The 132,238-nt window shown below is 54.6% G+C and overlaps 14 protein-coding genes, 1 long non-coding RNA gene and 1 other non-coding gene across 33 annotated transcripts; 7 read left to right on the top strand and 9 right to left on the bottom strand.

Moving 5' to 3' along the window:
- The first annotated feature begins 2,367 nt into the window (after positions 1–2,367).
- CATSPER1 (cation channel sperm associated 1) lies at positions 2,368–10,573 on the top strand. Its single transcript, XM_073809173.1, has 12 exons — positions 2,368–2,741; positions 3,652–3,864; positions 4,831–4,944; positions 5,095–5,251; positions 5,495–5,586; positions 5,734–5,877; positions 6,042–6,105; positions 6,259–6,331; positions 6,472–6,529; positions 7,939–8,014; positions 10,143–10,257; positions 10,413–10,573. The coding sequence occupies exons 1-12, from the start codon at positions 2,381–2,383 to the stop codon at positions 10,437–10,439; spliced, it is 1,494 nt and encodes a 497-aa protein (XP_073665274.1). The 5' UTR covers positions 2,368–2,380; the 3' UTR covers positions 10,440–10,573.
- A 2,423-nt stretch (positions 10,574–12,996) lies between these two features.
- On the bottom strand, positions 12,997–14,760 carry CST6 (cystatin E/M). The gene is made up of 3 exons (XM_033861119.2): positions 14,195–14,760; positions 13,538–13,663; positions 12,997–13,208 (listed from the first exon to the last, which is right to left on the bottom strand). The coding sequence occupies exons 1-3, from the start codon at positions 14,432–14,434 to the stop codon at positions 13,125–13,127; spliced, it is 450 nt and encodes a 149-aa protein (XP_033717010.1). The 5' UTR covers positions 14,435–14,760; the 3' UTR covers positions 12,997–13,124.
- Positions 14,761–20,251: 5,491 nt separating this feature from the next.
- Positions 20,252–22,002, bottom strand: BANF1 (barrier to autointegration nuclear assembly factor 1). Its single transcript, XM_033861120.2, has 3 exons — positions 21,863–22,002; positions 21,037–21,184; positions 20,252–20,779 (listed from the first exon to the last, which is right to left on the bottom strand). The coding sequence occupies exons 2-3, from the start codon at positions 21,157–21,159 to the stop codon at positions 20,633–20,635; spliced, it is 270 nt and encodes an 89-aa protein (XP_033717011.1). The 5' UTR covers positions 21,160–21,184; positions 21,863–22,002; the 3' UTR covers positions 20,252–20,632.
- A 178-nt stretch (positions 22,003–22,180) lies between these two features.
- Positions 22,181–30,165, top strand: EIF1AD (eukaryotic translation initiation factor 1A domain containing). Of its 3 annotated transcripts, none has more exons than XM_033861116.2 (6): positions 22,181–22,558; positions 23,213–23,387; positions 23,531–23,639; positions 23,742–23,850; positions 24,023–24,070; positions 28,732–30,165. In XM_033861116.2, the coding sequence occupies exons 2-6, from the start codon at positions 23,301–23,303 to the stop codon at positions 28,877–28,879; spliced, it is 501 nt and encodes a 166-aa protein (XP_033717007.1). In that variant the 5' UTR covers positions 22,181–22,558; positions 23,213–23,300; the 3' UTR covers positions 28,880–30,165. The 3 variants fall into 3 exon arrangements, with proteins under 3 accessions (XP_033717007.1, XP_033717008.1, XP_033717009.1); XM_033861117.2 differs by having other exon boundaries at positions 23,184–23,387; XM_033861118.2 differs by lacking the exon at positions 28,732–30,165 and adding an exon at positions 24,631–28,318.
- A 7,853-nt stretch (positions 30,166–38,018) lies between these two features.
- SART1 (spliceosome associated factor 1, recruiter of U4/U6.U5 tri-snRNP) lies at positions 38,019–53,875 on the bottom strand. The gene is made up of 20 exons (XM_033861115.2): positions 53,495–53,875; positions 51,613–51,670; positions 51,184–51,239; positions 50,520–50,646; positions 50,298–50,403; positions 49,970–50,047; positions 49,756–49,855; positions 49,522–49,664; positions 49,227–49,433; positions 48,360–48,484; positions 48,147–48,280; positions 47,880–48,013; positions 41,470–41,643; positions 41,180–41,290; positions 40,773–40,860; positions 40,174–40,264; positions 39,948–40,083; positions 39,406–39,495; positions 39,183–39,304; positions 38,019–39,080 (listed from the first exon to the last, which is right to left on the bottom strand). The coding sequence occupies exons 1-20, from the start codon at positions 53,805–53,807 to the stop codon at positions 39,062–39,064; spliced, it is 2,412 nt and encodes an 803-aa protein (XP_033717006.1). The 5' UTR covers positions 53,808–53,875; the 3' UTR covers positions 38,019–39,061.
- Positions 53,876–54,960: 1,085 nt separating this feature from the next.
- Positions 54,961–63,232, bottom strand: TSGA10IP (testis specific 10 interacting protein). Its single transcript, XM_033861683.2, has 8 exons — positions 63,086–63,232; positions 62,079–62,212; positions 61,289–61,977; positions 60,972–61,119; positions 58,675–58,845; positions 56,058–56,157; positions 55,722–55,846; positions 54,961–55,095 (listed from the first exon to the last, which is right to left on the bottom strand). Exons 1-8 carry the CDS (start codon positions 63,230–63,232, stop codon positions 55,014–55,016), a joined length of 1,596 nt encoding a protein of 531 aa, XP_033717574.1. The 3' UTR covers positions 54,961–55,013.
- A 2,993-nt stretch (positions 63,233–66,225) lies between these two features.
- LOC117313484 (U6 spliceosomal RNA) lies at positions 66,226–66,332 on the top strand. The gene has a single exon (XR_004527990.1). It is a non-coding gene; the product is annotated as a U6 spliceosomal RNA (small nuclear RNA).
- Positions 66,333–78,899: 12,567 nt separating this feature from the next.
- Positions 78,900–81,209, bottom strand: DRAP1 (DR1 associated protein 1). The gene is made up of 7 exons (XM_033861114.2): positions 80,920–81,209; positions 80,603–80,675; positions 80,400–80,493; positions 79,987–80,106; positions 79,773–79,866; positions 79,467–79,555; positions 78,900–79,116 (listed from the first exon to the last, which is right to left on the bottom strand). Exons 1-7 carry the CDS (start codon positions 80,959–80,961, stop codon positions 79,011–79,013), a joined length of 618 nt encoding a protein of 205 aa, XP_033717005.1. The 5' UTR covers positions 80,962–81,209; the 3' UTR covers positions 78,900–79,010.
- Positions 81,210–81,360: 151 nt separating this feature from the next.
- Positions 81,361–83,595, top strand: C8H11orf68 (chromosome 8 C11orf68 homolog). 2 transcript variants are annotated; one of them, XM_033861108.2, is made up of 2 exons: positions 81,361–81,517; positions 82,194–83,595. In XM_033861108.2, exons 1-2 carry the CDS (start codon positions 81,396–81,398, stop codon positions 82,948–82,950), a joined length of 879 nt encoding a protein of 292 aa, XP_033716999.1. In that variant the 5' UTR covers positions 81,361–81,395; the 3' UTR covers positions 82,951–83,595. The 2 variants fall into 2 exon arrangements, with proteins under 2 accessions (XP_033716999.1, XP_073665273.1); XM_073809172.1 differs by lacking the exon at positions 81,361–81,517 and adding an exon at positions 81,777–81,909.
- On the bottom strand, positions 81,807–97,647 carry LOC141279414 (uncharacterized). Of its 6 annotated transcripts, none has more exons than XR_012333609.1 (6): positions 96,876–97,647; positions 96,543–96,626; positions 86,840–86,937; positions 85,656–85,747; positions 84,058–84,138; positions 81,807–81,944 (listed from the first exon to the last, which is right to left on the bottom strand). It is a non-coding gene; the product is annotated as an uncharacterized lncRNA (long non-coding RNA). The 6 variants fall into 6 exon arrangements; XR_012333610.1 differs by having other exon boundaries at positions 97,272–97,647; XR_012333611.1 differs by lacking the exon at positions 86,840–86,937.
- A 264-nt stretch (positions 97,648–97,911) lies between these two features.
- Positions 97,912–105,703, top strand: FOSL1 (FOS like 1, AP-1 transcription factor subunit). 3 transcript variants are annotated; one of them, XM_033861111.2, is made up of 5 exons: positions 97,912–98,041; positions 99,865–100,062; positions 101,965–102,072; positions 102,523–102,679; positions 103,328–105,703. In XM_033861111.2, exons 1-5 carry the CDS (start codon positions 97,952–97,954, stop codon positions 103,540–103,542), a joined length of 768 nt encoding a protein of 255 aa, XP_033717002.1. In that variant the 5' UTR covers positions 97,912–97,951; the 3' UTR covers positions 103,543–105,703. The 3 variants fall into 3 exon arrangements, with proteins under 3 accessions (XP_033717002.1, XP_033717001.1, XP_033717003.1); XM_033861110.2 differs by having other exon boundaries at positions 102,523–103,462; XM_033861112.2 differs by lacking the exon at positions 97,912–98,041 and adding an exon at positions 99,012–99,151 and having other exon boundaries at positions 102,523–103,462.
- CCDC85B (coiled-coil domain containing 85B) lies at positions 104,196–105,043 on the bottom strand. Its single transcript, XM_004311747.4, has one exon. It carries the CDS (start codon positions 105,041–105,043, stop codon positions 104,435–104,437), a length of 609 nt encoding a protein of 202 aa, XP_004311795.1. The 3' UTR covers positions 104,196–104,434.
- A 1,367-nt stretch (positions 105,704–107,070) lies between the features above and the next one.
- On the top strand, positions 107,071–110,817 carry FIBP (FGF1 intracellular binding protein). 2 transcript variants are annotated; one of them, XM_033861106.2, is made up of 10 exons: positions 107,071–107,280; positions 107,482–107,680; positions 107,882–108,008; positions 108,513–108,613; positions 109,110–109,264; positions 109,586–109,694; positions 109,772–109,835; positions 110,085–110,171; positions 110,259–110,356; positions 110,696–110,817. In XM_033861106.2, exons 1-10 carry the CDS (start codon positions 107,196–107,198, stop codon positions 110,763–110,765), a joined length of 1,095 nt encoding a protein of 364 aa, XP_033716997.1. In that variant the 5' UTR covers positions 107,071–107,195; the 3' UTR covers positions 110,766–110,817. The 2 variants fall into 2 exon arrangements, with proteins under 2 accessions (XP_033716997.1, XP_033716998.1); XM_033861107.2 differs by having other exon boundaries at positions 107,073–107,280; positions 109,110–109,243.
- Positions 110,818–111,017: 200 nt separating this feature from the next.
- CTSW (cathepsin W) lies at positions 111,018–114,548 on the bottom strand. The gene is made up of 10 exons (XM_033861105.2): positions 114,432–114,548; positions 114,099–114,183; positions 113,146–113,259; positions 112,596–112,750; positions 112,392–112,488; positions 112,229–112,309; positions 111,893–112,018; positions 111,622–111,686; positions 111,336–111,545; positions 111,018–111,250 (listed from the first exon to the last, which is right to left on the bottom strand). Exons 1-10 carry the CDS (start codon positions 114,516–114,518, stop codon positions 111,140–111,142), a joined length of 1,131 nt encoding a protein of 376 aa, XP_033716996.1. The 5' UTR covers positions 114,519–114,548; the 3' UTR covers positions 111,018–111,139.
- A 3,106-nt stretch (positions 114,549–117,654) lies between these two features.
- On the top strand, positions 117,655–124,454 carry EFEMP2 (EGF containing fibulin extracellular matrix protein 2). 2 transcript variants are annotated; one of them, XM_033861103.2, is made up of 11 exons: positions 117,655–117,812; positions 118,119–118,236; positions 118,470–118,518; positions 119,134–119,340; positions 119,945–120,067; positions 120,348–120,464; positions 120,609–120,728; positions 122,076–122,195; positions 122,284–122,410; positions 122,653–122,848; positions 123,718–124,454. In XM_033861103.2, the coding sequence occupies exons 2-11, from the start codon at positions 118,126–118,128 to the stop codon at positions 123,877–123,879; spliced, it is 1,332 nt and encodes a 443-aa protein (XP_033716994.1). In that variant the 5' UTR covers positions 117,655–117,812; positions 118,119–118,125; the 3' UTR covers positions 123,880–124,454. The 2 variants fall into 2 exon arrangements, with proteins under 2 accessions (XP_033716994.1, XP_073665263.1); XM_073809162.1 differs by lacking the exons at positions 117,655–117,812; positions 118,119–118,236 and having other exon boundaries at positions 118,498–118,518; positions 119,099–119,340.
- A 236-nt stretch (positions 124,455–124,690) lies between these two features.
- MUS81 (MUS81 structure-specific endonuclease subunit) lies at positions 124,691–130,373 on the bottom strand. 6 transcript variants are annotated; one of them, XM_033861100.2, is made up of 16 exons: positions 129,965–130,371; positions 129,745–129,871; positions 129,416–129,498; positions 128,769–128,867; positions 128,585–128,653; positions 128,339–128,424; positions 127,899–128,039; positions 127,628–127,726; positions 127,420–127,541; positions 127,229–127,326; positions 126,548–126,664; positions 126,358–126,453; positions 126,052–126,180; positions 125,872–125,975; positions 124,942–125,025; positions 124,691–124,850 (listed from the first exon to the last, which is right to left on the bottom strand). In XM_033861100.2, exons 1-16 carry the CDS (start codon positions 130,097–130,099, stop codon positions 124,784–124,786), a joined length of 1,656 nt encoding a protein of 551 aa, XP_033716991.1. In that variant the 5' UTR covers positions 130,100–130,371; the 3' UTR covers positions 124,691–124,783. The 6 variants fall into 6 exon arrangements, 5 of the variants coding, with proteins under 5 accessions (XP_033716991.1, XP_033716992.1, XP_073665264.1 ...); XM_033861101.2 differs by having other exon boundaries at positions 127,628–127,723; XR_012333605.1 differs by lacking the exon at positions 125,872–125,975 and having other exon boundaries at positions 129,965–130,373.
- Between the last annotated feature and the right edge of the window lie 1,865 nt (positions 130,374–132,238).

The raw sequence follows: 132,238 nt of genomic DNA, 5'->3' as shown, positions 1-132,238 counted from the left end.
TTGAACCACGCTCTAGCCTATAGGAACGGTGGGAAACAGAGGTTCCTGGCCCAGTGCTTTAAATCCAAGACCCGGAAGTTCTCACATTACTTCTGCTCTCACCCTTTGGCCAAGCCTAGGTGCAAGGCACCCTGGGAAATGTCATCTCTAGCTGCGAGGCCACGTGCCAGGAAGAGGAGGAGAATGGATTTGTGGAGCAATTAGTAGTCCTATCACAAACTTTTGCCTTGTCTGCTACTGGCGACAGACACTGAGCCCTTTGAGGGCTTTCATCACTGGGAACCTGATACCCAACGCTGCTATGGACTTGGCTGTGACCAAGCACTCAGGAAGCAGCTGTAGTCAAACGAGGGACCTGAATGCTTCCAGAAGATTGAGCAGCTCATTTACACTCTTTGAGCCACAGTACCTTCCTCTGTAAACTGGGGGTAAATAATATCCATCCTGTGAGGTTATTGTGAGGATTATATTAAAAGTGCATACAAACCCATAGAATATACACCACTAAGAGTGACTCCTAATGTAAACTATGGAATCTGGAGGATGCTGCTGTGTCATTGTAGGTTCATCAATTGTAGTAAACGTACCACTTTGGTTGGAATGTTAATAATGTGGGAGACTATGCATGTGGTCAGGGCAAAGGCATATGGGAAATCGCTGTACCTTCCCCTCAATTTTCCTGTGAACCTTACATTGCTTTAAATGAAGTCTTGTGGGCTTCCCTGGTGGCGCAGTGGTTAGGAATCTGCCTGCCAATGCAGGAGACACGGGTTCGAGCCCTGGTCCGGGAAGATTCCACATGCCGTGGAGCAACTAAGCCCGTGCGCCACAACTACTGAGCCTGCTCTCTAGAGCCCACGTGCCACAACTACTGAACCCCGTGTGCCTAGAGCCCGTGCTCCTCAACAAGAGAAGCCACCGCAATGAGAAGCCCGCGCACCACAACGAAGAGTAGCCCCTGCTCGCCGCAACTAGAGAAAAGCCCGCGCACAGCAACAAAGACTCAACACAGCCATAAATAAATAAATAAATAGATTTAAAAAGAAAAAAGAGTTCTTAATGTAGGTCCTCAGTAAATAATGGCTGACGGTTTTATTTTAGTAATAACCCAAGAGAGGTATTTCCTCTTCATCCCTGTCAATGATGAAGGAGAGAATAACGATACTAATTAACATTTATTGTGCTGCAAGTATAAGTTTTACATATCTTAACTTTTTTGATCCTTTGAGGTAGGTGTTATTATCCCCATTTTACAGAGGAAGAAACTGAGGCATAGGAAGATTAAGCAGCTAGCCCACGGCCACACACCTACTTACAGTGGAGTTGGGCAGTTTGAACCTTAGAGCCAGTTGGTATCTAGGTACAACTGGGGACTAGACCATTTGGCTTCTTGAAGTTTTTTCCAGTAACAGAGCTAAACTTGCTAAAGCAACTGCTGGGGCCTATGGTGTCACCCCAGAATTCTCTGTCCAGCTTTCCCATTGACCTGCTGGGTCACCTTGGGCCAGTCCCTTCTCCTTTCTTGACCTCAGTTTCATCCTTTTACATTGAGGAGGTTAGACACACCGATCCTTGATTCTGGACTGTAGCCCAGGAGGAGGCATTTGGGAATTAGGTCTACTAAGGGGCCTGTTTGTGACATCATAGAGGGGAGAATTCCATGAGAAGTCAGGCTTTCCTAGAAGCCCCAGTGCCACGGCTTAGGCGAGAAAGGCAATCCAGGAAGGGCTCTTAGGCCCACATCTTGAGCTTTCCTCAATCCGGGGTTCACAGCATAGTCATGGATCAACCCTCGATGGCTGAAAAGGCTCAAAGTGAGGCAGACACTGATGACTCGGATGTGTTCTCTCACCCCAGTTCACCAACCACACACCACAGGCCAGGCCATGGTGGAGTCCACCGCCATCACCGAAGGGTGTCCCGTCCCCATGGTGAGTCCCACCATCATGGCATATCCCCTCATCGTGATGGATCTCAAGACTTCCATGACAATGCCTTCTCCCGCCATTCCCACCGCTTCCACCGCTCCTCATCCCTCTTCCCGGATACTTCCTGTGGCGCTTTCATCTCCCACCATTCCTATGGTGAGGACCACTGTGATGACGAGCACCACCACAGTAGCAGGAGACATCACGGGAGGCCCCACCAACAGAGGGAGTCCTACCACCATGGGAGACTCCAGCAGCACAGGGAGTCCCACCACCATGGTGGGTTTCACCACCACAGTGAGGTTTCCCACCATGGTGGGCTTTATCACCAAGGTGTGCCTTACAACCATAGAGACTTCTCCCACTCTGGTAGCCCTGCCCAGCACAGTGAGGCCCATCACCATGGCGGGCACCACCATCATGAAGCCCATCACCACAGAAGGCCTGCCTCCATGGGGTCCTACCACCATGATGAGCACCAGCACAGAGAGCACCAGCACGGTGCACATCCTCGTGACTACCTCCACCGAGAGCACCACTATGGGGAGTACCGTCGTGATAGCTCCCAACTCTTTGGCCCACACACGTCCCACAGTGCGGCCTCAGCCTCCCTCGGCTCTGCCTGTTCTCGTCAAGTAGCCCCCCAACCTAGCAAGCCAGATAGACAGAGCTCAGCCTTCAGCTTGGCTCGTTCCCTGAACACAGCGTACTCACACCCTGCCCAGACCTCCAGCAAAGTCCATCCTCAGGGCTCCTCCTCTAAAACCTCGGAAAGCTGGCCCGAAGAAGACGAGCAGATCCAGAAGCACAAAAGTGAGTCTTGGCTTGCCCCCCACCCCCCAACTCCAGCTGCCTGGCCCAGATTCCAGACCTGAGTCAGGCCCTGAACGTCCTTCCGCAGATCACGAGGCTTGCTCTCACCTGCAGGTGTATCCCATTGGCTATTCACTCGCCTGACTGTTCACCATCCAATCTTTTATTCCTGGGATTAGGCACTTCTCCAGACTGTCGGTTGTTGGTTCATGCAGTCACTGCTTTATTCATTCGCATGTTCACTTCTCGAACATTTCCTCTTCTCTAGTATGAAAGCTGGGGGTGATCACTTATACAGCCAATCCCAGACTACCCAGTGAGAGGGGTCTAGCATCCATATCAGAACATTTACCACCGTGGATTCTGTTTGTCCATGTTTCCCCCACTGAGCTGTGAGCTTCTTGAGGCCAGAGGCTGGAACCAGTGCCTGAATGAGGGCCTGGTTAGAGGGCAGGGAGGGACTTTGGCTGTTAACATATGATCCCCCAAACTTGGCCCCTGGTAGTTCCGTAAACACGGCATCAGCTTCACAAACAAGCAGTGAGGGATGAGTGTCTAATTGTTTGTGGGCAGAAAAGTCAGCCAACAGGGGTGATGTTTCAGCAGAATCTTGGAGGGAGAAGGAGAGTTTACCAAGAGGATGGGGTGGCGAGGAGGATGGGGTCTTCCGTGTGTAAGTTGCCATGTGACTTAAAGAAAAGCATGGAGGTGTAGGAGCGTGAGCTCAAGCAGACCTCAAATCCCAAGCAAGCTGGCACCTGTCGGGGAAGGGGTCAAGCCTGCGGCTCCTATACCAGCGCAGGACTAGCATGGAGGCACCTGAGTGAGCTCATGGCAGGCAGGCCTGGGAGGGAGACCAGATCGCCGTGTCCCCTTCCCCCATGGGCTTGGCTTTCTGGCCCTTTCACAGCTGGCCGAGCCCCACGAACCCACAAGAAGCTGCACACTGTGGACCTCTTCTATTTGTTGTGGGAAAAATTAAGCCACCTCATGTGGGGCCTTTCGAGAATGCTCAGGAAACTGACTGACTCCTTGGCCTTTGAAGCCTTCATCGTCTTCATCGTCTGCCTCAACACCATCATGCTCGTGGCCCAGACCTTCGCTGAAGTCGAGGTCCGGGGTGGTAAGAGCCAGGGAGCCCTGTTCACATGGAGAAGGCCACTGATGTTGTCCCAAGCCTCCCGTGGGCCGGATCAAGTGCCGGGGGATTTATATCGCTTATCCCATTTGATCCTCACCCTGGGAAGTAAGCGGCATTGCCCAGCAGTAGAGTGAGGCTCAGAGAGTTTTGCTGAAGTCAACCAGCCCGCCAGAGGCAGAAAAGCCCAATAAATTTGAGGTTTGCTGTTTTGGACTATAGCCACCAGGTGGCGCATCAGCTCTAAGTACGCTGCTTTGCGGGAAGGATGCCCAGAACCCAGGTCAGCTGCAAGGGCCAGGAGACTGTGCAAGCAGGAGGCCCTGGAGGGATGAGGGTGGGAAACCTGGGAAGATGGTCCCTAAAACCCTGGGGAGCAAAGTGAAGGTAAGGACCTGCCACAGGGCCCATAAACTAAGGAGAGAAGAAGAGTGATGTTTCTTGCAAGCTGTTTCAGGCTCCATTCTAAGCCCTTTACTCTGTGAAAAGCAATTTTTTTTTTTTTTTTTTTTTTTTTTTTTTTTTTTTTTTGGCCGTACGCGGGCCTCTCACTGTTGTGGTCTCTCCCGTTGCGGAGCACAGGCTCCAGACGCGCAGGCTCAGCGGCCATGGCTCACGGGCCCAGCCGCTCCGCGGCATGTGGGCTCTTCCCGGACCGGGGCACGAACCCGTGTCCCCTGCATCGGCAGGCGGACTCTCAGGCACTGTGCCACCAGGGAAGCCCGTGAAAAGCATTTAATGCTTGTGAAAATTCTATCAGGCAGACTGTTATTATCACCATTTTATAGGCAAGAAGAGTGAGTCACAGAGCAGTTAAAACACACAGCCATTGGGCAGAGTCAGCTTCTCCCTAAATGGCTGAGTGTGAGGTTCCAGTGGGGAGGAGGAAGGAGAGGCTGGATTGCTGGGGAGACCCCTGAGTGAGACCCCCCTCCCCCGTGTCCCCCACAGAGTGGTACTTCATGGCCTTGGACTCCATCTTCCTCTGCATCTACGTGGTGGAAGCTGTGCTCAAAATCATTGCTCTGGGCCTCAAGTATTTTTTGGACCCCTGGAACAACCTGGGTGGGTAGGGATGGGGCATGTATGTGTGTGTGTGCGTGTAGTGGGAGCCCCTGAACTGCCCAGGGGCGACAGGAGCAGGGGGTGTTGGCACTGGGAGGTCTGTGAGCCTGGGCAGGAGCCCATTACACCCAGGTGCCCCTGTTTCTGTAGATTTCTTCATCATGATCATGGCTGTGTTGGAGTTCATGCTCATGCAGATCAACTCTTCCTCCATGCGCGTGGTCTACAACCAAAGCATCTTCCGCATCTTCAAGGTCTTCAAGAGCCTGCGAGCCTTGCGAGCTATCCGGGTCCTGCGGAGGCTCAGGTCAGCGGACCCACAGCTGCCCACAAGGAGGCTGCAGACTCCAGCCTGCTTTTCCTGCCATCCACTAGGATCAATCTCTTTATTTTCCAGAGAGGGTCTGGGACACCCCCCGCCCCAAGTCACTAGCAAATCAGGGACCTCCCACCCCTGTAATCAGCAGTCTGAAAGCTGTAATCAGCTCCAACTGCTAGACACTGATCCCCACCCCACTGACTCAGCCTCTTTCTCAACCTCTGCCCACAGCTTCCTGACCAGCCTCCAGGAAGTGACAGGGACCCTGGCCCAGTCCTTGCCGTCCATCACCGCCATCCTCATCCTCATGTTCACCTGTCTCTGTATCCTGTGCCACGGGGGCTGGGGTGGGAGAGTGAGATGTTGCAATGGATGGAGTTGGGGGGAGAGACCAGGAACTGGGGGTGGCAGGGAGAGAGGAAGAAGGGGAGAGAGGACCCTGTGAGCCTGGTTTGGTCCTCAACAGCCAGTCCTGTTCTCTGTGGTGTTCCGGGCACTGTTCCGCTACTCTGACCCCAAGCGCTTCCAGAACATCTTCACCACCATCTTCACCCTCTTCACCTTGCTCACCCTGGACGACTGGTCCCTCATCTACCTGGACAGCCGAGCCCAGGGTAGGGCAGGCCTCAGGCTGGGTGGAGGGCAGGGGCTGGCTGAGTGGGCAGACCCTGAGGGCTCAGTTACCCCATCTGCAAAGTGGGGCTTCTGAGCCTTGCTGGCAGGGGTGTGGTGAGGACCGGCAAGGAACTCACAGCTCGAACGACCCCCTCTCTCCCAGGCGCCTGGTACATCATCCCCATTCTCATGATATATATCATCATCCAGTACTTCATCTTCCTCAAGTGAGGCCCCCACGCCTGTGCTCCCCAGCTTCACTTCCCCCAGCCTAACCCCGGGGCATCCCCTCCCCTCCCCTCTCACCATGGCTCTGCCACGATGAACCCAGAGGAGGGTTCAGGGCCTCCCCTCCAGCCTCCTCCTGTCTCCCGCCCCAGCCTGGTGATTGCCGTCCTGGTGGATAACTTCCAGATGGCCCTGCTCAAAGGCCTGGAGAAAGTGAAGCAGGAGGTAGTGAGGGAGTGGGGCAGGGGGACGAATCAGGAAGACACGGGGAGGGGGACACATAAGCTGGAGGGAAGGAAGGAAGGTGCTCCAGGGATGGGCAGACATGGGACGCTGGCAGAACTGAGGCCTCTTCTTCGCAGAAGGCCTCCCAGGTCCATGAGAAGCTACTGGATGACTCACTGACAGAGCTCATGGAAGCAGGTACCAGCAGCCTGCTTCTTCCCAGGCAGGCACAGAGCTCCAGGCTCAGCCTTATTTATTTATCTACCTATCTACCTATTTATTTATTTATTTTTGGCCATGCTGCGCGGCTAGAGGGATCTTAGTTCCCCAACCAGGGGTCAAACTCAGGTCCCGGCAGTGAAAGCGCCAAGTCCTAACCACTGGACCTACTGCCAGGGAATTCCCGATGCCCAGGTTTAGAGTCTTAGAACCTGACACTCAGGAGAACTTTCAGAGCTTAGAACTTCGGTCCAAAAAGCTCCAGGACTAACCGTTAACAACCAATTAAACTGATAGTCAATTCTTGAAAGACCCATTTGCAAAACAACTAATTAGCCAAATTATGATTCACCAAACGTTCGTTTCTGTTAATAACTTACAAAGTTTGTAGCAGTTGGTCTTATATGAGGTGGCTTCAACTGTTTTTGAGGCTTTTGTCAAGGTGTTATACCCACTTGTCCAGAGTCACTCAAAGTGTCTATAAAAATTGAGTCTACAAAAATGAAGTTTTCTGTACATGTTCATCTTTACACACCTGACTTCCTGGGTAAATAGATTTTGAGCCAATTGCTTTGCCTCCTGCTTAAAGACCTTCAGAACTTTAGAATCTGAGCTCCAGAATCCCAGGATCATCAACACCAGAGGACTAAGGGCCCTCAGGGGTCACCTGGACCCCCACCTGCCCTCTCCATCATGAACACTCAGTGCAGAAAAGCTTAAGCAAAAAGACGAATTAACTGTCTTAAATTATTAGCAACTTGAGAGTTCATGGGCTTTCAGGAACGGCTGGATCCAGGACCCAATGATGGTTGAGATTTGGTCTCCTTCCAGTTCTCTGCGCTGTGGCTCTCTGTGTGGTTTTGTGCTTAGGGTGCTCTTCCTTTGTGGTGGGAAAGTGACCACCTGCAACTCTAGTCCCAAATCCTCACAGTTTAAGTATCCCAAGCTCTCCCAGCAGGGGTCCCCTTCTCCCAACGGTTCGAACAACATCCCAGAAATGAATCTCCTTGGCTCAGGTTGGTCACCTGCCTATTTCTGAACCAATCGCTACGGCTGAAAGGATAGGCTATTCTGCTTGGCCAGGCTTGAGTCATATGTCCTTAGAGCTGGGGGGTGGGGTCAACCCCAGCTAGGCAACGTGCACCAAAAGGGGTGGGAGTGGTTCCCCAGGAAAATTGGGAAACTTTTACCAGAAGAAGAGGGAACGCATGCTGGATGGGCAAACAAACAAAACACACTCCATGCCCGGAGAAACAATCTCTTTGGGGTCATCCTGGACAAAAACCCCTTTAGCTCCTGTTTGACTATCTCCATGACACACGGGGTTTCCTCCACCTTCTCTCAATCCAGGCAGCGTCTTGACCTCCCCCTTCTTTCCCTACATGCAGAGCCTGAAGAGGTGATAAGTGGACACACTATACAGAAGCAGCTCATTGAGAAAAAATTTGGAGGCATGACTGAGAAGTAAGGAGATGCAAAGGGAGGGGAGGCCTCAGGTCTAAGGGGAGAGGTCCGGGGGCCAGACCGGTGGACCGCCGTGGGAAAGGGGCATTGCCCGCCTCTCTGGAAGGGCGGTAGAGCCCTAAGGCTTATGTAGAGCCTGTGGGTGGGATGTGGAGGCCTTGAGTGGCTTCTGCTCACTCAGAGTCACCTGGTACCACCAAGAGAATCCCACCAGCAGCACCTGAAGGGCCACGAGAGCCCCTCTGAGGCCGAGGGCCCAGGGCAGGGGCAGCGGACAGAGGCTGCAGGAGCAGGGGTTCTGCTCATCTTTTTGCTCCAGAAGCATCCCTGATCCTTGCTCTGGGCCAGGTTCTGCGAGGACTCCAGAGGCCCAAAGCGGACACAGACTAGCACCTGCCCGTGAGGGCCCCCTCTAAAGACCTTGGCGGGGCCACGTAGGGTGGGTGGACTCCAGCCGGCTTCAGGGATGGGGAGGGTGGGTCGGGAAACAGCTTGGTAAAGGCCTGGGAGGCAGATGTCAACGCGAGTGGCCGCTGGGCCAGGACAGCTGGGGACTAGTGGCTGTGCTCATGGCCAGGGGTCCTTGGCACAGACTCCTGCGCCCTGGCTCTCAGGCCTGGCTCCCCAGAGAACCAGCCTGACTGCTGGCACCTTCCAGGCTCTTCTTGGCCACCGACAGAGCTTGAGCGCCAAGCCCTCCATGATCACGGCCCCACCCCACACCTCCAACACATCCTGGCTTTACGTACAGCACAGCACATACTTCTCCACCTTCAGGCCTTTGCCCACACTGTTCTCTCTGCCTGGAATGTTCTCTGGCTGCCAACACCAGGCTCAGGTGATCAAGAGCTGGAAGAGCTGAGATCCAATCCTGCTCGTTTCATCTCCCGGCCACCCTCCCGGCCGCCCTCCCGGCTGCCCTCCACGTTCCAGATCCTGGTACCTTGGCCTGGGCTCCTCTGTGATGCTTTCCCTGGGGGTTTCTTGGCCCCCAAACTCTTCTCCACTGGCCCACCTCCACCTCCACTGAGAGTGGTCTTGTTTTTGTTGTTTAGTTTGTTTGAATCTTTTTTTTCTTCCTTCCTTTTTCTTTTTAATGATTTAGAGACTGATCTTTGTTAAAAGTAGTTTTGGCTTTCCCTGCCTTCCCCGAGTTTACAGCCCTACAAGGCCTCCTGTCTCCCTTAGCTTAAGGTCCGGGCGCCCTGCTTTGACCTCCCCTGGATGTCTCCACCTTGAATTCATCCGTCCGGAGGCGCACTCCGGCCCCCAGTACACTCCCTGCTGCTCACAGACCTTGGCGCACCAGAAACCGGGTCTGAGCTCAGCAAACCCTCAAGTGTCTTTCAAGCTCAGCTCAGTGACGCTTCCTCCAGAAGCCTTTCCTGATCCCCAGTACTTGGGTGAGGTTTTCCTCCTCTGGGCCCCTCGATGCCCTCTGTTTATACTTATCACAAGTGTAAACACCCTTGGTTTGCTTTCCTGGCTCTGCCACAGACGGAGCTTCTTAAGGGCAGCGGCTGTTTCTTATTTGTTTCTATGTCCTTGGAGCACCGTGCAGTGTTCATTGATTTCAGGGTTATATGATGGCTGGATTGATAAGACAGGCTGGCAGTGAAGGAGTTAATGAATGGGTAGTGGGTGGGGCTGGGGGTTTAGGTGGATGGCTGACTATGAAGGGGTGGGGGGCGGGGCCGGGGAAAAGCAGGTGGATGGAGGGATAGGTGAGTGAGGGAAAGGGCGGGGCGGCCCCATGGGTGAGGAATGGCTAGATAGACGGGCGGGGATGCGGGTAGGTGGTTGAGCGGGTGCAGGAGTCAGCATGGGGTAGCTTGGACACATGGAGGCATGGGCGGTTTGGAGGTGAACAGTTTAATCGTCAGAACCCTCTATGGTACCGGCAGCTGGTGGCAGCAGGGGCGCGGATATGTGGAAAAGGAAATATACCGTGGAGGGCCACACACAGAGAAGTGGCGCCCGTGGCTGGAAATGGAGGCATGGGGTGCTGTGAGTGGGGGGAGAAGGGGGCTCTGGGGGCTGAGATGGCCCAGCCTTGCTTCCCCCTGCCCCCTCCCACTTCCCCCCTCGCCCCCCCCCCCCCCCCCCCCCCCCCCCCCGGTGCCCTCAGGCAGCGGGAGCTCCTGTTCCACTTCCTGCAGCTGGTGTCCGGGGTGGAGCATTACCAGCAGAAATTCCGCTCCCAGGCAGCTGTCATCGATGAGATTGTGGACACCACGTTTGAGGTGAACCAGGCAGGACCTGGGAGGAGCCAGATGGAGGGGGAGGGCACTGGAAGGCCGGGCCTCGGGGGCTTTGCCTGGAAGCCGCCCTGAGTAACAGTGGTGTGGGCCTCTGGGAGGCAGAGGGCTGGCGCCATCACCTGTCACCCACCCCGCAGGCTGGAGAGGAGGACTTCAGGAAGTGATCCCCAGAGTGGCAGCCCGAGTCCAGGCTTCAGCCTCTGGCAGGCTCTCCCCCGGGTCGGGCCAAGTCCCCATCTCTGCTGGAAAGATCACTGGGCCTGCAGGGCTGGGCCCCAACAGAGCTTTAAAACCCCAGGTGGCTCCGTGTCCTCCCTGGCTGGGCCCGAGCCGCAAGGGAACCTGTGGGCCTGCACGCACGTGCATCCTCGAGCATGTGTGTGCGAGTGTTTCAGGTGAAAGGCTCTGTCCTTGGATCCCTCCCTGCCCCACTGGGGCCTGGCATCCTGGCCTGGCAGGGCCTTAACAGCAGCCAGCGGGGTGACGTGGCATGTGGGCCAGGCTCAGTGCTGGAGGGAGAGGGAGCGGTCACCCTGCTTTGGGGAGGGAGGCCCGTCTGGCCCAGGAGACAGGAGAACAAGAACAGGACAGGTGTCAGGGCCCGAGGGACCAGGATGCTCCAGAAACGAGGTCTCGGAGCCCAGGCCTGCCGGCACCGTCAGCATCCAGCAGAAGGGCGCCAGATCGATGCGGGCAGCCTGAGCTCGGAAGGCAGAGGCCATCGCCATGCCCTGCCCTGCCTGGGGTCAGGCTAAAGAGCCTCAGTGAGGGGAGGGAGGGTGGAGGCTGCTCAAGTCCTTGTGGCCTCGGGGTGGGGGGCCGGGTGTGTGTGGAGTGGACAAGCCTCTGTTAGAGGGAAGCAAGGGATGAGTTCCCCTGCTTTTAGCCTGAGCCTGGGCAGGATGCCCAAGACGGCGGCGGGGCACTGAGCACTAAGTCAAGCCCAGCCAGAGGGAGGGAGGCCTCCCACCAGATGGGGAGTGAAGCTGGCAGAGTGAAGCTGGAGGGCATCGGGACGGAACCCAGGAGTGGGAGCTGAGAGGTGACAGACAGTTTTGCCAGCCACCCCCCTACCTCCAGTGCGGACCAGACAGTGGTGACGTCTACGGGCCCCCGGACAGAAGCAGCGCGTCTCCTCCCTGGCCCGGCCGAGGGTGCGGGCTGGCCCAGGGCCCGGGCATTGACTGTGCGGAGGAAATGCCATCTGGGATTTGGGCACAGATTCTGGGGGTGGAGAGGCCACCCGGCCTCACCTCACCCCACCACCTCACACACTGATTCAACAAGCATTTCCTGCCACTTCTCACCCCGTGGCAGCCACCCAGGAGGCTCCTGCTGGGTGGCACATGGGAGCTCTTCCAGCGGCTGCCCCACCGCAGGCCCCCGGGCTGTCTGCGAGGCCATATCCGACAGGCTTGAGCCGCTGGGAGGCTGGAAGTTTTCCCTCCATCCCTCATTCCTGTCACACTCAGCCCCTCAAGCTTCCAGGTGGGAATCAGTTCATTTGCCATCTCCCCATCGCCACCCCATATGGCCTCCCAGGGCTCTAGAGGGCAGGGCCTGGGAGCTGGGGCTGTTCCTCAGTAAGTGCCAGCATTGGCAGGGAGCCAGGCAGGCACGAGGCCTGGCCGGCCGGGCCCTAGGGTGCTCTCCACAGCCACCCTGTCCAGCCGCCTGGGCCTAGGGGTACCCACACCTCGTGCTCCCACAGGATCTGCTTCCTGCCCATCCTGTCTCAGGCGTGGGTGTGTGTCTGTGCATCTGAGGAACAGCTCCGGCTGGGGCAGGTGTGTACCTGGGGCTGTGTGTTTTGGGGTGTATTCTCCAGGTTATCCTCGGGATGGGGGTATTGCTTCTGTGTGTGTGTGTTTCCGGTTTGCTAGGTTATGTGTGTCTTTTTCTGGGTATATGTGTGGTGTCTGGGAGCAATCTGAGGGTGCATGGTGGGTTTATGTGTCTGTCTGGTGTCTTGCGAAGTTCTGGATGTGTGTGTGTGCATGTGTAGTGAGCGTGAATTCCAGCCACAAATTCAGGTGTGCAAAAAATGTTCCATCTCTTCTTTAAATGACATTGAATTGCATCTGTCCCCTTATCCCTCCTACGGACAGTGGATTTGACCTCGGTCCCCTTCGCGCTCCCTGCCAGCCCCTTGCAGGCGTCTTGCTCAGGACAAAGCACTGGGGAGTCCTTCCGGCATGTGGTCCACAGGGTCCAGCCTTCGTGGTCTCTTGCCCTGCAGGGGCTCTGCCATGTCTGGGCCACATGCTGGTATAAGAATCTCACAGGCTGAGAGCTCAGTGCACTGGGGCCAGGCTGGCTAAAACTCTCACGCGCCACTCTGAGTCGTCCTGGCAACTGAGAGGAAGCAGAACTCAGGTGCGGCTCAGAGCCTTCACTGGCTCCCGTCCCTTTCCAGTCTTGGGGCATCATCCCTCTCCTGTGACTTTGTCTCCGAACCCATAACTCTGCCAATATTGGGAGTCTCTAGAGGTTCGTTTCTCTACATCTGTGATGCTGGGGTGTTCGGGGGACCCCAAATTTGGGAGCTGAACTTTGCACCCTTAGCACCGTCTGGGCTGAGACAGCAGAAGCTCAGCTGTGGGTGGTGTGGGCACCCTGTCAGGGGGGGTGTTGGGAGCTGGAGGGGGGTGTTGGGAGCTGCCGAGAGTGGGACTGGGGAACAGGAGAGGGAGGAAGAGTGAGGCACTCAGAAGAGACCAATGCAAGAAGCAGTGCTAGCAATTTATTGCTACATATATGGTCCAGGAACCTGACATGCCCTCCACCGACGCGCTCACTCCTGCCCAGACCCGCCCGCTCCCTCCCTCACCCAAGCCCACAGGGGTCTACTACAGGGTCACACAGTCGTGCTTTAGAAGTTGGAAGGAGTTCTGCCAGGGAACCGTAAGGATCTCAAAGTCACAGAGCAGCTTCTGCAAATAGATCATGAGGAAAGAAGGAGGGGTGAGCCCAGGCCCCAGGCCGCCTGCTGCCCACAGTCAGCCCTGTGCCTGCGGTGCTCCAGGATGCAAGGAGGAACATCAAGTTAGATGCCAGGACCAGAGCCCAGATCTTTCCAGCCCAGCCCCTCACTCCAGGGGGAGCCCCAGTCTGCTCCTCTCTGCACCTCACACTGCTCTCAAGGCTGAGTCATCCAGGAGGCAGGGACAGGGCCAGCCAGACCGATTCGAGCTGTACAACCCGAGGGCCCGGCCGCCGGCCACTGGGTGAGCTGATGCCTGGCTGGGGGCAGGGCTGTTACCTCCTGCTGCACCCCTGCGGCCAGGGGGCAGGTGGTGAGGTCTATGTGGTCTCCAGCCATGGCATTCTTCCGACAGGCCGTGCTCCCCATCTCCACGGTCAGGTAGTACTTGATGCCCGCCACCAACTGAGGCAGAGGTGGGGGCAGGTCAGGGGTGCCGGGGGACAACCTTTGACCTGGACCTCTCACCTCCCTCCATTTGCTCCCATCTCCCATTACCTTCCCTAGGACATATCCGGCACACTGCCTTTGGGATTCAGGTCTGGGAGGAGGGGAGAGGAAGGATGGGGAGGGGGCGGCAGGCAGTTCTGGTGGGGAGCCCTGGGGAGAGGGGCAGAGACTGGGCCACGCAGGAGGCTGAGACCCAAGTCCACACAACTGCCCCATCTCCCTCTCCCCCCCTCCCCAACTCGCCCATCCCGGCAGGGACTAGTGTGAGGCTAGTGAGGTAGCCATGCAAATTCAGGGTTGGATCTTATTCGAAATTTAGATATTCTGTTCCGCAAGAAGTTTTGGCATTAATTGGATTTTGAAAAATATGTTGTATTAAAATGCCATGCTGATTACTCTTGTGTCGCCCCCTCCATCTGCTGCCCGGCTGGGGTCGCGCTCGCCTCCCACGGCCCGGCCCCGCCCCGCCCCGCCGGCCGGGCGCACCTGGCTCTGCGCCCGGAGGATGGTGGTGTCGCGGAAGTAGTAGACGCTGTTGCTGCCCATGTTGTAGCTGGCCATGGCCGCCTGCGTCGCCTTCCGCACCTGCGGGTCGTTGGGCGACAGGTCCTGCCGCTCTCCGACCTCGCGATCCCCCGGCCGGGCCCGGGCGTCGCGGGGCAGCGCCAGGAGGCAGAGCGCGAGCAGGGCCAGGCCCAGCGGCAGCAGAAGGCTCGGACGCGCCATGGTTGCCGGCGTCGGTGTCCAGCCGCGGGCCCGCGCCGCTTTTACGGGCTGCGCGGCCCCGCCCGGCCCCGCCCGCCGCGTGCCTCCACCGGCGGGGAGGGATCGCCGGGCCTGGGCAAGGCCGCCTTCCGGGCGCCGAGGGGGACAAGCGGACAGCCCCGAGCACACCTGTGTATCACGACGCTGCGTGCCCTCCAGGCACACCTAGTCCGGTGAGGGCAAGGGCAAGGACAGCCCCCAGCAACAAGTGCCACCAGTGGGACAGTTCACAGAGGCCCATCACGTGTGAAATACCAACAACAGCTACCAGCAAGCTCTTAACTGTCTCCACTGTGTAGCCTTGGAGAAGTTACTTAACTCTCACGGCCTCGATTTCCGCCTCTGTGAAACGGGTTGCTGTGAGGATTCAATAAGTAAAGGGCTTAGGGGAGGCCAGGAGCTGTATAAACAGCAGGTAAGTAGGAGATGTTACTGCGCCGAGCGGGGCAATGTTTAACCCTCACAACCAGCATGATGTGGGGATCAGTAATGTTTCCACTTTACAGAGGAGTGAACAGGAGAAAGAGGGAACGACTGATTTTGCCCAAGGACACCGACTGGCAAAGAGTAAACGGTGACACTGGCTTTTGAGCCCCAGCAGTCTAAGCCAAATCTGTGCTCTCAAGCCAGACTGAACCCAAAGAATGAGAACTGGCCAGAAGGAGGTGTGTGGGTGGTCCCAGCTCTGCCGTTTACTGCCGGGGGGACTTCCAGCAAGTCCCTGGACCTCTGGGAGCCTCAGTGTCCTCATCTGAAGAAATGTGACAACTCTTGTCTTCTAAGGTTGTGCTGACAATAATGGCCTGAGACTGGGTCACCCATAGGTAAACTGGGCCTGTGCTGGAGGTACCAGCAATATAGGGCTATGATGTTTTTTGGAATAATCTGACAATCTATAAAAAACAGCATTGAAGTAGTCAACACGGGAGAAGTGTGGCTTTTGTTGGGATGTTTTAGAATTAGTATTTTAGAGTTCAGGGTCATTTGTACTTTTAATCACTTGTTGCCAGGGGGAGGTGGGGCTTTTTGCTCCTGGGACACAAAGATCTTATTAGTGCTTAGGGCCTCCAAGGATCTTACCTGGGGTTTGGGACAGGCTGTGGTTTTCAGTACCCAACAAAGTGTTGGTGCTTAAAAGTGTTGGTGCTTAATAAGTGGTAGCTATGATTGTGATGAATATTATGAGAAAGCATCCAGCATGCCCCCCGGCACCCCCACCAATTCTCGGCCTCTCAGAATCCCAGGGCCAGGAAAGGCACTGATTTCTCCCAGGGAGACCAGGACCAGTGTGGTCACTGCCCAGTCCAGCTACTACCCCACCCCCTCAGCCCAGCTGTGAAAAACAATCTTTGGATGCCAAGGGACAGTCTCAAGTTTGTTGTGGGCTCAGGTGTCTGCCTTAAAGGGACAGACCCATTTGTGTGAGAGCTGGCAAGAGCTTGGCTTGATGAGGAGGCCAAGGTCAGGCAGGAGCCCAACCCGAGAGAAGCTAGGAGTGGGGGAGTAAGAGGCCCAAGCCCACAGCCCAGGGGAGAGGTGGAGAGGTAGCCCCAGGGGGCTAGGAGTCTCCTTGGGTTCTCCCGGATCTGCTCTCCTGTTACTTGGAACTCAGCTGTGGCCACACTTAAACTCCAACAGCTCCCTGGGAAATAAGCCAAGGCCCAGTCTCTGACTCACCAAGGGCCAGTGGGTCCCCAGCTCACTTGCCCCTACTCTACCTGTTATTCCTTTGTGCTGACACCAGCAAATCTTTTGCATGCCAACCTAACAATTTTCAAAGACTTTTCACCCACTGGTCTGTTCTCGTAAGCACCCTGAGTAAGCATCATCCTCATTTTGCAGATGAAGAAAGTTAATCAGAGAGGTCAGGACACTTGTCTAAGGTCACTCACTCAGAAGTGGTGTCCTGGTGAGAAAAGAGGGATGGGGAAGGGAAATTAACAATTATCGGGCTCCTGATATGAGCCGGGCCTTGCACCAGGGACTCAACATATGTTCTCTCATCCTCATAACAGCTCTGCAGAAGCAGTGATTATTACTTTTTACAAGGAGGAAATGCAGGGTCAAAGGGGAAGGGTCAGGGGTGGGCGCTGGGGGGCAACCATGTGCCAGCATCCTAGTGTGTGAGTTCTGGACCACTCCACAGGGATATGAGGTCTGCTGTGCAGTGGGAGGCTCCCTGGGGGTGCGGGTGCCCCGGGAAGGGTTTTCCCAGGGCTGGGTCTCATCTGGAAAAGAGTCTTAGCCTGGACTCCATTCATGCTTAGTCTGGACCACTCTGGCTTCCAGAAGGAGGCCTGGGCCAGGTTTGAGCTCGGATGGGCCATCCCCACTGGCCACAGGACACGGCTTTCAGTTTTGCTGTGACCCAGACATCCCAACCCGGGTTGCCCACGGCACCCCTCTCTTGTCCCTGGCTGATGGGTCTTGCTGGCCAGGGTGGGCCCTCGATATCCCCTTCACCCCAGGATCATGTTACCCCGGGCCTTCACGCTGCTCCCAGAACCCTCTTCCTTGAACCTTAAGCTGGGCCGCAGTTATTCCCTGCCCAGGGCTCGTCTCCCCTTTCCTGATGGATCATGTCCTGGAAAAGGGGCTGTGTGGCAAGGAAAGCTGCGATCCGACCGTGATTAAAGCTGCCCTCTGGGGAGAAGCTCTCCCAAGTGCCCTGGGTTTTGCGTTCATTAGCTGGTTGAATCTTCACAAACCTGCACCAGCTGACAGAGGAGGAGACTGAGGCTCAAAGCAGTGAAGCAACTTGTTCCAGGTCGCACGGAAGGAACTGAGCACAGAGCCAGGCCTGGTGGGCTCTTTCAAGCTACCATCCTTCAAGGCCAGAAGTGACAGTAGAGAGAGCCCTGGGTCCCTGCAGAGAGGAGGCAACATGGAAGGGGGGTGCATGTACTTCACACCTTCTGGGCACGTACTTCACACGTACGCGTGTGACGGTCACGAGCACGTACTTCACACCTTCTGGGCTGCTACTGGGGCAGGTGGCAAGGTGAGTCTTGGGCTTGGGTTTGCCCTGTAGCCTCTCCCTACTTCCTCGCCAGGGGCAGCAGGACCCCTTCAGGACCCCGGAGTTCATGGGTTGGGTCCACCTCAAGCTTTGGGGCAGATCTGAGAACTCGTGATAGACTGGTTCAGGGCGTCAAGCTCTGGCTCGGGTGCAGCAGGGAGAAGGAAAACTGGGTCAATATTTGCTGATTTCCAGGCCCACCCATGTCTCCGGCCAGGCACATCCTGTCAGGCAGTGCGGGCTGACATCTAGATAACCCACCTCCTACCCATCCCCACCCAGGTCTGCTTTCTCCAACGTTCCAGGCCTCGTTCCCTTTGTCCTGCTGGCCGAGGTGGGGCTGGGTCTCTGAGAGGCTGCTGTCACAAGGAACATTCCAGATGCCATTGGTCTCCTACAGCTCCAGGACTGATGCGGGAAGTTGGGTGCGACGCACGAAGAAGACCAGATTGAGGGTTCGGGGCCCACCAACCTGTCACAGATACTGCCTGGGCCCGAGGGTGAGGTGAGAAGGCAGGCTTCAGCCCCTTCAGACAAAGCCTGTGCATGAGGCAGGGAAGCCTGTCCCACAGGGCTCCGCTGGGCGGCCCCCAGCAACCAGCAGGGACAGGAGCCACAGGAAGGGTGTCGTGGAAGAGGAGGGAGTCTCCATTACCTCACAGAGTGCCAGTGACCATGTGGCAGTACCAAGGCTGAGCAGGGAGAGGCCGTGGCCCTGCCCAGCCCCTGCCTAAGCACACCAGGCCTGTGTGACAGCATCACAGCACATGGGTCAAGGCTGAGGGGACTCCAAGGTGACCCTGGACCCAACGAGAGTAACATCAGAAACACAGTATGGCCTGAAACTCCAGGGACAGCCCACATTACCACCTCAGTCTGGTCTTCAGACTGGCACCCTCCCAGGCAGCAGCCTGTTAACACAAGCTGGGCCCAGGTCCGGCCACCTGGTGACCTTCCAGGGGGGCTTCTCACACTTCCCAGACCCAAACTTGCACTGAACCTTCATCTCTACTAATAACCATCATACTTTCTGAGTAATCACCTACTTGCTCTATCCTCAGGTCTTTTTGGTTTCCCTTTTATCTTTCTTCTACTGCTCTGAGACGTAGCTAATGTGCAGAGAAGTACACAGAACGTATCTGATCACCACCACACAGGTCAAAAAGTGGAAACTGCCACTCCCGGCCCCAAGTGCTCCCAGGCATTACACCCGCCTCCCTCCCCCAAAGGCAATCACTCCCAACTTCTTTTTCTTTACCATCGACTTCTGCAATAAGCATTTTTTTTTCCCCTCTAGTTTTACCACCCACGGAGATCCCTACATAGGGATCCAGCTGGGGGCCCTTATATACAAAGCTGCTGTGAAGTCGCTCAAGTGCTGGTGCAGGTGTGCGTGTCTTCAGTCACAACCCTGGGAGCGTAATTGCTGGCTCACAGGGTCTTCAGTTTTACTGGCAAACGCCCTTTTCCCCAACTGTTCATACCAATTTACACTCCCACCAGCTGGGTATCTGATCCTGTTGCTCCACTTCCTCATCGGCACTTGGTATCGTTTGACTTACAACTATACGTGAGCGTATGATGGCATCGTGTTTGCATTTCTGACTACGAATGTGATTGAACACCTTCTAACAGGCTTATTTACCACTTGGGGATTCCTCTGTGGCTGCCTTCCACGTCTTTTACCCATTATCCTGTTGTGTTGTCTGCTTTTTCTTGACTGCAGCTCTGAACTTGCTCCAGAGAGTCCTTTGTTGTCGATGTGTGTTGCAAATATTTCCAACCATGGGTTAGGCTCCTCACTTGCTTTATGGTATCTTTAGATGACAGAAGTTTCTATAATGGAGTTGAACTTAGCAACTTTTTCTTAATCTTTCCCTACCCTGAGATCATGAAAATCTTTTCATATTATCGCAATGTTTGTATTTATTATCTGTCATTTCTCTCCTTACCAGACTGTAAACCCTCTGAGGATAAACAAAGCTGCTGTGAACATTCGCTGAGGTGCCAGTGCAGGTGTGCCGGTGTCCTGAACAATTCCAGCACTGCATCTGATCCTTACAGCATCACTTTCCAGGAGGGGAAACTGAGTCTCAGAGAGGCCAAGCGCCATGACCAAGGAACACAGGGCTCTCAGGTTTCCATATTATGTTTTGAGGACCAGTCTTCCTCACCCATAGAAGAGGAAACAGTCACTTGTTATTGTGAAAGAAACAAGTGTTTGCAAAGATCTTAGCTCTGGACCTAGTTCATACCAAATCTTCAACGAAATAAAGATGAAAATATACCAGAAAAAAGTGTATCTCACTCAAGCCCCTACCCCAGTTGTGATGCTCACATTCTTTCTGCCTCCCTAAGAGAACAGGGCAGACTGCAAGAGCCCTGCCCACTCCTCCCAGAGGCCAGGAGAGCACAGGACAGTTGGCAGGTAAACCTTCACCCACATCCCAGCCACCCTTTTCCTAGTAGCTCTGACTGCCACTGACTTTTCCACCAGGTGCTACCTAGCCCAGCTGTTGACCACATGGACATCTGGATCCCAGGAAGGGATCAACCCACACTCTCTCCCACATTACTAAAGGACTGAGACACGCCAAGCCACCTGCCCAAGGCCCGTGTGGCCAGGATGGCTGCCCTCCAGAGTGGGAAGGAAGCTGCCAGTTTCGATCTGCACTGATAAGGAGGGCAGCAAACCTGGTCACTCCCGGAGGAATAGGCCACTCCCAGCCCGCCTGCTTCTCATATACAAAGCCCAGTCATGAAGGCCACTGACTTTATTGATTTAAAAAACTTTACAAGGACAGTGACTGTTTTGCCAGAAAGAGGGCCAAATGGCATAAAACAGACCAGAGGTGGGAGCAGGGGGGCGGGGACAGGGCCAGGAATCACTCAGAAAAGCTGGTAACTGCTGTCACGAAACTGGCAGGGAAAGGAAAAGGGGGATGCATGCAAGGATAAGAATTCCAAAAAAGTTGAAATGGTGAGGGGAGAGAACTCCCAAAAGACCCTGGAGTCCATGGGACGTGCGCACGACAACAGCAATCTTTTCCTTTGTAGAGGACGGGGGAGGAGTCCTCACTTGGCTGCAAACTCTGGAGACTCAGTGCTGGGGCTCGGGGTCGGGGGCTCCCCAGAGAGCATCACAAGAACGCGTCGCACCACTCTCGAAGGCACCCGAAGCAGTCCCGGGACTGCTTGGCGTTCGCACCGCACGTGTCCTTCAGCCATTCCCGGAAAAGATCTTCATCTTTCTTTAGCACCAGAAACTGACCAAGGACCACATAGGCCTGCAAGATGGGCAAAGCAAAAGGCGGGCTGCTGAGCGCTCTGTAGAACTAAGACAAGAAGGCCACTTCCGTGCCGCTCCCAGCACAGGAGCCCAGGAGCCCAGGAGCCGGGGCAGGCGCCAGCCTGCGGGCTCTGCAGATCTCACACCACCGCCCATCCCCAACAGGTACACGCACTCTCCTCACTCCCCAGCTGCGGGGATGCACTGTAGTCGGCCACCCCCAGCCCTCCCCGGCTGCACGCAGCCGCCCCACACCTTGTCAAAGCCCCTTTCCTCCAGCTTCTTGCCCAGGACTTCGCCAATCCCGGCCAGGCTTCCCACTGGCTTTTCCCCCATGGGCTCTGCCACGAAGTCTCGGTGCTTTTGGGAGGTTGTCATCTTGATCAGGCTTAATCTGGGAATCCTAAGAAAAGGGAAGTTACGGCTAAAAACCCGGGAACTCTCGAAAGCCCACTGGCAATCTCACAGTAAAAGACAGCTAGAGCATCCGTTAGGAAGGCTTTCTCGATTTCCCCCAGTTTACCGATGAGAAAACAGAATCAAGAAAAGTCTTTTCCTCACTGTTCAAGAGAAAGGTCTCTGCCACTCCCTGCGGGAGCTGCGTTTTGATACCGCCCCACAGAAGAAACTATCCTGCCCTAACAGGTGGCGCACGCAGGACAAAGAGCGTCGTTCAGTACCCAGAGCCCATCCTAAAGCTGTCACTGCTCTGTGACCTTGGCTGGGCAAAGGCGGCACTGACCCAGAATGGAACGACCACCTGGCCCGAAAAGCAAATGAAGGGCTCTCCCACCCGCCCCACTGGCTGTTCACAGAGCGAAGGCGTAGCGGGAGCGCACACACCCGCTCAGCCAGCCCCTCAGCCTCCACGCCACCAGCCCCCTCCGCGTCCCACGCCGCCGGGCCCGCCCCAAACGCGCCGCGCCCCGCCCCCTCCCCGTGCCGCAGCGAGCCCTCCCACAGGGCACGTCCGAAAGCGCATCCTCTGGCCCGTCGCAGCACTTGCGGCCCCTCCTCTCTCCCTCCTCCCTGCGCCTCCTCCGACCTCCAGCCCGGGCCTTGCTCCGCGGCTCGCACTCACCCACAGCTCCGGTTCCGTAACGGGTTCTCCCGCCACCCGGCTGCTCCCGCCGATCCCTCAACCCACTAGAACTTTCTTCCACTTCCGCTTCCGGGTCGCTTCAAGGGCCGCCTTAAAAAAAAAAATCTACATTGGGCACTTCTAGCCGCTTAGAATCACCGAGTTGAGGCACCACCCCCCCCCACCACCCCGGACCTCGAGGGCGCCCTTAGTAGGCGCTCCTTTCCGGTTCCTTCGCGGGAGGCCGGGCTGCCTTCTGTGGTCTCGCTTCTCGGGAAGCATTTCCGGTCTCAGGGAGCAGAGGTCTGTGACAAGAAAACTTTATTTCTCTGCTGCACGGCATCCGGAACCTAAAGGACTTACCCTTGGCCGACCTGATGGTGGGAAGAGTTAGAGGGACGGACAAGGAGAGAGACGTGGCCGGGAGACTTCCGGGAGAGCGCCGGAAGTACGGTGTGCGACTCAGGCTGACACGCGCCGTTCTCCTCGCCGTCGGGCTTGCGAAAGTCTGACGGGAACCGGAGGCGTAGGAGACCCGAGTCCAAGACGACTCCACTGTCGTGACCGCCGACAAGTCCTTTTTCTGGGCTTTCATTGGCTCAGCTGCGAAGTGAGTCGTGGACGAGTCGATCTCAGCGTCCAGCCTGGAGAGCGGGGTCTTTTCAGGCAGCGCCCGTGGGATTCGAGGGCCAGAGAGTAAGTATGGGGCTTTCTCTCTGAGCGTTTTTCCTCCGTAATAGGGAGGCAGGAGGGCAGGTGTCGGCAGCTAGGGATGACACGTCGGAGTTTCCTTTGGAAGCCATCAGTCTCCTGAGTACGCATTAGTCCTTGTTTTTTCAGTACCCAAGTCAGAAACAGTAGATGTCGAAGACCAAGCCAGCCTACCCTGACCTTTAATTAACTCGTTCCTGACTTGGATTCTCCTAACTTGTCTGTGTCTGTACTGTGCTGAGAGATTGAGCATCTGTGTTGTGTGGTTGTGCTGCACCTGGGATGTACAAGCATGTTGAGGAAGAAATGGTTTATCTTACTCCTTCCCCAAGTGGTTGCCAGAATGATTGATTTTTCTAGAACACGTATTTATTTTTTGTGGTTATGTCAGTACTTAAGAATAATACGAGTTTTTTTACGTGCCTCACACTGTGCTAAGTGTTTTGCTTACGATTATTTTTTTTTAATAACTGTGTTCTGAGTTAGCTACTGCTTTTCTCTGAGGTCTAGAGAAATTGAACAGCCAGGAAATAACCAAGGTAGGGTTTGAATCCAAGCAGTTGGATTTCAGAGCTCATGTTCTTAACCAGGACACTGTGTCACTCCTCAGTAAAAGGCCTCTCCCCATCTTCAAAACAGTCGTGCACTCTGAGCCTGCCATCCAAGAAACTCAGGAGGAGGAGTTGATAGTCTCTGCATCCCTCACCGCCCTGGGACAGGACCCAACATGTCTCAGGCCACCAAGAGGAAGCATGTGGTGAAGGAGTTGCTGGGGGAGCACATGGTGCCCTCCGACCAGCAGCAGATCGTGAGGGTAAGTGACATTGGGGACCAGCTGCTCTGCCCCCGCTCTCCACTCCTGTTGGGCCCCTGGGGTGGGGGCAGGGTGCACCACAGCTCAGTGGGTGTTGGAACCGGCTGATGAGGCTGACTGGTAATTGGTCTCTCCTGGACCAGGTACTCAGGACCCCAGGGAACAATCTGCATGAGGTGGAGACAGCCGAGGGGCAGCGCTTCCTGGTGAGCATGCCCTCCAAATACCGCAAGAATATCTGGATCAAGAGAGGTGAGAGGGGCAGCCCTTTTGGAGACAGAACCGTTTCCTATGGCCTCAGCTTCCACCACTGCAAGCAGGACTGACTGTGCTTTTTCTCCTCTCTACCTGCAGGGGACTTTCTCATTGTTGACCCTATCGAAGAGGGAGAGAAGGTGAAGGCCGAGATCTCCTTTGTGCTCTGCAAAGACCACGTGCGCTCTTTGCAGAAGGAGGGGTTCTGGTAGGATGGTCCCCTTGGTCACTGGCTGCCCTACTTCTCTGGAGGATTTACTTCCTAGTTGTGGATTTGGGGGAGGGAAGATCATGGCATCTCAGGCAGGAACAGCTGGAAACAGCTTTTTTGCTGAGGAGTTTCTCTGTCCTTTCTTACTTTGGCTCTTCTCTTGGCACAGGCCTGAGGCCTTCTCCGAAGTGGCTGAGAAACACAACAACCAGAACAGGTGAGGCACAAGTCCTGGGGTAGGGAAGACAGAAAATGGGGCTTCAGGCCTTGGTACCTTGAGGGGAAATAGAACCTTCCTTCATTCCTACACAGGGTGCCTGGTGAGAGCTTCTAAATTTGTGGTTGAAAGTATGATTTAAAAGTCAGATCCCCTGGGTTAAAGTTTCGGCCTTGCGAGTTATAACTGAGTGACCTTAAGCAGGTTAACCTATAAAATGGGAACTTTGTAAGGGTTAAAGAGAATAATGCTTGTAAAATTGCTGAGCATAGTACCTGGTAAGCAGTGTGGGTTCATTGAGTGTTGGTTGTAGTAGAATCATTATTATTAAAGTCAGTAGCTCTAGCAAATTTTTTTTTTTTTTCTAGCAAATTTTTGAGGTGAGGGTGAGGAGGAGGTAGTTTCTTGCCGCTTTTTCTTGGCCAAGTTTCCTGCGATTCTCTCTGTGTCTGACTCGCTGAGCCCTGACTGCTTGGCCATATGGTCCTCCTTTTTGTGGGGCTTCTTGGTTTTCCCAGAAGGCCTTGGGCTAATTGTCCTTTCCCCCCACCCCGATGCAGACAGGCTCAGCCAGAACTCCCAGCTGAGCCACAGTCATCGGGAGAAGAGTCCAGCTCTGAAGGTGATGCTGACCTTTTTGTTAACACCAACCGCAGACAGTGTCATGAGAGTGAGGAGGAGAGTGAAGAAGAGGAGACAGCCTGAGACCCCGGGACCCTCTTCTCCTCCTGCTCAGGGAATAGTCCTTGGCTGCTCTGAGCTTGGACATGCCCAGGAGCCTCTGTGGATCTTTCCCCCTGGATGGGGACAAGGCAGGGCCCTTCTCTGAACTGACTTTCTGACATAGGAGAATTAAACCCCTGGTGGGTGGTGACTTACGCTGGTGTCGGAGTGGCTCTTTGGAGGAAGGAGGGACATGTGATAAAGTTAAAAACTGCTCCTAGGTGGTGTCCTCATGGGCAGGTGGACTGAATGGGCAGGAAATGGGAAATGGCTGGAATCTTTCCTAGTTTCTCCCTCTCTCGTCGGGCACTTAGTAAGTGCCAGGCCCTGTGTGCTTCCTTGCATGTACTTAGTAAGTGGGAGCATTTCCACCTCATTGCCTGCTTGCAGTTAGTACTGGTTCAGGCATTCAGGATCACAGTGGGGCTTAGTGCCCATCTGCCTTTACGAGACCCTCAGGATGAATTTCACAGTGCCTCGTGAGCTGTTCTCCCTGCCTTTCTAGTCACTTGTGACTGCAGGAGCGCCCACCTCCATGCTGCTGTGTACATCCCCTGGTTGGTGGCCTCCTCGTGGCTACTCAGACCGTCAGTCCTCAGCCCTCGTGCAAACCACATCATCCCACTTCTCCTTAGAAGCTTTTTACCTCTGACTGTGCATTCTCCCTCTTCATTGCTGGCATTCACCTTTTAGTCACTGCTCAGACGTTGAAGTTTACCTCCTGGCTTAGAGTCTTCTACTCGTGCTTCCATCACTGTTTTTCTACATCCCATGGATGGGCCCGTTCAACACTGTGGCCACCTAGGTCCTTGATGTCCCCATCACTAATGCCCTTGTCTTCTATTTCAGGCCTGTTGCCTATATCTGTAGTCACTCTCTGGACCCCTGACGTCACTAGAAATTGCAACGCCATTTGAATTCAAAAACCTGTACAATCATCACCTCCAGGCCTCCTTGCTCAACTACCACCCCTCCCGCCCCCCCATAGAAATTCTTTATCTTCATCTTCCAGCCCTGCCACATTCTCACCATCATTCTCCTATCTTCACTTCCTTCCCTGTGCAGCATCAATTCCGTGGTCTACACCCTGTACTCCCTTTCTTCCTCCATCGTGTTCATCTAGTAAAACCTAACCTTGGGTCAACCCAGTCATTCACCTCTGTGCCTGTACGCAAGTAAGTGTCAGAGAAAATAGCCAACCTGGTTCATTACGAATTTTTACCTTAAAGTCGTAATTACAAACCTCAGATGGCCACGCAGCACTGCCTGGCAGATCTACCCTGGGATGTCGTATTAGAAAACTTTTTTTTTTTTTTTTTTACCAAATCCCTCTTAGCCTGATAGTTACAGACTGCAGCTCATTCTTCATTAAGAAATAGTAACCATTGGAGGGAACTTTTACCTCTCTTGTTACCAACCCTACAACTGTGCTCATGGATCTTCCTGTCATTTTACTGCCCATTGTAATCCAGTGGGACTTAAGCCTTTCCTCTCGTGCTTTGGAGCCTGTCTCTCTTTACTTAAGGAGTTTTGGTGAGTTTTGGTTTTTGTCATCCTGTGTACTGGGTATGTTAGCATCAAAGGTGCTATACAATCTCCCATCTGAAAAACAACCAGAAAAAAAACCTGTCCCTGATCCCACATCCTCTCCAGCTACCACTTCATTTACCTGCTCGTCATTCACTCTTTTACGCTTGCTTAGTGTAGTCTTAAATACGTATATACACGTGTGTGTATGCTTACATGTGTATATACGCACGTATAGAAATGTGTGTATATACATTCGTGAGCAAAAAATTAACCAGGTAAGTTGAAGATGTGAGTGTATTTTTAACTCATCTGAAGTTTATTTTTGTATGGAAGATGGCTAATTTTTTTCCCTAAAGGGCTAGCCACTTGTCCCTATACCATTTATTGAGTGGTTCATTCTTTGCTCACTGGTTCAAAATACTTTTTTTAAAATAAATGAAATTCCCGCATATATATGGATCTCTTTGGAATCTGGCACACTGATTGTGTGTGCACACGCCATATTTTATAGCATGATTGATAACTCATTCTCCCTCACCCTTGCCCCATCGTTCCTTGGAATTTTCCTGTTTTCTTTTACATAAAAACTTTAGGATGAACTGGTCATTGCATTTAAAAGTTCTGTTGCAATTTCCATTGGCGTGGTTTTAAATCTCATAGTTTGATTTGGAGAGGAGTGGTACTTAACGGTTGTTTTTGATCTTCCTATACAGAAATTAGTTATGTGTGTTCTTTTATAAGATGTTATCTTCTGGGAATTCCCTGGTGGTCCAGTGGTTAGGACTCTACACTCCCACTGCAGGGGGCACTGGTTTGATCCCTGGTTGGGGAACTAAGATCCTGCAAGCCATGCGGCCAAAAAAAAAAAAAATGTTGTCTTCATATGGGTCTAGTTCAATGTAGTCTTAAGAATTTCAGAGCTATTTGTTGTTATCGATGTGTTCTTTTGAAATTACATTGCCAACTATCACTGGCAGGTAGGAAAGCTGTTCATCTCTGTGTGCCCACCTATTTATCTAACTGAATTCTCATTAGTTCTAAGAGTTCTTCAGTTGATTCTCTTGGCTTTCTGGATAGAGTGTCAAATCATATTCTACCAGCGGCAGTTTCATCCTCTCCTTTACACTCATTTCTTTTCCTTGTGAATTGTGGAGGCCAGGACTTCCAGTATAATGTTGAATGCCACCCTTGTTTGTTCCTCTCTTAGTGAGAATTGTTCTCATGTTTCATCATGAAATATTATTCTTGCTTTGAGTTTCTGGTTGATAAACTTCATTAGGCTGAAGATGTTTCCTTCTGTACCCAACTTACTGAGTGTTTTTTTCCTGTATTCAACAGTGATGAATTTTGACATTTATGAGATAGTCAAAAGATTTTTTTTATTATTGCACTGATTTACATGATTAGGTTTCCTGGTGTTGAACCATTCTTGAATTCTGATGTAAACTCTGCTTAGTTTTACATTTATTTATTTAGGATTTTTGTGTCTATCCTTGGGCCAATTTCATTTTTTATTTTAATGATTTCTGTGTCCCATTTTGACAACAGCATTATGCTAGCCTTGTAGAATGGGTTTGGAGACATTTAATCTTTTTCTTTGGACTGGAGTAATTTATAGAAAAGGAGTTGTTTTGGGACTTCCCTTGTGGCACAGTGGTTAAGAATCCTCCTGCCAGTGCAGGGGACACAGGTTCAATCCCTGGCCCAGGAAGATCCCACATGCCGCGGAGCAGCTAAGCCCATGCGCCACAACTACTGAGCCTGCGCTCTAGAGCCTGCGAGCCGCAACTACTGAGCCCTCGTGTCACAGCTACTGAAGACCGTGAGCCTAGAGCCCGTGCTTCGCAACAAGAGAAGCCCCTGCGACGAGAAGCGTGCATACCGCAACGAAGAGTAGCCCCGCCTCGCCACAACTAGAGAAAGCCTGTGTGCAGGAATGAAGACCAAATCTAGCCAAAAATAAATTTATTAAAAAAAATTTTTTTTTAAAGAAAAGGAGTTGTTTCTTCAGGGTTTGATTGAATTTTAATTATAAAATCTGTGCTTGATTCCTTTTTTAAGGGTAGATCTTTGCCTTGTAATTTTTCTGTGGCATTTTATTCAAGTTTTCTATCCTTGAGTCAGTTTTGATAATGTATATATTTTTAGAATTGTGTGTTTTTTGTATATTTAAGCCTTTTTTTGCAAAACATCATGCGTACTATTTGTATCATTTGGGACTGTCTTACTTAAAAGTGACAAAAGTCTAATTCAAACCAGCAGAAGCAAACAAGAGCTCATTGTTCTGCAGTCTCAGGGCAGAGCTTTAGGCAGAGCTGACCTAGGCCAGCATAATTTCGTCAGGGCTCTCATTTATTTCTTGGATTGTCTGTGCTCCTCTTGGTTCAGCAATCTCTTTCTCCCTATAGGTTTTTTCTTCAGGAAGCTCCAGTTTGCACTTGGTCCTGGCAGACAAAGAGTTACTTCTTCGGGATCCATGAACTTCAGGGAAGACCGACTGGTCTTGCTCTGGTCACTTGCCCTCTCCTGGCAACCACTCTGGCCAGGGCTGAGTAGGGGGAATAAGGGGAGGCGAGATGAACCTCCCTGATCCATATGACATGCGTTTCCCAGGGAAGAGAGAGGTTCTTTTACCCAAAAAGGGGGCAAGGGGTGAGAGCAGATAAAACAACAAACATTTGTGGCTTTTGTTTTGGCGAGGGTTTTTTTTTTTGGCCATACTGTGCAGCTTGTGAGATATTAGTTCCCCAACCAGGGATTGAACCCCAGGGCAGTGAGAGCACCCCGGAGTCCTAACCACTGGACTGCCAGGGAATTCCCAAAACAACAAACGTTGTCCTGAATTCTGTGTATTTTGTTTTCTTTGACTAGCTTTGCAAGATACCTGTCTACTTTATTAGCCTTTTCCTTCTGTTTCTTTGGGGTTATTTGCTCATTCTGACTTCTTGGGTTGTATGCTTAGTTAATTAATTTCAGACTTGTTTTCTAGTACATTTAGGGCTAAGAATCTTCTTTTAAATACTCCTTTGTTTCCTGCTTTTTTTTTTTGGCCGAGCCGCATCGCTTGCGGGAATCTCATTTCTCCGACGAGGGATTGAACCCAGGCCACGGCAGTGAAAGCACTGAGTCCTAACCACTGGACCAGCAGGGAATTCCCTGTTTCCCACTTTATCGGGTGTACTTGTGTGATTTGGGGGGGCATTGTATCTAAGCATGGCCTTCTGTTTTTCTCCAGCCCTCAGTGATTCTGTGATCTACCTAATAACCTCTTTTTTCTTCCTAAAACCTTTTAATCTCGACTTCCTCTGTTATCAGCCATTCAACTCCTGGGGGTCATACCTAGGAATTCTGATGGAGGTAGAGTCCTTGTATTCTGTATACTGTTCCCCTTTGTCATTCTCCAAAGTTGAATTCCACCTCTATTCTCCCAACTTAGTAGCGGAGTCCAACCATATATGTATAGATGTCCCCGAATGAGCTGGCTTTTAGGAACCCTCCTTCCCCAATGCCAATGCCAGTCCATGTGATCTGTTGCCTAATAGTACTGACCCCTGCTGCAGTTAGGTTTAAGACTTGTAGCCCGCCAGACTCCGCACGTCTATCACTTTACGACCAACCTTTACAGCCAGGTCATGTCCATCGGAGCCCCCCCCCATGCAGCCCAGCTCGCTTTCCTCCCTTGTCATCCAGCCACACATATATGTGTGCCAAGGAGCACCCATGGCACTCTGAGCTAGCCGCATGGTTTTTCTCTTGTAATATGTAAACGTGGTGAGATATCTTGACACAGTTTCTCATGTTGAGACATCCTTGCATTCCTGGAATAAAATAGCCATGATACATTTTTCAGTGTATTGCTGGATTTGGTTTTCTGATGTTTGGGAGGATTTTGGCATCCAGGTTCATAAGTGAGATGGTTTAAGCTTTTCCTTTCCTGTGTTGCCCTTGTCTGGGTGGTTTTGTTTTGTTTTGTCAAGGTTATGCCAACCTCGTAAAGTGAATTGGAGAATGTTCTCTCTCATTATTAGTGTTTGTGTAAGATTGGGATTTTACACTTCTAAAATTTTTGGTAAAACTGCCTGTGCCTGGCATTTTCGCGGTAGGTTTTTTGTTTGTTTGTTTTGTTTTGTTTTTGTTTTTGTTTTTTTTTTGCGGTGCGCGGGCCTCTCACTGTTGCGGCCTCTCCCGTTGCGGAGCACAGGCTCCGGACGTGCAGGCTCAGTGGCCATGGCTCACGGGCCCAGCCACTCCGCAGCATGTGGGATCTTCCCGGACCGGAGCACGAACCTGTGTCCCCTGCATCGGCAGGCGGACTCTCAACCACTGCGCCACCAGGGAAGCCCTCGCGGTAAGTTTTTAACTCTAGATTTTTATTGAGTGTAGGATTGCTCGGGTTTCTGTTCTTGAGTCAGTGATATTTTCAAGAAAAAATATTTTCTTATTTTATCTGTGGCACAAAGTTATTTGTAGAATTGCCTTTTGTTCATAATCTTGGCTGTATCCAAAGTTATATCCCCTTTTTTATATCTAATACTATTTTTTTGTGTTTTTTCTTTTTTAATCTTGTCGATCTTGGCAGAAGTTCATTTATTACTCTCTTCAGGGCACTGGCTTTTTTTTTTTTTTTTTTTTTTTTTTTTTGCGGTATGCGGGCCTCTCACTGTTGTGGCCTCTCCCGTTGCGGAGCACAGGCTCTGGACGCGCAGGCTCAGTGCATGGCTCACGGGCCTAGCCGCTCTGCGGCATGTGGGATCTTCCCGGACCGGGGCACGAACCCGTGTCCCCTGCATTGGCAAGCGGACTCTCAACCACTGCACCACCGGGGAAGCCCAGGGCACTGGCTTTTTTGTTATCATTCCTCATTGTTAGTTTTTTTTCTATTTCATTAATTTCTGCTCTTACCATATTTCTCCTTATACTGCCTTCGGGTTTATTCTGTGGTTCTTTTTCTAACCCTTTTGGTTTGGTCCTTAACTCATTGATTTTCAGCTCTACCTCCTCCCTCCCCACAAAACTAGTTAGGGAATTTTCAAATCTGAAGAAAAAGTAAAATAATTATAAAATAAGTACCTGTGTACCCTTCAACAGGGTCACTAATTTATAACATTTTGTCATGTTCTACTTCTCTATACATACAAAACACATAGGTTTTGCATTTAGTTGTTACATCTCTTTGGCCTCTTAATTTAGAATAGACTTCTTAACATTTTTTTGGTTTATTTTTCATAAAATAGACTTTTTAACAAGTTCAGGCCAGTTTTCTTATAACAAATGTCCTGGGTTTGGATTTGTGTGATTATTTTTGTATGCTTAGATTTGAGTTAAACAATTTTAGCAAAAACCTAGAGCTGATGTGCTTTGACCACATCACCAGGTACAGAGATGATGTTCATCTATTGCAGATCACAAGGCACGTGATACAGGATGTCCAACTATTGGTGATGCTAATTTTGATCACCTGGTTAAAGGGATGGCTTCTAGGTCATTTTCTTATGAAGGTATTATTTTCCCTTTGTAATTAGGTAATCTGTGGGACAGTCTTACCTTTTAAGGCTAAAATTTCCCTTAATGCAGCTCTATAAGTATTTGTATTTGGTTTTGTTTTTTTTGTGTGTTGAAATTTTTTTGTGTATGAATTTTTCATAGCCGTTAACAACTCCCCATTTGCCCTTCCTCCAGTCTCTGACAACCACAATTCTATTGTACCTTCTGTTTCTTTGTTTTGTTTTTTTTTTCTTTTCTTTTGGCTGTACCACGTGGCTTCAGGATCTTAGTTCCCTGACCAGGGATTGAACCCAGGCCCTTGGCAGTGAGAGCATGAAGTCCTAACCGCTGGCCCGCCAGGGAATTCCCTACTTTCTGTTTCTATGAGTTTGACTAGATACCTCAGATAAGTGGGCTCATTCAATAGTTGCCTTTTTGTGACTGCCTTATTTATTTCACTTTGTGTAATGTTCTCAAGGTTTATCCATGTCATAGCATATGCCATAATTTCCTTCCTCTTTAAGACTGAATAATATTCCATTGTTTGTATGTGCCACTTTTTTTTTATCCAAGAGTCGGTGGACTCTTGGATTCTTTCCACCTTTTACCTGTTGTGACTAATGCTCTTATGAACATGGATGTACAGATCTCTCTGAAACCTTGCTTTCAGTTCTTTTGGATATATACCCAGAAGTGGAATTGCTGGATCACAGGGCTATTTTTAATTTTTTAAGGACCCACCGCCATACTGTTTTCCATGGTGGCTGCACAAGTTTGCATTCCCCACCATCAGTGCACAGGGGTTCAAGTTTCTACACTTCCTTGCCAATGCATTATTTTTTATTTGTTTGTTTGCTAGTAGCCATCCTGATAGGTGTGAAATATCTAGTATTTTAATTATACTTTAGTTTTGAGTGTTTTTAAATTTCCATCATGATGCCTTTTTTGATCCATAAATTTTTAAATTTTTTTTTAATAAATTTATTTATTTATTCTTGGTTGCATTGGATCTTTGTTGCTGTGCATGGGCTTTCTCCAATTGTGGCGAGCGGAGGCTGCCCTTCATTGTGGTGCACGGGCTTCTCATTGCGGTGGCTTGTCCTGTTGTGGAGCACGGGCTCTAGGCCCGCGGGCTTCAGTAGTTGTGGCTTGTGGGCTCTAGAGCGCAGGCTCAGTAGTTGTGGCGCACGGGCTTTAAGTTGCTCCGCGGCATGTGGGATCTTCCCGGACCAGGGCTCGAACCTGTGGCCACTGCATTGGCAGGTGGATTCTTAACCACTGTGCCACCAGGGAAGTCCCCGCACCTTTACTTCTGTCTTCCATATCTCTTAGCTTTTCTTTTACATTTTAAAAATTCTCAGTCCTTCTTTAAAGATTTTCTCAATCTGGTCTTCCAATTGACTGATTCCTAAACTGTGTCCCTTCTATTGTGTATCCTGTCTATTGTGTTCTTTATTTCAGCTCAAGATGAGTTCTCTAGCAGGTTTAAACTACAAGTGACTGTACTGGAATTTTCCTTTATAGAGAACTCTGGGATCCAGTGTCTAATACACTTTAGCAATAGCCCCCTGGGGGAGTGAGTAGACCAGGCTTCAAGGCCACTGAAATTTGGCCAGCACGCACGTGTCTATCATGTTCTGAGAGGATACGCGTGAAATTCTGGAGTGTGCACTGCTCAGCAGCAGGAAGAAGTTCACAAATGCAAAAGCCCTGGGGCCAATAAGTACTGGAGGAATATAATTTCCAAAGCTGAGACGAATTCCATGGGGCTGAGTGTCAGGGCCCCTGCACACTGGTCTCGTCTGGTGACCCAGTTTAAAGGCTTTAAATGTGGAATATGCTGCCTCCAATGTACAAAGAAGCCAAATTGGTGTAGGGCCTCTTTGTAGTTTGAGGAAAAGGACAGCAATTTGTCCTTAGTAGTTGCCCAGATAGCCCCTTAGGAAATTCCTTGGGTTGCGGGACCCTGGATTTTGTCTTCATTCAAGGCCCAACCAACTCTGCTTACCTGTGTCTGAGGAGCACGTAAAGCAGCATGGGCAGTTTCCTCAGTAGGAACCACTCTCAGAATATCATCAATGTGAGGGAAAGTCGGGACGCCAACAGTGGCTCATGTGCTCACGTGTGATGCATTGATGACATACTTGGGGGAATCCAGAATCCCTATGGAATGTGTCAAGGCCCATTGTGCACCTTGCCTGGCGACATAGAGGAATAAACCGTTAGCAGTGCCCAAGGCTGTCTCCCAGGTGGCAGCAATTTCTTCAGTTATTGTTACGATAGAATCTGGTGATGCTAAAATATCCACTTCTTTAGGTAACCTTTGCTCGTTCACAGTGAGGTGCCAAGCACCCGAAACCCTTGTTTCTAGCCAGTGCAGCTTGTTGAGCATGGAGACAGCGCTGTGTATCACTCCGTTGTCATGAATTTCTGTATGAGAAGGGTACTCTTTTTCTTCCTGGGGTTCGAACTGCATGACCTTGGCCAAAGTGAGAGGGGTGTAATCAGTTCCTGGCTCCACATTCAGTCAACGTTCATAGAAGCTGCCAGCAGGGTCACAATAAGCACGTCCACCAGTAAGTCAGCACTTGCCCTGGGTTGCAGGAGCCCAACGGGTCCACTCGGATGATACAATCCAGTAACACAGTAGCAGTCTCAGTCCAAGCATAGGGTGCGAGGGCCCCAAGAGCAATTGCGACTGGTTAGCCACTGGTAACAAGTTCCACAACAGAAGAGGGGAGTTCACTTACCCAGGCGTTAGTCTCCCAACCCTCAGCACACAGACTGGAGTATGTGCTCAAGAGCACTTGGAGAGTGGTGGGGAGCTGCCCTAGTCCTCTTTCAGTTCTAAAGGACCCAAATCAGGGTGCAGAGGAACTCATACAGCAGTATCTGCCCTGACTGATCTGTCTCACACAGAGCTTTGCGGGAGGGGGCCTCTGCAGGGAAATCCTCCCCTTTTTCAGTTTCCCTTTCTGTCGAAGGCTGACAAGTCAGACACATTTTGGGACCCCCTCCTGTCTCCGCCCACGCCCGCAGGGGAGCATATATTGACACAGAGGGCAATTTTGCCTTTCTTAGTGTCCCCAGAGCAGGTGTACAGAGGAGGGAAAGGGCAGGGGTCTGAGGAAGGGCAGGTAACGTGGTCTCACTGGGCAGGGCCATGTTGTCTGGCAGGTACAGGCCTGGAGTGCCAGCCTAGGGGGTTTTGATGGGAGTCACCTGAGATGGCAGGACCTGGTGCGTCAGGAGTCAGAGAGGGGGAAATGGGTGTCACAGGAAGGGCTGGGACCCACCGGAGTGAAGACCCCGAGTGAGGCTGACTACCCAGGGCATTAGGGCCTCGCAGAAATGGCCGTGGGGGAGTGACTTTGGCTCTCACCTCCGCCCTGTGAGCGAGGACAGCCATCTCCATCCTATACCAAGATGAAGACATTCAGAGCAGCAGAATATGGTAGTTTATCACTAACAGACAGAACTTCTAGAAGACAAACTTCAGAAAAAATTGAAAATGACTCCAGAGGAGAGATCTGAGCGGCAAGAAGGAACAAGGAACAAGTTCATTAATGATGATGATGTCTGACTAGGGGGTGGTTCTTAGAAAGTCAAGATAAGGTCCTGGAGGATAAAAACACCTAAGAATAGGGACTTCCTTGGCGGTCCAGTGGTTAGGACTCTGCGCTTGCACTGCAGGTGGCACCAGTTCCATCCCTGGTTGGGGACTAAGATCCCGAAAGCCATGTGGCCAAAACTAAAAAAAAACAAAAAAACAAAACCCATGTAAGGATAGAGAGGGAGCAATCATAATTAAAGGGTTCTAAAGGCCTGTATAGTTTGAAGGGAGATAGATCTATTGACCAAGTTTAGACTTTAATACACACGTTGAAACGTTAAGGGTAATCTCCGAAAGAATAGGAAGAGTGGATAACTTCCAAGCCAGTAAGAAGAAAAGGTGTTAAACACTCAATCACTCAAAAAGAAAGCAAAGGAGAAAAGCAAGAGAAACAGGACAAAGTATTACTTGTATAGAACAGAAACTACTGTTTAAGCAGAAAAGGGATTTTCTAGACCATTTTAGGTGACTGTGATAGATAATTTTGTGTGTCAACTTAACCGGGCTCAGGGATTCCCAGATGGCTGGTAAAACGTTACTTCTGGTATGTCTGTGAGGGTGTTTCTGGAAATTAGCATTTGGAGCAGTAGACTGAGTACAGAAGGCCCCCTCGCCAATGCAGGTGGGCCTCACCCATTGCGCCCTGAGAGCCTGAGGAGGACGGGGAGGGGGCGGTGAGGGCGAGTTTGCTCCGTTTGAGCTGGGACACCCGTCTCCTCCTCACTCCTCAGGCCTTCAGGCTGACTTGAGACTCACACCACCGGCTTTCCTGGGTCTCTAGCTTGGAGATGGCATATCTGGGGCTTCTCATAATCACGTGAGCCAATTCCTATAATAAACCTCCTCATACATGTGCATATCCTAACGGTTGTTTCTCTGGAGAACTCTGATACACTCACAGAATCCCAGGGGGTCAGAGAACAAATCTCGGAAGGGTGCCTGAACTGGCAGGGCCCTACCTGGGCCTCCAGGGTAAGAACTGGGGAGGCTTCATCAGGCAGCCCTGGGGAGGGGGAGGGGAGAAGGCAGGGGACACCCTGCTGCTTCCCAGTGCTGTGGGGAAACGACAGAACTGGACCATGAGCTGACAGGAGCCACAGCCTGGGTATGGCTGCTGGGGCTTGAAGGGGTTCAGTGGACCTGGGCAGGGTGTGGGCACAGCTCAGAAGGAGAAGGACCACCTGAGTGAGGAGGGGACCCATCCTGCCCGTTTCACTTGCAGGCCACACCCACTCCGGATAATCAGCTTTTGGACCGAGGTTCCCATCACCAGGCCCAGAAGAAAGGGCCTTCTTGGGGGCTGGCCAGGGAATGAAGCGGCTGGGAGTGGTGAAGGGGTCCTGGGCAGGCCTTTATACCTTGGTGAGGGTGCCACGTGGGCCAGTGGCAGAGAGGCAGATGTATGGGCTTCTGTAAATTAAAGCTGGGCTCTCTGAGCCCCTTTGAAGGCCTTGTGTCACGTGGAAGGGCATGGACTCCCCCCATCCCCTTCACGTCTGGTGGTGTCCTTGCTCGACGGCTGCTCACCCATCAGATCCTCACGGGCCCAGGCAGCCAGTCTGGCCCTGCTCCTTACCCTCAGGCCCAGAAGCCCTGATGCTCAGTAAACATTTGCTGAAGTAATGAAAGGATGAACGTTCTTAACTCTGCTTTACACCAGCCCTGGAAGTCTGAGATGAAACACGGACTCAGTGGTAATTCGCCCGAGGTCAGACAGCTTGTGAATAGAAAAGCAGTCCAGATGAGTTAGTGCCCCAGCCAGCTTGCCCCCAGGCCCTGGCTAAGACCTCAGTGACCCTCACACCAGCCTGTGCGGAGGCATCACTGCCTGCAGTTCCTGAGGGGGAAAGTGTTGCTGGCAGGGCCCCACCTTCTCCCATGGTTCTTCCTGCGCTGGGGGCTCAGGCCTCAGAAGATTTGGTGGCCCCCAGCCCCTCCCACCTCCAGGGAGCTGAACTGACGCCTTGCTGCTTCCCAGCCCCCGGCAGGGGCAAGCACAGCCTGGGGAGGGGACTAGCTAGCATGCATTTGGGCCGGGAAGGGCAAGCACGGGGCCTGGGGACCAGAGGCCACAGGATGTCTCAGAGGAAGCAGACGGCCAAGCAGGGAGGCTTCCTGGAGAGGCCCCTGTGAGTCCCTGGAAGCCCCTCCTAGCCCCTGGTGCACTATTTACTGTCTCCTCAGTCACAGGGTCAGCGTTGGGAGGCATCCTGGGCCAAACCTGGTCAATTTGACCCTGGTCCACCGTTGCTTTAGGCCTTGGTCGTTTCTGGCTCTGATGATGGTGACAGCCTCCTAACAGGCTGCACAGCGTACGGTGTGAACTTTGACAAGAGCTCGGCCAGAGCTGGTGCTATGCCACCAGGGACACTGGACTGCCCATCCGTAACACCAGACGTGCCTCAGAGGCTTCCAGGAGAAATGGACTGAGAATCCCCAAATCCCAGATCTGGGCTAGGCATCCTACGGGGACCCTCCATGAGGAAGCAGCCCAGATGAAAATTAAATCAGAATCAGACCTCAAAACGAGGAGATGAGCGCAAGAAAGCACGAGGGGCTGGTGCTTGCTGGGTCTGCCACGCAAAAACTGTCATCAAAGGCAATGTGCTAAGCAACTGTATTTTTGTCCCTTGCTTACATTTCTCTCACCCTAAAGTTATCCACTCTTTTCTTCGTTTCATTAAAAAAAAAAAAATCCGTGAAGCGTCTGGAATGCATCCGGGTGTACGTCAGGGTGGGCGCTGGTTTGGTCGGACTCCCATGGGAGCCAGCTGTCACCATTCCCTTGATTCAGGCTCTTGCTCGCCCCTCACAGAGTTCTTCCCTGCTTAACTGGACACAGCTCCCAGGAGGTGCTCCGAGGAGCTCTCAGCCTCTCGCTCCACACACACCAAGGCGGTACAGGATCACGGAGCAGCCTCGGGTAGCACCTCCGCCCTGCGCTGCCCCCAGTCCCTGCCCCGCCTGTCCTGGCCGGGGAGGGCAGTGCCACTTGTGGCTCTGGAGGCTGGGAGAGACCAGGGTGACTGAACTTCTAAAACACCTTCCACTTCTTACCCAAACCTCTAAAACACCTTCCACTTCTAGCCCTGCAGAGGATAAGGCACGGCCTTCAACAGACGGCCAGGACCCATGCAACCACACCGGGGAGGCCAGGGGAGGGGGCGAGAAAATGAACCAGCTGGCTTCTCTTTAGCTGGCTGGGGCCCAGGGTGGGCTGGAGAACCGCCTTAGAGGATCCAGGCTAGCTTTCTCCCTGCATCTCCGTTGTTATTTGTGTCACCTACGACCAGGTCTCACCTGGCAGAGGCCATCACTCTAAGCCACCTCTGAGGGGTCTTGCTCACCTTCGCACTGCAGGTGAATGAACGAATGAGTTCATTTAATTGTCACAAGACATCCTGTGAAGCAGAGGTGTCTTGATGGTACAAATGGCAGAATTAAAGCCCAGAGAGGTTCAGTGACTTGCCTGAGGTCACAAAGGTGGTGATGGAGCCTGAGGGCAGTGTCACTGATGCTCCTCCACCTGCCCTCCTCCCAGGTCTAACCCTGGAATCTGCACCATGACCAGGGGGGGAAAAAATAAGGAGGGAACTTTATTTAATATTAAAGTCAGGAGGGGATCAGAAGGGAGGTCGGCTTCACTTGGTAATGGTGTTCCTGCGGAGAGAAGAAGGGCGTGAGGCTGCAGAGCGGCTGCGCGCCTCCCCGACCCCATACGTGCACCGTGAGGCCCTGTGCCCACCCCGCCTCCCCACTCACGCGTTCATGCTCTTGCCACTGCCGCTGAGCACGATGTACGGTGTCTTCTGGGCCTTCTGCTTCTCCTGGAGCAAAGCCACGGTGCCCAGGGGCGTGTCGCTGGAGCTCATCTTCTTCAGGAGCTGCGGGGGCAGGGTTGGTCAACACGGGTGGGAGCGGGCCTCGGCACCTCAGCTGCCTGCCATGCGTCCCGAGGCCCCCCCGCGACCCCTCGGGCACCCACCGCCTCCTCGTCCAGCTTCTTCATCCGTCGCTCCGTCTTCATCTTGCCCGAACCCTTCCCATGGAAGCGGTGGGACAGCTGCCGGAAAGCCTGCGATGGGGGAGGGGGGCAGGACCGTGTTGGAGCCGCCCAAGCCGCACAGGATAGGGGAGGGGCAGCGCTAGGCCCAGGGTGGGGTGGGGTGGCTGGGAGGGGATGGGAGAAGGCCAGCGGCCCCAGCACCCTCTGGGGCCCCCAGCAGAGTGGGGGGGATGGACTTCGTCGGGGCACCGGGGCTGGGGCTGGAGCGAGGGGGCAGCACACCCAGGGAGCATGTGGGGAAGAGTGCTGGCGGGTGGAAGACAAAGAAAAGATGGGAGAGTCGGCCGCCCCGCGAGGGCCGCCGGCGGTGAGAGTGAAGGGTCAGGCCAGCAAAGGCACCCTCCCGCCAGGCCCGCGAGGGGGACCACCGGGCCTGCCAGAGACACAGACACCACCAGCCCCCAGCCCAGACCCTGGGGTGCGGCTCTGCCTCGCGGCCCCGCCTCAGAGGCCCCGCTCACCTCCTTGGGAGTGAGTTTCCGGCCCGTCTCGTCCACGTACTCTATCTTGACGTCAGGCTTGTAGCCATCCTTCTCCTTGAAGTCCTGGGTGAAGCCTCGGTACTCCTCCCGCCGGCTGTACTTGTCATCGATGGCCCTGCCCGAGACGGATAGGGATTCAGTGTGAGCTGCTGCCCCCCCCGGCCCAGGCTCCAGGCAGTGCGGCCCCGGCTGGTGCCCCACTCACATCTTGTCCTCAATGCAGTACACGGCTGACGGCAGGGACTTGTTGGGCGCCTTCACCCGGGCCACCTTCTGCACCGTTGTTTCCAGCAGCCCTGAGGACAGGGGTTATGAGACTCCAGGCTTCCCAGCACCCGCCAACAGCACGGGGCCACTGGGAGACCCTCAGAGCTGTGCTGTGGGAGTGGACAGACATCAGGCCCATTGTGCAGATGGAGGAAACGGAGACAAGAGTCAAGTCCTTGTCAGGGGCCACTGGCCAAGTAAAAGGCAGGACTGGGATCCTAATGCCAAGGCCTCTGTGCCACAGCCTGGACTGTTTCAGCTCCCCACACTCCTCCCCAGAGGAGACACCAAGCCTCACAGGATGCTTTGCAGGGGAATACGTGAGCACGGGCATTGAAAATGGGGTGATGCAGCACAGAAGGCCAGCTGCTACTAAGACTGCCCTGGAACCAGGGTGCAGGGGAAGGAGTGGCTCATGGCATCAGAAACGAGGAAGAGGCAGCAGAAGGGACCAGGGGAAGCCGCGCCAGCACCTGCCTCGCCTGCCCTTCCCGCCACAGCACCCAGGCCCCAGCAAGGCTGCCCCGAGCCCCTGACCTTTGTTCTGACACAGGAGCAGGGCGGCTGCCAGCCCTCTATTCACGATGGGCTCCTCGTCCAGGATGGTGGTGGAGGAAGCAGAGAACTGGGGGTGGCACAGAATGATGGGGGTTGTAAGCCACACGGGCTCTTCTGACCCTCCAACCCAACAGTCACCCCCCACTGGACTGTGGACCTCTCTATGCACCAGGCCCTGCATGACAAGACGTCTCATTTAATCCACAATAACCCCGTGAGGTTTATACACTCCATTTACGCATGAGGAGACCAAGGCTCTGAGACATGGAGGCCCCACGGCTAGGAAGGCACAGAGCTGGGCCTCCAGCCCAGCTCCTGACCCCAAGGCAGCGGGGTCTCCACTCTCGTGTCCTCCCGGCCCCAGCCCCGTTCCTCCCTGTTCTCACATCTTGCTGCTGCTTCTCCTCATCCAGGTTGACTGTGCTCCAGCCAATGTTCTCCTCCCCATCAGATTCGGAGCCGCCGTTGGCCGATCGCTCCTCATCCCGTTCAAAGTCCTAGAGGACAGATCAGGCTCAGCCCAGGCGGCCCAGCCCTCAGCCGGCCCGTCCCACCTGAGCACTGGGGCTCAGCACTGAGGACCGGCAGGGCCGACACTGCCGCCCACGCTGCGCCCCTGCCCCCGGAGCAGAGCAGGCCAGGGGAGCGTGTGGGCGCTGGGCTGCCGAGGACCCACCATGAGCTCTTCCTGCTCCTCCCGGTTGCCGGCCAGCCCGTAGGTGGGGATCTCCCCCAGCGTGCGGCAGAACTCGGATGTGGCGTTGAACACGATGGCCCCCTTCCGCTCCGGATCCTCCTCCTCCTCCCAGCCCCGCTGGCGACACTCCAGCCTCCTGACGATCTCCACCACCTGAGGGAGGGAGTGGCTGTGGGCAAACCCGCAAGTTTCTGGGGTGGGGCCCAGGAACCCAAGACCCTCCGTGGTGGCAGTATGACAAGCCATTCCCACTGCTCACGGCAGACCAGACCGGTCTCTACTTCTCCCTGACCCCCGATCTGCTCTGCGCTCTGCACCGATCTCACTGGCTCGCTTCCCTCCTCCAAAGTCGTCAATGGCTCCCCACTGCCCTTTGAATTAATATCCAAAATCCCACACGGCCCTTCATGACCGGGCCTGGGCCGACCCTTCTCCAGAGCCCCTCAGCTCACTCCTGCAGCCTCACATGCACGCCTTCCTCCAGGGCCTCTCCCGCCACTCCTCTGCCACCCACTCTTCACCTGAGAAACTCCAGTTTTAGGACTCGGCGTAAACATCCCTCCCCCTGGAGCCCTGTCCCTGAGGCTGCAGGCTAGATGCTCTGTTGACCTTCCACCTGCTTCTGGCACTGAATCCACCAGCTACCCACCCTGCCTGCCCTCCCATCACAGCAGACGCCCAGCCCTGCTCCCACCTCAGGCCACCTTACCTGGCACGGCTCCAAGGGCCCTCAGAACTCTGCTCCTGACACTACCCCCCTCCTGACTACACTCACTGTCCCCTCTATTGTGTCATTCGCACAAGCACACAGGGATGACCTAGGATCTCCCCTCTTTTATTTTTGGCTGCGCGGCATGTGGGATCTTAGTTCCCTGACCAGGGATCGAACCCACGCCCCCCGCAGTGGAAGCACAGAGTCTTAACCACTGGACCGCCAGGGAAGTCGCTCTCCCCTCTTTTAAAAACTCCTCCTTGGACTTCCCTGGTGGCACAGTGATTAAGAATCCGTGCTTCCACTGCAGGGGACACGGGTTCGAACCCTGGTCTGGGAAGATCCCACATGCCGCGGGGCAACTTAAGCCCGTGCGCCACAACTACTGAGCCTGCGCCCTAGAGCCCACGAGCCACAACTACTGAGCCTGTGCACTTAGAGCCCATGCTCCACAACAAGAGAAGCCCCCGCAGTGAGAAGCCTGTGCTCCACAACGAACAATAGCCCCCGCTCGCCACAACCAGAGAAAGACCGCGCGCAACAAAAACCCAACACAGCCAAAAATAAATTAAAAAAAAAAACAAATCTCCTTTCAATACCACAGCCCTCCTGCTCTGCCCCCTGACAGCAAACTCCTCCGAGAAGTTTCTAGTCTCCATGTCCACTTTTGCAACCCTTTTCATTTTATTATGTTACATTTTTAAATGAATGTCATCCTACACAAAAAAGGGTTATTTATAATACATTCATATTTTTAAAAATAACAACCACCAAACAAACACCCATGTCCCCATCACCTGGCTGAGAAACATTATTAACCTCAAGTGTCTCTTCCCCACATATCTGTGGCCATGATTCACTGGCTTTCCTTTATAGTTTACCACATAAAGACCTATCCACGAACAGTCTGTTATTTTGTTGTGCATTTTTCAAACATTATGCAATCTGAATCGTACTGTATGATTCTACTATGACTTGTTTATATATATACATAAGTATATATGTATTTTAAGGTTAATCTTGACACGAGCGGCTATATATAGTTCATTAGCTTTTAACTACAGAATCATATTCCGTGACACGATCATACCTCAATTTAGTTCTAGTGCACTAAGGATGTTCTTCTTCTGTTACCACGAGTAACGCAGCTGAAGCAATCTGATGCAAGCATTTCTCTGGGGCACACGTGAGAGTGCGGACCGGTGAGCTGCACGGAACACACTCACTTTCATTCTGCAAGGTTCGTCATTGTCTTCCCACTGATTAGACTCGTTTACACGTCCATGAAAAGTGTGGCTAAGAATTCTGGCTGCTCCACATCCTCACTGACATTTGATGTTGTCAGACTGACATTTTTGCCAAATGATGCACATGTGACACAGTCTGTCATTGTTTCAGCTCACCTTTCCTTGATCACTACTGAGGTTGGGCCTCGCGGGGGATTCTAGTGGTCATTTATCCTTCTAATTCTCTGAATGCCATTCTGCATATGGACAAATATCTTCTCCCTCTGGCCTGTCTTTTTACATTCTTTATGATGTCGTTTTTCTTCTTTCCTGGCCACGTATCGAGGCATGTGGGATTTTAGTTCCCCGACCAGGGATGGAACCCATGCCCCCTGCAGTGGAAGCGCGGAGTCTTAACAACTGGACGCCAGGGAATTCTCCTTCATAATGTATTTTAAATAAAACAAAATTTTAAAATTAAAATTAAGGGGCCTCCCTGGTGGCACAGTGGTTAAGAATCCACCTGCCAATGCAGGGAACTTGGGTTCGAGCCCTGATCCGGGAAGATCCCACATGCCACGGAGCAACTAAGCCCATGTGCCACAACTACTGAGCCTGCACTCTAGAGCCCAAGAGCCACAACTACTGAGCCCATGTGCCACAACTACTGAAGCCCGTGCACCTCGAGCCCGTGCTCCGCAACAAGAGTAGCCACTGCAATGAGAAGCCCACACACCACAACCAAGAGTAGCCACTGCTCGCCACAACTAGAAAAAGCCCACGTGCACCAACAAAGACCCAATGCAGCCAAAAATAAGTAAATTTTTAAAAAAAATTAAAAATTTTTATTTCTAAGTAAAATGTCTGTTTTCTTCTTCATGGGTTATGCTTTATATCTATATTGTAAGAAATCTTTCTCTTGAAATAATCCAATCACATAAAAACAAATACTCTATGATTCTACTTATAGGAGGTCCCTAGAGGAGTCAAGGTCATAGAGACAGACAGTGGAATGGTGATTGCCAGAAGCTGGGGGGAAGGGAGAATGGGGAGTTAGGGTTTAATGGGGACAGAGTTTCAGCTTCACAAGGTGAAGAGAGTTATGGGGATGGATGGCGGTGACGGCTGCACACAAGGTGAATATACTTAATACCACAGACCATACACCTAAAAATGGGTAAGATGGTAAATATTATGTGTATTTTAACACAATAAAAAAAAGAATCTCTACCACGAAGTCATAAACGTAATTTTTTTACTTTGGCCTCAAATATTAAGTTTTTACTTTTAAGTTCTTAATCTAAGTGAATTTGCATAAGGTGTGAAGTACAAACCCAATTTCACATTTTTCCAAATAGGTAACTGACTGTCCCACCACCACTTATTGAGCTGAGCACCTTTCACACTGGGACATCACGTGTCCTGGCTCAGTAGTCTGTTTCTGGGTCCCTGTATTCAATCTCAGCCCTATTAGTCCACACTTATGCCAATATCCTGCTGTTTCAATTTCAACTTTCTAAAAAGACTTGATATCTGTTACAGCAAATCCCACCACGTTATTATTCCAAAGCGTCTTGGCTATTTTGGTCCCTTTGATCTTCTGTGTAAATTTTAGAATCAACTTGCCAGCTTCCACAAAAATCTCTATTGGGATTTCTGTTGGAACAGCATTTAATGTATAGGTTAATTGGAGAAGATAGACATCTTTACAATGTTAGTGGTATCCATTAACATGGTTGTTATGGACTGAAATGTGTCCCCCCCAAAATTTGTATGTTGAAGCCCTCATCTCCAGTGTGGCTGTGTTTGGAGACAAGGCCTTTAAGAAGATAAAAAAGGTCAAATGAGGTCATAAGGGTAGGCCCTAATCCAATGGGCTAGTGTCCTTACAAGAAGGAAAGATGTCAGGGAGTAACACACAAAGGCCATGTGAGGACACAGTGAGAAGATGGCCATCTCAAGGCAAGGAGAGAGGCCCGAAGAGGAAGCAAACCTGCCAACACCTTGATCTTGAACTTCCAGCCTCCAGAAGTGTTAGAATAAATTGCTGTTGTTTAAGCCACCCGGCCTGTAGTATTCTGTTATGGTAGCCCTTGGTAACTAAAACAACACGTCTTGTTTAATGCTTTTCGAAAACGGACTATAATTTTCCCCATATAGATCTTACGAATCATTCATTCCTTTTTATTTTGTTGCTATGCTGATTACTCCTTTCCCACATTGTCTTCTCTTGCTTATCCACATTACTTCACCATCTATATCGCTTTCATAAATGGTGTCCTTTTTAAAATTACATTTTCTACCTATTGCTGGTGTACAGAAACACAATCAACGTTCATCTATTAATCTTGTGTCCAGCAACCTTGTTAAAGCCTGCATGATCTAGTCCCCATTTCCCACCACCCCACAGAGCTGACCTGATGGGAGCATCAGTGACCTCTGTGCTGCCCGATCCCAAGGTCAGTTCCCATCCTCCTGATACCCAAACTCTCCGGAGCATGCGCCACAGCTGCTCACACGCTTCCACTCCAGACCTTTCTTCACATGGCTTCCAGGACGGCACCCTCTCCTCTTTACCCTCCTCGCTTGGAGCCCTACGTTCTCTTCCTTATTTATACTCACTCTCCTGGTGATTCCATCCAGTCCTCTGGTTTTAAATCCCAGCTACACAGACTTCCATGCTTGTATCTCTCATCTCAGCCTCTCCCCTGAAGTTCAAAGTCATATATCCAACTGCCTATTCAATACAATCACCTCCAATAAGGAGGCACCTCAAAGCTAACTAAACCAAAAGGAAACACTTGCTTTTCTTCCCCACACCTGTTTCTCCCCTAGTCTCCCCCATCTCAGTAAATGGCCCAGCCAGTAGAAAACCCAATCGTGATTAATCCCACCGGGCCACGTAACCTTTACAATCCTTTCAGCCGTAGACTCTGGGACACTCGCACATAATTTTTAAATATTAACGCTATTCCGCATTAACTATGAAAGAGAAAAACTTCCCTCAACTCGCGCCCCCTTCAGCTATTGCCCCATTTTCCCGTCCTCTATTAGAGTGGGGTTGGGCAAACTGGGGCCCGCTGCCTGTCCTCGTAAAGCAAGCTGTATTGGCATGCGGCCATGCCCACTGGCTACACTGGCAGAGCAGCTGAGCAGCTGAGCAGCTGCTGCCAAGATCGAAGCCTCAGACGTTTACTCTCTGGCCCTTTAACAAAAAGCCCTCACGCTCCTGCGCGGAGGAATCATCCCCAGCTGCTGCCCTCACCTCCTTGAGTCCCATCTCTCCTCAATCCTCCAGAAGCTACTGTCTCTGCCAGGGCACTGTCTCCACTGGTGCCAAATCTGACCTGCCCCTCAGCAGTGTTAGATGACGCCGCCCTCTCTCTCCTCGAAACCCCTCCTCGGCTTCAGGGAGGCCTCACTCTCGTGGCTCCCCTCCTACGCTACCCCCCACGGTAGGCACCCCAGGTTTGCTGCTGCAGCCTCTGTCTCCAGCCCCACTTTCTCCCTCGGTGGGAGGTGCAGGGTTACAAGTGTGGGCTCTGGAGTCAAGCTGTGCAAATTCCAGCTCGGCCACTTACCAGTCACGTAACCTTAGGCAACTTGCCTAACGCCTCTGTGCCTCAGTTTTCCTCAACTGTAAAATAGAGAAAACAGAACCCTCCTCATAGGGTGTTGCTGTGAGAATTAAATGAAGCAGCACATAAAGCACTTAAGCAGTGCCCGGCACGTGCCAGTGCCCCGTTGAGGGTCAGCGATGACCACGGCCTCAAGGCCCCGCTGACCTCTCTGCCTCAGCTCACACCACCAGCCCTTCACTCTGCTCCAGCCTACCTGGTCCTCCAACATTCTAAGGTCGTCTATCCAAAGGACATCTGCTGTCCCCAGGGCCTGAACGTCTGTCTACGAGACCTCCACACTGAATCTGCGCAAAATCGGCTCCTTTGTGTCATTTCAGTCTCAATTCAAATGTCTCCCCTTGAAAGGTCTTCCGTGAACACCCGAACCAAGAGACCAACCCTCCGGTGACTCCTGTCTGGTCTTCTCAGCTCTAGTCACTATGAGAAATTACCGTTTGCTCGTGTTCACAAGTTCACCGCCACTTCTGCCTCCATGCAAGGCATAGGCCTTTGGCTGTCCTGTTCTCCAGTGACTCCCCAGCCCTGGGACAATGCCTCACACACAGTAAGGCATGCAATACACACTCCAGAAGGAAAGAAGGGAGGGAAAGATCCAACCACTAAAGCATCCCCTAGTGGAAACGCTGCAGAAACCTAGAAATCTACCAATATCTACCAATAACACCATATGAAACAAAAGAGAGGATGCAAATTGAAATGCGGGTGCTGCCTACGATGGCGCAGGAGCACGTGCTCCTCAGGACAGGCCACTACAGACACACCTGTCACCAAAGGGCCCAGCGCCCACCCACGCCTCAGGAGCCCCCCTACCTTCTCACCGCTGTCCCGCAGCTGTTGTAGCTGCCGCAGGCGGCGCCCCTTCTCCAGCTGCTTCTGCAGCTCCAGCTCCGCCTCATCCTCTTCCAGCACCTCGGGTGACCCAGACCACGGTGCTCTGCCCTCCTCTGGTGGAAACACGGGAGACGCCGGCTCAGATCACTTCCAGGGGCCCTGGGCTCCTGTCCCTGCTTTTCCACCCCTGCCCCCAACTCCCCCTCTGCCCTCCCACCCCCCGAAACAGGCTGGCTGGGCCCTTACCCTCGTCGCTGATGTCCATGTTCTCCACGCGGGGGTCATCTGACTGCAGGGGCTGAGACACAGGCTCCTTCTCCCCCTCCTCCTGGGCCTCCTCGTCTGCCTGAGGCACTCGGCGCCGACCGCGGCCCCGCAATCTGTGTGGAGAGGCCTCTGCGTGAGCCCTGGCCCCGGGGCTGGCTCAGCGCCAACACCGACCCCTGGCCCCACACCCACCTGGAACCGAAGTCCTCATCTTGAGTCTGGTCCCCAAGGGGCAGCAGGTCATCAGCCTGTATTACCACCTCCTTCTCCTTCTTGCGGATCTTTTTCACTCGCCGCTTGGTCTTTTTAAAGGTCACCTGAAGGGGAGAGAGAAAGAGAAACGTGAAGGCCGGGGTGGCGGTGGGGGGAAGGCAGGCAGCACAAGCCCACGAGAGCGAATGCTGCCTTAGCGTTACTCTGCGCTGGCTGTGGTCATACGTAGTTCACGTACATGGGCAAGACATGAGGTGTGGGCGATTATTCTCCCGCCTGTGAGATGAGGAAAACCGAGGCACAGAGGGATTATGTATCTCGTCCAAAGTCAGCTAGCTCCTAAGCAGGAGAGCCGGGATTGTGAATCCCAGGAGTCTGGCTGCAGAGTCTTGCTCATAACCACAGAGCCAAGCAACCTACTGAGCCAGTGGTCTACCTGCGAATTCACACAGCCATCCCAAAGGCGACAGCCACGCGCAGCTGTAGAATGACCACTTACCAGATCACCACCCATCCTTGTATCATCCCCCAAGAGCTGGCTCCCGCCATCCCCATTTCAGATGGGGCGCCTGGTACTTACGTCACTCACCCCAGGCACAGGCTGGCTAAGCGGCAGGGTCTGAACACCAGTTCAGGGCCACCTGGCTCACGGTCCTTGTTCTGTCTACACCAACTGCCTGCCCACAGCTCCTCCTCGGGGCTGCCAATGACTGCGCATCCCCAGGGACCACGCACCACATGATCACCTGATCCCCCTCCTTAGCTCATTCTGGCAGCCTGTGACCTCCGAGGGGAGGGAGGGTCACCACCCTAGTCACAAGTGCGGGTGGAGGCCTCGGGGCTCACCATCTCCTCGGGCGTGAGGTACTCGGAGGCGAGCCGGGGCCCGGCTGCGCTCAAGGACTGAGCCTGCAGCCGCAGCTTGGCCCGGATCTCTTCCAGCTCCCGTTCCCGGAGGCCATCGGCCACGCCGCCCTGCTCCAGACGGAAGGACTGCAGCCGCTCGCCCTCGAGCTCCTCATCGTACTTGGACAGGATAGAGCGGGGTTTTTGCTGCAAGACAAGAAGTACAGGTTAGGACCCAACCCAGCTCCTGAAAAGCCACCACCGTCTCCGCCCAGAGCCCACACTGCCGGCCTGCCTGTGCCAAGTCATCCACACTCTCATCCTCTGCGTACGGCAGGTAGTCAGGCTTCTTCTTGCGCAGCTCCACGTTCTTCTCTGCCCGCTCCTTATCCACCAGGTTCACGTTCACCAGCACATCCTCCTCCTCCTGCAGCACTCCTGGAGCCAGGGCGGAAGCAGTGGCCGGTCACGCTTGCCCTCAACTCAGCAGTGCCTGTGGCCCCAGCCAGAGCACCCCAGTTCAACCCACCTTTGTCCTTGAGGGTGAGGATGACAGTCTCCCCCTCTTGGAAGGCGTCAATGGCATGCTCCACGGTGAGGCCCTGCAGGTCCCGGGCACTGTACAGGACCTAGAAGGGAGGCAGAAGGTCCAGCCGGGTCAGGAGCCCGACCCACCAAGCCCTGGGATCCCAGCACCAAGGACAGCACCCCCCGCCCCCACCCCCCAGCTGCTGCAGCTTCACCTGCCGCCTCTGCCCGAACTCCTCCTCCACCAGGGTGCTGACACCAAACTCTTGGTCCATCTCCTCCAGCAGCTTGGCCTATGGGACAGGGAGGGGGTGACGTCTGACCTCAGGCTGTTCAGGATCAGCAGAAGGTGCGGGGCCTTACTAAATGTGAGTGCAAAGAGCACAGGACTTGGAGGCACGCTGCTGAAAACCCAGCGCAGGCACTACTGACCACTCCTACAGCCCCGAGCCCAGCCTCACCTCCCTAGGGTCCATGTTCTGCCTCACCAGCCGGTCAGGCCACCAGAGGCACTGAACGACACCCCAGCTCCCAGCACCTCACCCTCCTCTCTGCCAAGTCCTTCTCCTTCTGAAGCTGCCGGGTCCTCTCGATCCAGGCTGCAGTGTCATCCAGCCAGGGGTCATCCTCCCCCAGGGCCTTTATCTTCCTGAGGAGGGAAGACAGTGATGCTCCGGGAGCCAGCTCCTGCTCCCCCACCCCAACTCCAGAGCTGCTTGGCGCCTCCTCGGGCCCTCCCCCTGCCTGCCCGGCTGGGACCCTCACCCCAGCTTTTGGTTCAGGAGGCGCTTTTCTTTGGCAGCCGCCAGCTTCTCTCGTAGCTCTTCTCGCTGTCGCAAGGCCATGGGATTGATGACATCGGCGGTCACGGGCTCCTCCTTGGTGCCCGCCTCTGGAAGGGAGGCCCAGGCGTGAGGCTATGCCTGCCCAAGGCTGGTGGGGAGAGGAGGGAGCCACTCACGCTGCCCCCGTCCAGCTCAGGGGGCCAGAGGGGCCAGGGGTGGGGGAAGAATCCGTGCCTCCCTACTCCCACGCGACCCCACCCTCCCATGTCTCCCCACGGCACAATGGGACCCTCCATGCCTTCCAGAGTCCCTCTGATCATACTTCAAAAACAAAACAAAATGAAAAAACTAGCACCTGCACAGCCCAGATCCGTTTGCAGGAACTGTGCACATCTCTCAGCCCATCTAATGCTACCTCACAGCCAGACTGAGGATGCAACGCCAACTGCTCAAACTACAAGAAGCAGCTGAGTCCCATATCCGCCACACAACAGCAAGGAGGGCCCCGCGCCCACTGCCAGCACACACACAGGACCGCTGAATGGTGCTGAACCTGTGCCCACTTTCTTCAAAGACCCCTTCAGATGGCCTCTCTCCTTGGTCCCAAATGCCCTCCCTTCCCCCACCCTCAGCCCCACACTCACCCTTCTTGACGGCATTGACCTCCAAGGGTTTCAGCCCCAACTTCGCCCGGAGTTTACTGAAGGCAAGAGATACAAGTGTTAGGAACTGTCAAAGAAAGAGCACCGAATGCATTTCTGGACAGACGGGGTGAAAACATGAGGGGACTGAGTGGTCCTAAGGGTCCCAAACCTAGGGCCTGACCCAGCATTGGGAAGAGCACTGGCCTCCCAATCAGGCGGAAGGCCTGGCCTGCCTCTAACCAGTGAAATGCCATCCTTCCTCTTGGCTCTTAATTGCCCACTTCTGTAACTCAAATGGTTGGCTAAGATGATTTACGTGGCAACTTCCAACTTCAATCAGAATGTGTTACTGTGCGAAAGCCACCCGAAACAGCTGCCCCTGAAACTGCTTGTAAGAAAACACAGAAACATAAAGAAGACGGTACTTACTTGGTCTCCTCGATGCTGAGTGACGAGGCATCACCTGAGCTTGCTTTGGAGCTGGCAGCTGGAACAAGAAGCAGCAAGGCTCAGGAGCTGAACACAGGGCCTGCAGCCACAGCCTTGGCTCCAGCTGCAGGGCCGAAGACGAGAGGCCCTCACCAGCACCTGGGCCTGCTTCCTCCTCCCCAGGAGCTCCTTCTACCTGAGTCCCAGGCTCTGAGTATGCCACCTCTCCACACACCTTCCTTTCTTCATCCAAAAGGTCCAGCTTTCTACATCCTTCACTTTGCCGCCTCTTCACTTTTGTACATTCTGTATTTTCAACCTGCACTGCCCTCTCTGGCCTCACCCTGATTAACAAAATCCTATCCGAATGCAACAATGAAATGTCACTTCCTTCGTGGTGTCCTGTTCGATTATTGATCAGCATGAACTGCTCTCCCCTGCACTGCATAGTACGGTCAGTCATTTCTGGGTCTGTTTCTCCTCACAGGTCAGGAACCACCTTGGCAACATAACTGTGTCCTCTATGTAATTCGTGCAATCAAGAAACACACTTATTGGTGCCTGTTCTATGATGATACCGGGGTCACAGAGATAAAGGGGCATTTCGGACCTCCTCCACCCACCTCACAAACAGCAAATAACTTCACCGAACACCAGAGACAACAGCCAGACCCCATCAGGCGGAGCTGCCCCAACTAGCTGCCACCACGTGCTCATCCTTCCGGCAGGCCCACCTCACAACCTACCTCTTTCCCTCTTTCCCTTTTATCCCACCTGGACCCTGCATCCCAACCCTTCTAGGCTCTCTCCAAGGTCACCAGCCTCCTTAATTCGAAATCCCATGGATTCTTTTCAGCTCTGGTTTTCGCCTGATCTCCTGTGGTGTGTGACATCGTCGATCACTCCCACAGATCCCATGACACAAGATTCTACGGTTTTCCTGCTTTGGAGGATAGCCTACCTCCTTTTTCTAGTCTCCTGCTCTGCCTACTACTAAAACATTGGCATCTCTCAGGTTCTACTCCCAACCCTGGCTTCTCACTCCTCAGTCTCTCAAGGGACTTCATTTGCCACCTGAACTCTCATGATTCCCAAATTGCTCTATCTGGCCCCAAAGCTGGGTTGCTCCATGCACATCAAATGCAACACTCTGCAAAAGCGAATTCGTTGTCTCCCTCCAAAAATCTGCGTCTCTTCCAAACTCCTCAAGTTCAGTCGACAGCACTCCCACCCACCTAATCGCTCAAGCCAAAATTCAAGGAGCATCCTCAATTCCTTCTTCTCCTTCCCGTCCTCTTCCAAGTGCTAAGCTCTGTCACATCGTCCTCCGAAACACCTTTCCAATCTCCCCTCCATCCCACTGCTGCTGCCTTGGTGCAGGCCACCATCAGCCTTCACCTCACCTCCAATCTTCACTGCCCTTGACCCAGTTCTCAACACAATGATCTTTGCAAAATATGAATATAATCAGCGCACTCCTCAGCTCAAACTCATGGCTCCCTACGACTCTCAAGACAAAGTTCAAATTTCTTAACAGGGCCTATCTCACAGCCTCGTGTCTCTGCTGTGAACTCCACAACTTGCACAATATCAGGTTTCTTCTTGTCTCTGCACGTGCTGGCACCACTTCATTCACTCACTCAACACACTTAGGGAGAGCCTGAGATATGCCAATTGAGGAAAACAGAAAATTTCTACCCTCACGAAGTTTAACAGAGAAAAACAACCTTTAATTCCAAATAACCACAGGAAGACCCGTTACAGTACTGACGAAGAGAGTGTGGCGATGCCTCGGCCTGGTGTGCTCGGCCTCCAAACCCAGAGCCCACCACCCCCAGACACCCCCCATCGCCCCGCCCCCTGCACAGGCCCCGCCCCTCACCGGCCTCGTAGCCGTCCTCCCGCTTCTCCCGCTTCACCCGCCGCTCGGAGGGCTCTGTCTGGTTGCGCTCCCGCCCGTGCGCGCCGCTGCGGGCCTCAGCTTCGGCCCCGCGTCGCCCGCTCCCGCGTTCGCTCCCACGCTCTCGGCTTCGCTTCCGTCGTTCGCCGCCGCTGCTGCCGCCGCCGCTGCTCCGGTGCTTGTGTTTTTTGTGTTCCCGGTGCCGAGGCGGCTGTTCGGTGGCGCCCCCGGTGCCGGCCGCTGCCGTGGTCCCGGCCGCCTCCTTCTCCCCACGGTGCTTCTTTGACGACCCCATGGTGGTGTGTGCACCCCAAGCCCGGCTACCGCCGAGCCCCGACAACGCAAAATGGGAACACTTCCGGGTCGCCAGACAGCCGGTGTCGTATTGCCGGAAACCAAGAGCGGCTGCTTCCGTCGCTTGCCTCGGAGCCGGCCCCAAAGGTTCATGGGAAAGCCGGGATCGGAGCCCGACTGCGCAGTCGCGGCCGCCTCGGGCGGTGGTGCAGTCTTTGAGCAGGTCGCCCAATTGCGCATGCGCGCCTCAAGGTGCTGTGCGACCGGGTCTGGGTAAGACGGCATCCCAGAACTTTAAGGACTTAGGGGCCATCAAAGTCAGCACCGCCGACGCAGAAAAGCCCCTCTCAGGCTTCCCTCCGCTTGCACACCCTCAGTCACGGGACAGTCACTGCCTCACGGACTTTCCGTGGGCAGCGCCCACCGCTGCAGTAGGCGTCCTCCTAGTGAACTCCCCGGGGTCGTGGCTCCATCAGGTGTTCAACGACGAGCGTGTTCTCCTGAGACCTCCCCAGCTCCACATTCCAGCCTCCTCCCAATCCCTACAACTAGTACTGTCTGCAAACGCTGCCTTCCCCCGTTCCTTGGATCGGATTTTTTAACCTGCGCCCTGTGACTGCTACGGAGGTCGAGATGAACTTCTGCGTGTCTGAGTCCCCTGAAATTGAATGTAAAGTTTGGCACGTCCGTGTGTTTGAGGGTTTTTTTTTCCCCCTTGAGGAGAGGGGCTCTAACCTGAAGTTGCTTAAATGTAAAAGCTCAGACCACACAATCCCTCCTGACACCCCCGCCTCACAGTTGATCGTTCTGGCGGCCCGTTTGTTACACCGTGCGCCCCTTTAATGGTCCGCCCCCCTCCCCAACAGGACTGGGAGTTCCCAAAGGCGGAAGCCATTGTGTCCTATTCACTCTTGAATTCCAGCACCCAGCAGTTTTAGGGGTTGCAGCTCTCGCTCTTGGAGATGCCCCACTCAGTCCTCAGGGCAGAGGCAGAGCCGTGTGTGCTGGGAGGGGGCAGCCAGAACAGCCAGAGTTCCTCGTCCTGGGAACCAGCCAAGAGCGCTGCATACCCCACCTGCCACCACCTACTCCCAACCTGCAGCCTCTTTCCACTACCACCAGGAATCCCACAGTGTATATTCCACAAAGCATTTAATTTTTATCTCAGGGACTGGACTCTCGGTCTGGGCTTGGGGCGGAGTGCTTGTCAGGCTGGCTGCCAGTGGGTTCTTTCTTTGGGGGACTCTTGAGAAGAGTGCTCCATTCTCACTCCCACTGACCTGTGGCTCCTTAAAGATAAAGACACAGATAGAGGCCATTGGGCTGTGCAGCTCCCCACTCCCATAACCAAGGAGACCTGGGCTGTAGAAGGGGAAAGGCCATCATCACAGATGTTGTGGATTCAAATCTGGCTCCTATGCTGTGTGACCCTGAGCAAGTGACTTCCCCTCCTCAAGCCTCATAACCCCTGCTCTGCACCAAGTTGTTCTAAAGCATGAGGGTAGGTGGAGTGACCAGCGTGGCACCAGCCCACAGTGGGGGCTTGATGTGTGGCCACTCAGGTGGCTGCAGGTTCCCAGACAGGCTCTGCTGCTTATTCATTCCTGTGTCCTTGGGCAAGACCCTACCCCTGGGGTCCTTAGTTTCCTCATCGGAAGTGGGGAAAATAACCCTGGCCCCGCCTTCCTTGGGTGACATGGAGGACAGCGCCTGGGGAAGGCCCTGCTGACTGCGAAAGCTAGACAGAGTCCTCCAGGCCAGGGGGTGGACGGGGCAGGACTGAATTCACGGTAGATCCATGTGGCTGCTCAAGGAGTCCCCTCGGCCTTTCCCCAGGGCAGGGTGACAGGTGGATGAGGCCCTGCAGCGCAGAGTGCTGGTGACCATGCCCTTCCTCCCCACAGCTGGGCCTCACCTGGGTTTCCTGGGGGTGCCCTCCGTATCCCCCTTTCCTGCCTCAGCCAGCAGCCGCTCCTCGTCCAGTCCCAGTGCCGACAGCACCTGGGAGAAGCGCCGGGTCACAGTGAGCCGGGCATTGGCCTGAGGAGAGAGAAGCGGGGTTCCTCTCTCACCTGGGCTGCTGAGGACACAGTGAGCCTCTGCTTACCGAGGGGGTCCCAGGGCTTCCAGATGGGCAGCAGCCCAGGGGTCCCGCTAAGGGGGCCCACGCCCACCTCATCTCCCCACCCACTCGGCCAGTGAGAAGCTCTGGTCTTGGGGAGCCACATGCTTGCCCAGGTGCTAGCCTCACCTGCATGGCCTGCTGGAACAGGTAGGGCCGGGCCTGCACCCGCTGCTGGATACCTTGCAACTCTGCCTGGTACTCAGCAAAGCGCTGTCGCTCCTGGCGCCTGCAGGGAGACGGGCCTCTGGGCGGCTAACTGTGGACACGAGCCGGCCCCCTCCTGAGCCCACTTGTCCTCATTAAGAACTTTCGGTTTCTGTCCTCCTGCCCTTAGCTTTACAAAACCATTTGATTTCCATCCTTGCCCTGGATTTCTCCTGAGGTCAGTGGGGCGGGAATCATCTGTCCCATTTTACCCATGACACGCCTGAGGCTCAGGAGGGTCAAGGGACTTGTCCAAGGTTGCACAGCTGGGAAGTGAGGGACTGAGCGCTGAACCCAGGTCTGCAGGCGGTGCCAGGCTCGCCCCTCCTCCTAGCCATCACCAAGGGAGAGGGGCCAGCACTGACTTCTGAGCAACTGGACATCTGCATGCACAGCCCTCCCCTCTCTGCATCCACCCCTGCACCCTCTCACACTCTGCCTGTGAGGAGACGCTGTGACTGTTGGCTGTGACTTTGGGCAAAATCCCAGTCTGGGCTCTGGGTTCAGTTTTCTTCTCTGTGCTATAGCCCGAATGGGACAAGCTTGCCAGCATTCTCTGTGGATCTTATAAGCCGATAGTTTAGAAAATGGGACAGAGGAACTAAAGAATGTACTGCAAATGAAAGAACACATCCCAGAAAGATCTAGGTTCCACTGGAGAAGCACAATCCCATTTACAAAAACCCAGTCTGTGCGCTTGTCGGAAATCTGTCTGCTCGCAAGCCGTGCATCCTGGCAGTGAGGGGCCCTCTGGCTACACCACACACGGGACCGGGCATCCTTCTGAAGAGCACACGAGAGAGGCCGAAGGGCATGGTGGCAGCACCCACAGATAGAACGGGACAGGAGAGGCACACAAGACTCCAAAACTCATGCTGGGACTTCCGGCAAGTATGCTGAGCCCTGTGGAAAACACTGGCTTGCTGGGCCAGGCCCCTTGGCTATGTGCCAGAGAAGGAAACTTCCTCCGTTCGAGAAAAAGGTGGACTTGAAAACCATGGCCAGGAACAGAAGTCACTGCAAAGAGAAGTCTTCACTGTTCAAGAGGGGATTTTACAGCAGTTACAAGGAGTGGGGAGTGGGGGAAGCATGAGCTGCATTCAGTCTCGGTCTTGCCCGTGAGGTTGTGTACATTTTTCCTGCTTGGTTCTTGATGCTATTTCTGTTAGAATTGAGAGGAAGCCCATGTCTTGGAGCTCTAAGCGAGAAAGGAAGTGATGTCAGTGGATGTCAGCCCTGTCTCAGAATAAAAGTAAAGTACGGAGCTTCCCTACCACAGGGAGATATCTTTTGTGCCCACCCTCCCGGGAAGGGCAGAGTCTCCCATGAAGCTCAGAGCAAAGTTCACGTGCTGGAAGGGCTGAGACACCCCGTGGGAAATATCCTCTCCCAAGTCGAAAATGAAAGGAGTGCGTTTGGAACGCTCCTCTCACTGACATCTGCCACTGGAGTCTGGCCTTCCACTTCCTGCCATGTGAAGAAACAATGAACTTGAGGTCCGGCAGGGAGAAGGCATCTCCCCGATCACTGGCCAAGGATTCCTTTAAAGTACACGCGACCTCTCGAGTCTTGGTTTCCTCATCTGTAAAGTTGGGAGTGATGAGGCTGAGCCTCAAAGAGTAGGTGATCAGAGCCCCCCTGAGTCCTCAGGGGCCCCATCGCAGGGCAGGAACCCTGTAGTCTCTCAGCAGCGCCCAACTCACCTTGCCCTAGCGCTTCTCCGTGGATGAAAGGGCTGCCTGGGTGCCAGCTGCACCCCGTAGGTCCGCAGTGTCAAGGGCATCGGTCATCATATTTACTTGAGTTATCTCCTTCCCTAGCTTGGGCTTTGGGGGGAAGATCCTGGTGCACTTTATCTGAAGATTGGGCATTTGAGCTCTCCGAGGCAGCATAGCAGGGCAGATGAATGGCTGCCTGGGTTGGAATCCCAGCTTTGCCCCTCTGTTGTGACCTTTGACAAATTATTTAAGCTCTTGAAGCCTGACTTTCCTCATCTGTAAAATTATGGGAGTGCTGATGATACCTACTTCACTCTCCTCTTATGAGTCTAAGAAAGATTTGCTTTTAAATATGAATTTGTTTTTTTATGATCAAAATATAGGAAGAAAATGAAACAGATGACTCTTCCCCTGACCACGAACAATGGCTGTTTCCAGGAGCCGGATCACAGGCACTATTCACATTCTCCATGAACTATTTCTGTAATATTTGAATTTTTATAGTAAGCACGCCTGGCATTTGAAATCAGAAAACAAGATTTGAAAGTGTGATAATGCAAGAAGAACATTTTAAACTTCAGCCTTCGACAGCTGCAGGAATTGTTATTATTAACAAGGTGATCCTGGCCCAGCCCCTTCTCCTCCCAGGCCTCAGTGTCTTCATCTGTAAAGCGGCCCGACCTGCCCACCTGGTGGGGAGGCTGGCCCTGGAAGCTCAGCCCGTGGGAAGGTGAGGGCAGGTTCCCCTTGGTCCTTTGGTCTGACACCCAGCACCGCCTCCCTGCCCTCTCCCCTCCAGGCCCCCCGCAGCTCCGGCCTACCTTAGCTCCTCCAGCTTGCGCTGGGCGGCCCCCGGCCCCCGGCTCCCTCTGGGTATGTAGGCTGCCAGGCACTGAGCCAGCCGCTGCTGTAGCCGCTGCTCCCGGGCCCGCCGCAGCTCGGCCTGCTGCCGCTTCTCCTGCTGCTGCTGCTCCCAGGCCTGCAGCCGGTTTCTTGGGTGGGGAGAGGAAAGGAAGAGGGGTGGGAGAAGTCTGCAGGGAACCAGGAGCCTCATGGAGGGCCAGGGGCAGGTAGGGGCGTATGGGGGCCTGGAGGGAGGGACTGCTGCAGCCCAGAGATCCAGGGGCCTGGGGAATGGGGTTTGTTGTGGAAGTTGGACAGGATGCAGGCTGACTCTGGGGGCTCAGCCCTCAGGCCTAGCTCAAGGTCTTTCCCTACGCTTCCTGGAAGCTTCCTGCCTACTCCAGCCAGGGGTGTACCCCAACTCGGACAGTCCTTAGCCTTGTGGAGCTCAGCACACACACCCATGACCTCACCTGTATCGCCAACTTCCCCTTGCAAAGCAGCTCTCCTTGAGGGGAGGGCCCAGATCTTTTCTTCTCTCTGACCCCTATATCTGGTAGGAGCTAGGGTAATGCCTACGGGTTTGAGGGACAGACGGATGAATGGATGGGAAAAAGAAACAAATGGTGATCAGTGGGTGGATGAAAGGATGAAAGGATGGATGGATGGTGTGGACGGTTGAATAGACAGCACCTAGATCCACCTGGAACATTCTTCCCCCAGATGTGATGGTCAGTTCCTCTGGTCAATCAGGTCTTTGCTCAAAGGTCAGAGAAAATGAGACCTCAGCACCCCATCTACCTCCCAGGGACTTGCTATCTCTAGCTATACATTCTGTTCATTTCTTTATCAATTATCCTCCTTCCCAAGTAGAATGTGAGCCTCATGAGAGCAGGATCCTTTGTCTGTCCTCTGCACCACCAATGTATCCCCAGCACCTAGCACAGTGCCTGACACAGACAGAAACTCAGTATTGATGAGTTCATGCACAGCTGAATCATGGTCAGATAGAAAGATGGACAGATAGGCAGACATACACTCAGCACGTGTTTATTGAGCACCAACTATGTGCCAGGTCCTTTTAGGGTGCCAGACGGGGGCTGTGATCAAAAAGATCTGGCACCAGGACTTCCCTGGTGGTCCAGTGATAAAGAATCTGCCTTCCAATGCAGGGGACGCGGGTTAGATCCCTGGTTGGGGAACTAAGATCCCACATGCTGCGGGGCAACTAAGCCCGCGTGCCACAACTACTGAGCCCAGGCGCCTCAACTAGAGAGCCTGCGTGCCACAAACTACAGAGCCCACACTCTCTGGAGCCAGCACGCCACAGCTAGAGAGAGAAAACCCTCACACCACAACTAGAGAGCAGCCCACGCGCCACAACAGAAGATCCCACATGCCGCAACTGAGACCCAATGCAGCCAAAAACATAATAAATAAATAAAATAAATATTAAAAAAAAAAAAGAGCTGACACTGTCCGTGGAGGAGCCCTCAATCTGTACAAAGGGATGGACAGACAGCCCAACACCTTACCAAGGAATCTGGGCTTTGTCCTAAGGGCACTGGGAAGCATGGAAAGGTCTCAAGGAAGGATAACAGGATAAGACTTGAAGGGTGCTATCAGGATGCTGAATGGGTTCTCACCTACCACTTCTAACTTGTCACCAAGGCCCACTGTCACCAAGGCCCACTCCAAATATCTTTTAAATAAATCCCCCTCTCTTTACTCACATGGCCACCCGGTCCAAGCCCTCATCAACCCTCACCTAGACACTGTCAACAGCCCCCATCTGTCTTCCCCTCTGCTCCCACTGTCTCTCGTTCAAGCCCTAAGTATAGTAATGATCTAACTCTTCTGCCATTGTCGCTGTTTTGCCCATCTGTCTCCTTTTCCAGCCGACCTTGAGCTTCTTAGGGCTGAAACCAAGTCTTTTTACCTTTATATCCTGAGGACCCATGAGCAGATACCTGATATATGTTGCATTAATCACTTAGCTAATAAATTAATGAATGGATAGAAGATGGGAAGTGAATGAAAACTGGCTTGTGTCAATAAACAGTTGGCCAAGCAGACAGATGTATGCATGGATGGTGGATGGATGGATGGATGGATGGTGGATGGTGGATGGATGGACAGATGGTTGGATGATCAGAAAGACTGGTGAATGGATAAATAAAGGAATGAATGAGAGGATGAATGACTGTCTCCTGAAGAACTAGCTCCTTCTCTAGTCCCTGTGTTTTGCTCCCACCCTTCTTCGTCTCCACCTCACCTGGTGGCCTCCTGTCGTTTGTGGAAGGTGCGGTTAGGGAAGTGTGCAAACAGGCAAGTCTCATCAGCTCCCAAGGCATGGGCCTTCCTGTTCCAGCGGGAGGCCTGAACAGCAGCCCGCGATGGCTCCCAGGGCAGCTTTTCGGGATCTGTGCACAGAGGGACAAATCAGGCACTGCCGTCTCTCCTGGCCCCTTGGGCAATCCCTCCCCGCACCTGGAGCGCAGCCCAGCCCAGCCCAGCCAGGTGGCTGGCTCCAGCCCCTCTCCGCACTGTGCGGCTTCGTGGGGGAACCCGGGCCTTGAGTCCCACGCTCACCACAGTCCAAGTCCTGCTGCAGCTGCCTCTGCAGCTTCTCCAGGTTCCTCGGCCCCTCCAGCTCCCTGGCCCTTGGCCTCCTCCTCTGTGGTCCTCGGAGGTTGTTGGAGCCAGAGCCATTCCCCTGGCTCCGCAGTTCACTCTCGTCCCAGGCCTCCTCGCCAGAATTCCGCCCCTTTCTTGGAGAACTAGCCCTCCTTCTCTGGGGGACCCTGTGCTCCCCCTCCTCGGCCTCGTCTGTGGCCTCTGCAAATGGCTCCTCCTCCAAGATCGACCCCCTTCTGGGGAGCTGGGGCGGTTCCCCGGGGCTCAGAGCCCTCTCGGCCACCTCAGCGCCCAGGCCTTCTGGCTCGGCCTCCGTCCCCGATCCTGAGCTCTTCCCAGGCAGCTCCGGCTCTTGGCCCCCCGCTTTGCCAGGAGGGATGGGAATGCATCTACAGGCCCTGAGCTGCTGTCTCCTCTCCGGATCTGGCGCCTCTGTCTTCCAGCAGGAGCCACGGGCCTCTGGGTTGTTGGCCGTGGACTTGCGCCTGGACTTGTGCCGATGGACCGCTGGGGGCAAGGGCAGGGCTTGGTGGCCAGGGGCCGAGGCGGAGCCCGGCTGAAGCGGAGCCCGGCCATCTGTGGTGAAGCTCTCCCAGACCCACTGGAAGGGGAAGGAGGGTTTCCGAGGAGGAGAGGGGACCAGACTGAGGAGGGAGAGGGCAAGGGGCAGGGGTCAGGGTCTGTGCGCTGGCCCCAACTGGGGCCTGGCACCCAGCAGCCCCCCGGCCCCTCCGCAGCTGCTTACTCCTCAGCCTCAGCAGAGCCTTGCCCCTTCTTGTTCCGGTCCCTGGGCCTCCGGTCCTTCTTTGCCATCTGCCCTGCGCTCACAGACCTCTGCTGCTGGCCCTGAATTACACCATCACTGCTCCCAAGACTCCCCTGGGCAAAGACAGGAGAGGAGGCCCAGCTCTGAGTAGCTCCCCCAGGGGACCCTCCTGTTCTTTTGTTTGTTTGTTTTATGGCTGTGCCACACGGCATGTGGGATCTTAGTTCCCTGACCAGGGATCGAACCCACACCCCATGCAGTGGAAGCTCGGAGTCTTAACCACTGGACCGCCAGGGAAGTCCCAGGACCATTCTTTTCTGTCAGGCTGGCCCCTCTGGGCCCTTGTTACCACTGAAACTGACTGATCATGACCTGAATTATTAATATTAAAATAGCAACAACTGCTATTTACTGAGCATCTACTGGGTGCTCAGGACTTTCAAGTATTAACTCGTTTAACCTTCCCAAGGATCCATGAGGTAGATATTCGCTATCACCCCTGTCATGCAGATGAGAACACTGGGGCTCAGAGAGGTGAAATCACTTGGCTAAGGTCACACAGCCGGTAAGTGGAGCCAGGACCTGAGTGTGTTGAGTCTGTCTCCAGAGCCCAGATTTGTCACCATTGCACTGTACTGCCTCTGGGCTCCGGATAGCTCTTCTGAATGCCCCACAGGGCCCTGGACTTACTAAGCCAAAGTGGGAAAAACGCATTGTCTTTCCCGAAATCCTGATCCTCCCGCAGTGTTGCAGAAGTTGCTCCATCAGAAGCCTGGGAGTCATCCCTGGGCATCATCCTTTTCTTCATCCGACATCCTGCAGGCCTCCCTGTAGTCCCTGCCCGCCTGGGGCCTCCCTGACTCTCACCTGGGCCTCAGCTCCAGTCTCGTGGCTTCTCAAGGGCTTCCCTCAGCCCTAGCCTCCCCACCCCAGAGAGCCAACCTGCCTCTGGGCCGTTGGCTATCCCCCCAAGGAGCCCCCCTCACCTGCTCAGCTTGGGGGATGCTTGAGAGAAGCTTGAGCAGACATGGGACCGTCCCTGGAGCCTGCTGTGGTGTGTCTTGCCCTGGTCTCCCCGATGCGGTCCTTACCAACTGTTGGTGGGCGTTTAGCATGTTGGTGTCTTGTCCCATCCCCCGCCCCGCCCCACATCTGCCAACCTTGGAACTCCCTGTCCGACCGTCTCTATGGCAACCAGTCCTCAGCCAGTCTCAAGGGCTCTGGCAAAAGCAGGCCAGGAAAGGTATATATATAAGTCCTACTTCCTTCCGGAGGGGAGAGTTGGGCAGGATGCTGAGAAAGAGTCCAGGCCTGGGAGTCCAGAGATCCAGGGCCAAGGCCTGCCTCTGCTCCTGAGTCTGCAGGACTCCCCGTTGACCGAGTACAATTCCCCCCTGCCCTTGCTCAGCCTGTGTTTCACCATCTATTTATCAAAGGGGTCTCAGGACTCTCCATCTCAAAGGGTCCCCACACCCTACGAAGATGGCAGACGGCGCCTGCCGTGTCCCTCTCCCTCTGCCTGCCTCCTTGCTGCCCCTCAGCCCCTGCTGAGGCCATGTAAGGGGCAAACTGAACCCTCACAACAAGATCTTGTTCAAACCACTTACCCTCCGAGGCCCTGACAGGACAGGAAAGGCCAGGAAGTTGAATACCACGTCCAGGAACAAGGCAGCAGGCAAACCAGAGCACTGAGGAGGCTCTGGAGGAAGAACATGCAGCTCTCATTCCAAAGTTCTAAGCATCGCCAAAAAGCCTTGACACGGTAAATCCCCGTGAGATGCCGGGAGCTGACCACTGTGACCAGCAGTATAGGGACCTGGTGCCGAGCTGAGGCCCCGGAGATGGAGTAGCGTGGCTTAGCCTCTCACCGGTCTGTGACCTTGGGCAAGTCACTTCTCCCCTCTGCCAAACTGGAATCAGAGGCCCATCCCGTAGGTTTGTTGCAAGGATTCGATGAAATCACAAAGGCAACACACTCGGTAAATGTTGGTTAAAACTGCTAAAAATCACTGATGACTATTGGTAGGCAGCAGAGTACGATGGTCAGGAGTACAGAGGAAAGGGACTTCCCCACGGTCCAGTGGTTAGGACTCCGCACTTCCACCGCAGGGGCACGGGTTTGACCCCTGCTGGGGGAACTAAGATCCCGCAAGCTGCAGGGCATGGCCAAAAAAAACCCCAAAAAACAGAGGAAGCACGGGGGTTGAGATCCCAGCCCCTCCACGTGTCACGTACCTTCTCTGTTTCCTCATGGGCAACGTGGGGCTGGTTATAACAGTGTCTACCTTCTAGGGCTGTGGCAAGGATTAAATCAGTTAATATATACACACATGCATCATGGAACATTTCCACAGCTCGTCACAACAGCCAGGTGAGAGTTGTTATTAATCAGTCAACAGTGCGGCCCCGGTGAGACTGCTCGTGGAAGTAAATCCCAGCAGATGCCCTACGGGCGTGTTTTGCTCAGAGCTTTGTTGCTGTGGACCCCTGTCTGCTTGCAGACTCCATCCCAGTAGCACCTCTGCAATGAGCACATTTCACTGAACAACCTAAGTAACGCTCCAGGGAAAGATCTTTTCCATTCAAAATAGGTCAACTCTGCTCTTTCTGGTGGGCCGCCAGCCCCGCGCATCCACCTCCTCTGCTGAATGTCACCCGTGGGACCCCAGGGGAAGGGCAAGTGTGTGGGCTGCTCCATTTTCAGAGAGCAAGTCCCCTCCAGACCCCCATCGAATTGATTTTTTGGACAAACTCTGGGCTACTTCCTTCCTTGGCAGAGGACGGGTCTGGGCTCCTCAGGTAAATATTTTCACGAGGTGTCTACAGACCTTTCCAGCCACACTCACTCCTCAAGTGAGCTCCTCCAGTCTGCTGGCCTTAAAAGACATCTATCACCTTCCAGGTCTGCCCGAGTTTACATATCTCAGGACTGACCTCTCCCACAAAGTCCAGACTCGTATCCAATGGCCCATTCGACAACTCCACTTGGATGATGAATAAGCATATTAGTTAATTTGACATGTTGAAATTCAGACTTTCCATCTGCCCCATCTCAGTCAAGGCCACATCCATCCTTCCTGCTGCTCACGCCAAAATTCTGGTGTCATTGTGGACTCCTCTCTTTCCTTCACTCTCCACACCCCAAGCATTAGCAAACCCTGCTGGTGCCGCCTTCAGAATACACACAGAATCCAGCCACTTCTCCCCTCCACCACCATTAGCACGCTCCCCCAAGCCCCCACCCCTTCTCATCCGGATCACTGCAGTAGCCCCTGCGCCCAGCTTCTGCTCTTGCCCCAAGTCTGTTCTCTACTCAGCAGCCAGAGTGATCCTGTTAAGACTGGAGCCTGTCCTGCCTTTGTTTAAAACCCTCCAATGGATTCCCACCCCCTCTCTTTTTGGCTGCGCCGCACATCTTGAGGGATCTTAGTTCAACCAGGGATGGAACCCAGGCCCCCTGCAGTGGAAAAGCCGACTCCCAACCACTGGACTGCCAAGGAATTCCCGGGATCCCATCTCTTGAGGAGTAAAAGAAGAAGTCCTTACCATGGCCTACTAGGTCCTGTGTGATCCATCTGCCCCATCTACCTGCAGGTCCCACCACAAGCACCTGCTTCAGAACACGGGAGCCGTTGCACTGTTGACTTATGCTTGGCCTTCGATGCCAAAACAGACCTGAAACCGTGGACCTTTTTAATGTCTTGTGATTTTGCATGTGTGTGTGTGTAATTTCTCAACGAAAGTGACATCATACTTCTTTTGCTTAATAGTATATTATGCTTATCTTTCCATGTCAGTACATGCAGAGCTACCTCAGCCTTCACACTGGTTGTCACCATATGTCTGACATGATGTACTAAACTCATCTCCTCCTGTCAGACACGCACACAGCTTCTGCTAGCTTCCCTGGGACAGACATTGCAGCAGTGACATCCTTGGAAATGCGCCTTTGCACGTGAGGTATTTCTGCAAGATAAGTTCCTTTAAGCAAACTTGCTAGCTGTCAGCAATTTAATTTTGATAACGCTTAATCACTGTCCCCAAATGCTCAATCAATATAGATTTCAATCCACAGTGTTTACACTCTCGCCAGCAAAACATAGTATAATTTAAAGAAATCTTTGCTGTGCTCACTTCAGCAGCACATATACTAAAATTGGAACGACACAGAGAAGATCAGCGTGGACCCTGTACAAGGATGACATGGAAATTTGTGAAGCGTTCCATATTAAAAAAAAAATCTTTGTTAATCTCATAGGTGAAAAAATACGAACTCGTTGCTATAACTTGCATTCCCTTCATTATTTGTGAGATGCGTATATTTTCCTATCTTTATGGGCCATTTGTGCTTCCTCTGTGAATTCCCTGTTCGCGTCCTTTGCACATTTCTCTTCTGGTCCTCGGGCACAGGGCGCTGAGTTGATTATGTTCCTTATTTCACAGTGTATGAGAATCACCAATGGATACAAGGTCAATCTCTTGTTTTGGTTTAGCATTTTTTTCTCCTTTATCTTTGCTCTTCATTCCCATCTCACTTAAATAGGAATGGCTCTGTGAAGTATCTAATATCGTGTTTATGCATTGGTGGTTTTAGTTTATATAAATGTATTATGCTGTTGACCTCATTTTTGTTCCTTACTCTTCTCTCTGAACGCCACGTTTTGAGAAGCTGTCTGTTGTTTCTGACTGTTGCCTAAAGTTCTGTAGTTTGCTTCCATTACGCTTTACTATGCATTCCCCTGAGGTTGGATGCCAACGTTGCCCCCAACTTCTGTTTCCACACAGGACACTGCAGTCAACGTCCTCGTATACGCCTCTTTGTACATCTGCACGAGAATTTCTGGGGCTTATTTACCAAGGATTGAGAGTGTGGGATCTTGAAACAAATGTATATCTCTTTTTAGATTGCTTGAAAAAGAAGTTGTACCAGTTTATATGCCTGCAAAAGTGATAAGGAGTTCTGTCGGTCCACACCCTCACCAAACATCAGTATTCACCTGATGAATTTTTACTCACCTGATGGTTATAAAAGGGTATCTCCCTGGGATAAACCATAATGGAAAAGAATACAAGAAAGAATGTATATATGGGACTTCCCTGGTGGTCTAGTGGTTAAGAATCTGCCTTCCAATGCAGGGGATGCGGGTTCAATCCCTGGTGGGGGAACTAAGATCTCACGTGCCATGGGACAACTGAGCCTGTGTGCCACAACTAGAGAGAAGCCCATGCGCCCTAACAACAGATCCTGCATGCTGCAACGAAGATTCCGTGTGCCACAACCAGGACCGATGCAGCCAAATAAATAAATAAATATTTTTTTAAAGTATATATGTGTATAACTGTGTCACTTTGCTGTACAGCAGAAATTAACACAACATTGTAAATCAACTACACTTCAATAAAAAAATAAATTTTAGGGACTTCCCTGGAGATCCAGTGACTAAGATTCCGTGCTCCCGATGCAGGGGGCACGGCGTCGATCCCTGGTCAGGGAACTAAGATTCCACATGCCACGCGGTGCGGCCAAAAGAAAAATACATATATGTATATATAAAATGAATGAAAAAAAAGGTATCTCATTGTAATTTTAACTGAATTGTGCTGATTACTTCTTTGACCCCATCTTCATTAATTTTTTGCCTTTGGGCCAGTTCAGTTCAGTTCAGTTCAGGGGTACTTGTTTCTGCTCATGGCCATTTCTCTATTGTGTTTCTTGGCTTTTTCTTATTAACTTGCAGGAGTTCTTCATTCACTAGGTTGCAACCAGCTATCTATCAACATTATCTCTGATGGCCTTTGTGGAGCAGAAATACTTAATTGTTTTGTTTGTTTGTTTTTGTTGTTGTTGTTTTTGCGGTACTCGGGCCTCTCACTGCTGTGTCCTCTCCCGTTGCGGAGCACAGGCTCCGGACGCGCAGGCTCAGCAGCCATGGCTCACGGGCCCAGCCACTCCGCGGCACGTGGGATCTTCCCGGACCGGGGCACGAACCCGCGTCCCCTGCATCGGCAGGCGGACTGTCAACCACTGCGCCACCAGGGGAGCCCGAAATACTTAATTTTGATGTGCTCAGATCCATAAATGTTTTGAATGAGGGTTTGCATTCTGGATGTCTTAAGAAGTCCTTTCCCTACCCCTAGGTGGGGCATTCTTCTCTATTTTATGCTATTAGATCATAATTTAACATCTGTGTTCAGAGTGAAATGCTCTACACTTTTCCTTTTCTGATACTGTTCTTTTCTGGTTTGGGAGTCACCTGAGGAAGTGGGCAGCCTTTTCTCATTCTCTGTTTTCTGGAACAACTGGTATAAGATAAGGACCATCTCTCTGTTCCTTGAAAGTCTGGTGGGCTCCACTGGGACCCTTTGGCGCTGGAGTCTTAGATTATAATCTTCTTTACTGGTTATTGATCTATTGAAGTTTTTGATAGTTTTGTACCAATTTTGGCGTTTCACACTTTTCTGAAAAGGCCTTCACTTTGATTAAGTTTTTATTTTGGGTGACATACAATTATTTGTAACATTCTTTTTTTTTAAATTGGAGTATAGCTATTTTACACTGCTGTGTCAGTTTCTGTAATATTCTTTGATATTATGGCATTTTAAATTCTCTGGGGGCTCGGAAGTCGGGTCATGTGGCCCAGTGGCCACGGGAAGGTCTTGGGATTGGTCCTAAGCATGATGGAAAGTGTGAGAGGATGTTAGAAGACCCATTTTGTCACGCGAAACCCCCCGTCTACTTGAAGATTATAAAGGGTTGGGAGGGTGGATTCTGGAAGGAGAATTTTGTGATGAGATTGATTTAGAAAGGGAGTCCCAACACTCCCCTCAGGGACTAGGGCTGGGGTCTGCCTTCTAATCCCAAATCTGGGGAGAGGTGTTTCAAGAAAGCTGCCTGGAGAGCTTGAGATGGGCTACCTGAAGTCGTGGCAGCCCAGTGGATCAAGGGTACAGGAGACTTCCAGAAAGGCTGCGGAGCCACGGTGGGAACTGGCCAGCACTGTGGAGAAACATGGCACAGAAAGTCACGACTTCATCTGAGGGCATAGAGACAAGTTTCCTTTGGAATTTTAGAGGGACATTGGGAGACAAATTATCCTTTATTATATCCCGCGCATCTTGTATTGTCACAGTAGCCTCACAGTAGAAGATTTTGAGGGGAGGAAGTGATGGGGGCTGATTCAGGGCCTTTTTTTTTTTTTAAGATTTTTTTTGATGTGGACCATTTTTTTTAATGTCTTTATTGAATTTGTTACAATATTGCTTCTGTTTTATGGGGGGGGGGTTGTTTGTTTGTTTTTGGCTGCGAGGCATGTGGGATCTTAGCTCCCTGACCAGGGATCGAACCCACACCCCCTGCATTGGAAGGCAAAGTCTTAACCACTGAACCACCAGGGAAGTCCCTGATTTAGGTGGTTGTTGTTTTGTTTTTTTTCTTTGAGGCAAGGAGTAGTGACTTTATTCACAACACCGGCAGACTGAGAAGATGACGGGCTAGTGTGCCCAGAAAACCATCTTATCGGGGTCTGAATGCCGGTTTCTTTTATAGAACAGAGATGGGGAGCAAGTGAGGAAGTAAAGTAAAAAGGCTATTAGCTTTGCGTGGCTTGGCCAGCATCGGGGAGGGGACGTGTTAATTTCTTCTTTTCTGCAGCCATTCACAGGTGGGCAGTGGGCAGCATGGATGAATATCCCTTCCTCCTGGGGCCTCGATCTGTACACTGTGTAACTTTCTTTCCACAAGTGGAGACATCTGAGTTGTTCCCCCGATGAGAAAGACTGCCTGTGTCCAGCATCATCTACGAAACTTCATCAGAGATTCCACGAAGCCCCTACTGTGTCCCAGCCCCTGTCAGGGTCTGGTACAACCAAAGTGCTCAATAAATATTTGTTGGGTGAATGAACTAAATTCACCTCTCTCCCTGGCAGTGTTAGTCAAACTTATTTGCCCAGGATATATTCAAAAGACAAGCAAGGGCTTCCCTGGTGGCGCAGTGGTTGAGAGTCCGCCTGCCGATGCAGGGGACACGGGTTCGTGCCCCGGTCCGGGAAGATCCCACATGCCGCAGAGCGGCTGGGTCCGTGAGCCATGGCCGCTGAGCCTGCGCGTCCGGAGCCTGTGCTCCGCAACGGGAGAGGCCACAACAGTGAGAGGCCCACGTACCACAAAAAAAAAAAAAAAAAAAAAAAAAGTAGGAAACAACCCAAATGTCCGTGGAGGGATGAATGAATCAACAAAATATGGTATATACATTAATAGACTAGTGTTCAACCTTAAAAAGAAATTCTAACACATGCTACAACATGGATGAACCTTGAAGACTTTATGCTAAGTGAAATAAACCAGACACATATGGATAAATATTGTATGATTCCACTTATATACGATGCCTAGAATAGTCGATGACATAGAGACAGGAAGTAGCACAGTGGTTACCAGGGGCTGTGGGAAGTGGGGAATGGGGAGTTGGTGTTCAATGAGAATAGAGTGTCAGTCTGGGATGATGAAATAAATTCTGGAGATGGAGAATGGTGGTGGTTGCACAACGTGACAGTACTTAGTGCCACTGAACTGTTCACTTAAAACTGGTTAAGGGAATTCCCTGGCGGTCCAGTGGTTAGGACTCCGCGCCTCCACTGGGTCAGGTACACGGGGACCAGGAACTGGTTTGCTCACAGCCTAAGGCCAGCACCTAGCACAGCCTGGCACTAAGCAGGTGGTCAGCAGATCTCTATAAATATCTCTGTTAACAACGCTTTTATGAGGCCCATTTTATACTAAGGAAACTGAGGCACAGAGAGGTGGGGTTATCTGCTCAAAGCCACAAGGCTGGTAAGGGGTGGTGCCAAAATACAAAATACATACAAGGAGTGTAGCCCGGAGCCCAGACTCCTTGGTGGGGGTGAGGGCTCTGCTCCCTGGAATATGGTAGGGAGGTGGATCCTGACGGGGAGATGGGACCAGGTAAGTGATGAAGTGGGGCCTTTGGAGGAGCAATGGAGGCCCCGGCCCCTACCTCATCCTCCGTCCCCCGCCCCGAAACTGTTTGGCTTCCCTGCTACTTCAGATGTAACTTCAGACAAAGGTGGTGCGCGGGGGCGGGGAACCCACAGACAGAAACAAAACTCAGAGAATTTAGGGGAAGGGGAAAGTGAAACCAGCCCTGGGCACAGGGCAGGGGTGGGAGAGAATCAGTGGCTGGAAAAAAGGGCAGCACCCCAGCCCCTCACAGGAACAAGGAAGGGTGAGGACTCCAATGGCCAGGGTCCCTGCATACCTGCTGGCTGCTGCTTCCACACACCGGCCTCACTGGCACCCCCCACCCAAACTGGTTGTTTGCACATTTGTTCATCGGAGCAGGTTGACCTTTTTCTTTTGTGCTCTTCTCGCCAGAGCCCAGAGCAGTGCCTAGCACAGAGTAGGTGCTCAGGAAATATTTGTCGAGTGAGTGAAGGAAGGAAATACCTATGACCCCAAGAGCACTGCAGGGCCACTGTTTACTTGTCCTTATAGGACACTGTCTAGGAGGATCAATTCGTTTGGCCCATTCTGAAGATGACAATTGACAATATTTTTTGGTTTTGCTTTAAACATGGAGTGCATAGACTTAGCTGTTCATCTCTTTGGTTTGAGCACTTCAGGCACCACCAGGGTCCTGAAAAGCCTTCCTTTAAAATGGACTTTGCTTGGGAATTCCTTGGTGGTCCAGTGGTTAGGACTCCGCACTTCCACTGCATGGGACACAGGTTCGACCCCTGGTCGGCGAACTAAGATCCTGCAAGCCGCGAGGCGTGGCCAAAATAAATACATTAATTAAATAAAATGGACTTTCCCTTTCAGCCCATCCCCATTCCCATTCTTGCTCCCCACAGCGCCCCACTCTTCTGCGTCTAGAGCATGTCCTTCCAGTCTGCCTTCCAGGCATTGATTTCCATCTGTGTCAATTACAGGCACCATTTATTGAGTGCTTACCATGTGCTAGGCACTGTGCTAAGCACTTTATATGTCACGTCTCATTTATTCATCATACGTCCCTGAAAGAGGTGCTATTATTTTCTTTTATATATAAATTTATTTATTTTATTTTTGGCTGAGTTGGGTCTTTGTTGCTGCACGCGGGCTTTCTTTAGTTGCAGCGAGTAGGGGCTTCTCAATGCGGTGGCTTCTCTTGTTGCAGAGCACCGGTTCTAGGTGCGTGGGCTTCAGTAGTTGTGGCATGCGGGCTCAGTAGCTGTGGCTCACGGGCTCTAGGGCGCAGGCTCAGCAGTTGTGGCCCACGGGCTTAGTTGCTCCGCAGCATGTGGGATCTTCGACCAGGGCTCGAACCCGTGTCCTCTACCTTGGCAGGCAGATTCTTAACCACTGCACTACCAGGGAAGCCCAAGAGGTGCTATTATTGTCGCCACTTTACAGATGAGGAAACTGAAGCACAGAGAGCTTAAGTCACTGGCCCAAGGTCACAGAATAAATGGCAGAAATATACGGCATTGCTGTGCTTGTCTGTGTTTTGACTTTCCATAAAAACTGCTGTGCTATAGATCTTGTTCTACATTTTTCTGTTTTTCTGATATGTTGAAGCTTTGTCCACATTGCTACCTGCCATGCAGCACCCCAGTGACAGACAGCTTGGCAGCCTGTAATACTTCACCACTTCTAACCATGCCTAGGGCATGTCTTTCTCTTTGGGAGAGGTTTTACCCACGAGTGGAACTTCTGGAAGTCACTTAGCCATCATACTGACCTTTCAAACACGCCAGAAGCACCTGACTTCTGTGTACCCACCTCCCCACCAGCCATCAGTTTTATCTTTCTTCCTTTTTTTTTTTTTTTTTGGCGCTTGTGGGATCTTAGTTCGCCGACCAGGGATTGGCCCCGGCATTGGAAGCGTGGAGTCCTAACCACTGGACCGCCAGGGAATTCCCTTATCTGACTTTCTGTTCTTGCCAATCTGACGGGTCTCATGTGAGATCCTGTGTTTTCCTTTGTAGCTTTCTGATTACTGGGGTGGGTGCAGAAATCTTAGCGCTTATTCCATTTCTAAAAATAACATTTGAATACACACAAGCACACAAAATAGGAAGGACATGATTTCAGAATAAAGAAAGCTCACTCTGGTGATGGGAGGTGAGTGTCGCCCAGGTCCTGCCCCACTCCCCAGCTACAAGGAACCCCCTGAGAGAGTCCAGAGCTACCTGCCACTCTCACCAAACACTCTGCCAAGGAGAGGAGGGACCAGGACCCTGGTGGAGCACCTGGATCACAGGTGTCACTCCCTTGCCGCAGTTCCTATAGCCTAGAAGAGTGGGAACTTGGTCCCATCCACGTCCTGGAGACAAGCTTACCACACCCAAGAAGGAATGGGGGGACCTCAGAACTCCACCTCCCCACACTCTGGACCCCTAGGCAGGCCAGTGTACAAGCCCCTGCCCATCTCTGTGCCAATGAGCAAACTCGGGGCACTCGTCCCACTTCCTGAGCCTCAGTCTCCTCCTCTGTAAAATGGGAGGTGATGGGAACACCTCTCCGAGAGAGTGGACTCAGATACAACGCTGGGTCATGCTGCACTCAGATACACAGCGCTGCAGATCAGTCCACCAGGCCAGTGGGCGGTGGGTGAGGTCACTCCCACCCCTTATCTCTCCCTCCTTCCCCCTCACCTCCTCCTCCAGCCCCTGGGGACTCCAGGTGTGCCAGCCCCGGGGGGCGGGGGGCAGGTGTCGGGGAGGAGCCCACACCACTACCTTCTCTCCCTCCACGAAGCTTCTGGGACCCTGAGGGGCCGTCAATGCCAGAAGGACACCCCTTAGCCAAGGTGGGCTGAGTACAGGGCTGGTGCCTCCTGAATCTGGGTCCCGGGTGGTGGATGAGGACGTGGGAGCTGGGGGAGACCACAGGGAAAGCTGAGCGGATCAAATCTCAATCCTGGCCTTTGCTCTCACTGTCCCCTCTGCTCTTTCCCCACCGATAGCCTGTGGCCTGCACACTCCTCACTTAAGAGGGCTTTCTACTGAAATCTCACCTTATCAGTCTCCCCTGAACGCTGCATAGAATGGCTGGGGCCACCCGTCCTGTCCTGCCTGGGATTCCCCACTCCTTTATTATGCTTCCTTTTCCCCAGTACACGTTATCGCCATCTGACATACTATTTATCTTCTTTATTGTCTGTCTCTCTCCATCAGAAACGAACTCCAAGAAACGCTTTCTTCGTGTAATCACCACTACCTGGAATAGTATCTGGTGTGCAGTAGGTTCTCAATGGACATGTAGATAAAATAAAGTTTTTATGTTGTATCATAAAGGTGTGTGTATCGTTAAGTGTGCAGCTTAGTATATTTTTATATATAACCATCACCCAGTTCAAGCTATGGAACATTTCCAGAAGGCTTCCCAGTGACCACCCCCATCAGCCCCCAGCCCAAGGTAATCGTTACACTGACTTCCATCACCATCGGTTAGTTTCACCTGTCCCTGAACTTTATTTAAATGAATTATGTCATAGCGTGCACTCACTCTTTTGTTAGGTTTCTTTTGCACAACATAATGTCTATAAGATTCGTCCTGATACTGCGTGTCACAGTGGTTTGTTCTTTTGTGTTTCTGTTTTATTATATATTATCCTATCATTTATTTATTCATGCTCTTGTTGATCGGATTTGGATTGTTTCCAGTTGGGGGCTATGAACATTCTTGTACGTGTCTTTTGGTGGCCGTATGCCTAGGAGTGGCATCGCCGTGTCACACGGAAGCGTATGTTGATAGACTCGATGAGAATCTGCAAAAGCGTTCTCTTTCTTCTTTTTTTTTTAATTTATTCATTTGGTTGCGTAGGGTCTTAATTGCAGCAGGAGGGCTCCTTAGTTGTGGCATGCAAACTCTTAGTTGCGGCATGCATGTGGGATCTAGTTCCCTGACCAGGGATCGAACCCGGGGCCCCCTGCATTGGGAGTGTGAAGTCTTATCCACCACGCCACCAGGAAAGTCCCTTCTTTTTTTCCCTCCAAACCGTTTTCTAAGGTGGTTGCACCCACTGCCATTCACCCCAGCAGTGTGAGTTCTGGCGTCGCCACCTCTACCCTAGCATAGGTGGTATCAGATTTTATTTATTTAATAAAAGAGCTTTTTGTTTATTTATCTAATTTATTTACTTTTGTTCCCCACCCAGGGATTGAACCCGGGCCCGCAGCAGTGAGAGCGTGGAATCCTAACCATTGGAGCACCAGGGAATTCCCAGACTTCTTAGTTTCTGTCTTCTGGTGGGTGGCTGGCAACTCATTTCCCTGCTGGGTGATGATGTTGGGTGCTTAATAAACGTTTGTTGAATGGATCCTTAAATGGGCTGTGGAGGGGGGGCTTTCCACTTGGCAGGGAGGGGTGGGTCTGTACTCTTCACATGAAGGTCACAGCTGCTCCCTCTTTCACACACTGGTCACACTTACACCCTGGGGCACAGTTGATGCCGGGCTGAGGCATTCAGGCTCAAGGCTCCCCAGTGGACAGACAATAAAGAATGACAATCATCTGGTTCCCAGGAAGAGCTCTGCAGATGGGGTACTGAGAGGCTGCCCCTCCCTGTGCCCAGTGGTACCCAGAGGGCAGGGCAGAGCCATCTTTTCCCATTCCCAGGAGGCACCCAGAGGCCAGGCCCCGCCAGAAGCACTGTCTCCCTGGGGCCCCTGCCCTCTGCCTCAGGAGGCCACACTCCTAACACTCGTCAAAGGCTGGGTCAGGCCCTTCCCAATGGCCCATGAGGTCCTGCGGCAGAAGCTGGCTGGTCACCCAGGTTGGCTAGACCACCTTCCCCAGCCTCCCTCGGGTGGGACCCTGTGACAGGTCCAGTGGGAAAGTAAACAGAGGCAATGGGACCACTTCCAGCCCTGGCCCAGGAAAACCTCCGCAGGCTGAGACTCCCCGTTCCGCAGTGACTTTGAAAGCCATGAGTTGAGGGTGGTGGGGCCACAAGATGGAAGGAGCCTGGGCCCAGAAGTCCCTCTTGGAGAAGCACGGCCCACTGAGCAGAGAAACCCCGTTATGAACCTTACGTGGGCAAGAAATACATTTCTATTGTATTTCAACCTACACATATTGAGTTTGTTACATTAACCCTTTACCCTAACTAATAGGTATAACTCGTACATAGAGTTTAGTACATATAACTAACACAGGTAATAACTAGGCCCCGTTTTACAGATGAGAGAACTGAGACAGAGAAGCTGAGAACTCGTTCAAGGTTAATAAGTGGAGAAGCCAGGATCTGAATCCGGGACTAATGAGGTTCTACTCATAAGCACCCTGTCAAGACTGAGTCAACAGGCTGAGGATGCAGAGACCCAGGGCAGCGGCTCCTGGGCGTCTCACTCCCACCTGCACCTCCTGGATGAAGGGAGGCTGCTCCCTGCACCCTTGCCTCCTCGCCTTCCCCAGCCATCGCCCACCCTCTCCGTGCAAAATCTCACCTTTTGGACAGATCCCAGCAACGGGCTCCCAGGGTCTCTTTGTCTCCCACCCACGTGCCTTGCATGGCTTGGCAGGCCTTCGGCTCCGTGGACCCCAGAAGCTCACCCTCCCTGGGACTGTGCCCAACTTGCTGCTGGAGAAAACCGCTTGCTCCCTCTCCGGGGCCAACAGGAAGCACCTCCCATGCACAGTCCTTGCCAGCCAGAGCTCTCTTAGTTACAAGTAACAGAAAGCCAGCTGGCTTCTAGGGAGAAAAATTTTTTTATTGGCTCACGTGACTAGGAAGTCCAAGGTATACAGGCATCAGGGTCCAGGTTATCAGATGTTACCAGAAGATGGTGCCTCTGAGCCTCCGGGCACTGCTGTGCTGGCCCTGTGCTCAGTCAAAATCACCCTTTGGGGTGGGAAGCAGCTTTCAGCACCCACCAGCCTCCATTCCGCCAGCCTTGCTACCCCAGTGTGGCCACTGTCATCCTCACCTGGACTCCTGAGAGGGTTCCCTGCTGCCACCAGAGCCACGCGGAAGCCAGCGGCGATCTTGTCAAAACCCTTTCCCAAGGGTCCCACCTAAAGTCCCAGGGCTCAGGTGTGTTGCCCACTGGGGTCATGACACTGCCTACGTACTCACGGCGGTCAGAGCCTGTTTGATTGGCCAGGCTGGCGGTTCCCATGCCTCAACCCCACGGAGTGCAGTCAGCTGCACACACCACAGGCTGAGTAGGGATGTTTCCCCAAAAGGAACCGGGGGCTTTCCTTTCTTACACCTAGAGCAGGAGCAGATGAGAAGCAGACAAGACCCATGTGCCCTCAGGCTCCAGCTGCCCTGGGCCCACCCAGGCCTGCCATGGTGCCTCCCACTTCACAAAGAAGTCATACGCCATCAGATAAAAACCGAATACCTCAGTCCCCCACCAAAACCTACTCAACCCCTCTCCCCAGTTAGGCTGGGGTTGGCTTCGGGCAACCCCACCTCACTCTATCAGTCCCCCCTCCCATCCCTTCAGCCCCTTCAGTCTGCATTTCTGCCATCTTAAAAAATAACCCCCCCGGGGCTTCCCTGGTGGCGCAGTGGTTGTGAGTCCGCCTGCCAATGCAGGGGACACGGGTTCGTGCCCCGGTCCGGGAAGATCCTGCATGCCGTGGAGCGCCTGGGCCCGTGAGCCATGGCTGCTGGGCCTGCGCGTCCCGAGCCTGTGCTCCGCAGCGGGAGAGGCCGCAATGGTGAGAGGCCCGCATACCGCAAAAAAATAAAATTAAAATAAATAAATAAACCCCAATCCGTTCCTCCGTCCTCACTCTGAGCCACTGCCCTCTCCCACCTCCCCTCCACGGTTCTGAGTGTTGCTTCCACTCACCTCCAAGTTTCTCACCTCGCTGTCCCGTCCACAACCCCCAAGCCACTGAGGCATCCGACAGCTGAGTTCTCCCTCCTCCCACATGCCCCTGGGTGGGCACCGCAGTGGCTCCTGGGGGGCCCTTGGGCTGGCTGCTCTTCAGTCTATTTTGGTGGTCTGCCCCAGCCCTCCCCTCTCCCCGATGCTCAAGGTTCACACACCTGTCTTTAGCCCCCTATGTCCAAGCGCCCACTCCACTCCTCTCCTCAGTGGCCTCACAGGCACCCCAAACCCATCACAGCCAAACTCGAGATCTTGCTAACCCTCTTCTTCCTATTCTCCCCCAGCCCCACCCAAAGAAACCTGGGAGTCCTTGAGGATCCCCTGCCCCTGATGCAGTCAGTCATCAGCGTCCAGGATTCCCGACAGCACGCCATGCCTCCCCGCCCGCCTCACCAAGCCACTGCTCCCTGAAGACACACATCTACCTCGCGCCCGCAGCTCCAGGGTCTGCTCAGGGTCACAGCCTGCTCGCTCACAAGCCAGCCTTCAAGGCCGCCACAACCCCACGTACCTCTGCTCCCACTGCCCCTCCCCACACGCCCTGCAAGGCAACTGGCCCAAGCTCTTGTTTACAAGAGTGTTGCCGTTTCCTGTCCCGTCTGTCCCTTTGCAGCAGCCCAGAGTGAGCAGAATGGTCTCCATTAGACAGACAAGAAGAGGCCACTCACAGAAGGGCAGAAACCTGCCCAGGCTCACACAGCACAATGAGACAGGTTGTCTCCCAGCATGACCGGCACCAGCTGGCTCAGGCCCTCTGCCACTCTGATCCGCCTTCCTTCCATCAGCCCCCCGGTCTTGCTCTGGCAGAACCGTGGCCTCCGGCCCCTCCCTTCAGTCAGCTGCTGTCCAGACCACCACGGCTCCTGGCCCCAGCTCAGCGTGGGGAAGGAGGTGGATGGACGGGAAGGAGGCCACAAAGCGCTGGACACAAGCTGGGACAGACACTGGTGCTCCCTTTTATTGTTGTTTTATTAATAAATTTAAGAACAGCTCTAACTTCTCTCTCCCCCCAGAGCAACTAAAACCAACTAAAAGGGGGTGGGGCCTGGGGGGCAGAGGGCGCTAGGAGTCATAATCCTCTTCATCCTCTGCGTCAGGTGCTGAGGGGCCTGGGGGTGCTGGGGGTAGAGGCAGAGACGAGGTGAAGGGCATGAAGGGTGTCGGGGGGCTGCAGGGCAGAAAGCAGGAAAGGAAGATCAGGCCACTCTCTGGTGCAGTTTCCTGCCCACTCAGCCCCACCCGGTCCTCCACACAGGCAGCTCTGGAGCCCAGCGCCCTCTGTACCAACACGGAGCCAAGCCGAGAAAGGGGAAGGATCCAGGGCAGGTCACACAGCCTCACCCAGGGGGAGGGGACCTTCTGAGAGCACAGTATTCAGCCTTTAAGGTCTCCTCAGTTCCTCCCCTCCTATCCCTGAAATTTGCTACAACCAACAGAACCAAGTGGCCAGGGAGGCCAGGAGGGACAAGTCAGCCTTGGGGTCGGCTAGCCCTCTCTTGGTGCCACTGAACTGCTTACCTCTGAAAGTGGACAGGGGGGTGGCTGGCCTGGGGTGGGGCCTGTGGTGTCTCCTCTTCGCCGTCAGTATCTGTATCCTCAGACTCATCCTGCGAATAAGGCAGGAATGAGAAATGACCAGAAAGGCATGGGCTCATCACTGGAAAGCAGAAATAGGAGATGGACCTCCGTAGCCCCAATTTACAAGCAAACAAACCAAAACGAAAAGCTCACAGGTGAGGTTGGGACCAGGCCTCCAGCCAGCTTGGCCTGGCCGGATGCAAGGCTGCCCTGCGGGGCAGGACAGAGGGCTGGGGCCGCACTCACCTCCTGCTCCGAGTCTGTGCCCGACAGCTTCTTGTCCTTGCCCTTGCTTCCCATCCCACCATTCTTCCGGTTGCTGCTCCCTGGCTTCCGGCCCCTTCAGGAAGGTATAGTGCATCTGCCCAGAGGTCTCTCCCCTCCTTTGCCACCCGCCAGCCACCCCCAACCCCAAGGGCCTTGGCCTTCCCCACCTGGACACTGGACCCTGGCTCCCCACCTGCGGGGACCCTTGTCCCCATCCATGTGATTTTCTTCCCCGTCCCCCTGCATGTCAGGCACAGATGCCACCAGGTCCTTCAAGAAGTCAAATTGCTGCTCCAGCTCAATGCACTGCTTCCTGGAAGAGGTGGGGAGGGGATGGCACTCAGGTGGGGCACAGCCATCTGCACCCTCAGCAAGGGGCTCTCTGGATGTCAGGGGAATGGAGCCTGGAAAATTTCAATCCCAACCATCCCCCCCTTTGCTAGAACACTCAACTCCTCCTCCCAAGTTCAAACCCACTAGTCTTTGAGGCCTTGCTGATCTCCCAGCACCTCCTACCTCCCGCACTATCAGGGCACAGCCTCTCCTAAGCGTGTGAACTCCTGGAAGAGGACCCCAACCGGGCCCTCCCAGAGCAGAGCCACTCACAGGTGGGACGTGGTCATGGTCTTGGCGTTTCGGGACTGGGTCACTTGGCAGGCCTTCTTCAACAGTGACTCCAGGAAAAGCTCGAGCGCCCGAGCTCAGGGGGGTCAAGGAGAACGCCCGGTGGTGTACCAGCCCACACAAAGCGACCCCAGGCTGCCGGCCTCCCCCACCTCCCTCAATCCGACCAGCCCCCAACAGGATACAGATGATGACAGGCACAGCCGCCGCCACCTTCCCAATCTCTTCATCCGTCTGCATGATCTTCTTGATCCGTGCCTGGGGAGGGGGTAGAGAGCTCGGACCCCGTCGCCTCCGTCCCGGAAGGGGTGCTTAAGTGGGGGGAGAGAAAGGGAGCATCCCAGGAGAAAGGGGGCGGGGGGCACCGACGCTGAGAGGGCACGGAAGGGGGCGGGGCGTCCGGGCCCCCGAACATCGCGATGCGCCCTACTCCCTAGCCGGGCCTGGGCCGGAGCCTCCCGAGAGCCCGGCCCGCTCCTCCGGGGCCTGGCCACGTGCTCACCGGCGGGAACCGCGCGTTGTACTTCTTCTTCTTGCTCGGCATCTCGGGGCCTCTCTCGCCGCGCCGGGCCCAGCGCCGCCGCCCGCAGCCTCCCGGCCCACGGGCCTGCTCGTCGCCCGCCCGCCGCGGTTCCCCCGGGTCCTGGTGCCGCCCGCTCCGCCCCCGCCGCTGCCCACAGGGTCCTAGCGCCGCCGGTCACGACACCGCCGCAGGGCCCGAGCGCCCTCGCCTTAGAGCCTCCCAGGCGGTGCGCGTCTGTCGCGGACTGGACCGCCACTCCCGCTCGCCCCCAAGGCCAGAAGAGAGAGCGTTAGCCCCGCCCCCCGCAGGCCCGCCTCTCCTCGCGTTCCCTGACTGCCCCGCCCCTACTGCCCCGCCCCCTACTGCCCCGCCCCCTACTGCCCCGCCCCTTCCCCCGGCCCCTCCCTGTGCTGCGCTTGTCTATAAAGTTGTTGTTGAAGCGGCGGGGCGCTAAGATGGCGGCGGCGGCGGCGGCAGCCGTGGCGGGGGCGGGGCGCGGCGGCGGCGGCGCAGATCCCAGGCAGGAGCGGAGCCGGGCCCGGGGCTGGGCCGGCGCCGAGCGCAGCGAAGGCCGGAGGTGACCCCGGGCGGCGGGAAGGGGTAGGGCGGGGCGGGGCGGGGGCGCAGCTAGGGCCGTGGGCGCTAATGGCGGCGGGCGCGGCGGGGCGGGAGGCTGGCCCTCCTGCAGGTTCTATCGACTGTGGGTTCGAGTCCGGACACCGTCCCGTTGGCCTCGGATCGGTCACTGCCGTCTCTGGCCTCAGTGTCCTCGTTGTTAAATGGGCTGGATAACGCCCACCTGGAGGCCTGGCGCCATGGGGCCTGCCGCGGTGCTGCGCGAACGTGTGCTTTGCCTTCCTCCGTTAACTCCCGGCGCCCGGGAAAGCTGCCATCCTCTGGCAGGGCCGGGAGGTTCCCACGCCTGAATTCACATTTCGGCCCTGTCACTCACTGCAGGTGTGACCTTGGGTGAGTCCAGTCTCTCTGAGTTTCGGTTTCCTCGTCTGTAGGTCAGGGAGAGTAGTAATAACATTAACAACATTTTCACAGCTTTTGTTCCACTTCAGGCATTTAATTCTCTACAGCTGTTTGAGACAGGAACAGTTGTTATCCATTGTAAAGATGAGGCAACTGAGGCACAGCGACATTAAGTTTTGCCCCAGGCCACACAGTTAATTCAGTGTCTGGCACCCACTAGGGCCCAGCAAGTTGGGTCTGTCGTGGACCTGCCCTAACTCAGTTCCCTACGGCAGGATGGAACCAGGTGAGGAGCTGGAGGACGAGGACTCTCCAGGTGGTCGTGAAGATGGCTTCACTGCTGAGCACCTGGCTGCAGAGGCCATGGCAGCTGACATGGACCCCTGGCTGGTGTTTGACGCCCGCACCACACCTGCCACAGAGCTGGATGCCTGGTTGGCCAAGTACCCACCATCCCAAGTTACCCGCTACGGGGACCCTGGCTCGCCCAACTCTGAGCCCGTGGGCTGGATTGCAGCATACGGGCAGGGCTATGTCCCCAACTCGGGTGATGTGCAGGGCCTGCAGGTAGCCTGGGAGGCTCTGCAGACTAGCGGGCGGCCCATCACGCCAGGTACCCTGCGCCAGTTGGCCATCACCCACCAGGTGCTCTCTGGCAAATGGCTGATACACCTGGCACCTGGCTTCAAGCTGGACCACGCCTGGGCTGGCATTGCTCGAGCCGTGGTCGAGGGCCGGCTTCAGGTGGCCAAGGTGAGCCCACGGGCCAAGGAGGGTGGGCGGCAGGTCATCTGTGTTTATACAGACGACTTCACGGACCGCTTGGGTGTACTGGAAGCAGATGCAGCCATCCGTGCAGCAGGCGTTAAGTGTCTGCTCACCTACAAACCTGACGTCTACACCTACCTGGGCATCTACCGGGCCAACCGCTGGCACCTCTGCCCCACTCTCTATGAGAGCCGTTTCCAGCTTGGGGGCAGCACCCGTGGTTCCCGTGTGCTGGACCGTGCCAACAATGTGGAACTGACCTAGTGGGGCCAAATGGGGGAGACCACCCTCTGCCACCCCTGCTAGGGATGGATCCTCCTGTCTGTCTTCCCCCTCCTTGTCCCAAGGAGGCTGAGCGTCCCCAGCTCTGAGGACTGGGTCACTCGGGAACTGCCTGCATCTACGAACCCTTTGAACTTCTGTCCTGTGTTCAGGGCTGACTCAAGTCCCCACTGGCTGGAGGCTCGGGCTCCCTGAGTGCCAGACCTTCAGCCTCTCTATTTGCTGCTGCGCCCCTTGGTCACCCAGGACTACAGGCTGGGCGCGGACACCAGCAGGAGAGCCTTCCTTGGCCACACCCTCAGTTTTGGCTGTACCTCCCCCTCCTCCTGCATCCTACCCTTCTCTTCCTCCCTCACAGGAGAGAAAACCTAGTGCTTCCAGTCCCTCTCCTTGGGGCCTTCACAGTCCAGCGGGCAGAGGCCCTGCAGGCCTGAGCATGCCATTTTGTTGGGGGGTGGGTGGGTGATTGTTCCACTCAGCTCCTGGCAGAGACAGGGGCTGCCAGGGCCATGGATACGGGGCCTGCCCCTCCCTGCCATCTCATAGCCCACACCACCTTCCTCCTTTCTTCAGCTACCTTGTCACATGCCTGCTCCTGGCATTTCAATAAAACCCAGCTTGGGTCTGTGTCTTGAGTGTTTTTGAAGACACTGTGTTGGTGGTTACCTGCTTTGGTTGCTGGAGAGAGGCAGGGCCAGGAGAGACTGCCCTTCTGTTCTGACTGGGCCCCCCCAACTGCCTCCAGTAGTAAGATATGCCTCACAGCCAAGGCTGGAGCCTCTCTGAGAGCCTCTGCAAAGCCGGCCCTGTTTCCCCTCCATCCCAAGAATCAGAATTAGTTTCTCAGTGACTTCCCATAAATTAAAAGATTTGGCCCAGCAAAGTCTGAGGGGCTACTGCTAGCTCAGAGGGTATATTTGTGCCCACTAGAGAAAGGTACCTCCTTGGTCCTGGCAGTTCTAGGCCGGGGCACATGGTCTGGTGAACAGAGGATGGGTTGGGTTTCAGCCGCCTAGGCTGGATATCCTTGTGCAGTGAACAACCTGCACAACCTCAGGGAGCCTTGGAAGTCCTCCCATTTCTACTCACCTCTCCCGCCTCCCTGACCATCACAGAGGCCACTGGACTGTTTGCACATCACTTCCATATGGATTATTTAATTCTCGCAACCTAACAGGAGAAGATTTGGGCCCAATTTATGGTCAAGAAAATTGAGGCCAAGAGGGGAGAGAGATGATCCCTCAGGGTCATGCAGTGAGTTGGGCAGAGTTGAGACTTGCACCCCAGTTCTCCTCAGGCAGAGTGGCGTCCCTGGCCTCACCTGCAGTTAGCTTTTTGCAACCCAGCAGGCACATTCACTCAACATGACCTCCCTGGGCCATACCGCTCAGCTGAGGCTGCTATAGCTTCTGGGAGGGCCCTGGGCTTGGCTGGCGGCTCCTGGCAGGGAGCCCCTTGGGACGCTGCTCTCGTGTCGTGCTGGAGCTGACTCAGCCTCCAGCAGCCTCATCAAATTGGAATTTGGAGCAGGGGAGCGGAGATGCCACCAGGCTGACTGGGTGAAAGTAGGTGAGTCATAAGATGCTGGCTCGGCCCCCTCCCCAGCCTCCTCCGCACCCGGGGCTGAGTCCCCTTCAGCCCAGCCCTGGGAAGTTCCCAGGGTTGGGTGGTCTCCAGGTCAAAGCCTGGTGCCCCTCAGACTGTCAGTGCCTTGCACTTACCCAAATGGGGCCAAGGCTTGGGAGGATCCTGGCCAGGCCCTTGTGGGTCCCACAAAGATGCCCAAGTGGTGTCAACACCACCTGGTTCTTCCATAAGTAGCCATTTCACACACTTAGCGCCTGTCCTCCATCGTCATGGCCCTGCTTTAGCCCCTTCCTCACTCTCTCTCCCAAACCATTACAACTTGCCTCTTCTGCCCCATTCCCCCTCCCTCCCCCCACTGCCAGCTGTCCTGCAGAGCGGCCTGTGTCCATCTGCTACTCAAAGCCCTTCTGTGGCTCCCCACAGCCTGCAACTTAGAGTCCACTCTCCTGAGCCCGTTATGGCCTAGCCCCCGCCCCCAGCTGCCCCAGCTTCCCTCAGGCGTCCCTTTCTGCCCCTGCTCACCCCCGCCCCCCAGCCCGGAGCCAACTGGCTCTCCCTTCACCCCTGGCACGCAGCCCTGGGCCTCAGGCTCTTCCTTCTGCTTGAACACCTGCCTTGCAGTGAGGATCGAGGGGTTACTTATGTAACCACTGGATTAATGTCTCTCTCCCGCTGCTGGCCCCTAAGCCACGTGCCCAGACTATGCTCAGTGAAGGCAGAACAATGCCTAAATCTCAGCCCTGTCCCCAGAGGGCCTAGCACAGTTTGTGGCCAGAGCAACCTTTTCATAAATTATTGAATGAATGAATGAGTGACTCAAGTCCATCCCCTGCCACTGCCTGCAGCCTCATCTCCTCCACTCCCTGCTTCACTGCTTCTGGGTCCAGAACCATGAGCTGCCTGTGTTTTTCCTGCACACCCGCTAGCCTCCTCATTTTTGTGCCTATTCTCATGCTGTTGCCTCTGCCTGGTATACCTGACCCTCACCCGCTTCCCTGGCTGACTCCAGATCTCAGATGCACATGCTCAGGTGTCATCCACTCAAGAGGTTCCCCCTCCCCCAGCCATGCACACCCCAGGCTCCCGTAACGCACACGCACCTGTGTCTCTCATCGGTGCATCCGAGGCCCCTCAAGGACAGTGGCTGCGCTTTATCCCCCAGCGTGTCCTCAGCATCCAGCATAGTACCTGGCTTAGCATAAGTGCCAAATAAACATGATTGAATAACTGAGTGACTGAATGAAAGTTGCCCTCTGTCTCTGGGCCTCAGTTTCCTCATTCCATTCATAACAAGAGCAAGGCACTGTGCTAAGTGTGTACCTACGTTATCTAAGCCTCACCCAGCTCTACTATTATTGCCATTTTGCAGAAGAGGAAACTGAAGCCCAGAGTGGTTCAGTAATTGTTTCAAGGTTACAGAGTTCAATATTTGAATCCCGGTCATTCAGCTCCACAGCACCCAGTGCACTGTTGAGCCCCCCACTATGTGAAAGTGCTGTGGGGAGGGGGGCTGCCGAGGTAATTGAGATCCAGCAAGGACTTAGGATCTGATTTGGAAAGCACACAGGTTCGGCCCTCAAAACCACCTGAGAGAGAGGCTGGGCCAAGACTAAGATTCCCATTTTACTGTTGGAGAAACTGAGGCCCAGAGAGTAGAGTGACTAAGCCTACTGAGCAGGAAGGATCTCCCGGGCCTACAGCGGGGACTGCTCCCCTGCCAAGGCAAGAGCTCCCAAGACACACCCACTCAGGCTGGCAGGGAATTGTGTCCTGTTTGTCTGGCCCGTTCCCATACAGGCATCAGGGAGCAGCCCTGACCCGGGGTAGGCCAGGCTGGATAAATTTGGACAAGCCGCTGTGCTCTGCTCCCTTTTATAAAACCACAGAAGGATGACTGAGCCAGGAAAAGGAGGACATCTGCACCGCATCTACTCCCGCTCGCATGCACCGCGAACCCCAGCCCCCAGGCAGGAGGCTCCAGAGGGGATAGCCTGTGAATGGGGAGAATCTCTACCCACCTCCTGATTCCGGCTAGGGTGAGGGGCTGAATCGGGGAGGACAGGAAACAGCTGAGTCGGGAGAAAGCTTCAGCCAGAGCTTTGGCGAGGTTTGGGGGATTTTCCCAGCAACTGCACCCCACTCCCGCCCACTGGGAGGGGCCCTGGCAGAGACCAGGCTTGGGTCACACAGCTGATTCATCTGAGGAGGGAAACTCCCCGTTTCTCTGACGCGCATCCCCCAGGTGCTGAGGAGTAACCTGAGGGCACCTAGCCCAGAAACCTACCTTTCCTTGATTACTGGCCTCCTAGTAGGGCTTGAAAACCCCCCAGGCTGGACAGAGGGACAGAGTTGGGCAGGGTGGCAGGGCATCGGGGCAGCTTCCTAGGGAATAGAGGCAGAGACTGGAACCAGAGCGACGGCTGGACAAGGGGCACCTCAGGCATTTTCCCCCCCTTACCCATTTTTCAGATGAGAAAACTGAGGCTCAGATAGCAAGAACAAACACACATGCAGACCTGCTCTGTTCCAGACACTACTCTAAGCAGTTTGTACGCATTCACCCCTTTTGGTCCTCACAGCCCTCGTTTTACTGAGGAGTAAACTGAGCCGAAAGGGGGTAAGTAAAGGCCACAGTCAAGGCTGGAAATGCTCCGGAGGCTCTCCACAACGCCCGAGCGCTGTGCACACCCCTACGGCAGGGTGCTCCCCCCTCTCCCTGAGCACCTCTGGCCCCAGGGGCCAGAGACCTCCCTGGGGTGAAGTCTGAAGTGGTCTCTGGGGACCCTTTATCCTCACGTCCCAACTCAGGCCCCTGGGAACCTTAGAGGACAGGCAGGTCACCCACGGGACCCTGGCTCCTCCGAGGCTAAAGGGAGAAAGCTGGCTCCTGCAGAAAAAAAATCAGCCAAACCCACAGAGGGCAGGAGAGGGCAGCGAGGCGTTCCCGCCAAAATCTTCCTCTGGAGGGTTTTGACTCCTTTCCAAAGACCAATCCTTTCCCGCCCCCCCATCCCTGCGTCAGAGCCTCCCTTTCCTGTCTGCCTGCCCCCGGCCCTGACACCACACACACTCATGCCCACACACACAGGCACACACGTGCACACCGAGAGTCCAGCCTCCAGGCCACTGCCCCTCAGCAGGCCGGCCCTGCGCCCTCTGTCCTGGGCCAGGGGCCCGCTGGCTACTCGAGGGGAGCTGAGGGTGTGGCTCTGTGGAGTGTAGCCCAGGGCCCCACGCAGACAACTCTGCCCATCTGGCTCCCACTCACAAGCGGATGACTCACCCCCTTGTCCCCCATGACTCAGTTTACACGGGTGCCCAGAGGTCCTCCCAGCGAGGGTGGGGCGGTTTATTAGCCCAGCCCAGGCCCACCAGCCTTTCATCCCTGGATGAGAGTTTCATCCCCCTCCTGGCCCACAGCCAGAGCTGGCACCCGGAGCCTGGAGCCTGGAGGTGGCGGGAAGCCTCAGGCCTGGGAGGGTAGGAGAGTCCAAGAACTGAGTGACAGTCCCCAACTTCCCTGGGCCTGGGTCTGCAGGGAATAGCAGCTACTCTAAGAAATAAGAGGCCAGGCTGAGCGGGCAGAGCGCCATCACGGGCACCAACAGCAGAGCCCTCGATGTCCTGCATTCAGAGGAAATGGTCCACGTGGCACAAAACATAACAGCAAGAAAACCCTCACTAACGTGTATTGATCGCTTACTGTACCAGTCCTGTGCTAAGTGCCATCCACACCTTGCCTCATGTACTGAAGGGCGCGTACAATCATTATGATCTCCGTCTTAAAAGTGAGGAAACAAGCATAAAGAAGAGAATGACCCAGGTCACACAGCCAGGACTCAAACCCAGGCCATCCAACTCCAGAGCTCACGTTGCTATCCCTCCTGCCTCCCTGAGCCGCGCTGGTTGGAAGAGGGATGACGGCCCAGTCTGCCCTGCCCCTTCCCCCAGCGCACCTCTGCGGAAACCTCTGGTTTTAGGGATCACTGTATGTAAACCACTAATCTGCAAGAAGGAAAAACTGAGGCTCCCAGAGGGAAAAAGACTGGCCTGAGGTCCCATAACAAATCAGAGGTGCAGCCAGAGCTGGGACCATGTAGTTAACACTCTCCCCAGCGCCCTGGGATGGAGAGGTCTGCCCCGCACAGACTCCCTGTAACCCTTTAGCCCAGCTCCTTTCCCTCTCTGGAGCCTCATGTGCTCCTCTGCATCATGGGGACAGGACTGCCTTCACAGCAGGGTGGCATGAGGCTCAAAGGACAGCAGAGGGACCAGTGCTCAGTGGCATCTGGGGAATGAGGAGGGTGATACCTAGGCCCTGGAAGCAGCAGCCCAGCCCCTTCTCATCCCACCCCGTTCCTCGGCCCGGGCCCCACCAAATGGCTCCCTCCACCCCACGGGCCAGAAGACCTTCCCATAAGGGACTCCAGCCCCCTCCTCCCCAGACTCCAGCCTCAGTAAAGTGAGCATAGGTCCCTTCCCCGTTCAAACAGCACTCAGGGGTCCTCTTGTCCTCTAGCCCAAGTCAAGCCCCTCACACGGGACTAAGGGCCCTGGCTTAGGCCTCACTCAGCCCACCCTTCCCATCGTGGTCCCAATACACATTCTACCACATGCCCTAGACAACAGGGAGCCAGGCCTCGCCTCTCCCAACCCCCGGGCCTTTGTAAAGCCTACTGACTCCAAATCCAGAAATATCTCCTCCATCTTCAGATACCCCTCAACCAGGAAACCTGCTGCCCCTACCCTCACAATAGGAAAGCATCCTTCCTTCCTGGGCGCTCCTGTAATTCCCCTGGCACTCTCCAGCTCCTGGCCCCAGCACTCTCTACCTTCCACCAGGGATGTTTTCCTCAGCAGCTGATCCCTTTTTTGGGCTGTAAACACCTTGGGGCCAGGACCAAGTCTGCTTCCCTACCTCCCCGACTGCTGGTTCCATTCGACTTTAACTCTGTTAATTCAGGAGAATGGATAAACTTGTCCATCATGCAACGGGACCAGACTCAGAAATCAAAAGAAGTGAATTACTGCTACCCACAACCTGAATGAATCTCACAGACATAATGGTGAGAAACGGAAACCAGACACAAAAGAGCACACACTGTATGATTCCACTGATGTGCAAATCTAGAAGAGACAAAACTGATCTATGGTGATAGAACCGAGATAAGTGACTTTCTGGGGTAGGGAGGATTGACTGCAAAGGGGCAGGAGAAAATTTGCTGGTGGATGGAAATATTCTATATCGTGACTGGAATGTGCTTACATGAGTGAATACAAATGGTCAGACATAAGACCGGCACATTTTTTAAAATGTAAATTTTACTGAATGTAAAATATACCTCAACGAAGTAGATTTTTGTTTGATGGGGCAGGTCTACATATACTCAGTGGAAGGATTTCCAAGATATAAGAAAACAAAAAAGCAAGGAGCAAAACAGGGTATAGAGCAGGCTAACTTCTGGATAAAAAGATAGGCAAGCGACTGAATACACTAGAGAGGGAGGCTTTTCACTGTACACCCTTGGGTGGCTTCTGGATCTTGAAGCATGTAAATGTATTACCTAGTTGAAAAACAAATGCAATGAAAAATTTTAAAACATAAGGCAAAGTAAAAAATAAAAATCATGTTTTAAAATAATTTTTTCTCTTACATGCACTATATATATATATATATATATATATATATATATATAGTGTTTTGTGTTTGTCTCCCCCAAACAGAAAATCTTTAAAAATTATTCTGAGCAGGTTAAAAAAAAAATGTAATACCCTGCATAGTGCTATGGGACTCTATTACATGAGGGATTTAACCTAGGTTAAGGACTCATGGGACTTATCTGGTGGCGCAGTGGTTAAGAATCCGCCTGCCAATGCAGGGGACACGGGTTCGAGCCCTGGTCCAGGAAGATCCCACATGCCGCGGAGTAGCTGAGCCCGTGTGCCACAACTGCTGAGCCTGCACTCTGCAGCCTGCAAGCCACAACTACTGAAGCCCGTGCACCGAGACCCCGTGCTCCACAATGAGAAGCCCGCGCACCACAATGAAGAGTAGCCCCCACTCGTCGCAACTAGAGAAATCCCGAGTGCAGCAACGAAGACCCAATGCAGCCAAAAATAAATAAATATATAAAAATTAAAAAAAAAAAAAAAAAAGGACTCATGAGGACTTCCCTGGTGGTCCAGTGGTTAAGAATCAAAATTCCAATTCAGGGGACGCAGGTTCAGTCCCTGGTCGGGGAACTAAGATACCACATGCCGTGGGGCAACTAAGCCCAAGTGTTGCAACTACTGAGCCTGCACGCAACAACTAGAGAGAAGCCCGCGTGCCACAAAGAAGAGCCCGCATGCCACAAAGAAAGAGCCCACATGCCGCAACTAAGACCAAATGCAGCCAATAAATAAATAAATAAATAAAGGACTCATGGACTCATGGAAGGCCTCCTGAGGAAGTGATGGGGAAACTGAGACCTGCAAGATGAGAGTTGCCCAGGCAAGAGGATGAGGGAGGGCATTGTGGGCAGAGAGAATAGCCTCTGCAAAGGTGAGAAGCTTGGTCCAGTAGTAAGCCTGGTGCAGAGAGAGTAACTGGGTGCTGCTGAGGGAGAACCCTGGGCAGGTGGCCCACACCTGGAAGGGCCTGGGATGCCATGTTAAGGATTCTGGCTGTTTTCAAAGGACAGACCAGTAAGGCAGTGAGGAGCTCAGGCTCCGGAGACTGACTGCTTAGGTTCAAATCCTGGCTCCACAATTTCCTTGCTGTGTGGCTTTCAGCTAGTTGATTAATTTCTCTATGCCTCCATTCCCTAATCTGTAAAATGGGTATAATATTATTATCTGTCTCTACAGGGTTGTTGTGAGGATTAATGAATTACTTTGAACAGTGCCTGGTTCATAAGAGCTACATGAGCGTGAGCCACTAGTGTGACCCTTTTGGCCCTCCAAGTCCCCCAATCAACAGACAACCAAAAAGAACACAGAGTGTATCAAGCATCCTGACCCCACCCCTTCCCAAACCTCAGACCCTCCTGTGTAGCAATCTGAAGCGTGGTGGCTCGGAAGGGTCCAAGTCTGAGGGTGAAATGGTCAGAATTGTAAGAGATTTTTCTGTAAACATTGTCAGGATTTTAAAAATTCCTCAGGCTGCTTGTGGGAAGTGGAGGGGAGGGAGCAAGCTGGAGGCTGTGGAGAGTGTCCAGAACAGATGGAGGGGACTAGGACCAAGGGAAAAAAATCTTTTTGTTGAAATGAACTGAAATGTCACCTCCAGATGTGGGGAGACTGGAATTCTGACCCACTGCTGGTGGGTTGGAGAACTGTTGGAGAGAATCAAAGCCAAATTTATAGGTACGCTATGACCCACAAATCCACCCTGGGCACATATCCAAGAGAAGTGAGTGCAATTGGCCACCGAAGGACATATCAAGAATGCTCACGAGGGAATTCCCTGGCAGTCCAGTGGTCAGGACTCCGTGCTTCCACTGCAGGAGGCACAGGTTCGATCCCTGGTTGGGGAACTAAGATCCTGCAAGTCACGCGCAGCACAGCCAAAAAAAAATGTTCACAGCAGCCTTATTCAGAAGAGCCCCAAACTTGGAGAGCCCCCAATATCATCATCAGAAGAATGTAGAGAGTGATTATGGGATATTTGTGCAATGAAATGCTACACAGTAATGGGAAAGACCAAGCTACTGCTTTACCCAACAATGTAGACGAATCCCTCAGACATGCTGTGTAAAAGAAGCCAGACCCCGGACTTCCCTGGTGGTCCAGTGGTTAAGGCTCCGTGCTTCCAATGCAGGGGGCGCGCAGGTTCGATCCCTGGTCAGGGAAACAGAATCCCACATTCCGCATGGTGCGGCCAAAAAAAAAAAAAAGAAACCAGACCCAAGAGAGTACATGCTGTATGTTTCCATTTACATGAAGTTCAAGAACAGGCAAAAACTGATCTATGACTCTAGAAGTCAGAATAGTGGTTACCTATAGATGGGGGATGGTGAGTGGGAGGAGGCACAAAGAGGTTCTGGGCTGTTGGAAATACCCTACACCTTGATCAGGGTGGTAGCTACATGCGTTTACATACATGTAAAAAATCACTGACCTGAACATATTGGATGAGTGCACTTTACTGTAGTTATGTTAAACTTCAATTTCATCAACAACCTAAATATAAGAATCAAAATTATAAAACTATTAGAAGAAAACATAGGGGTGAATGTTCATGACCTCAAATTTGGCAATGGATTCTTCAATTGGACACTGGGAGCATGAGCAACAGGAGGAAAAATAGATGAACTGAACTTCAAAAAAATTATAAAAACTTTTGGGCATCAAAGGACTTTATGAAGAATGTGAAAAGACCACCTACAGAATGTTAGAAAACATTTGCAAATCATATATCTGATAAGCATTTGGTAGCCAGAATATATAAAGAACTCATGTAATTCAGCAACAACAAAAAGAAAGCAACCTAATTAAAAATGGGCAAAGGACTTAAATACACATTTGTCCAAAAAATATATACAAATGGCCAACAAGCATATGAAAAGATGTTCATTGGTCATTAAGGAACATGATTGGTTATTAAGGAAATGCAAATCAAGACACAATGAATAGAGAACAAACGTATGGACACCAAGGGGGGAAAGCGGCGGGGGGCGGGGGGGGGGTGGTGTGATGAACTGGGAGATTGGGATTGACATATATACACTAATATGTGTAAAATGGATAACTAATAAGAACCTGCTGTATAAAAAAATAAATAAAATAAAATTCAAAAAAGAAAAAGAGACACAATCACTTCACACACTCTAGGATATATTTTAAAAACAGAAAATAATAAGTGTTGGCAAGGATGTAGAGAAATTAGAACCCTCAGGCACTGCTGGTAGGAATGTAAAAGGGTACAACCACTGTGTAAAACAGTCTGGCAGTTCTCACAAGATTACACAGAGAGTTACCATATGACCCAGCAATTCCACTGTTAGGTATATGCCCAAGATAAATGGAAACACATGTTCACACAAAAGCTTGTACACAATGTCCACAGAAGCATTATTCATAATAGCCAAAAAGTAGAAACAACCCAACGTCCATCAACTGACGAATAAATAAATTGTGGTATAGCCATACAATTGAATATTATTCAGCCATAAAAAGGAATGAGGTGTTGCTACTTGCTACAACACTGATCAGCCTGGAAAACATTATGTTAAGTGAAAGAAGCCAGACACAAAAGGTCACAAATTGTACAATAAATTTTCCATTTATATGAAATGTCCATATGAGGCAAATCTGTAGAAACAGAAAGCAGATTAGTGGATACCAGGGGATGGGAGGAGGGGCTAATTGGGAGTCATTACTTAATGGATATGGAGTGTTTTTCTGGGATAATTTAAAAGTTTTAAAACTAGAGAGAAGTGGTGGTTGCACAACATCGTGAATGCACAAAATCCCATTGAAGTGTACACTTTAAAATGGCTAGGAAGGGGCTTCCCTGGTGGCGCAGTGGTTGAGATTCCGCCTGTCGATGCAGGGGACACGGGTTTGGGCCTTGGTCTGGGAAGATCCCACATGCCGTGGAGCGGCTGGGCCCGTGAGCCATGGCCGCTGAGCCTGTGCTCCACAACGGGAGAGGCCCATGTACGCAAAAAAAAAAAAAAAAAAAAGGCTAGGAAGGAACTTCCCTGTTGGCGCAGTGATTAAGTATCCGCCTCCCAATGCAGGGACACGAATTCGATCCCTGGTCCGGGAAGACCTCACATGCCGCGGAGCAACTAAGCCCGTGCGCTGCAACTACTGAGCCTGCGCTCTAGAGCCCGCGAGTTACAACTACTGAAGCCCACGCGCCTAGAGCCCGTGCTCCGCAACAAGAGAAGCCACCGCAATGAAAAGTGTGCATACTGCAACGAAGAATAGCCCCAGCTCGCCATAACTAGGGAAAGCCCATGTGCAGGAAGGAAGACCCAACGCAGCCAAAAATAAAAATCAATTAATTAATTAAAAGACTTTAACAAAACATTAATTAAAAATGGCTAATTGCATGTTATATGAATTTCACCTCAATTTTAAAACTAAATAAACTTCAATGTAGAAAGTGAACGCAAACTGGAAAACAAACATCACCTACAATGCCCTGGGAGCATTGACAGAACCTACTGGGCGCAAGGCACACTCATCCACCACCTCCTTTCACCTCATTGCAGCCCCAGGAGGTGGGGATTGTCAGGGACTCAGAGAGGGAAGGTGATTGAGCCAGTCTCACACAGCTGCCAAGGGACAATGCCTGGATCTTTCAGACCTCCCAGCCCCCAGACTCCTGAAACCACTGTGGCCCCCTGGGATTCTCACCAGGCCTCCCTGGGTGGGAGCCGGTGAGGTCAGGGGCCAGGAACGTTACTGCAGCCACGAGGCGGGCGTTAGTGACTGAGGAGCTTGGAATGTGCTGCCTCTGAAAGGACCTCCTTGTGGCTCCACTGACGGTTAGAGCAGGAAGGGACTTTCAGAGTCACGTAATCACACACACACACACACACACACACACACACACACACACACACGAAACCTGAGCCCCTGCTCAGTCACTGTCCCAGGCTGCTTGGGGAGTGGGGGTAGGGTGGTGTTTCTGGAGCCGGCAGACGAATGCAGTCAAGGCTGACCTGTGTTAAGCCTCGCATGTGCCACAACCTGGCTGCCTGTGTCACTCCGACCTGTCCTGCTTGGACTTAGCCAAGGAATTCAGATATCAGTTAGTGTGTGTGCATGCGCATGAGTACCTTAGCATGCAGAGCCCCCAGAGCTCCCAGCCCTGGGGCTTTTTATTAACACGTAATTATTTTTGCTATTTGTCAAATGTTTACTATATGCTGTATGAAGCATGTGACATCATTTTATATCTATTCTCCGACAACCCTGAGACGTTATCACTATATAGTTATCGTTATGTCTTCATTTTACAGATGAGGCTCTGAGAGACTGTATGCCTCATCCAGAGCACACAGCTGGCGAGCAGCCTAACCAGAATTCGAATTCAGACCTCAGGCTTGTCTGATTCCAGCATATCTGTTCTTTTCCGTGAATCACACTGCCTGAAAAAATCTCTCTCTCTCTCTCTCTCTCCCTCTCTCTCTCATGCACGCACATGCACACACACACATGCACACACACACACACACCCATATATTTCTCATTCTGGTAAACTGCTGGTGGTTCCTTTTCTTTTTAGAGAATGACAAGCATTGAGTAGAATAAGGGCAAGGGAGAGGCACCAGGCTGGTAACCACCTTCTGAGTGCACATCACTTTACGGCCTACAAAGCACTTTCACATTTGTGATCTCATCTGATCCCATAGCAACCCCATGAGGTCAGCAGGAGGCTCAATTATTTCCATTGGGAGTGGGACTTAGCAGGAAGGTGACCCGCCCAGGGTAACAGAGACAGAAAATGGTGGTACTGAGACTGGAAGCCCAGGGCCAAGCTGGCCTCTTGGCTCTAAGTCCTGAATGTGTCAACTGACCCTGACGTCTGTCCCCAAGTAAGGCAGCCCAGGTCCCCACCTTCCTGAAATCTTCCCTCCCTGAGGACAAAACTGGAGCTGATCAAAAGGAGGTACCAATGGAGGGCCTCCCTAGTGGCACAGTGGTTAAGAATCTGCCTGCCAATGCAAGGGACACAGGTTCAAGCCCTGGTCCGGGAAGATCCTACATGGCGCGGAGCAACTAAGCCCGTGCGCCACAACTACTGAGCCTGAGCTCTAGAGCCCGCAAGTCACAACTACTGAGCCCACATGCCACAACTACTGAAGCCTGCGCGCCTAGAGCCCGTGCTCTGCAACAAGAGAAGTCACGACAACGAGAAACCTGCGCACTGCAACAAAGAGTAGCCCCCGCTCACCGCAACTAGAGAAAGGCCGCGCACAGTAACAAAGACCCAACACAGCCAAAAATAAATAAATAAACAAATAAACAATTTTTTAAAAAGGAGGTACCAGTGGAAAGCAGGAGAGCCCAACTCTCTCTCTGTATAGTTGTGTGACACTGGCAGCTCCTTGTTCTCTCCTCAGTTTCTTCATCTGTAGAATGGGAAGAGGCAAAGAAGAAGTTTCAGGGTGGTTCTCTCAGCACTGATATTGTGCATGTGTGAAAACATGTCTGTCTGTGAGGGCTTTGAAAACCCTTGCCTGAGCCCGGGCTTGGAGCTCCCACAGCCCTGATTTGGCAACCTGCTTCAGCCACTGGCTTAGTGATCTTAGGCACCTCATTTCAACATCTCTCAGCCTCAGTTTCCCCATCTGTAAAATGGGGATGATAACGACACCTACCTCCCATGGTTGTTGGTCTTTGGTTGTTGACATTTGGTCCTGGCCTCACATTCACACAGACCTTTGACATAATCCCCAAACAAGGGTGGTGACTATGCAGTCCTGGAAGAGCAGTTACAGTATTTAAAGAAGATGGCGTTTATCAGAGCACAGGACAACTGTGTCCCACCACAGGCTCTCACTGCTTATAGGGGCTCTGAATTAAAATTTGTTATAGCTCCTGAGATTATCCTGAGAGTAGTGCAATTATATTGCATTGCATTTGTGGGTAGTTCAACGCATTAATATGTCATTGTGAGCATTTAAAATATACACCATTTTGGTAACCCTGGTTTGTCATTTATTCACTTTTTAGTATACCTGAACCCTAAAACAATGCAAGTGAGTGGGCCTCACCCCAAGACTTGGATGGTAGTAGCACGGTCCCTGGCAGTAAATGATGATGATGATAATAATTACATCAATCACATTTATAATCCGATTTACAGTTTCCAGACCACTTTCACATTCTTCATTCCAACTTCCCACGCGTGGCAAGCTCGCTATGTGATTATTCCGTCCCATTTTACGGATGCAAACACTGAGGCCAGACCAAGCAGTGAGAGGCTCTGGAGTCTGGCGGCGGAGGTCTAGGTCTGCGCTTGAGGCCTGGGCGGGGCTGGGTGGGGCGGGGCGCCCGGCTGCTCTCAGGTGCGTCTGTCCGCGGGGGAATCCTTCGCTCCACCTGGGCGCGGCGAGGAAATTGCACCATGTATGGGCAGCTACGTCAGAGGGGGCGGACCCGCCGCTGTCTCTGGGGGCCGCCAAGTCCTCCCCTTTTGCCCAACAAAAGTCGGCTACTGGATCGTAGGAAGCGATGAAAAGTTCAGGGCGGACTGACAAAAGGCAGTGCGTCTGGAGAGGTGGAGCCCAGAGTTGTCCAGAGCCGCTGCGATACGCCCGCTCTCCGCTCCCACCCCCAGTGGAAGTGGTTCAGCCCGAGGACTTCTCATTCATAAAAAGAAGACTCCGCTAGGAGCGAGTGAGTCAGAACCGAAGCCGCCGACGCGGACCCCACAAAGCAGCCAGCCCAGGGCATGTTCCGAGACTACGGGGAACCCGGGCCGAGCTCCGGGGCCGGTGGTGCGTACGGCGGCCCGGCGCAGCCCCCGGCGACAGGCCAGCAGGTGAGAGGAACCCGACGCCTGGGATCCCCAGGTGGACAGAGCCTGGGACTGTGCGGGCCGCTCCCGCACACTCGGGGACTGGGACCGGGAACAAGGAGCAGGGAATGGGTCTCGGAGCAGTGGCAGCGGATTATGCCCATTCTCCGCTGTCTAAGGGCACTTTCTCCCCCACTCCCCAGCGGAACGGGCGCGGCGGGCGGAGCAAACATCTGCGAACATCCCCTCTCGCGCTCGTACCCCTTCCCGTCTCTGTCTGCTGTCTATCTGTCCCTCCGTCTCCGTTACCTTCTTTCCTTCTTCCTGTTCACCGCTAATTTCTTTGTCCCATCTACGTCGGAAGGGGACCCCTTAGTCCGGGATTAGTCCTAGCCCCGACAGGATCAGAGAGGGTCTGATCCATCTCGGACTCACTTTCCGAGGTCCGGAGTCTGAGCCGCGGCCGCCGAGACGTCCCTACGCACGGGATCCACCGCCAGGCTAGCCCCGACAGACTGCGAATCCTCGGCAGTCTGTCTGTGATCATCCGTGTGCCTGACCGTTTGTTTGTCCCTCCCCACCCCGTCGCCAAGTCCTCATCCCCATCTCGGCGCAGTGGAGCCTGGTGGGCCCCGGGAGACTGGCCCTTGACCCTTTTACGGGTTGGGGCCGGTGGAAACCGCGAGGTGCCGGAAGTGCGCGAGGTCCTGCAGCGGCAACTCCCGCGCCCCCGACTCTCGGCACCGAACGGCGTCCGCTGAGGGTTGAGGGGGGACCCGGGAGGCTGCAGGTGTCCATTTCCTGTCGAGGGGCCGTGAGCACGTGTCGCTAGGGGAGGGAAGGAGTGGCGTCCGTTCCGCCGAGTCACGGCGGCGAGTCACGGTGGCTGACTCACCCGGAGCGCCCCTCCCTTCCTGGCTCGGAGCGTCCCGGGCCCGGACAACCTCGGGAGCGGGAGATGCCGCCGGCGGCACCTCGGCCCGGAACTGGGGTCACTGGGTCACTAGGCCCGCAGCGCTGAGCCGGGGACACTGCTGTCCAGACTTGCCTGGGCTTGAACCCAGTTCTCCTCCGGAACACTGAGCCCCCATCTCAACCCATTCCTCACGTTTCTGGCTGAAAGTATCATGACAGGTAATACCTGGAGCGCATACTGTGCAGCCTTGCATTGTGATGGGCAGTTTCCACCTCATTTACTTTACCTCACAGAATCCAAGACCCCACTGATTTTAAAACCCACCATTATTTTGTGCCACTAATTTTTTTTTTAAAGTTACCAATTCAACTATGATTTCAGAGCTACTGAAGGGAACTTGTTAGCATCAGTGAAATGCTGTAATCCTCACCTATGACAATATTAAAAACAAGGAAACGGAGGCACATTGAAGTTAAATAATTCGCCCTGACAGCCGGTAAATGGCTGAGCTAAGATTAGAACCGGGCTAGCTTGAACTCAGAGCAGTGGCTCTTGCCCACCATGGCCCCTGTGTGTTGGGCACCTGCCAGTTACCAGGCTCTGTCACACACACATTCTCTCACCTGATTCTCACAGTCACCCTCGAAGTTAGGGGCTGTCATTATCCTCTTTATGTAGATGGGACTCAGGCAGGGTGCAAAAGTGGGTAAGAAGAGCCTGGCTGCCTGGATCCAAACCCCACTTCCCACTTATTGGCTGTGTGTCTAGGGACAACTGTTTTCCTGTCAGAAAATGAAGATACTCTTGTGCAAATTATATGAGTCAGTATTTGTAAAGTGGTTGGGACAGCACCTGGAATTCACACTTTATTACTGGAAGCCCCTCAATCCACAGAGACCTTATCCCTGGCCCTCCATGTCTTATCCCTCAGAAGTTCCACCTCGTGCCAAGCATCAACACTGTGAGTGGCAGCCAGGAGCTGCAGTGGATGGTTCAGCCTCACTTCCTGGGACCCAGCAGCTACCCCAGGCCTCTGGCCTACCCCCAGTACAGTCCCCCACAGCCCCGGCCAGGAGTCATACGGGCCCTGGGCCAAACTCCAGCACTGCGTCGCCGGCCCTGTGAACAGGTAAGAAGCAGTGGCGTTTGCACGGGTTCTTGTGCCCACAGGGATGCTGAGGTGCAGAGCATAAGCTCTTGCCCAGAACGCAGGCTTAGAAGGGGCATGGGGAGAACAGACCCACTGGTGACTACTGGCCAAGACAGAAAGTGATGAGACCCCCTGGGGAGACCCAGAGGGCAAAGCAGTCACTTCTGGATCAAGGAAGGCTTCCTACAGGCCTAGAAGGATGGGTAGGATTTGAATAGAGAGAAAGATGAAAGAAAAGACATTCCAGGAAGAGGGGATGGCAGGAGAAGGAACGGAGGTAGCAGTGAGAACATGCAAGGTGTATGTGTGGAAAGTTGTGTGGACAGTAGAGGGTCTCCAGCTGCTGACAGGTATGGAGAGGGCGGGCTTATGCTGTCTATGTTGCTGGGAAGAGAACAGAAAGAGGAGGGTTCCCTTCAGCTACTCTCTGAGGCTCTGTTTCTTATCTCATTTAATCCTCACGAAAACCCTCTTGGGAATGAACTCTGGTATTCCCCATTTTACAGCCAAGGAAATGAAGGCACAGAGAGGTAGTCACTTGCCCAAGATCACACAAGTACTGAGTAATGAGACAGGTCTGTCCAATTCTAAAGTCAGATCGTAACCACTAATCCACACTGTCTCACCAGGAGGTTAAGAGAAGGCTTGAAGCTTAGAGAGCTGGGAACTCTTACCTCCCAAACCACGGTTCTTAGCAGCACACTGCTAATAAACTCCGTGCCAAAATAAATGAATAAGAGCTAGAGGGTCTTTAGGGAGTGGTTCCACTTTCCTCTCCCTGGGGCATTTTGGTATCTGAGACTATAGTGGGTGAGGTCTGCACGTTAAGGAGCTTGCTCTGACAGCAGGGTAGAGGATGGGGAAGACGTCAGGATCCTAACAAAGATGTGCCGTCGGCCAGGGGTGACTTCCCCAGAAACAGAATGGCTGGCTTTTGTGACCAACTGGAAGGAGACCATGGTGTAAGCCCCAGAGGCAGGCTCCTGGACTTCCTTCAGCCATGATCCTGGGTACTCCTAGACTGAGGCTGTGAGTGGGGTCCTTTCGGGGGAGGTGGTCTCCATCAGCTGGCCTCTTTCTCAATGTTAAATAGAGTGAGTGGATTTTAATTTCTGCTCTGGAACCACAAACAAGTTATTCTTTCTTCTCTGGGCTTCAGTTCCTTACACGAAAAGTTGGGTTAAGAATCTTTATAAACAGATGTAGAGAACAAACGTATGGACACCAAGGGGGGAAAGCGGCGGGGTGGGGGGGCATGTGGGGTGGGATGAACTGGGAGACTGGGATTGACATATATACACTAATATGTATAAAATAGATAATAAGAACCTGCTGTATAAAAAAAATAAATAAAACTTAAATGATTAAAAGGAATCTGTGTAAAGCTCTTAGCTGGCACATAGTAGATTCCCGATGAACAACTACTTAGCAGCTCTCATTAGCCCCTCTTGGTGCTTACAGCCCCTGGGGAAGAGGAGACTCGGTTATCAAGAGACTGAAAAGAATGAGGGTCCTTTTAAAAAGAGTGGCCTGGTCCCAGAGGCTCATGGGAGGAAAGGCCACTTATAGCTGCGGAATGAAAGAAGCTTCCAGGAACGGCCGGGGTCGGGTGGGGAATCTTAGCTGAGCCTGGGAGAGGAGGAGGGTTAAGGTTTGTAGAAGGACGGGAAGGGCATTCCGAGAGGAATCATAGGAGGCAAAAGCTGGGTGCGAGGAGGAAATATGACTCATCCAAGCTTACTAAAGCGGGTAACCGGTCGGGGTGCAGAGGTCCCAAAACGCAGCCTGAGGGTGCCCCTGCGCTGCCATGCCCTCGGCCAGGCTCCTACCACTGGGCCAGCAGCACAGGGTCCACCTCACTGCTCTCTCTACCCTCCCCAGATCAGCCCCGAGGAGGAGGAACGCCGTCGAGTGAGGCGCGAGAGGAACAAGCTAGCCGCGGCCAAGTGCAGGAACCGGAGGAAAGAACTGACCGACTTCCTGCAGGCGGTGAGCACCGGCGAGTGCGGAGGGTGCCCAGGTCCCGGCCCACCCAACCTCAAAAGGCCCCCAGTTCCCAAGAGCCCGCGGGGCCGCAGGGGGCGCCGGTATATGAAGTCCCCTGCCCCACCCCCGGCTCCCTGTCGGAGGCGCACTCCGACGAGGAAAATGTGATTAAAAATTAATTGCAGCGGGTCTCTCTCTGAACAGAGAAGAGCTGAAGCTGGGACCGACAATGTCCTTCGAAGATGCCCCCCGAGCCTGATGGGAGTCGTGCCCATTTTCTCCCATCGACTCATGGGAGTTGTAGTCCAGACTTGCTGGAGACTCCCCACTCCCCCCCGCCCCCTCGCCACCACCACCCACCTTCCGCGCCCCAACCTTCCAATCACTACCACAGTGGGAGGCTCCGCGGTATTCAGCCCTCATCCTCCTGACTCCTCTCCTGATCGTCCACAGGAGACCGACAAACTGGAGGACGAGAAATCCGGGCTGCAGCGAGAGATTGAGGAGCTGCAGAAACAGAAGGAGCGCCTGGAGCTGGTGCTGGAAGCCCACCGCCCCATCTGCAAAATCCCGGAAGGGGCCAAGGAGAGCGAAACCAGCGGCACAGGCGGTACCAGTGGCACCAGCAGCCCACCAGCCCCCTCCCGCTCTGTGCCTCGTATCTCCCTTTCCCCAGGGCCTGTGCTTGAACCCGAAGCATTGCACACTCCCACGCTCATGACCACACCCTCCCTGACTCCTTTCACCCCCAGTCTGGTCTTCACCTACCCCAGCACACCGGAGCCCTGTGCCTCAGCCCACCGCAGGAGTAGCAGCAGCAGTGGGGACCCCTCTTCTGACCCCCTTGGCTCCCCAACCCTCCTGGCCTTATGAGGCACTCCAGCCCCCACTCCCTGCGGGTGCTACCCTCACCAATATTTCCCTGCCCATTGGTCCAGCTGGCCTGGACCATATCTCATGTCCAACCCCAGCAGATTCTTCTCCATCCCTCCAGATGAGACTGGGCATATTTTGCTTCCTGGTAGTGCCAGCTTGGGGCTACCAAAGCTGCCCCCTCTTTCTCTAGAGCTGGCCTCTCTAGCACAATTTGCACTAAGTCAGAGACAAAGTGGTTCCTGTTTGTTGGAGAAAATTCCGGGCAGCTCCCAAGGGACTTTGTAGATTCTCAGAGGTCCTCTGGAGCCCTAAATCCCTGCAGATCACCCCTATAGTCACCATCACCCTCTTCCTGTGATTCACCCAACCCTACCCCTGACAGGAGGTGATGCTCTACCCGCCGAGAACACTAACTCACCCAGCCCCACTGCCAGCAGCACCAGGTTATTGAACCAGGACACTCTGCCAGCCCCTCATAAGTGGAACAGCTCAGGAGGTGCCAGAGGTTTCTATGATGAGCTGACCTGCAGCCCCAGCTCTGAGAAGACTTTAGCTCCAAGCCTCCACAGCGTGGGCAGCTGCTATTTATTTTCCTAAAGAGAGTATTTTTATACAAACCTGCCAAAATGGAATAAAAGGCTTGCAGCTCTAGCCTGCTCTCATTGGACCCAGAGGCTAAAGGGAGAAGATTTGGAGCCAGAAGCCCTAGGCTCCCATTTCAGCTCCACCAATTCACTACATGACCTTGGACAAATTCTTTGATATTTCTGGACCTTGATTTTCTTATCTGACAAGTGAGGCTACGTCTGTTCTGCCTCAGCTCCAGGACTGAGAGAAGGCACAGAAGTGCTATGCGGTGCCAAGCCAAGAGGATTACCATCCTCCTCCTGGTGGGGGCCCACAGTACTCCCACAGGAGGGCACTGTTATGCCCCTTCCAGCCTCCCGGGAGGCGGCTGAGTGGGTTTCAGGCCCCCAACACCTGCTTCCTGCCCCATTGTCTTGGACAGGAAGGAGCCGGGAAGGGAGCTGGAGCCACTTCAGGGGCTGGATTACGGCCTGTCCTGGGGCCTGATGGGGGGAGCCAGTGGCTTACCACGGTCCCACATCCCGCCCCAGGATGCAAGTAATGGGGGAGTCAGACACCTTAGTTCTGCAGTCCCTCCAGATGGGAATGGTACCCAGTCTCAACGTCCCTGCCCTCGTCCCAACGCCGGCGAGTCCCAAACAGACGCTGCCCCAGCCATGGGCTCTGCTTCCGCCTCAGTTTATTAGCCTCCACCCAGCCCCCAGCAAGTCCCTCCGCTCCAGCCTCCAGTCCCCCTCCTGCCCCGCCAGCGAGCGCCAGGGGCCCTCCTCAGTGTTAGGGTTTCTAAGTCCATGCCAGCGGCCCCTCGTGCGCAGCGGGGGCGGCGTCCGGGTGCCGAGGTCCACCGCAATCTCCGCGCTGGAGGAGCAATCCGGGCGGGCGTCGGCGCGAAGCTGTGCCCTCAATCATCTGGGGAGCAGGCCAGGGGCAACTGATCGGGGCTGCCCACGCTGCCGGTACTGGAGCTTCCATCGCCCAGGTCACGGGGACCGCAGGGGGGCAAGGCCAGCTCGGGTGTCGGCCCAGGGCCAGAGCCCCCCGAGCCGCCGGTACCGCCGCGCGGGCCCCACTCCTCGCCCAGCGCCAGGCAGAGCTCCTTAAGGGCCAGGTTCTCCCGCAGCAGCTCCTCCTGGCGGCCTTCCAGCTCGGCCAGCTTCTGCCAACAACCGCCTAGATCCTCGCGCACGGCTCGGGATGCTTGGGTCCCGAAGAGCTGCCACTGGCGAGCGGCTCGCCGCCCTCGCTGGCGCTCCGAGTCCAGGAAGCAGCAGAGGTCGCGCAGCTCGCGGTTCTCGGCCTGTAGGCGCCGGTTGAGCTGCTTGAGCTCGCGTATCTCGCCCAGGTGACCCTGTAGCTGCCGATTCACCTCCTGCATGAGACGGCCGCGCTGCACCAGAGCCGCCAGACGCGCCGCCTCCTCCCGCCGCAGGCGCCGCACCAGCTCCTCCTTGCCCAGAGCCGCCATCTCTTCATCCGTCAGCTCCTCCAGGCCGCCCGTCTCGGCCTCCATGGCTGCTCAAGCCTCTGGAGCATCGCCTGCCCGCCGCCGCGGCCCAGGAGCCCCACGACGAGCTCCTCGCCGCTGGGGCTCAGGCACCCGCTCCGCGGACAGGCTGTGGTAGAGATAGCTTAGGCTGCAGCAGCCGCGCGTGGGTGGGCACGCGGCGGGGCGCGCGCCGGGTCGGGACTGCATGGCGTCAAGGAAGAACAGCCAATCCGAGCCAGCTCCCTCGGAAGGGGCGGTGCCTAGGAGCCGGGAGCAAGGCCCTTCCCCGCCCACTCTGGACCGCGGAGTCCCCGACGCTCGCGGACACTCGGTACACGCGTCACCGACCTCCGCGGCAGTCAACAGCAAACTAGAAGCTTCGTATCTTCCAATTCGAAACCTCCTCAAGCTCGAGCTCCCTCTGAGAACCAAGATTCGGGGGTCGGCCCCCGACTTTCCTGCCCACCCCCGGGCGAAATCCAGACGGATCGCCTTTTCTTCCTTCCTAGCTTTGCTCGAACTCAAGAGTCTCGGCTCACTGAGCATCGCTCCCAGTCCACGGAAACATAAGTCCAAACGTCCTGGCTCACCATCAGCCTATTCTCCTTCTCACGGACCGTGTCCTGCCCAGTGGGAGGGCCATACAAGGGATTCTTTTGTTCAATAAACTATTATTGTATGTAAGGCTTATAGAGAAACAAACTTGATCAATATCCTTATACTGTCCTTAAAGAGATCGTAATCTGGCAGAGGAGACGAGCTGCGTTAAACAAAAAGCAAATGGAAGAAGAGCACATTTTGAGGGACCGCCCCCTACCTGCAAAAGGTTTCCCAAAAGGGGTGATATCCGAGGGGCCCTGAAAGATGCATAGGACTTTGGCAAGTAATGAGAGAGCTATTTCAAGGAGAGGGAATAGCATGATGAAAATCGCTGGGGTCTGAAAGAGGCTTGCTGCTTTGGAAACCGTGAGAGTAGCTTGTTTTTTGGGTTTTTTGTTTATTTGTTTGTTTTGGAAAGGCAGGTGCTTAGAGAAAGTGGTAAGAGAGGAAGGGAGGTAACAAAGGTAATCAGAAGCCAGATTTTTAAGAGTTTTCAATACCAGGCTGGAGCGTTTACACAGGCCAGTAAGAATTTAAGCAGGAGAGTAACATTTTTAAATATGCATTTTGTAAAAAAGGTTGTTTGGACGGCTTTGTGTGGGATGGACCACAGGGAGGGGATGTAGGCAGAGAGATTACTAAGAACACTGTATCAATGGGCAAGGAGAGCTATGCAGAAGGAGTGGGCTGGGACAGTGCCAGTGGGGGTGGAGAGGACAGAACAGATACTAGAAATATTCAGGAGGCAAATCGGCAGAACTGAATGTAGGGAGAGAGGAGTCTGGGAGAAAGTCCAGGTTTCTGGTATGAGAACCGCGTGGATGGTGGGGCTGTCACCAAGATAGGAACGCAGGAAAGAAACAGATTCGGGAGACCGACAGGTCTGTCTGGCTTTTGAAGGTCCTGTGGGGGACAGAGTGGAGTCACACATAGGTGGCCGTCTGGATGTGGACTTGCAGACAGAGCTCTAAGCTGCAGAATAAGAGAGGTCATTAGTGTGGGGGGGGGGAGGTGGTTAAAACCATGGGAACAGGTGCCCCATGTTCAGGAGAGGGGCTCGTCTGCAGGATGGACTGAGGGGCTCCCACCCAGCAAGGGCCCTTGAGGATGAGCCAGACACCTTTTTTTCAGAGAAAAGACTTAGGATAGAGCCCAGTGGAGACCCTAAATTTAGGATACAGGTCAAAGTAGGGAGGCCCCGAAAAGGGCAGAGAAAAACCAGAAGGATGTGAGGGTAGAGGTTGCCGGGATAGGTCAAACTGGCCGGAGAACTTGGTTCTGGACGCCCTCCCGCTAACCTGGCCGGGGTGAGGGTGGGGTGGGGTGGGGACTGAGAGCCTGAGATTCCCCCTCCCGCTGAGAGGAGGGCGGGGCTACTCCACTGCCTCCGTCTCCGCCTCTTTCCTCGCCGCTCCTGCCCCGACTCGCTCTGTCCCGGAAGTGGTCCTTTTCTGGCTCCGGGTGCCGGGAGCCGAATGCCTGTGCTCACGGAAGCGGCCCGGCGGCGGCGCGCCGGGCCCGGGCAGTGCTTGCTCCTGCTGGGGCGCTGCGGTAGCGCCCGGGTCCCGGCGTCGCCATGGCCAGCGAGCTGGACATCTTCGTGGGGAACACGACCCTCATCGACGAGGACGTGTATCGCCTCTGGCTGGACGGTTATTCTGGTCTGTGGGGGACCGTCTGTGGGTGCCGGTTTGGCGGAGCTGTTGTTTTGGATGGGAGAGCGGGCAGAGCCAGGAGTAGGCATCCTATAGGGCAGTGGGCAGAGGCCTGGGAGTACCGAATACCTAGGGGTCGGGGCTGGAATCCCTGAAGGGCCTCTGGGGTCGGCGGGGCGGAGCCTGATGCTAGCGCTCACTTCCTAGTGAGCGACGCGGTGGCCCTGAGGGTGCGCTCGGGAATCCTGGAGCAGACTGGCGCCACAGCAGCGGTGCTGCAGAGCGACACCATGGACCACTACCGTACTTTCCAAATGCTTGAGCGCCTGCTACACGCCCCGCCCAAGCTGCTGCACCAGCTCATCTTTCAGATCCCGCCCTCTCGACAGGCGCTGCTCATCGAGAGGTGCTCACCTGGCGGGATGGTGGGGACGCCAACCAGTCTGGCCATATACCCATTTTGCAGGCTGAAAATGAGGCCCAGGGAGGGACGGGGCTTATCTAGGCCGGGAGAAAGTTGAGAGCAGAAGGGGCCAAACCCAGGTCCTGCCAGTTCTCCTTTCGCCTCCTTTATGGAAAGTCAGCAGTGTCCCCTGACTCCTCACAGGTACTATGCCTTTGACGAGGCCTTTGTGCGGGAGGTGCTGGGCAAGAAGCTGTCCAAGGGCACTAAGAAAGACCTGGATGACATCAGCACCAAAACAGGCATCACCCTCAAGAGCTGCCGGAGACAGGTGGACACCACACTCATCTGCAGCCCGCCCCTTCACACCATCCCTTTGGTCACTGCCCCACCTCCAGGCTCCTCCAGCACCTCGGTGGCAGTGGCTTCATATCCACTCTGCTCTCTTTTTGGCCCTTCCAAGCCACTCCCTACTCTTCAGCCAGAGTGGCCTCTCAGAAGCCCAGATCTGACCTTAGCTTTCCTGGGGCTTAGCCAGGACGGTCAGTTTCAGCACAAATTAGTGAAGAACTGGAGAGCATGATGCTAAAATGGGGGTGAATTTATTGATAAGAGTGAGTAAACATGTATCCAAGGCAAGATGGCAGAAGCTGGTGAACACTTGTTGAATTGATAACAGGTATTAATAATTAATAGTTTGTTGAAGGAATAACAGATGCTCCCTCAGTGTCTGTTGACTGTATAGGTGGGTAGGTGATAGAGGGACGTTCACTAAACAGCTTATTGGGTGAGCAACCTCTGACCAGTCCTCTCTCCTCCTCTAACTGCCCTGCAGTTTGACAACTTTAAGCGAGTCTTCAAGGTGGTGGAGGAAATGCGGGGCTCCCTGGTCGATAACATCCAGCAACACTTCCTCCTGTCCGACCGGCTGGCCAGGTGAGGGGCTAGATGAGGAGCCAGCTGCCTCCCCCTCCTGCACACTCCTTCCTTGCCCCCTGAGGCTGGTCCATATTCCCCACACCAACCCGCTTGACCTCCTGGCTGGGCTGGGGGGATGGTTATCCCACTCCTGGTCTGCACTTTGGATCAGACTGGCCTGGGTTTGAATCCCAGCCCGGCCATTCACCAACTGGGCTGTTGCGAGGTGCCACATGGAAAGCCCATGACGGCACAGCCCCTGGGGCTTAGTATGTACTCAGTGAATGGTAGCTGTTACCCTGTGGTCTCCCACTGTGTCCCTTAGGAGACCTGGGCTGAAACCTTCTCTTTCCCCAGATGAGGAGGCCCAGAGAAAAGTGACTTGAAACACATCACACAGTGAGTTAGGGTAGAGAGAGGCCAGAACTCGGATGCCCAGCCAGTGTTGCAGGTGGGAGCTGCTCGCTAAGAAGGAATTTCAAGCCCTGATGGGCCCACTCTCCCCTCCCTGCAGGGACTATGCAGCCATCGTCTTCTTTGCCAACAATCGCTTTGAGACAGGGAAGAAAAAACTGCAGTATCTGAGCTTTGGGGACTTTGCCTTCTGTGCTGAGCTCATGATCCAGAACTGGACCCTTGGAGCCGTCGGTGAGGCCCCCACCGACCCAGGTGCCTGGACACCTCCTCACCTTCTCAGGGCCTGGCTTCCCACCAGCAGTTTCTCCTGCAGGCCCCCGTTCCCAGCATCCTTTCTTCTTCAGTGCCCCTCCCCAGCCACTTCTGCTCCCAGTCCGGTGTTCCCACCCACACGTCTGCAGACAAAGGGCCCACGGCTTCCCTATGGCTTGGGGCCAGTCACTCCACGTCCCTCACACTCCACTTGCTCTTTTGTCTCATGGGGCGCAATGAGGTGGTGGGGGAGGAAGGCTCGGGATGTCACAGGAGGGGTTTTTATCTCCCACCCCAACTCCCTTCATGGACCTCACTCAGACCCCCAGGCGGATGACATGGACATGGACTTAGACAAGGAGTTTCTCCAGGACTTGAAGGAGCTCAAGGTGCTTGTGGCTGACAAGGACCTTCTGGACCTGCACAAGAGGTGACCCTTGGGGTCTATGGGGCGGGGCCTGAAGTGGGGGCCCAGGCGACTCTGGGCTTGACCCTGTCTCCCTGCAGCCTGGTGTGCACTGCCCTCCGGGGAAAGCTCGGGGTCTTCTCTGAGATGGAAGCCAACTTCAAGGTCTGTGGCCCAATCCAGCCTCTGTCCCATTGGCATCGTCAGCCTCCAGAGCACTGTCCCCTCCGGGCAGCTCTGCTCATGCCTGAGATTGACCGGCAGGTGGCGCTGCCGCTCCCTCTGCCTGCCTGTGAAGGGGGAGCCAGCTCTTAAACAATGGGGAGTTATTTGATGGAGGGAGGTGGATAGATTTGGGCTCAGCCCCCAGCCTCTTGGGCAGAAGGCAGAACTCCCAGGCTCCCTGCCCCACAGAACCTGTCCCGGGGGCTGGTGAATGTGGCCGCCAAGCTGACCCACAATAAGGATGTCAGAGACCTGTTTGTGGACCTTGTGGAGAAGGTGAGCTGTCCTGCCCGCTGCCCTCTGATCCCCATCCTGGCCTGTCCCTGGGCTGTACCAGTGCTAGATGTTACCTCGGACCCACAGTTCGTGGAACCCTGCCGCTCCGACCACTGGCCGTTGAATGATGTGCGACTCTTCCTGAATCAGTATTCGGCATCGGTCCACTCCCTGGATGGCTTCCGGTGAGACACCCCAGGCTTCCTCACTCTGCCGGCCTCCTTCTGGGGCCTAGCCCTCCTGCAGACTCAGAGTTCCCTGTTCTGTCGCCCTGGAGGTGGAAGTCTGTGTTGACTAGAGTCTCAGCTCCACCTCTTGGAAGCTGTGATCCTGACTTTGGACAGGTTCCTTAACCTCTCCCTTCCTCAGTCCCCTCGTACATAAGCTGGGGGTGATAATAATGAGGATCATAGGAATATTGTGAGGATCAAACAAGTGAGGGTGTAGAGAGCACTTAGAGCAGTGTCATGACACGAGGGGCATACAGTAAACGTCAGCCGATCCCGTTACTGTTACCATTGCAGGCACCAGGCCCTCTGGGACCGCTACATGGGCACCCTCCGTGGCTGCCTCCTGCGTCTCTGTCATGACTGAGGCCCCCTCCCCCTGCCCTGCCCACATTGACAATAAAGTTGCCATGACTTTGGAGGAGGCTGTGAGTGGGTACAATTATGGGTCCGCGTGTGGGAGTGTGTGCAGGTTGCACGCGTGTGTCTCTGAGTGTCACAGTGTCTAAGGATGTATGTGTCCATTGGCCCCGCAGGGACTAGGACATGTCAGAGAATGTTATCTATGTACTCCCCATCTATTTCCCCACCCCAGCTGAGTCCACTCCGAAGACAGGGGTCTTGTCTAGGTTTATTCAATCCGTAGCAGAAACACTGGGAGGATAGGCAAAAGCCTTGGGGTGGGGTGGGCAGGGAGGTAGCTGGCACAGCAGGAGAGAGCTGGGGGGCAGCCAGGTGGGCTCAGGGAGGGCAGGAGACTTGGTGCTTCTTAACGGGTTTGTCCACTCTGGCAGTGAGCGGGTACTTGGTGATGCCGCAGGTATTACTCCCTCGGTGCAGCCGGAAATAGCCCTAGGAAGTTAGGGGACATCAGGGCCAGTCGGCGGGGAGAGGTCTGTCCGGCCCTGTCCTCCCGCCCCCAGTAGATCACACTCACCTCCTCACCCCAGTTGGCCCCCCAGGAGTTCTTCAGGATCCAGTATGGGATGGAGTAGCGAGGATGAGGAGGAGACCGGGATGAGATTGCCTCTGCCTGCCTCCCCTCCACCGACTTGCTTTTACCAAAACCCACCAGCAGGACAGAATGATCCACAAGCTGGGGGTCACAGGTGGTAGATGTGGCCTTGATCACACCCTTCTGGTATTGCTGCAGGGGCAGAGAGGCTGAGTCGGGGGCCACCTCCCCTATATACCCCTCCCCCCAGTTCCCTACCTTATCCCACCTGCAGTAGCTTCATGTTGATGGTCACAGTGATGGGGCCTTGGGTGGCCAGGTACCTGGCGATGCCTGGGGGTGGAATGTGCCGTCAGGCCCTGCCTGTCCTGTGCCCCCTGCTCTCGGCTCATGGGTGTCTCTATCTCTTTCTCTTTCCCACGCCCAACCCCCCGCCCCCAAATCCCTCCATCTCTGTCTGTAGCCCTGTCTGTCCTGGTCTGTCTGTCCCTGTCATTCTCCCCCCTGGGCCCGCCCATGTGTCTCCATCCTGCCCGTACTCTGCTCGCAGGGCTGCAGCATGATGAAATCCTGGATCCAGGCCACCTTCTTGTGCTTCTTAGCCTGGCATCTGTGGGGTTTGCTGTTCCCCTTGAATGGGTAGTCCTTATCACTGGCCAGGCCACCTGGACATGAGCAAGGCCCCGGAGGAGACTCGGCTCAGCTGCGGAACATCCCACCCCACCCCCGACACACACACACACACACACACACACACACACACACACACACACACACACACACACACACACACACACACACACACACACACACACACACACACACACACACACACACACACACACACACAGCTGCCCCGAGAGACAGGCACTCACTGTTGTTGAGGACAGTTATGAACGCATCCCAGACGAAACCGCCCTTGCAGCCATTCCCACAGCGGTCACAGTCGAGCAGCTCTGGTGCAAGCAGGGACAGTGTGGGTGCCCGGGCCTCAGGCACCCCCGCCTCAGTCACACAGGTCCCCTCCCCCAGCCATACCTTGCACAGAGACTTCCAGAGATTGATCGTTTTTGATGGCCCACAGGGCCTCGATGTTGCCCGCTGCTGCCATGGCCCAGCAACAGTTGCAGTTTTGCTAGTGGTAGAAGGATGGGGGTGGGGGTAGGGAATGCAGGCCTTGCCCCTCCCCTCCCCCTCCCGCCACCAGGGCTGGATTGGGCCAGGCCGCATGGGGGCAGATACCTGATTCCTGATGGGTGAGATGATGCCAGCCTTCTTCCGCCAGTCACAGGTCAGGGGCACTGACTGCCCCCACTCTTCAGACCCTACCTTTTGGCTCACACTGGGGGCCTCTCCAGCCACCCTCTGATGCCCATAAAGCTGGCCAAACTCCTCCTCTGGGAGACAGATGGGGCCCCCAAATTTTGCAGTTTTTACCCCCTCTCCCCCACAGTCTGCCTCTCACTTCAGCCATCCACATCCTCAGCCATCTGAGTCCCCCTAATACCCTGGGAGACAGAAAGGCAAGGGTACTGAGGCCTAGAGAGAGGCCAGGTTCCTTGCTGGGGTGCACTCCCCTGCACCTGCTGCCTCCCCCTGAGCTGGGTTGCGACCCCGGCCTCCGGAGTTCCTGCCCCTGATCTCTGATTTGGGCCAAGCACCCAGGCCTCTGGTCCTCAGAGTCCCTCTGGGAAACAAAAGCCAAAAACCTGCCCTGTCCATCTGCTAGTATCCCTGGAGAAGGTTCTGCTTCCCCACCTACCACCTAGGGGCCAGGAGGGGGTCCCGGTACCTGTGAGGTCACTGAATGGAGTCACCCCAAACTCAGCTGTGCCCAAGTCCTCCTCTTGCAGCTGCTGAGCCTTGGCCAGGTTTCGGGCAAAGATGTCCAGGCGGCGAGCATGCTCTAGACCAAAAGGAGGTTGTCCTAGGCTGGCTTCCAAGCCCCCAGGGGTAGGAAGTGGTCACTGGCTTGGCTTCTCATCCACACTCGCCCAGGTGAGCACTGGCTGTGTTTCCCGTGGTCCTTGCAGGCCCTGCTACAGACACCTGGGCCAAGGAAGTGGCTCCCCAGCGCCCCTAGGGTTGGGTTTTCCTAGGAAGCCAGAAGGGGTATCTCCGCCCACCTGGGGGAGAAGCCAAGTAAAGGGTCGGAAGGCAGAGTGACTCAAGGGAAAAGTGGATGGTTAGAGATCGGCATCCTGCCAGGTCATCGCTCTCTGTACTTCACATCTCTGACCGCAAGTCTGTGGCTGGAACGAGGTGGGGGAGGGTGGGGTAAAGGTCCATGGCACAGGAAGTCTGGGCTGAAAGGTGCTCACAGACCATCCCCCTATAGGAGATGAGATCCAGAGGGCAGGGGCAGGGCTGGCAACTCCTGGGGGTGGAGAGGGAGTCCCCAGCTTGGGGACAAAATGGGTATCCTTGGGTGTTTGCTGAATGAACTCATGACTAGATGGCGGCCTCCTGCCTGCTGCCTGCAGTCACAGGAAAGTGGCTCTGGAGGTGAAGGATCCTCTTGGACCAGTCAGACCCCCAACAGCTGCTGCCTCCCTCCAGGTTCGTAGCCAAGGATGATCCTGTCCCCACTTGTGCATTTGGGAAACCAGGGAGTACACCCCCAGCCCTGTCACTGTCCTGCTGAGTGGCTTTGGCCAAGCACATTCCCCACCCTGTGGCTTGATTTCCTTGTCTCTTAAATGGGAGAAGGGGGGTTGGACCGGAGACATTTGCGCCCCGTGATACCTGCTGGGTGTGAGTAACTCCGGTTGTACTGGATCTGGAACAACGTGAAGACCTCTTTCAGCTCCAGAGGCTGGGGACCTGGGTCCTGGAAAAACAACCAAGGGCAGTGGGGAGGCGGAGAGGTGAGGAGTCATTGCTGGGACCACACCTCAGCTCCCAGATGTGCCAGGACTGGGTTAGGGGAGCAGCCGGTTCACCCCCTCTTCTCCCTGTGTGGGCCTGGACGCGTCAATCACCTCTCCAGCCTCAGTTGCTCCCTCTGAGAAGTAGGAGCAAAGCACTGTTTCTGAGGGGGTGAGCCCCAGGCATGGGGAGCAGGCTGGGGACGCTTACCTGGCCCCTGAGGGAGCTCTTGATGCCTTGGGCCAGGCCTGCCACCAACAGGGCCAGGAGACAGGAGAGATGGACAGTTAGTGACATGACGCCGCAGACCAGAGTGTCAGCGGCAGGAAGCTATGCAGACCAAGGTGGAGGGGCTGAGAGGGTGGAGCTGGCGAAACCACAAAGGGGAAACCAGGCTGCGAGGGGGAGGAGGACCCCCGAGCACAAGAGGCCTTCAGGCTTTTGTCCCTACATGGCCCCCTGCCTTCCTGTACCCCGCTCCTCCCCTTTATTCAACAGAGGCTCTCTGCCCATGCTGTTCTGGGCGATTCTAGGGATATGGAGATGGATCTGTCCTTAAGGGGACAGGAGGAGACAGATCCTAAGTGGGCAGTGACAATGTAAGGCCATCAGTGCCTTGAGCGGGAAACAGGGGGCTATGGAAGCCACAGGCCCTGATGACTGGGGGGATGGGTGGTGGTCAGTGGCCCCCGGAGAGCATTCTTGTTCATCCTATTACAAAGCTCAGTCGGCTCAGAAGTCACCTCCAAGCAGCTCACCCATCCTGTGGTGTAACCTGCAGCTCCTTGAGCCCCTGCTGTGCCTGTGCCTACTGGGCGTCTGCGTCCCAACCGCACCGGAGGTATCTGCCTTGCTTGTGTCCTCAGCACCCAGGAAGGGGCTGGGCACAGAGCTGGCTCAGTGGGGATTTGTTGACTGAGCAATTGGTCGTCATGGGTTTTAAATAGAAAAGTTCAGGGTCCGGGGGACAGCAAGTGGCATCTACTACCTCCTTCTGTTCTTCATTCCTATCAGTCTGGGGATGGGGATGAGGGGTGTGGGTGGGCCTGAGGGGGCGGAAAGATAGCAGGGTTGGCATCTCAGACAGAGTAAGGCCGGAGGCTAAGGGCTGGGCAGGGGTGTTCACACCTGTTACTTCTGCCTTGGTTTTAAGTGGGTCCTTGGGCTAGGGAGCTCCCATATGGGCCTCCAGGCTGGCAACCAGCACCCAATACAAGAGATGGGTGAGAAAAAAGCTGGCTTTCTCGGGGTTCCATGGGGATGGGAGCGACGGGAAGGGATCCATCCACTCATGAGCTCACCACCTCTTTTCTTCATTCATTAGGAATCTTCCCAAAGCTGTGAGATCCCGTTTTGCTGCACCCAGCCCCCGCCCCCCCCACCCACACACCCCGGATAGTAAGCCAAGGGACTCCTCTATTTGGAAAAAAGAGTGATGCTGCCTTTATTAAAATACAGTAGACAGACCATCCACAGAGGGGTACCTGGCTTCATGATTCTAGATCCCAGGCATGTGTCCCAAGCTGCTTCTGGCTGTGTGTGACCTATGGCTAAAGCCCCATGTCAGCCCTCAGAGCTGGAGGTTCACATAACAGCTTTATTGAGGTATAATTCACATACCACAAAATTCACCATTTATAAGTGTACAATTCAGCGGTTTTTCACGTATTTGCATAATGGTGTAACCATCACCACTGTCTAATATCAGAGCATTTTCATCACCCGAAAAGAAACCCCATACCCATTAGAAGTCATTTCCCCATTCCCCTTCCCCCGGCAAACACTCATCTAGTTTGTCTTTCAGATTTGCCTATTCTGGGTGTGTCATATAAGTAAGTGGAATATGTGGCCTTTTGTGTCTGGCTTCTTTCAACTAGTGTACTATTTTCAAGATTCATCCATGTTGTAGCATATATCAGTACTTCATTCCTTTTTATGGCTGAATAACATTCCACCGTGTTACCATTTTTTGCTTATCCTTTCATCAATTGATGAACATTAGATTGGTTCTATATTTTGGTTCTTATGAATAGTGTTGCTATGAACACTGTACAGATTTCGTGTGTGTGTGTGTGTGGATTGTGTTTTCAATCCCCCTGGGTATATACCTAGGAGTGAAATCGCTGGGTCACGTGGTAACATTTCTGAGGACCTGACAGACTGTTTTCCACAGTGGCTGCCCCATCTTACATTCCCACCCACAGTGTATGAGTGTTCCAATTTCTCCATCTCCTCGCCAGCACTTGTTACTGTCTGTATTTTTGGTTTTAAAGAACTATTATTTTTAGGCTCCTTCCCCGCACGTTGGGGGATGGTGCTGGGAAGGATTTGGGGGTGGCGAGGTGCTCTCCAGTTCACACTGCACCCGGAAGGCTCACCCCAGGACCCACCGTTAAGTCCTCTCCTCTCCCCCGGCGGGGCGATAGTGAAGATAAACAGGGGTGGGAAAGGGAACCGAAGGCTCGGCAGTTCCCACACCCTGTCTGCCTCCAGGCAGGGGACCCCTAGACACGCAGCCCTTTCCCGTCTGGCCCCGCCCTGAGACGTGGCCAGGGCAAGACCCCAACCCCTTCCTGGGAGCCAGCTCCGCCCAAACTCCTCCCCTTAGGGCTCTCCCTCTGCTTGGGAGAGGATGCAGAAACCCGGGGACTGGGGGCGGGGTGTGTGTGTGGGGTCGGGGGACGCTGGTGGGAGGATGGCCAGGAAGGCGATGGCACCGGACCCTGGCGTCCTGCACGCCCGAGTTCGGCCCTGCCCGCCTTCTCAGGGGCTTCCATTCATTCTGGGCCAGAAGTGAACTGCCGCCCCCGCCCCAAACTGAGGTAGCCTCTCGGACTGAGGGCTCGCAGGAGGCCGTTCTGGAGTGAAGGGACCGCCTGGCTGAAGACAGCCCTGGGGATGGAGAGGAGAAGGGACCGAGATGGACAGTTCTGGACCTGGGAGCGTCTTTTCTTAGGGCGAGGGTCTGGTGACCCTGGACGAAGTTCTGGTATTTCCAGAGTGACTGTCCGCGTGCACAGAATAACATTCTGGAGGCTGCAGAGTGAGGATCTGGAAGTCCCAGGATTAGGTGGGGTCTAGGTCCCCAGGATGACATTCTGGGAGGCGCAGAAAGAGTCTGTGGGCCCCGGCCTTAAGTGCACAGGAATTCTGGGGGCGCAGATTAGGCAGGGTCTAGGTGCGCAGGATGACATTTTGGGGTGCGCAAAGTGAAAGCGTGGGGGCTCCTAAGTGAGTCGGGGGCCTGGCATCAGGGCCAATGCCCCCAGGATCGGGCGCTAGGGGACCCTGGCCCGGCGCCGGGAGGCGGCTCCGGGAGGCGCCGCGGGGGACCGGGTGGGGGCCTGCGGCCGGCTGGGGGCGGAGAAGTGGGGGGTCGGGGTCCCTCCCCCTGGCACGGGCTCAGGAATCCGCTGAGGGGCGGGCGGAGGCGCCGGGGTGGGCCGCGCCGCGGCGGGCGGGCGGGCGGGGGGCGCTTCCTGGGGCCGCGCGTCCAGGGAGCTGCGCCGTCCGCCTGTCCGTCTGCCGCAGGCAGTGCCGAAGCCAGCCGAGCCGCCGGAGCCGCGGGCCGCGGGGCCGTCGCGGGCCCAAGTGAGTGGCCGTCCATGGGGGGAGGGCGCGAGCCAGAGTCTCGGCCGAGTCGCGTCAGCAAGGAGCCGAGAGGCCCGCGCTCCTCGGCCGGAGCCGCTGGGGGACCGGGCGGGGGCGGGGCGGCCCCGGGCGGGTGGGCCCTGAACCCCGGCCTGCGTGAGGAGTCGGCCCTCGGCCCTGGGAGGCTCCGGTGCCCCAAGCACGGTTCCGGGCAGGAGGCGACCGGGGCCACGGCTCTGAGTCCTGGTACCGGGAATGCGGGCTGCTGCGGCAGAGGCGCCCTGACCCCCGCCCACCATCCCCCAGCCCCAGGATGCTCCCCTTCGCCTCCTGCCTCCCGGCGTCTCTACTGCTCTGGGCGCTGCTGCTGTTGCTGTTGGGGGCAGCGTCTCCCCAGGATTCTGAGGAGCCCAACAGCTACACGGTGGGGACAGTGGGGTCACTGGCCTGGGCTGGGCTGAGCAGGGCAGGGACACAGAGACCAGGATCCTGGGGTGGCTGCTGCTGGGGAAGATTCTCCCCTCCCCTGGTTGGTGGAGCAGCTGGGGCCATTGTTTGGAGCAGGCGGGGAGGGTGGCCAGGCTTGGGCCCTGGTCTTGGCCTGGTCAGCTAGAGGCGGCCAGGGGTGACCACTGGCCACCTCTGGTCCCCTTGTAGGAATGCACAGACGGCTATGAGTGGGACCCTGACAGCCAGCACTGCCGGGGTGAGGATGCTTGGGGGACTGACTCGCCCCCGAGAACCGGGAAGGGGATTGCAACCCCACCTCCAAGAGCTGCTCTGTCTCCTGCCCAGCTCTGCCTGGCCGTGGCCAGCTCTGATTCTCAGGGGGCCAGCTCGGCTAGGGGTGGAGAAACCATCCAGGCCCCTCCCTCTCAGAGAAACCCAGGACACCCTGCCCGCCCCCCTCCCCACCCCCTCAGGAGTCTAGAGAGCAACAGGGCGCTGTCCTGGATACCTCCTCTAATCACTGTCCTATCCAGCTTTGTCCTATCACGGCTCCAGGAGAGCAGTGCCTGCGGGGGTGGGTAAGGAGGCCTGCACATCACTGTTAGGCTGAGTCAGGGCCAGGGCTTTGGGGAGGGACAGAGACCCTCTTGGGGGCAAGAAAATGGGGGTGACTATAGGAACAACTGCTCCACCATCAGCCCTGGCAGCCCTGGGAAGGGGTCCTGGGCAGGCAGCCTTAGCTTCTTGAGTAGAGAGGGAAGGCCCTGCCCGGGTCACTCAGCTTAGAGAAGGCTGAGATGGGCTCCTGCCTCCCACCCCCTCCACGGCCGGCCCAGGAGACTGGCTGTGCCCAGCAGGCCCCTCTCCGCAGATGTCAATGAGTGCCTGACCATCCCGGAGGCCTGCAAGGGGGAAATGAAATGTATCAACCACTATGGGGGCTACTTGTGCCTGCCCCGCTCTGCTGCTGTCATCAGTGACCTGCATGGCGAGGGACCACCACCACCAGTGCCCCCTGCTGAGCACCCCAACCCCTGCCTCCCGGGCTATGAGCCCGATGAGCAAGAGAGCTGCACGGGTGAGTAAGGGTCACCCTGGCACTGAGGCTTCCAACCCTTCTACCGAGCGTCTCTCACTGCATCTTAAAAACTTACACCTCATGTTCCTCCCTTGCTCAAGAGCCTCCTCAGGGCCACTAGGATAACATCCAGACCCTTGTCCAGACCCTCACTTTGCGTGGGGCCTGCCGCAGGGGGCCCCAGCTCCTGTTACACTGCCCAGCCAGCCTCTGGGACCCTCGCCTTGACTGCTGCAGACGTACTGCAAGAGCTCTGCCTCTCAGCCTCTGCCCCTGCCCCTTCCTGGTCTGCACCCCACCCGTGGGTGCCTCGGACCTTGGAGGAAGGCCCTGGAATCTGTGCTCCTGGGAGTATGGGCAGGGCCTTATCCTATGCTTCCCTGGCATGAGGTCTCCCAGCGTAGGGGTGCCGTTCTCATTGGCTCCAAGCTGGTAAACTCTTATTTGTGCTGTTGGGCGGGTCCACATGTTCCCGTTGTGGGTGCATCAGTCACCCACACATCCATGTAAGTGGTACCTGACCTGTGTGCTCCCATACTGAGGTGTCTGTCGTGTCGGGTGGTGCATGGGCTGCCAGGCGGGGGCTGAGTGGTGTCTCCTGCAGACGTGGACGAGTGTGCCCAGGCCCTGCACGACTGCCGCCCCAGCCAGGAGTGCCATAACCTGCCTGGCTCCTACCAGTGTACTTGCCCCGACGGCTACCGCAAGATCGGGCCCGAGTGTGTGGGTGAGTCTGGGGAGCGGCCTTTCTAGTCCCTGCTCTTGCCCATGACCTGGCTCTCACTCTAGCACCTGATCCCCATTCCAACCCACCCCCAGGTTTCACCCCAGTCCCCTGCCACCTCTGCCTTACTGTCCCCAGACACAGGACTGTGTGCATGTATGTGTGAGTCCTGGATGATCTGGCCCAGCCCAGACACAAGCAAGACTATGGGTGATGAGTCCCAGCTGGCCTGGGCCGCACCTGACATTTGCCCTCTGCTGTCCTCCCCCTGCCTCCATCCCAGATATAGATGAGTGCCGCTACCGCTACTGCCAGCACCGCTGCGTGAACTTGCCTGGTTCCTTTCGATGCCAGTGCGAGCCGGGCTTCCAGCTGGGGCCCAACAACCGCTCCTGCGTGGGTGAGGCCGGGCTGGGCCAGGCTCCTGGGTCCTGCGCAGGGTGGTGTGTGGGGGGGGAGCTCCCTTCCTGACCAGCCCAGGGGCAGCGGGGGCTCTGGGCTGCTCCTCGGCTTTCACCCCTCCCCCTCTTCCTGGCACCCCCAGATGTGAACGAATGTGACATGGGGGCTCCGTGTGAGCAGCGCTGCTTCAACTCCTATGGGACCTTCCTGTGTCGCTGCCACCAGGGCTATGAGCTGCACCGGGATGGCTTCTCCTGCAGTGGTGAGAGCTCCACCCCTGCCGCGTGTCCCTCCACTGGTCCCCCAGGCCCTGTGTCATGCTGCACCTCCTGCCACACAGCCCTCCCCTTGATGCCTCCACGTCCCGTCCATCCTGCACCCATGTGCCTCCTGGTACTCCACCCCAGCTGGTGGCTGGGCACCTACAGAGCTGCCCACCTGGTGGGGAAGGCACAGAGGGGAGCAGTCAGATCCCCACCGAAGCTCAGTAGGGAGACTGAACGAAGATGTAGGTGCCCCCCTCCCTGGGAATCAGGCTGATGTGCGTGCGAATCCTGGACCAGGGCAAGTCACTCTTCTCTCTGAGTCCATTTATTCTTCTGTAGAATAGGTTGTCTTGAGAATTAAGTGAGAAAACGACGACAGACTTTTTCAAGTCCCAAGCAGCAACGCTTTAAAGTGAATTAGCATTTATTGAGAAACTGCCCTGTGCAGTATGCTTTCCTTACATATTTGGCCTTATTTAATCCTGCCAACAATCCTATGAGATAAATAGCAGTTTTTCCTCCTCTGCAAATTGACATAATACTTCCCTCAAGTTTTGTTGGGAGGATTACAAAAAATAAGATAAAATACTTCAGTGAAGAGAGATTGAGTGACTTGCCCAATGGGGCCAGGGCTCTATCTCACTCCATGTCAACCGGCCACGTGCCCTGTTTCTGTTATGCTGTGTGCTTTGCTGGCGAGGAAGGCCGCATTGGTACCTGGCTAGGTGCCGGGCAGCATAAGGGGCACAGAGGAGAAAACCTGGCTCCTGCCTCTGCTGCTCGCAGTTGGCAGGAGGTGACTGTAATTGGGCGGATTGTAGGTTGCAGGATTCGGGCAAAGTACTGAAACCCAGAGCAGGCTGGGATGCCTCGAGGGCTCATCAGTCTAAGCCACTGATTTTATTGACAGGAAAACTTAGGTTCCCCAAACTCAGTCAGTAGGATATAAAGCCAAACCTCTAGATTCCCAGTGCTCTCATTTAGTATCACCTTATAGTCCTGGGGCAAAGACAGATCTGTGAGCTGGGCAGGCCTTTCTTTTTTTTTTTTTTTGCCATGTGGCTTCTGGGATCTTAGTTCCCGGACCAGGGATGGAACCTATGCCCCCTGCAGTGGAAGCGCGGAGTCTTAACCACTGGACCGCCAGGAAAGTCCCCTGGGCAGTTCTTTCTTGAACCCTCTGTCCGCTGCTGAGTTCCGCAGGGCCTGTCTCTTCTGCTTCTTTCTACACTGAGCCTAACCTGGGGCCAGGCTCAGTCGATGAGATGAGCATGTGTGGGGCTGAGCTGGAGGACTGCGGCAGCCCAGTCCTCAGCCCCGCCCCCCTCCCCCTCCCCCCTCAGATATCGATGAGTGCAGCTACTCCAGTTACCTCTGCCAGTACCGCTGTGTCAACGAGCCAGGCCGCTTCTCCTGCCACTGCCCGCAGGGCTACCAGTTGCTGGCCACGCGCCTGTGCCAAGGTACAGGTTGCCCCGGTGCAGCGGGCAGGGTGGTGTCAGGGGCTGGTGGCCTGGTATCCGGGTTCCAAGCCCCTCTCCCCCGGCACAGACATTGACGAGTGTGAGTCGGGTGCGCACCAGTGCTCTGAGGCCCAAACGTGTGTCAACTTCCACGGGGGCTACCGCTGCGTGGACACCAACCGCTGCGTGGAGCCCTACGTCCAGGTGTCGGACAAGTGAGTCAACTCGACACCAGGCCATAGCAGAAACTACAACTCCCAGAGGGCTCTGCGGCTGACTGGCGCCTGTTCGGGCTGCCGAGTGCTCTGAGGGCCGATGGGAGTTGTAGTCCAACTAAACCACACATGCTGTTACAGCAGGAGTGGGAGGATCCTTTTGGGATCCCTAATTCTGGGGGTGGGCCAGATTTGGAGGATGGGCTATGACCTCATTCGTGTTCCCATCTCGGGGTCTCCAGTCGCTGCCTCTGTCCGGCTTCCAACCCCCTGTGCCGGGAGCAGCCCTCGTCCATCGTGCACCGCTACATGAGCATCACCTCGGAGCGGAGCGTACCAGCCGACGTGTTCCAAATCCAAGCGACCTCCGTCTACCCTGGCGCCTACAATGCTTTTCAGATCCGTGCTGGAAACTCGCAGGGAGACTTCTACATTAGGGTAAGGCTTTCCCTTAACCCCATCCCTCAACTGACTTGCATAATCCAAAACTGAATTCCAGGAAACCTTAAGTGGGAGACGCAGCTATGCCACCATGCCCCGCCTCTTCTCTGTGTCCCTCCCCACAGGGGTCAGAATTTCTGTAGCAAGGTAGAAGTGTTATAAATTCCCTTGGTACAAACTACAGATTGTTAAATACAATTCTAGCAAGGCACTCAGACACTGGGGTTTGAGTCCCTGTGCTGGTCTGCGTATCTGGCTTCAACTGCTTCACCCTTAGGACAAAGGACTAGCATGAGAGGCTGGAGGTAACAGACACAGCAGAGTCTGGGAAGGGCAAACAAGTGGAGCTGGATCTTGGAGACAGAGGCAGCAGGGGTTGGCACAGGGGCCTGGGGTCTGAGAATCCAGCTCTCTGCTGGTGGAGGTGGGAGGAGGGCAGGGTCTGGATGTGACACAGTGAGAGGGGTGTTAAGGGTTTGTCTGGTACCAGTGCTGGTTTTCTCTTTCTGGAATTGAGTGCTTTGAAGGGGAGTCTGCCTGCTCCAGGTCACCAAAGGCCCCACTGCTCCCGAGTCTCACACCTGGTCCTGAATCAGTTGACTGTGGTTAGACAAAAGAAGAACTAGCTGGAAAGGGTGGGAAGAGCACCAGTGGGATGTTTCTGAGGGCAGGAGCCCGGGTGCAGATGTGGAGGGAGTCACAGGTCTGGATGAGCGCCTGGGGTCCCAGGCTGACCAGGGCTCTCTCCACTTCACAGCCAACTGGTCGTGGATACCAGACTCAGGGCAGGGAGGTGATGGCGGAGTAGGGTCCTGCTGCGTAGGTTGACGCGATCTACATGTCCCCCCACCCACTGTACCCTGCAGCAAATCAACAATGTCAGCGCCATGCTGGTCCTCGCGCGCCCTGTGACAGGCCCCCGGGAGTACGTGCTGGACCTCGAGATGGTCACCATGAACTCCCTCATGAGCTACCGGGCCAGCTCTGTACTGAGACTCACCGTCTTCGTGGGGGCCTACACCTTCTGAGGAGTGGGCGGGGGAGCTCTCAGGGAGGGGGAGGTTCCCTGTAGCCGAGGAGCCTGGGGCTCAGGGATGACTGTGTTCTGCTAAAAAGGGAAGACGCTGTTGTGAAGGGTAGAGAGAGAAAGGCAATAAAGGGAGAAAGAAGGAGTCCTGGTGGCTGAGGTGGGTGGGTCACACTGCAGTGAACCCCAGAGTGGGGAAAGGGCAGGCTCATGGGAGGCGGGCCACGTCCACCTAAAGGCGGGGGGTGTCTCTGTCCAGGCTGAAGGGCTCCATTGACAGGAGCTGGGAGCTGCATCCCCAAGACTGGAACTGGCCTATATACCATGGGCATCAGAATCACCCCAAGGAGGCAAGAGGTAATGAGGCTGCAGACTCCAGGCCACAGCCCAGAAACGTGGGCTTGGCTGCTCTGCAGTGGCCCGAACAATCCTGCTCTAGACAGTGCCAGGAGGCCCTGGGTTTCCATCCTAGCTTGGTCTCAAACGATCGCTCCCTGAGCCTCAGTGTTCCAATCCATAAAATGAGGCAACTGGACTGTCAGCGCTTTATAAACTTTTCTTTTCCTAGCTACAGAACTTCTTCTCAAAGGAAACTTTATTTGATCAGAGAACTCTGATGACATAAACTAGATTCAAAGTTGCAACGCCTCACTGACTTCATCTCCCTGGCAGTCTCAGTGCCCTGCCAGGGGACCCCACGGGTCCTGAGGAGCTCAGTTTAAAAACTGGACCCAATGGTCTCCCCAGTTCCTACCTGGATATCTTACAAGACCCCTGGGGCCTGGCATCTCCTCCTAACACATAAAGCTGCAAACACTTAAGATTTTTATTGTAGCCCAAAGATCCCGGTTAAAAGGCTGCGTAGCCTGGGAAGATGGGGGCGGGGTTCTGTCTTGTGGCATAGCTCAGGTCAGGGGGCCGTGGCTGCAGTAAAGCTGTGACAAGGTCCTGCTCAGAGCTGGCCCCAGATTCCTGCACAAAGAGAAAGGCACGTAAGGGTCAGGCCTGGGTGAGGGTAACCGCACCCCACCTACTCTCTCCAGGTTCTGTCTCCTGCCCTCACCTCTGCAGGGGTCCGCACTTGATGGTGCTCAGCAGCATTTCCTTTTCCTTCGGCGTGGCACAGGCGTCATAGGCGGCCAGCAGGCTGAGGGTGGGGTGGGGAGTATGAGTTTCTAAGTTTTGGCAATGGCTGACTGCTGGTCCATCCCGAGTGGCTCAGGCCAGTGTCACGGGAGGCGGGCCGGAAGAGGTTGGCATGGGTTAGAGGAATCAGGACCATGGCCGCACTTCCTGAACCTGGCATTCAAGGCCCTGCTCCATCCTGCTCACCCTCCTTTCATGCTTCTGCAAATGTTTCCCAAGTATGGCTGTTCTTGGCCCAGTCTTCATGGCCCGCCCACTCCTCCAGGAAGCCTTCTCTGCTGCACCAGGTACAGGAAGTCCCCTCCATACGAACGTTCAAGTTGTGAACTTTCAAAGATATGAACATATGTTCGCATGTCCAATCATGGAAGTTAGTTCATGTGTCTGGTGTACATGCTCACTCACGTGCATCCTCTACAGGTGGGTATGCTTTATTCTACAGTACTGTACAGAGTACAGTAGTACAGTACCTTTACTTCAAGCCCAGGATGTCCAGAAGCAAGCGTAAAAGCAGCGGTATATAGCTGACTGTGTTAGTTGGGTATTTAAGCTAACTTTGTTAGACTTACGAACAAATCGGACTCATGAACGTGCTCTTGGAATGGAACTTGTTCGTATGTAGAGGACTTAACTGTAGAATGTCTCTCTCCCCCTCCTCCCAATGCCTGAGATTCTGTCTGGTCTTGGCTAGCTCTGTCTTCCTCACCACCGGACCTCCGTGAACTCCTCAGGTATCAGCTGGGTCTGTCCAGCCCTCACAGAGCCAGACTACCCGCAAGGCACTGGCTGAGTTGACGTCCACGCGGTGTGGGCGGGGGCAGAGGACAGGGGCTCTGTGGCCGCCTACCTGGCAGGGGTGCTGTACTGATCTACCAGGGCTGCCGCCTTCTCCCCGCTCACTCCGCGCACCTGCATCAGCTGCCTGGCAAACACCTCCCGCACAGACTGGGCCTGGGGTCGGGGGAGGACCATGTGAGGAGCGGCCCAGGGCTGGACCTCGTAAGGAGGGGCTGGGCAGAGGCAGTACCTTGTTCTTGATGGCTCCGGCGTTGAAGTCGTTGAAGGTGAGGAGTGAGCAGAGAGGGTTTGGGGAGGGCCCAGCCCTTGATTCAGGGTCCCCTTGGGTTCCCCAGGGGCGACTGTGGAGGGTGTGGCCCTGAGGGAAGAGGGAACTGAGGCCAGGCCAGAGCTCTAGGGGACAACCCCCAGCCAGGCCTTGCCCCATCCCAGGCCTCAGTGGGCCAGCCTGAGAAACAGGGATCTCACTCACCTCGCCTTCCCTGAGGGAACACGCGACCTAAGGGGCCAGTGCCGGATGGATGCACCTGCTCACCTGGTAGAGTCTCTGCAGGCCCCTTGTCAACAGGGCCAGGTAGGCTGCTGACTCCTTAATATCTGCTGTGCGTTTCACAAAGAAGCCATCGATGACCTGAAGAAGACGATCCAAGGGAAAGAGAGTGGCTCCCGAGCAGAGCCGTAGACCACAGGGTCCCTGCCAGCCTGGCCCTGCCCTCCCGGCTCACCTGAGTGTTGGTGACAGCCTGCAGCAGCGTGCCCTCGGGAAGGCTGAGGTTACGCACTGAGCCATGCTCTTCCACCAGGTATACTCGACGGCCCAGGCCGCAGCGCTTCAGCCGGAACTGGGCAGGCAGTTGGGGAGGGTGAGGTGGGTCAAAACCTGGATGCTCATATGCTAGGTGTCCATCAAGTCACCCTCAAAACCGTCACAAGACCTTGGTCCCACCAGTTCGCCTCCTCATCCTCCCTAGCTTCTCCACCTGCCTCAGAGCGGCCTCCACACCTTTGCTCACGCTGCTACTCTTGCACAGAAAGCCCTGCCACCATCTGAGCGATGCCCATTCTTCAAGCTTCCCTTGGCCTATACGTGGCCTATGGGGTCAGCCTAGCAGCCGGCACTGACACATAGCTGCTGCGGTTCCACTCCAGGAGGGGTGAGCCTTGTTTACCCCAGGCTGCAGGGGCTGGACACCCTAGGGGTCCTAACATGCTCCTCTGCCCTGCCGAGAGACCCTGCATACCTACTGTGCGCCTGGAGGGGCCCGAGGGGAGTCTGATCTCGGGGCTGCCCTGGAGCAGCTCTAGAGGGGGTGTGGCTGGAGGTGTGGGAGCTCTGCCTAGATACCACCCAGAAGTGCCCCTGAGTGGGCCCGGGGCAGGGAGGGTGGCGAGGCCAGTGAAGGAACCTTTTGCTCCCGGAAGCGGCCGTCGATGATGCTGCTGCACAGGTCATCCAGCCGCTTTCGTTCCACGATGTGGTCCAGGACTAGTTCTCCAGGTCGTGCTGCCGAGAGGCCAAGAAGTGTCCCGTTGGCTCGCGTCCCCTCACCCTCCAGGCCCTGCCTCTGCCCCCCACCTGCCCATCCACACCCCTTACCCGGGTCCCTGGGACTGGTCTCTTGGGCCACCCACACGAAGTCCCCGACGTGCAGCTTGCGCACCGTGTGGGTCACGTGCAGCCGCTGCAGCTCTCGGAGCAGCTCTGGCCTGGATCCCGCCCTGGAGTTGCACGGTGGGAGGCCTGAGGGAGGGCAGGCCAGGGCCCTCGCCGCGTCCTCTCCCTCACCTCCCCCCACCTCACTCACCCCTTGGTCTCGCCAACGTCCACGCACAACAGCACCCTGTACTCTCCAGGCCCCAGCTCCAGCGGTGGCTGTTGGACGTTCCCTTCGCTGGCGCCACTACTGGGGAGAAGGGGTGGAAGTCGGTGTGTGCAAGGCCCGGGCTGCTGCTCCTCTAACCCCTAGGAGGTGGGGCAGCCACAGCTCAGCTGGAGCTGATGGAGACAGGGTGGGGTCCTGGCCTCATTTTGGGGACGATTCCTGCTCCCCTGTTCTCCCCCCTCCCCCTCCTCACAGCTCAGCTGAGGCCGCTCCTGGCACCGCAGGCTCCTCCCCAGGGGGCTCCTCTGGCCCGCTGCCCACACTCAGCAAGCTCAGGCCCTCCGACTCAGACAGCTTCTGGGCCAGCTCCAGACCCTCTGGGGTCAGTGAGTACCTGGTGGGTGGAAAAAGAGAACACAGATCTCCCTTCTTCACTCATACTTGGCGGGCTCCCCTGCCTGCCCCCAGCTAGGCTGGTCTCACCAGCCTTGGCGACACTTCACAAACAAGGCCAGTGGCTGCCCAACACCCCTCCTGCTAGCCACGTTCTCGCCCCTCAGATCAGCTGCCTCTGGACCTGCCCAGGGCCACTCCTCTGGTCGGCAACAAGTACACATCAGGCTGCAGGGCCACCTCAGCACGGCACGCATACTCCCCGGCCCTGCCTCCTGCATCTCACGTTGTTCTCCCCACCTAGCTGGCTGCTGCGTCCTGAGGACGAGATTCCTGTGGAGGAGGGAGCGGAGGGCTGGCCAGGGCCGAGCACTTCCAGGGGCCACCTGTTCGTACGGGAGGAGACCCTTAGAGAGCTCCCAGGGCTACCACCTGCCCACCCCCTTGTCTCACCCCGCTGCTTGCTCCCAAGAAGGGCAGCCTGTGGTGGGCTCAGGGTCAGATCCAGAGCCACTTGGCTCCCTCCTTCCCCCTCTCAGTGCTCACCCTTGGAGCCTTCTGGGCACACCTCTGCAGCAGCTCATCCTTGGTTGGGAAGCCGTGGCTGCTAGGATTCTGTAACCAAGGCAGAAATGTAACCAACTTAGGTTCAGCGCCCGAGCAGCCTGCCCCAGGAGCCGCAGGCCCGTGGCCTCAGTTCCCCGGACTCCCGATTTGGTCAGGCGCTCACCAGGTGTTCCCGGTACAGCAGCAGCAGTACTGCTCGAGCTCCCGAGTGCCGAGCTGGCCAATACTTGCCAGAGCCTCCTGCTTTGAGCTGGGTTGGACCCTGAAAGGTACAGGGGGCCTTTGAAGCCAAAAGCCAGCCAGCTGTTGCAGACGCAATCCCTGGCAAAGCTGAGGTTCAGGTTCTATCTCAGCAGACTAAACGGCCCTGAGCAAATTACTCAGCTGCCTCTCTAGCTTCTGTATCTGTAAAATAGGCCATGTGATAGTATGATCTCCTGCAAACTTGGGATGAGACGGTGGACAGTTTCAGGGGGTGGGGGGTGGGGTAGGGGTGTAATCGGCCTGGCCCAGCCTCAGTTCTAGTACAGGACAGAGAAGGTAAGACAAGAAGACTCAACAGCAAATCCCATAACTTACTGGGTTTGGCCCCCTAAATAGCTTGATCATGGAATTCTCTCAACTGACTCTATTATAACTCACTATCTACACCTACAGATAAGAAAATTAAGCATCAGACAGAATAAGTCATTTGCCCAGAGCCAGGTGTCACTGGTGGGATTTGGACCCAGCCCAGCTAAGTCCCCCAAGCCAAAAAATCTTACTCTTGGTGCTCCCGCTTTCCCTTCTACCCCCCTGCCCTCTCCTCACTGGCATGTAAGGATCCTGGACTTTGGCAGGCCTTTCCCGGGCTGGACTCTTCGCTCCAGGTGGTGAACATGGGGCGTGGTCACCTGCGGGAGTAGAAGAGAGTCAACCCTGGACCCTGGAATCCAGCAGGTAGGATGGTCTGTGACGCGGCCAGCTCAAGTGGTTGGTGAGAGCGGTGAGGTTCTGAAAAAGTCAACCACTAGCCCGACGTCAAACAGCAACTTGGACAGGAGCAGGGAGCCTGAAGCCAAAGTATCCCAGGTGGTTACAGAAGCTGCATCTGAGGGAGGCTCAGGGGACCACAGACCCCTGCTCCCAGCGTTCACCACCTGATGCCTTGTGCTGCTGCAGCCGCCGGTCCAGCATCCGGCAGAGCCCGTCTCCGAAGTGCTGTAGGATCTTAGCTTCCTTGCCGCTGTGCAGGGGCAGTGGGTACCGCCGTAGGGAGCGCAGTGCCTGGCGGAGTAGGGGTACAGTACCGGGTCAGGGTGGACCTGGCTGTCTGGCCCGGCCAGCACCTGTCCCCCATCAGGCCCGGCCAGAACCAACCTTCTGAAACACGAATTGCGTGCGGCGCCCTCTGCTGGCTGCCTCGTCCCGCCACTCGGTCAGCCAGCGTACGAAGAGCGGGTTGGCGCAAACGGGCAGCGGTCGTTTCCGGCCCAGGCGGACCGGCGCTGCCATGAGCCCCAGGGCGTGAGCCCCAGCCCTCACGCCGGCAGGACTGAAATGCCGCTAGTTCTGGAGACGGGATTCGAACACCTGGTTCCGGCGGAGGAGGGCGGGACCTCTCCAATCACGTGGTCCCATGCGGGGAACTAACCAAGAGGACTGATTTCTGCTGCCCTCCCCGCCCCTGTACTACTCTAAGTGGTCGGTGCCAAGCACAGTCTCTACCGCCTCTCGCCTTCCCGCCGCCCCGGGACAGGACGAGCCTTTCGGACGCGCCCCGCCCGCCCCAGGCCTTGACCCGCCCCTTCCTCCCACCCCAGATTCGAGAGCGGGGGTGGAGGGGTGGGGTCCTCTTTGTGCGGGAGAGAGGAAGGTGGACAGCGCCGCCCTGTGGCTGGGAGGTCTGGTTGGGGCGGTGCATACCGAGTAACCTAAGGCTGTCAGTTTCGGGCTCGCTCTAGCGGAGGACGGTATAGAGACTGGGCTTATGAAGAGTCCGGGGGGGTGGGGGAACAAATGGGTTGCAGGTAGTTTCGTCGGAGGGACATTAGGAATGGGTACAGGGAATGAGGACACGAAGGTAACGCGAGAGCAGCTGAAAGACCCTCCGAGGAAATGGTGATCCCGAGCTGGGGCCTCCATGGGGGAGGGGCGCGAAGTCGGGGACACGCAGGGAAGGCCAAAGCTTGCAGGACGGGGAGAGGGGGACAGAGGACAAGTAGAGAGGGAACAAATAGGAGGTACTGGACATTGGAATATGTGGGAGGGGCTGAAGTGGTCGCGTTGTTGGATTCGGGGTAGCAGCCTGGGAGTAAGAAGCCCGGACAAGGGGAAAACACTTCATCGTTTTTGTTTTTTTTTAAAATTATTTATTTATTAATTTTTGGGTCTGTGTTGGGTCTTCGTTTCTGTGCGAGGGCTTTCTCTAGTTGCGGCGAGCGAGGGCCACTCTTCATCGCGGTGCGCGGGCCTCTCACTGTCGCGGCCTCTCTTGTTGCGGAGCACAGGCTCCAGACGCGCAGGCTCAGTAGTTGTGGCTCACGGGCCCAGTTGCTCCGCGGCACGTGGGATCTTCCCAGACCAGGGCTCGAACCCTTGTCCCCTGCATTGGCAGGCAGATTCTCAAGAACTGCGCCACCAGGGAAGCCCCACTTCATCGTTTTTGAGACTCATTGGAGGTGGGGGACCCTCAGGGAGGTTAAGATGGGAACTATGCAGAGGGGTCCCAGTTGAGCACGAGAGTCTCGCCAGCAAATTAGAGCAGCCCTCATCTGCTACACCGGAAGTGGCGAGGTGCGGATCTGAGGCCTTACTGGAGCGGAGAGGCGGGCGCCAGAGCTTCCAGGCCCGCCCCTTCAAACTCCGCCCCGCCTCGATCCCTCACCCCCCGCAGCCTGCTCCACACTCCCGCCTCCCGCCCGACGCTGCCTTATAAGGAGCCTCCAGCGGGCGTTCGGTTTGGCCCCGCCCCCTCTAGCCTCATGTCCTAATAAGGACATCTAGGGCATCCCGCAGCTAGGGGCGGGCGGGAGCGCGTCTCCAGGGTAACTGCGAAGTCTCCCTCCCCCTCGTCGTTGCTCTAGGAAACTCCGAAGCTCAAAAAAGGTGGAGCCAGCCTCCTCTCCAGGCAGGGCCGCTCGCGCGAGGCGGTTGAGCTGTGGCCCCCGCCTGAGGCTCCCCGGAGCTCGGTTGGTGGGCGATGCGGCGGAAGGTCCCCGACTACAACCCCCGGCATGCTCTGCGACGTACCCCACTCTCGGGAGTCGCTCCCCGGGTCCTGAAGCCCAGCCTTCTGGCTCTTCATTTACACCCTTTATTCTGCATATGGGATCAACGCCCCCAATTCTCTTGTTTGCGACCCTGTCTTCTCTTCCTGCAGAGAAAGAGGGCATGGCCTTTGTTCGAGGCCAAAGAAATCTTCCCGGACTCCCCCACCCCAGTTTCTTTTTTTGAAGGTTATGCTCCCACAGAGTTTCTGTCTCAATTTCTGCCGGTACTAATTAACCATATGCCTGGTTACCAACTCGAGAATGAGACTCAAGTTTGGTTTAATATCTATTTCCGCTTTTCACTGTTTAGTAAAAGGCACATAATCCTTGAATTGAATGCACAAACCCCTGTCTCATGATTTTGGCTTATTACCTCATGATT

This window comes from Tursiops truncatus, chromosome 8 (genome assembly GCF_011762595.2).
Source record: "Tursiops truncatus isolate mTurTru1 chromosome 8, mTurTru1.mat.Y, whole genome shotgun sequence".
Taxonomy (NCBI): Eukaryota; Metazoa; Chordata; class Mammalia; order Artiodactyla; family Delphinidae; genus Tursiops; species Tursiops truncatus.
The sequence above is the reverse complement of the archived record's forward strand: the minus strand, read 5'-3'. Positions and strand labels throughout refer to the sequence as shown.

What these genes read in the sequence shown, in the direction of transcription:
- CATSPER1 (XM_073809173.1), top strand. Translation starts at nt 2,381, where the DNA reads ATGGGGTCCTACCACCATGATGAGCACCAGCACAGAGAGCACCAGCAC. An exon ending in GCAGATCCAGAAGCACAAAA is followed by an intron (nt 2,742 to 3,651) that starts GTGAGTCTTGGC and finishes GCCCTTTCACAG; the next exon opens with CTGGCCGAGCCCCACGAACC. An exon ending in GGACCCCTGGAACAACCTGG is followed by an intron (nt 4,945 to 5,094) that starts GTGGGTAGGGAT and finishes CTGTTTCTGTAG; the next exon opens with ATTTCTTCATCATGATCATG.
- CST6 (XM_033861119.2), bottom strand. Translation starts at nt 14,434, where the DNA reads ATGGCGCGTCCGAGCCTTCTGCTGCCGCTGGGCCTGGCCCTGCTCGCG. An exon ending in TCCTCCGGGCGCAGAGCCAG is followed by an intron (nt 13,664 to 14,194) that starts GTGCGCCCGGCC and finishes CCTCTGCCTCAG; the next exon opens with TTGGTGGCGGGCATCAAGTA. An exon ending in CCGCAGGGGTGCAGCAGGAG is followed by an intron (nt 13,209 to 13,537) that starts GTAACAGCCCTG and finishes ATCTATTTGCAG; the next exon opens with AAGCTGCTCTGTGACTTTGA.
- BANF1 (XM_033861120.2), bottom strand. Translation starts at nt 21,159, where the DNA reads ATGACAACCTCCCAAAAGCACCGAGACTTCGTGGCAGAGCCCATGGGG. An exon ending in AGGAAAGGGGCTTTGACAAG is followed by an intron (nt 20,780 to 21,036) that starts GTGTGGGGCGGC and finishes CCCATCTTGCAG; the next exon opens with GCCTATGTGGTCCTTGGTCA.
- EIF1AD (XM_033861116.2), top strand. Translation starts at nt 23,301, where the DNA reads ATGTCTCAGGCCACCAAGAGGAAGCATGTGGTGAAGGAGTTGCTGGGG. An exon ending in GAATATCTGGATCAAGAGAG is followed by an intron (nt 23,640 to 23,741) that starts GTGAGAGGGGCA and finishes CTCTACCTGCAG; the next exon opens with GGGACTTTCTCATTGTTGAC. An exon ending in TTGCAGAAGGAGGGGTTCTG is followed by an intron (nt 23,851 to 24,022) that starts GTAGGATGGTCC and finishes CTCTTGGCACAG; the next exon opens with GCCTGAGGCCTTCTCCGAAG.
- SART1 (XM_033861115.2), bottom strand. Translation starts at nt 53,807, where the DNA reads ATGGGGTCGTCAAAGAAGCACCGTGGGGAGAAGGAGGCGGCCGGGACC. An exon ending in CTCCTGAACCAAAAGCTGGG is followed by an intron (nt 50,404 to 50,519) that starts GTGAGGGTCCCA and finishes TTCCCTCCTCAG; the next exon opens with GAAGATAAAGGCCCTGGGGG. An exon ending in AGAAGCTGGACGAGGAGGCG is followed by an intron (nt 39,305 to 39,405) that starts GTGGGTGCCCGA and finishes CTGCCCCCGCAG; the next exon opens with CTCCTGAAGAAGATGAGCTC.
- TSGA10IP (XM_033861683.2), bottom strand. Translation starts at nt 63,232, where the DNA reads ATGGGACAAGACACCAACATGCTAAACGCCCACCAACAGTTGGTAAGG. An exon ending in GCAGCAGGACTTGGACTGTG is followed by an intron (nt 61,120 to 61,288) that starts GTGAGCGTGGGA and finishes CTCTGTGCACAG; the next exon opens with ATCCCGAAAAGCTGCCCTGG. An exon ending in AAACGACAGGAGGCCACCAG is followed by an intron (nt 58,846 to 60,971) that starts GTGAGGTGGAGA and finishes TCCCCACCCAAG; the next exon opens with AAACCGGCTGCAGGCCTGGG.
- DRAP1 (XM_033861114.2), bottom strand. Translation starts at nt 80,961, where the DNA reads ATGCCGAGCAAGAAGAAGAAGTACAACGCGCGGTTCCCGCCG. An exon ending in GGCTGTGCCTGTCATCATCT is followed by an intron (nt 80,494 to 80,602) that starts GTATCCTGTTGG and finishes GACCCCCCTGAG; the next exon opens with CTCGGGCGCTCGAGCTTTTC. An exon ending in ACCATGACCACGTCCCACCT is followed by an intron (nt 80,107 to 80,399) that starts GTGAGTGGCTCT and finishes CACCTCTTCCAG; the next exon opens with GAAGCAGTGCATTGAGCTGG.
- C8H11orf68 (XM_033861108.2), top strand. Translation starts at nt 81,396, where the DNA reads ATGGCGGCGGCGGCGGCGGCAGCCGTGGCGGGGGCGGGGCGCGGCGGC. An exon ending in GAGCGCAGCGAAGGCCGGAG is followed by an intron (nt 81,518 to 82,193) that starts GTGACCCCGGGC and finishes TCCCTACGGCAG; the next exon opens with GATGGAACCAGGTGAGGAGC.
- FOSL1 (XM_033861110.2), top strand. Translation starts at nt 97,952, where the DNA reads ATGTTCCGAGACTACGGGGAACCCGGGCCGAGCTCCGGGGCCGGTGGT. An exon ending in CCCCGGCGACAGGCCAGCAG is followed by an intron (nt 98,042 to 99,864) that starts GTGAGAGGAACC and finishes CTTATCCCTCAG; the next exon opens with AAGTTCCACCTCGTGCCAAG. An exon ending in GTCGCCGGCCCTGTGAACAG is followed by an intron (nt 100,063 to 101,964) that starts GTAAGAAGCAGT and finishes TACCCTCCCCAG; the next exon opens with ATCAGCCCCGAGGAGGAGGA.
- CCDC85B (XM_004311747.4), bottom strand. Translation starts at nt 105,043, where the DNA reads ATGGAGGCCGAGACGGGCGGCCTGGAGGAGCTGACGGATGAAGAGATG.
- FIBP (XM_033861106.2), top strand. Translation starts at nt 107,196, where the DNA reads ATGGCCAGCGAGCTGGACATCTTCGTGGGGAACACGACCCTCATCGAC. An exon ending in TGAGGCCCCCACCGACCCAG is followed by an intron (nt 109,265 to 109,585) that starts GTGCCTGGACAC and finishes GACCTCACTCAG; the next exon opens with ACCCCCAGGCGGATGACATG. An exon ending in TTGTGGACCTTGTGGAGAAG is followed by an intron (nt 110,172 to 110,258) that starts GTGAGCTGTCCT and finishes TCGGACCCACAG; the next exon opens with TTCGTGGAACCCTGCCGCTC.
- CTSW (XM_033861105.2), bottom strand. Translation starts at nt 114,518, where the DNA reads ATGTCACTAACTGTCCATCTCTCCTGTCTCCTGGCCCTGTTGGTGGCA. An exon ending in AGAGCTCCCTCAGGGGCCAG is followed by an intron (nt 114,184 to 114,431) that starts GTAAGCGTCCCC and finishes TTGTTTTTCCAG; the next exon opens with GACCCAGGTCCCCAGCCTCT. An exon ending in GGGCCAACTGGGGTGAGGAG is followed by an intron (nt 111,251 to 111,335) that starts GTGAGTGTGATC and finishes CTAACTTCCTAG; the next exon opens with GGCTATTTCCGGCTGCACCG.
- EFEMP2 (XM_033861103.2), top strand. Translation starts at nt 118,126, where the DNA reads ATGCTCCCCTTCGCCTCCTGCCTCCCGGCGTCTCTACTGCTCTGGGCG. An exon ending in GGCCACGCGCCTGTGCCAAG is followed by an intron (nt 122,196 to 122,283) that starts GTACAGGTTGCC and finishes CCCCCGGCACAG; the next exon opens with ACATTGACGAGTGTGAGTCG. An exon ending in AGGGAGACTTCTACATTAGG is followed by an intron (nt 122,849 to 123,717) that starts GTAAGGCTTTCC and finishes TGTACCCTGCAG; the next exon opens with CAAATCAACAATGTCAGCGC.
- MUS81 (XM_033861100.2), bottom strand. Translation starts at nt 130,099, where the DNA reads ATGGCAGCGCCGGTCCGCCTGGGCCGGAAACGACCGCTGCCCGTTTGC. An exon ending in AGGACGCAGCAGCCAGCTAG is followed by an intron (nt 128,040 to 128,338) that starts GTGGGGAGAACA and finishes TCCACCCACCAG; the next exon opens with GTACTCACTGACCCCAGAGG. An exon ending in GACGTTGGCGAGACCAAGGG is followed by an intron (nt 127,542 to 127,627) that starts GTGAGTGAGGTG and finishes GTGCAACTCCAG; the next exon opens with GGCGGGATCCAGGCCAGAGC.